Below are 144,179 nucleotides of genomic sequence, written 5' to 3'. Positions count from 1 at the left end.
GAAGATCATTTTATTTTATGGTAAAAAATTACATTCCTAAAGCCCATATTTGCCTACATCAAGGAACATGGAAGATCTCCTGTTTATGGTCAGCATGACAATACTGTGCCCTATGGCGTCTTGTCAGGCATTTTACTTTTTAAAAATACTGTCATGTATAAGTACTTTGTCTTCAGTGAAATCCATATCAAGCAAGTATATTTATTACAGCATTTGTTTAGATACCTACTTTTCCTAAGTGCTCTTTTTTTAAAGGGGGAAATTCAGACTACAATTAGCTGCTTGAAGATGCTTGTTTATAGAAAGAGTTACCATAAATCAGTATTTTTATATAAATACATTTCCCCTGAACTTTCATCCTCAGCTTACAGAATTAATGCCTAAATAAAGATAAAATGTAGACATGATTTGGAAAACAAAGATGAGATGCATCATTGAAATGTTTAGCTTTTCAATTCATGCTTCCCTAAGTTTTAAGTATAACTACTTTTAAAATAGGTGCTGTCAGCAAAGGATAAGTAATCTTGTAAAACTGATTATTGGCATTAATGTTAACAGAGTGTACTCAAGAGGTCTCCACAGAAGAATGCTGATGATTTAGTTGCAGCCCCAGATATATCAGAAAGACCAGGTAAAGCTGTATCAAAAAACATTTGAGATATTTTTTTAGACATGAGTACTGATAAATTCTGATAGCCGAAAGAAAATGTACAATGGAGAAAAAGAAGTATGATGGAGATACCTGATAGATGTTTAGAGAAGGTGTCAGTAACAGATTAATTGAAAAGCGTCACCAGAGAAACAAAATTATTACTTTCAATTCCAAATTATGGAAAGTCAGTAAGTTAAGGAAGAACAAAGGTGTAAAGAGGAGGAGGAAAAGAATGGAAAGGACAGAGTACGATGAGTAAACAATGGGAAAAGAAACCAGGGGCACTCAGAAGCAGGTGATAATAACAAATACTTCTTTAGAAGAAGGAAGCATGGGATATTAGAAAAGAGGTGAAGAATATGGAAGGAGATTTCAATTCTAAGTGTCGACAACTTGAGGTATAGTTTTCCACTGACTAGCTCCCACATAGGGAATTCATGAAGGAATGAAGCCTTTAAACGTGCCCCCAAATACTCCAATCTCACTGCCATTGAGTAGATGTTAGCTCATAAGGACCCTATATCATGCTGTAGAAATGACTGGCCCCTGTGAATCTCAGAGACTAAGTCTATACTGGAGTAGAAAAGCCCCATCCGTCTCCTGTGGAGAAGTTGGTGGATTTGAACTGCCCACTTTGCACATAGCTGTCCAAGTCATAACCAGCACGCCCCCAGGGTTCCTGTCCAGATCATACAGAGCTGTTTCATCTACAGTGGACGAGTCAAAGTGTGTGTGGTCAGGGATATATATATATTTTAAAAGTTTCTGTTTCATAGGACAGCATCACATATGCCTGAAGAAGGGCACTGGGAAAAATAAAAAGCAGTGTCTTGTTTGAGTGAAAGGCAGGATGTAAAGTCTGATTCATGTATCATTAATAAACATTATGACTTTTAATACACAATTAGTTCACGAGATGCAATAGGGAGGAGGCTCAAGGTTAGATTCCAGAAGGAAGAGTTGAGCTGAAGGAATGTGGAAGCTGACATAATACAATCATACTCAGACTCTGACTCACGAAGCCTGGACTTCTTTATTTCGAACAAGCTACCAGGTGATGCCAAAGTTGCTGGTCCTCAGATCCCTACTCTGATTAGCATGGGTGTTAGATGTCCCAGGAACTGTCTGGAAGAAGGATCTTGGGATAATGGTTTAAATCTGACTTATTGAGGAAAGGCATTGTTTTATCTAGATTTTACATGGAAATCATTTTAGATAGTAGAGGGAGGTAACATCCCCAAATAATTGAGGAACTAATCGTGGGTAATTTGGAAAAATAATTGAAATGTTTTCTTGAATACTAAAATTTCTATTGTCAGTACAGACTAGACTGGCTTTTTTTTAGACTGGTTTTTAAACATCAAGTTTATTTAAATCCTCAATATTCTGTAATTAACCCTACCCCCTCTTTAACAACATATTTCACATTGAAACTGTATTGTCCATTATTCCTTCCCTGCATTTGAAAAAGTTTCTGTCATGAGTGGATCATAAAACTATGATGGCTAAATGATAGGATAGAAGAAATGTATCCCTCCTGTATTGTGGTAAATAATGAATATTTTTATGAAGTCTTATTCTATAAGTAGCTCTCCAAGAAATCAATTTAGAATGTGTTATGACTTGGATGAGAACTGAAATATACATTCAAGGCAGCTGTCAACACAACTGGGTACTTATTAAATTACAGGACAAATTGAAGAAGGTGATAAATATTTGTAGGATTATGATACAAATGATTTTGTTGCATCATAATTGGAGCTACATTTCTACATACGGCTATGAGCTTTGATTAATTTTTATCAGGGTCGTGATTTGTTCCTTTGATGAAAGATCCAGTTTCCTCCACTCAATCAGTATGTCAACATTACTAATGGACACTTTAATTTCAGTTGCAGTGATTAGAATAATCATCTCACGTTTGAAAGCTTCATTGCATTCTTTGTTAATCCTATATTCATATAGTTCAGTATTTTAAGATGGATTCATATTTCTTTCATGTTGCCTTTGGAAGCAAAGCAACAAGCAACCAATATAAAGCATGTACGCTGTACAGGAGGATGAGAATCCTGCTTGATAATCATTCCTCATAAATGTGTGTGATTATTTTTTGTCATATTGCATGCAATTGATTGTGTCCAATTTGCCCTGTAGATTCTCCTGTGAATAAACTACATTTGAAGGTAATAACTTTAAAATAAAACTTATGAGTTTTTCCTTTAATTAGTAACCACAGATTGTATGAAATGTGCCTTAACTGTTACTCCTCTTGTTTTCATTCCCATTCAGACTCCTGCTAATGACTTAGTACTCCAGGATGTGGACACATCCCGGTCAGGTGCAGTGCACAATACACATTTCACTTACGAACACGGATATGAAGCTCTTTGACATGTTCACAGGATCCTGGTTTCTGATTTATGTCACTTTTGCAAATGCAGTTGAAAAGTTGACATAAGCCATGCACATATCAATGTTGTTATTCTTGTTTGAAAAAAGATCTAGAAGTTTGAGAAAAGATTTTACCATAGTAAGATTGAACTCATTTTTCCATTTGTCGACTTGTACCCCTAAATTGCTTAGTTTGGAGTATCCTAATGTCTTATAAATGCACAGATGTTAACAATGGAACGCTGAGAATTTTTCTTGATGCTTTCAAATGTTCACTGGACTTTGATCTTCTCCAGGAGCAAAGCCTTACTTGTTTGTGTGTGTTTTAACTTGATTTCATTTCAATATTCTCATGGTGATGATCAGAAGTCAACCACATGTCTACCTCAGCAGACCTGTGTGCTGTATTGTACATGGATTGAAAATGCGGGGAAACTTGTTCATCTTTCTTAGTCGCTCTTTGAGAGACACAAACTATGAAAGAATTCATTCTACTCTTCAGCCGTAGGATCAGCCTTAGAATATCCTTTATGCTCTTCACTATTATTTAGACTTATCGAGAAACTTTTGTTGAAGCCAGTTGTCCCTACTGCTATGGTAGTACTGGAGCTGAGAAAGTTTAAATGCAAGCGAACCTACTCAGAAATGTCATTGATTCCTAGAGTATGACACCATCAAACATCACATGGTGGCTGAAAACCTTCCTGGTGTACTTATAAGAGACAAAGTAAAAATGTCTAATGACATTTTGGATTGGTATGAGAATCGTGTGTCTCCCTTGGGCTTACTGATGCACATCTTGGGAATCCCGAGTTTCTCAGCTCATACTTTAGAACCACCAGGTTACCCTCTAAGATGTACATCCTTTCTCGTTGTTCCAAGGGTGGCACAACCATTTTTGCTCCCTAACTGAGAGGTTGGTGGCTCCTGTCCATATGATGCCATAGAGGGCCTGCTGATGGACTTCGGTCATGTTGCAGCCTTTAACCCCCGGAGCAAGTTCTGCTGTGACACACGGGTTTCTATCAGTGCAGTGCCCTGGAAGAGAATAGATTTGGGTTTTAAAACCTAGACAGCCTCCTTTGGGGTAAAATGAATATTGTCCACTTGGAACTATCCTTTAAAGCTTTACTGTTACAATTCTTGTTTTGTTGTTGTTGTTTTTCTTTCACTTATAAAATTTTCAATAAATGAAAAAAACGTTCTCTATATTAATGGCTTATTCCTGAGCACAATATTATTCTTTATCTCTAGTGTCAACTTGTACTTCCCCTATATTTAAATGGTACCTCATACATATTCATGATGCTAATCCAAAGCTTAAGAAATGAATTTGAAGATTGTGTATTTAAGAAAAGTCTTATAAATATAATAAAATATTTTCATTAAAATAGCATGTTGATTGATGGCTTTAAAAAGTCATGTCCTAGAGCATACACGATATACTTTCATGCATACTCAACCTTAAATATGTACGCATAAATTTTGTTCCTAAGAAGAAAGAGTGTGAATCTTTGCAGCATTAATAGAAAAGTTTCATGGAATGTAAACTAAATAATTGAAAGTTCTGTGTGAACCCAGGGACATCAAACAAAATAATGTATAGACAAAAGGAAAGACAACTTCTACTAAGCTTAAATAGATCAAAAGCACCTGTGTTGTTGGTTGCTGTTAAGTCTGTTCTGATCTAGCGCAAATACAGGGCCTCAGTAGAGCAAGCAGACCACATGCCAAGTGCAGGGAGCTGTCATGGAGGACTGACTGACTGTAAGGGAGAGGAAGACTTGTGACTGCTTCACTGAAACAAGAATTTGTGTATTTATCTAAGCTGTTCAAATTTATGTTATTATTTACCTCTCATAAGTGAATGTTTGGTTTTCAGAGTTTTCAGATTTGCATTCTGCCTGTGTGAGCCAAAAACTTTCTATGAAATCTAACATTGATGATGAGCCTCCATCGAAACCACCAGCACAGACCACAAGTCATTCAACATCTGCAAATTGTGGAAGGATAACCTTAGCACGAAAAGTAAAGAACAAAAGTGGAGCCAAGTTTGTAACTCGGGATGATCCTGTCGATGACCAGAGTAAAGCAGAGCCATCAGAAAATAGAAGGAGCAGAGAAGGTAACAAGCATAGTGAATACAATTTGAGTCCCTCTCTTGGCTTCAGTCTACACATGACGCTCCCAAACCATTTTGTGCAAAACTTGCTATGGATTGACTCCCTTGATCCAACCTGCCACCCATCCATTCTTTTACACGGTATTTGCTTTCTTCGTCCAAACAAAGCAGCAAAGCAACAGCTAGGAGTATTTGGAGGAGGCTTTCTTCTTGTAGGCTAGTAGAAAGTGTATTCACACTTGACAGCAGACAGTAAATGGTGGGTTACTTGGAGAACTTTGGGACAAGAGGCACACCTTAGGTGGAGGTTTAGAGATGGCATATTCAAACACAATGTGACTGCTTAACTATTTAGGTCTGAATTTAGAATTGTAAGTACGACTACATTCCAGTGTGACTAAATTAACACCATCTGAAAAGTAAAAGAGAATGATTTGCTATTATTCACAATTCAAAGTGCTATTACCATATTAATGGCTATCATTGAAACTTTGCTATACAGTTCCTCTGCCAAGCATGACCGTGTATTTTATTACCTAATAATACCCATGTTATTCTATTTAATGAGTAAAGGAGCCTGGTTGCACCATGGTTGAAAGAGCTTGGCTGTTTTTCGCAGGACAGCCATTGGAAACAATCATGTCTCCGCAGAGGAAACATGTGGTCCTTTGCAACCAAGACAAGTACAGTCTTGGAAACCCTTCCCTCATCTACCAGTATGGTCATTATGAGTTGCAATCTACTCAGTAACATACACCAGTAACAAGAGTGAATAAATAATTTACATGTATTAGGACTTTTAAGGAGTGCCTTGACAGTCTATAGTGAAACAGGGATAGTCCATTTTATTTCTACTGTTCTGCACAGATTGTTGATTGATTGCATCCAATTTGTCTTACTTTATGTAGATTCCAGGGCCTTGATTTCACTGGTCCTACAAGTTGGCCTAAAGAGCCCTGGTGGCAGTTGGGATAGCTTGAGGCTGCCAACTGTAAGTTTGGCCGTTCAGAATTCATGACTGCATCAAGGGGGAAAGAGCAGGCTAATGGTGCCCTGAAAGATTTACCCCCTTTGGTGTCCTCTTACAGCGAGTCACCATTGCCTGGACAGCAGTGGTTTTATGTGGGGATGATTAGGTCTGTGTTCATTAATTGTTTAATATGATTTAAAGCCAATAGCTATGTCATCTGTCCTTAACTGTAGAATGAGCTTGCTGTACATATTTATACACATATTTGACATCCACTTTCTCAGGGTCATGATTTGCTCCTCAGATTAACCATGACTTTTGTCTCCATCAACCAGCATATGCCCATTGTGGATTATGGACAGTGTTACTCTCAGTTGCAGTGATGGAAATCCTAATCTCACTTTTGAAATCTTGTTTATTTGTTTGTTTTATTTTCAATGGAAGGTAAAAGAATGATCGCTTTTAATCATAGTAGAATTTGTCCCTTCTTTCCAACATTTTTATTGGGAAAAATTTACATATTGTACAATTCAGTAGTTCAATCGTCCAATCATAACAAGAGCATTTGTACAATCCGCACATAGATCTTACAGCAACCCCTGTCATGAATCACTTGCCTTTAAATTGATTTGTGAAATCACAATGAGTTGTTCTGCTCTCTTTGTCCTCCTGCTTTCATTATTTACTCCAGAATCCCCTTTCTTAGCCTAATGCCCACCCCTACCCAAGCAGTCACTATCATCACTTATATCAGTTATTGTCATTCTACCTCCTCTCCTTCGGCGCTTCACGTCTGGGAAACTCAACAGATGACAATGGAAAACAAATCATACTAAAGGGTTTAGAATAAGATCATAATAGGCTGAAGACAAAAATATAAATAATGAGTGTGAGGGAAAAGACCCCCATCAACATTCAAGAAGTCAGGAAAGAAATTTCAATAATGGAACATCTTTGAGATGTTCGCACCCAGAACTAATTCAGCTCGTGTATATGGTGAGGACAAAGAGGCCAAGTACCACATCTGATCCAGCGTAATGGAGATTACAATGGTCTCTGCATGAGGGTAAGGCTGCTCCGGACTCTGCCTTTGACCAGAGCGGATCTGCCAGCAGTTCTGTCTGACTGGATACTCTGCAGGTGAGTTTTGGCCTCCCTCTGCCCTCCATAGCCTTCTACAAATTGTGTGCTCGTAATTTTAGCTCAGATACTTTTCTCTTCACTATACTCAGTTTTTGTAATTGATGTCTTTGGATCACCCAAGCTGCTGTGCTTCTTCCGTGTGGGCTTAGTTGACTCCTCGCTTAGATGGCTGCTGGTTTGTGTACAAGCTTTTAAGACCCCAGGCAGTATTCCAATTGATAGCCAGACACCATCTCCTTCCTTTGCCACCCTTTGCTGTATGACCCTGTGTTCAGCAATCATTTCATGTAGGTGAGTACTGAGCCGGCCCGTGAGGTAAGAACTCATTGTTCTCAAGTTGGAGCTAGGATTCAGTGTGAGCCCAGAGTTATGTTTTCTTTTCTTTTTTCAATTTGCTGGAACTTTTGAATTATATTATATGTCATATTATTCCATAGTCCACGCATGTCAAACCTAATTATATAATTGCTGCCATTTCAATCTCGAAACGTACTTTTCCCTCCTGATCACTTTTGCAATCTTCATGGCAGGTTTGTCTTTGCTATATTCCTATTGTTTCTTCCGTTTTTAAAGATGACTCAAATTCCATTCATGTTGCTTTTGTAGCAAACACAACCAACACCCAATCCCAAATAAGTAAGTCACCCATTTCTAAAGCCCAGCATGAGAATTTGGCTTGATACTGAATCCATATGAATGTGTGAGATTAGTTTTGTCATGTTTACATGCCACTGATTGTGTTCACTTTGCCCTTTAGTTTCTGCAACAAAACATCAGCATTTAAAGGTAATAACTTTCATATAAAACTTCCACACTGTTACCTTTAGTTAGTGACTACGTTTGTGTAAATGGTTCCTTACCTATTAATCATCTTGTTTTAATTTCCATTCAGGATACCAAAGATGCTTCTCCTGATCAAGAGTTAGCACCCAAGGAAGAACACACATGCATTTCAGGTACATTTCACAATACACGTTGTAATAAGGACATTGAGTCACTCGACATGTTCACAGGTCTTGCTTTTTATTTATTTCACTTTTAGCAAATGTTCGAGATTTGAAATTAGTCAGACTTAGGGCATTGTTGTTATTCATGCATGGAAAAGGTATCCAGAAACATAAAGGGATGCTTTTACCACAGTAACCTTGAACTCCTCTTTTTTCCATGTGTATGCTTTAACTCCCTAAAATCCTTAGTTTGAAAGTCTATATTACTTAGAACTTCACAGAGGTTAATTATGGAATGCTGAGATTTCTTCCTAATGCTCTAAAATGGTCACTCGAAGTTTGTTCTTCACCAGAAGCAATGTCTTACTTCCTCGTGCGTGTTTTAAATTTATTTCCCTTTAGTATTTTCCTAGTGATGATCTAAAGTCAACTAATTTTCTCATTAGCTGACCCTGTGTGGTGTATGGTACTCGTGTTATGAATCATTCTTTAGTGACAATTGGGAAGACACAATCTTTGAAATAATCAATTCTGAAACCATCTGGATGAGGATCCCTTTATGCTATTCCCTATTCTTTAGAGTGGCTGGGAGCTTTTGTCGGTCAGTTATACCTATTGCTATATGAGAAATGAAAGCAGAAAAGTTAAATACAAGCACTTCTACTGAGACGTTTTATAGCTAGTTGAATAGGATGTTGTTAGACATCTTATTGTGTCTGAAACCTCCATGCTGCAGTGACAGAGAATGTCAGTGAAAATGACAAGTGACATGTTGTCTTGTTAGGAGAATAGCATTGTTCCCTTGGGCTCTCTATCTTAGGAATCCAGAATTTCTCAGCTCGTGCTTTGGAATCATCATTTTTCACCTTATAATCGCCAGGTGGCACAACCATTTTTGTTCGTTAACTGAGAAGACTGGTGCTTCACATGCATAGCATGACCCTAAAGGGCCTGGGGATGCACTTGCCTAATCCACTTGCCTGGGAGAATACTGGAGCACACTTCTGCTTTCACATGTGTGGGGTTACCATAATTTTCAAACAGTTTGAACTCAACTCATTTGTCGTTTGTTTGTTTATTTGTTTTGTTTCACCCCAGATTGTATGGGTATAAATGAATACGTTGCACTGGGAAACATGCATTCAAATCAACTCTACAGTCCTTTATTTCTACACTTATTTTTATGACATTTAAATTTGGTTTTTCAAAAAAGAGTAAAATATTTTTCTTTCTATAATAATTGCTTGTTTCAAGTATATTGCTACTTTTGGTCTCTGGTGTCAACTTGTACATCAATTACTTAAAATGGAAACACTGATCCCTAAAGGTATGGTCTTGCTTATATATTCATGAATATAAACTAAAGATTAAAATATGAATGTTGAAAATGGTATATTTAAGAAAAGTCTTCTCATTCTATTGAAAATGGCCTTTCAATTAAAAGAAGCCCATTGATTAATGGCTTAAAAAACTAAATCAAGTCATGTTTCTAGATTATGCATGAAATATTGTCATGCATATTTGAGCTTTAAATTTGGGGGCATGAATTTTATTATTAAGAAGAAAGAATGTCAATTCATGTAGACTTAATAAACTAGCTTTCCTGGAATGCAAAATAAATAATGAAAAGTTGTGAGTGAACCCACGTAAGTAGAACTGAAAAAAAAATAGGCTAAAGGAAAGGAAACTAGTAACAACTTTTCATCTAAATCAGGAGCACCTGTGTGGCTGAGTGTTGCTAAGTCTAGTCTGATGTACCGAAAACACAGGGCCTCAGCACAGCAACCATACCATTTGCCACAGGCAGGATGCCAGAAAGGAAGCCTGTTCATCAGGAAAAGGAAGACATGGGACCGCTTTATTGAAGCAAGAATTTGTGTATTTATCTACGCAGGTCGAAGTTATGTTACATTTACCTTCTAATAAGTGAATGTTTTGTCTTCAGATTGGGATTGTTCCCGTGGGAGACAAACACTTCCCAAGAAGTCAAACATTGATCATGAGCCTCCATCTAAACCACCAGCACCGAACACACATCGCTCAATATCTACCAGATGTGGAAGGACGACCACAGCACAAAGAGAAAAGGACAAAACTGGAGCCGAGTTTGTAACTCGTGATGTTCCCGCCGATGACCGGGGGAAAGCAGAGCCGTCAGAATACAAAAGGAGCAGAAAAGGTAAACGAGCACAGAGAATCCAATCCTAGAGTCTTTCTCTTGACTTCAGTGCACTTTGGACATTCCCAAACCGTTTTGTGCAAAACTTGATTTGAGTTTACTCTCTTTATGCAACCTATAATCCAACCACGCTTTTATGTAATATTTACTTGGTTCATCTAACTAAAGCAGCAAATAAATAGCTAGGAGTATTTGAAGGAAGAGTTCTTCCTTGTAGGCTAGTAGAAAGTGTATACATCCTTAAGGTAGACAGTCAGGAGTGGGTTGATTGTGAAATTTTTGGACTAGGGAAACACATTAGATTACAGGTGTAAAGATACTATAGGTATCAATTTAGAAGTGTAAATGAGACTGTTTCCATATGTAAATCAGAAGCATCTGTAAAGAAATGTTCAATGATTTGTTGTCACTTTACATAATTCAAAAAGTTTTTCCCCATATTAATGAGAATCGTTCAAACTTTGCTGTAAAATTCCTGTTTCTGGTGTGACTGTGTATTTTCTAACCTGGTAATACTCATTTCATTGCATTTCATGACTAATGGAGAGCTGGTTGCACCATAGTTGAAAGAGCTTGGCTGCTATTTTGCAGGACAGACACTGGAAATAATCGTTTCTCCACAGAGGAAACATGGTCCTTTGCAACCATGACAAATACAGTCTTGTAAACCCTTCCCTCATCTACCTGTATGGTCATTATGAGTTGCAATCTACTAAGTAACATACATCAGTAACAAGAGTGAATAAATAATTTACATGTATTAGGACTTTTAAGGAGTGCCTTGACAATCTATAGTGAAACAGGGATAGTCCATTTTATTTCTACTGTTCTGCACAGATTGTTGATTGATTGCATCCAATTTGTCTTACTTTATGTAGATTCCAGGGCCTTGATTTCACTGGTCCTACAAGTTGGCCTAAAGAGCCATGGTGGCAGTTGGGATAGCTTGAGGCTGCCAACTGTAAGTTTGGCCGTTCAGAATCCATGACTGCACCAAGGGGGAAAGAGCAGGCTAATGGTGCCCTGAAAGATTTACCCCTTTGCTGTCCTCTTACAGCGAGTCACCATTGCCTGGACAGCAGTGGTTTTATGTGGGGATGATTAGGTCTGTGTTCATTAATAGTTGGATGTGATTTAAAACCAATAGCTATGTCATCTGTCCTTAACTGTAGAATGAGCTTGCTGTTCATATTTATATGCATATTTGACATCCATTTTCTCAGGGTCATGATTTGCTTCTCAGATTAAGCATGACTTTTGTCTCCATCAATCAGCATATACCCATTTGGATTATGGAGAGTATTGCTGTCAGATGCAGTGATTGAAAAGCTAATCTCACTTTTGAAATCTTCTTTGTTTTATTTTCAATGAGAAGGTAAAAGAATGACCACTTGTAATCATAATAGAATTTGTCCTGTTTTGTAATGAATATTTCAGTTGACACACAATTGGCATAATATACAAGTCAATAGTTCAGTCATTCAATCATATCAAGAGGAATTGTACTACATCTATCTTAGAGCATCCTCCCACCATCTCCCATGAGTAAATCGCCTTTACAATGAGACGTGCAGTCAGCATCAGTTCTAGTGTTCCCTTGGTCACTCCACTCCCCTATGTGCCTCTGAAATCCCCTTTCCAACCCGAATGCCCATACCCCCCTACCCATGCATTCCCTGGAACGCCTGTATCTGTTATTATCATTATACCCCCACTCCTCCTGTGGTTCACATTTGGGAAACCCAACAGAAGACAATAAAAGCAAATCGCACTAAGGCAGTAACAAAAAGATCATTATAGTTTAATGCCAAAAAGACAAATAATGGTGCGAGGAAGAAGACTCCCGTCAACATTCACGAAGCCAGGTTAGAAATTTCACTCATGGAACATCTCAGAGATGCTCGCACCAGGAACAAATCATGTATATGGTGACATCAAGGAGGCCTAGTGTCACGTCCGATCCAGCCTAATGAAGATTACAATGGTCTCTGCATGAGAGTAAGGCTGCTCCGTCTCTGCCTTTGACCAGAGCGGATCTGCCAGCAGTTCTGTCTAACTGGGTACTCTGCAGGTGAGTTTTGGCCTCCCTCTGCCCTCCAGAGCCTTCTACAAATTGTGGGCTCTTAATTTTAGCTCAGATCCTTTTCTCGTCAGCATACTCAATTTTTGTAATTGAAGTCTTTGGCTCACCCAAGCTGCTGTGCTTCCTCCGTGAGGACTGAGTTGACTCCTCACTTAGGTGGATGCGTGTGTGAATGCAGGCACTATTCCCACTGACAGCCAGACACCCTCTCCTTTCTTCGCCACACTTTGCTGTTTCACCCTTTGTTCAGGGATCATTTCAGGAAGGTGAGGATTGAGCCTGGTTACGATGGCAGAACGTATTCTTCTTAAATTGGGCAGAATTCAGTGGGAGCCCATATCTTATGCTGGGATTTGTGTTTTCTTTGTGTTTTTTTCCTGCGATTTATGGGATTGATGTTTTGTTTCTTTTTAATTTGCTGGAACTTGGGAATTACATCATACGTCATATGATTCCATAGTTCAGTCATGTCAAACCTAATTATATAATTGCTTCCGTTTCACTCTTCAAACAAACTTTTCCTTCCTAGCCTTCTTGATCGATTTCAAAACCTTCGTGTCATGACTGCTTAATCGATGTTCCTATTGTTTCATCAGTTCTTAAATATGGATTCAGATTTCATTCACATTTTTTTTTGTAATGAACGCACCCAACATCCAATCCCAAACTACACTACATTTATGACTAAATGTCTCTAAAGCCCAACATGAGGACTCAGATTGATACGAATGCCGTATGAATGTGTGAGATTAGGATTTGTCATAATTACATGCCATTGATTATGTCCATTTTGTGCTTTAGATTCTGAAATGAAACACGTGCATTTCAAGGTAATAACTTTTGATAAAAATTCCAAAATTTTACCTTTAGTAAGTAACTAAAGCTTGTCTAAAAGGTGTCTTACCTATTAATTCTCTCATTTTAATTTCTATTCAGGATACCAGAGATGCTACTCCTGATCAAGCGTTAGCACCCAAGGAAGTACATGCATCCAAGTCAGGTACGTGCCACAAGACACTTTGTAATAAGGACATTAAGCTATTCGACATGTTCACAGGTCTTGTTTTTATTTACTTCACTTTTTGTAAATTTAGTTGTGAAAATTGAAATTAGTTGCGCATCTGCCATTGTCATTATTCATGCATGAAAAAAGGATCTAGAAGCATTAGGGAATGCTTTTACCATAATAAGCGTCAATCATATATTTTCATTGCTATAATTTCTCCTCTACATATTCTTCATCTGAGAAGTCTACATTTCTTTGAAAGTCACCACTGTTAATTACAGAACCCTCCGATTATTTCCTAATGCTCAACTGTGTTCCCTGGATTTTGATCTATGCCAGAAGTAAAGCCTTACCTGTTCAAATGTGTTTCAAAATGTATTTTCTTTTAGTTTTTCCCTAGTGATGATTTTAAGTCAACTAAATTTTCTCTATAGCAGACCCTGTGTAATGTATAGTGCATGGATCGTTAATCCTTCTTTAATGACCATTTGGTAGACATAGTCTTAAAAAAAATAGATTCTGAAACTCTTCATCCAGAGGATCCCTTTACACTATTCAATATTATTTAGACTGCCTGACACATTTTGTTTAAGTCAGCTACACCTGTTTCTACATCAGAAATGAAAACTGAAATCATTTTAATGAGAGCATTCCCAGTCAAGAATTTCATAGACATTTGAGTATGAAGTAATCAAACATCTTGTTGTGTCTGAAACCTCCATAGTGCACTTATTAGAGAATGGCAGTGAAAACACCAAGTGACATTTTGTCTTGTGATGGGAGTAGGATGCCTCCCTTGGGAGCCCTGATACGGATCTTGAGAATCCAGAGTTTCTCAGCTCATGCTTTGGAATCATCATTTTGCACTATAAAATCTTCAGGGCACTACCATTTTAATGGAGAGATTGGTCATGAAGGGCCGGGGAATGTACTTGCATATGTAATAGCCTTTGAAAATACTGCAGCATACTCTGTTTCATACGTGTGGGGTTTTCATTATTTCAATCAGTTTAAAGGCAACTGATGTATTTTGTTTATCCTAGATAGCTGTGTGTCAAATGAATACGGTGCACTGGGAAATGTGTGTCCAAATGTGATGCCTTCAATTCGTATTTTTGTTTACACTTCTCTTTATGCTTTACATTTACACTTGGTTTTTCAAAAACGAGTAAAAAAGGATTTTTGTTTCTACATTAACTGCTGGTTTCATGCACATTGCTACTCTTTGGCCTTAGTGTCAACTTGCACTTCCAGTATCTTTAAATGGAAACACTTTTCACCAAAGGCCATGGTCTCTCTCATATATTTATGAGGATAAACCAAAACTTTACAATGAATGTTGAATGTGGTATATTTATGAGCGGTCTTCTCATTGTATGGAAATGGGTCTTTTAATTAAAAGTAGTAGCACATTGATTAGACCTAAAAAAAGAACCCAAACAAAACAAAGTCATGTATCTAGAACAGGGGGGCACAATACGTCAATTATGATCTACTAGTCAATCACAAATGTAGTGTGGGTAGCTCATATGGCATTAAAAAAAAACAGAGGTAAGCCTATCATCAATCCTGTCATTTAACTGATGTACAGCAAAGCCAATCAGTTGCCATCTTAGGTGTCAAACACATGCCCAAGCAACTGTATTAAGTGCAGCAAAACTGAGAAGCTAAGTTATCAACAATTTTTAGACTTTGGTTTTTTCCTCTTAAACGTAAAGAAAGGATATAAAAAGGAGTGGGGGAGCTGGAACAAATAAGAAGACAATAATATATCACTTTCACAAGGAATGGGAGATTTTGACACTACAAGCCGACATTCAGCTGAAGTACAGAAAGAAATTACCGAAACATGAGAAAATGTGCCAACTCCTTGATTGCATTATTCGGCTCTACTTCTTTATGTGTCAGCCTTTTCCACATAAAGATCATTCAGTCCAAGTACCATTCCATCATGACTGATGATCATTTGGAAGTATGCTTCAGGCTGGCTGCCAAAAGCGAATGTCCAGACTATGTATCCCAGGCACATCCCATTCACTAGAAGTCATCAGAGTAAACTCAGGTAATGACCAAAAATGTACATGGTTCATGGTGTTGTGTTGTGCAACATGGACTCAGGCGTTTATGCAAGGTACATAAACATACATTGTACATATAAAGAATTCTCCATGGATTTATGGATAAATGTAATAAATAGATAAATGATTTGCATTTTTATACTTGGTAGAGCTTTTTGACTTGATCATTTTATAAGTAACTCGCATGCTGAAAAGTGTGAGCACCCCTGATCTAGAACATACACCTTGTATTGCCTTGCTTCCTTAAGCTTTAAATATTTAGCCATAAATATTAAGAAGAAAGAGTGTGAATCCCTGTAGAATTGATAAATGAACTTTCATACAATGCATAGGAAATAATAGAAAAGTCTAAATGAACCCAGCTAAATAAAACTGAAAAAAAAATACATCTAGACAAAAAGAAAGACAACTGCCACCAAGCTTGTCTAAATCGAGAGCACGAGTGTTGTTTGTTGCGGTTAGGTCTGCTCTGATGAACTGCAAACAGGACTTCAACTGGGGCAAGCATGCCCCTTCCCACAGGCACTAAGCCATAAAGGCAGAGTGTGTGTCAGGGAGAGGAAGACATGGGACCAATTCACTGAAAAAAGAATGTGTGTATTTATCTCAGCAGGTCAAATTTGTGTTATTATTTACCTTCTAATAAGGGAATATTTTATCTTCAGAGTTTTCAGATTGGGATTCTTCCAGTGGGAGACAAACACTTCCCAAGAAGTCGAACGTTGATGATGGGCCTCCATGTAAACCACCAGAACCGACCACAAGCCACTCAACATTTGCAAAGTGTGGAAGGATGACCTTAGCACAAAAGGAAAAGGATATAACTGGAGCCGAGTTTCTAACTTGCGATGATCCCTTGGATGACCTGGCTAAAGCAGAGCCATCAGAATACAAAAGGAGCAGAAGAGGTAAGCACTCAAAGACAATCCAACCATACAGCCCCTCTCTTGGCTTCAGTGGACTTCTGACTTGCCCTAACCATTTGTGCACAACTTCCTTTGGGATTGCCTCCTTTCTGCAAACTGCCACCCAACAACACTTTTACGTGGTATTTGCTTTCTTCATGCAACCAAAGCAGCAACGACATAGCTAGGAGTCTTTGGAGGGGGAGTTCTTTCCTTCAGGCTCGTTGAATGTGTACTCATACTTGAGTGTAGATAATAAACAGTAGGTTTATTATAACAGTAGGTTGACGGTTGAATTTTGTGACTGAATTTACAACTGTAAACAGCACATTCCAATGTAACCAAACCAGCACCATCTGAAAAGAAATACCAAACGGTGTGTTCACATTTTGCATAGTTCAGAATGCTGATCTTAATTTAATGAATATCAACGAAGTTTTGCTATCTAGTACCCGTTCTTAGGGGTGACCACATACCTTATTACCTTATAATACTGATGCTATTGTATGCAATGATTAAGGAGATGTGGTTGCACCATGGTTGAAAGTGCTTGGCTGCCAATTGGCACGTCAGCTATTACAACCCATCATTGTGTCCAGAGAAGAGAGATATGAATGTTTGTAACTACAGAAATTCTAGTCTTGGATTCCCACTGTTATTTACTAGTAGGGTCATTACAAGTTGCAATTGATTTGATAACACACCTACCAATAACAGCAGTGAATAATAGTTCACCATTAGTTTAAATGAGTAGTGAATAGTTCGCAAGTAGTACTAATTTGAAGGAGTACTATGACATTCAAGGGTGGAAAAAAAAGGATAATTGATTTTAATTCTACCACTGTATATAATTTGTTGATTTATTGTATCAAATATGGTTCCTGCATTACATAGTCAACGGCCTTAATTTAACCAGTCCTATCAGATGGACATGGTGGCACTGGTGGGTCAGCTTGAGGCTGCCAACCATACATTTGTGATTATAACATCCATGAACTGCACCAGGTAGAAATTTCAGGCTAACTGTGCCCTGAAAGATTTCCATCTCTGGATATTCCCTAGTCATGAGTCAGGATGGTTTGGACGGTAATGAGTTTTGGGTGGGTATGATTAAGCCTATATTCATTTATGATTCAGGGTCATTTAAACCCCATAGCTATGCATCTTGTCTTTTTTTTTAAACCATAGGATCAGCATGTTGTTTCTATTGATAAATATATTTGACATTTGTTCCTCTATGGTCATGATTTCCATCTTAGAATAAAGACCACCTTGGTCTACAGCAATCAGCATGTCCATCCTGACTTAGGAACACTTACATTTTCAGGTGTAGTGATTGAAAATATAATCTCCCTTTAAAAACCTTCATTGCATATTTGTTAACCTTATATTCCTATTATTTCTTCAGTTTTTAAATATGGATTCAGATTTTGTTCGTGCTGCTTTTGTAACAAACACAACCAACATCCAAATCCCAATTATGTAAGCCACATATTTCTGAAGCCTGACATCAGGATTCAGCTTGTTACTAATTCCGCATGAATGTGTGAGATTAGTTTTTGTAACATTTACATGCCACTGATTTTGTCCAGTTTTCTCTTTAGATTCTGCAATAAAACATCAACATTTAAAGGTAATAACTTTTATATAAAACTTCCATATTTTTACCTTTAGTTAGTGACTACATTTGTCTAAAATGTTCGTTACATATTAATCTTCTTGTTTTAATTTCCATTCAGGATACCAAAGATGCTTATTCTGATCAAGACATAGCACCCAAGGATCAGCACACATCTAAGTCGGGTACATGTCTCGATACACTATAATTAGGACATTAAACTACTTGGCAAGTTCCCGGGATCCTTGATGTTTTATCTTTCCATTTTTTGTTTGCAAATTTAGTTATGAGAATTGAAATTTGGCATGCATATGCCTTATCTGTTTTTCGTACTTGAATCATAATGGAATGCTTTCACCACAGTAAGTTTGAACACACATTTTCCCATTGGTATATTTTCAACACCCCCCCCCCTCCAAATTCTCCATTTGGAAAGTCAATAGATTTGGAAATTCATAGATGTGAATTATGAAATGCTAAGGTTTTTTTTCGAAATGCTTTAAAGTGGTCACTGGATATTTGATCCACGGCAGAGGAAAAGCCTTACCAGCTCCTGTGAGTTTTAACTTTATTTCATTTTACTGCTGTCCTAGTGATACTCTTAATCAACCACATTTTCTCCTTCGCAGACCCTGTGTGGTGTATGGTACATGTAGCAGCAATCATTCTTTAGTGGTTGTTTGGTAGACACAATCTTGGAAATAATGGATTCTGAAAGTCTTCAGCTTCAGTGTCCCTTTGTGTTTTTTTAATATTATTTAAAGTGTCTGAGAGGTTTTGTTGAAGTGAATTTAAGTCCTTGCTATATCAGAAATGAAAGATGAAGCCAAATAAATACAACCATACTTACTCATGAATTTCATAATTTTTGAGTATGATGTTATCCCTCATCTTGCTGTGTCTGAACACCAGCATGGTGCACTTAGTAGAGAACAACACTGGAAATGACAAGTGACCTTTTCTATAGTTTTGATAATAGGATGTTCTTCCTTGGACACCCTGATACTGATCTTGGGAATCCAGAGTTTCAAAGCTCATGCTTTAGAATCATCATTTTACACCTCATAATCCCCTAGTGGCACAACCATTTATGTTCATTAATCGAGAGATTGGTGGTTCACATGCACACTGTGGTCACGAACGGCCTGGGTATGTACTTGCCTAATGTGATAGACTTTAAAAATGCTGGTGCATACTTGTGCTTTCACATGTGTGGTGTTTCCATGGTGTGCAATCAGTTTTCAGGCAACTGATGGTTGCTTTCTTACCCAGATAGTATGCTTGTAAAATTACTATAGTGCACTCGGAAACATGTTCTCAAATTTTACTTCTACATTTCTTGTTTTGATCACTTTTGTCATTTTGAAATTTACATTTGGTTTTTCACAACTGAGTAAAATGTTTTTTTTCTTTCGATATTTATTGCTTGTTTCTAGTATGTTCCTATTCTATGGCCCTAGTGTCAACTTGTACTTCCCCTATATTTAAATGGAAATACATGAGACAAAAGGCTCTGGTATCTCTTGTATATTCATGAAGATAAACCATGTTTTAAAAAAGAATGTTGATGATGGTGTATATAAGACGACTTCTCAATGTAATGAAAATATCTGTTGGATTAAAAGCATATTGATTAATGGCCTAAGGAAAACCCAATTAAGTCATGTCTTGAAGAGAGTGTGGATCCCTGTAGAATTTATAGAGTGACTGTCATGGAAGGCTAAATCAATTGTGAGTGAACCCATGTAATAAAACTGAAAAGCACAAAATATATAGGCATAAAGAAGGACAACCACTAATAGGCTTAAATAAATCAAGGGTGCCTATGCTGCTGGTTGCTGTGAATTCTACTCTGATTGACTGCAGGCAAGAGTCCTCACCAGGGAAAGCACAGCACATAGCACGTGCGGTGAGTGGGCCACAGTAGACGATGGTTTCTCACGGAATGGATGACTTGGGGGTGCTTCACGGAAAAAAAGAAGTTATGCATTTATCTACGGTGGTATTATTAGTGTTAGTATTTATCTTCCAGTAAGTGAACATTTTATCTATAGATATTTCAGACTGGGATTCTTCCAGTGGGAGACAAACACTTCCCAAGAAGTCGAACGTTGATGATGGGCCTCCATGTAAACCACCAGAACCGACCACAAGCCACTCAACATCTGCAAAGTTTGGAAGGACGACCTTAACACAAAAAGAAAAGAACATAACAGGAGCCGAGTTTGTAATTTGCGATGATCCCGTGGATGGCCTGGCTAAAGCAGGGCCATCAGAATACAAAAGGAGCAGAAAAGGTAAACAACCACAGACAATCCGATCATACAGCCCCTCTCTTGGCTTCAGTGGACTTCTGACTTGCCCTAACCCCTTGTGTACAACTTCCTTTGAGTTTCCCTCCTTTCTGCAAACTGCCACCCAACAACACTTTTACATGGTATTTGCTTTCTTCATGCAACCAAAGCAGCAATGACATAGCTAGGAGTCTTTGGAGGGGGGTTCTTTCCTTCCGGCTCATTGAAAGTGTACTCATACTTGAGCATAGATAGTAAACAGTAGGTTGATGGTTGAATTTTGTGACTAGCTCATTAATTTGAAGGTTACAGATGGGCCACTTAAACCCAATGTGTCTGCATATTTCTGTATGTCTGAATTTACAACTGTAAACAGCACATTTCAACGTAACCAAACCAGCACCATCTGAAAAGAAATACCAAACGGTGTGTTCACATTTTGCATAGTTCAGAATGCTGATCTTAATTTAATGAATATCAACGAAGTTTTGCTATCTAGTACCCGTTCTTAGGGGTGACCACATACCTTATTACCTTATAATACTGATGCTATTGTATGCAATGATTAAGGAGATGTGGTTGCACCATGGTTGAAAGTGCTTGGCTGCCAATTGGCACGTCAGCTATTACAACCCATCATTGTGTCCAGAGAAGAGTGATATGAATGTTTGTAACTACTGAAATTCTAGTCTTGGATTCCCACTGTTATTTACTAGTAGGGTCATTACAAGTTGCAATTGATTTGATAACACACCTACCAATAACAGCAGTGAATAATAGTTCACCATTAGTTTAAATGAGTAGTGAATAGTTCGCAAGTAGTACTAATTTGAAGGAGTACTATGACATTCAAGGGTGGAAAAAAAGGATAATTGATTTTAATTCTACCACTGTATACAATTTGTTGATTTATTGTATCAAATATGGTTCCTGCATTACATAGTCAACGGCCTTAATTTAACCAGTCCTATCAGATGGACATGGTGGCACTGGTGGGTCAGCTTGAGGCTGCCAACCATACATTTGTGATTATAACATCCATGAACTGCACCAGGTAGAAATTTCAGGCTAACTGTGCCCTGAAAGATTTCCATCTCTGGATATTCCCTAGTCATGAGTCAGGATGGTTTGGACGGTAATGAGTTTTCGGTGGGTATGATTAAGCCTATATTCATTTATGATTCAGGGTCATTTAAACCCCATAGCTATGCATCTTGTCTTTTTTTTAAACTATAGGATCAGCATGTTGTTTCTATTGATAAATATATTTGACATTTGTTCCTCTATGGTCATGATTTCCATCTTAGAATAAAGACCACCTTGGTCTACAGCAATCAGCATGCCCATCCTGACTTAGGAACACTTACATTTTCAGGTGTAGTGATTGAAAATATAATCTCCCTTTAAAAACCTTCATTGCATATTTGTTAACCTTATATTCCTATTATTTCTTCAGTTTTTAAATATGGATTCAGATTTTGTTCGTGCTGCTTTTGTAACAAACACAACCAACATCCAAATCCCAATTATGTAAGCCACATATTTCTAAAGCCTGACATCAGGATTCAGCTTGTTACTAATTCCGCATGAATGTGTGAGATTAGTTTTTGTAACATTTACATGCCACTGATTTTGTCCAGTTTTCTCTTTAGATTCTGCAATAAAACATCAACATTTAAAGGTAATAACTTTTATATAAAACTTCCATATTTTTACCTTTAGTTAGTGACTACATTTGTCTAAAATGTTCGTTACATATTAATCTTCTTGTTTTAATTTCCATTCAGGATACCAAAGATGCTTATTCTGATCAAGACATAGCACCCAAGGATCAGCACACATCTAAGTCGGGTACATGTCTCGATACACTATAATTAGGACATTAAACTACTTGGCAAGTTCCCGGGATCCTTGATGTTTTATCTTTCCATTTTTTGTTTGCAAATTTAGTTATGAGAATTGAAATTTGGCATGCATATGCCTTATCTGTTTTTCGTACTTGAATCATAATGGAATGCTTTCACCACAGTAAGTTTGAACACACATTTTCCCATTGGTATATTTTCAACACCCCCCCCCCTCCAAATTCTCCATTTGGAAAGTCAATAGATTTGGAAATTCATAGATGTGAATTATGAAATGCTAAGGTTTTTTTTCGAAATGCTTTAAAGTGGTCACTGGATATTTGATCCACGGCAGAGGAAAAGCCTTACCAGCTCCTGTGAGTTTTAACTTTATTTCATTTTACTGCTGTCCTAGTGATACTCTTAATCAACCACATTTTCTCCTTCGCAGACCCTGTGTGGTGTATGGTATATGTAGCAGCAATCATTCTTTAGTGGTTGTTTGGTAGACACAATCTTGGAAATAATGGATTCTGAAAGTCTTCAGCTTCAGTGTCCCTTTGTGTTTTTTTAATATTATTTAAAGTGTCTGAGAGGTTTTGTTGAAGTGAATTTAAGTCCTTGCTATATCAGAAATGAAAGATGAAGCCAAATAAATACAACCATACTTACTCATGAATTTCATAATTTTTGAGTATGATGTTATCCCTCATCTTGCTGTGTCTGAACACCAGCATGGTGCACTTAGTAGAGAACAACACTGGAAATGACAAGTGACCTTTTCTATAGTTTTGATAATAGGATGTTCTTCCTTGGACACCCTGATACTGATCTTGGGAATCCAGAGTTTCAAAGCTCATGCTTTAGAATCATCATTTTACACCTCATAATCCCCTAGTGGCACAACCATTTATGTTCATTAATCGAGAGATTGGTGGTTCACATGCACACTGTGGTCACGAACGGCCTGGGTATGTACTTGCCTAATGTGATAGACTTTAAAAATGCTGGTGCATACTTGTGCTTTCACATGTGTGGTGTTTCCATGGTGTGCAATCAGTTTTCAGGCAACTGATGGTTGCTTTCTTACCCAGATAGTATGCTTGTTAAATTACTATAGTGCACTCGGAAACATGTTCTCAAATTTTACTTCTACATTTCTTGTTTTGATCACTTTTGTCATTTTGAAATTTACATTTGGTTTTTCACAACTGAGTAAAATGTTTTTTTTCTTTCGATATTTATTGCTTGTTTCTAGTATGTTCCTATTCTATGGCCCTAGTGTCAACTTGTACTTCCCCTATATTTAAATGGAAATACATGAGACAAAAGGCTCTGGTATCTCTTGTATATTCATGAAGATAAACCATGTTTTAAAAAAGAATGTTGATGATGGTGTATATAAGACGACTTCTCAATGTAATGAAAATATCTGTTGGATTAAAAGCATATTGATTAATGGCCTAAGGAAAACCCAATTAAGTCATGTCTTGAAGAGAGTGTGGATCCCTGTAGAATTTATAGAGTGACTGTCATGGAAGGCTAAATCAATTGTGAGTGAACCCATGTAATAAAACTGAAAAGCACAAAATATATAGGCATAAAGAAGGACAACCACTAATAGGCTTAAATAAATCAAGGGTGCCTATGCTGCTGGTTGCTGTGAATTCTACTCTGATTGACTGCAGGCAAGAGTCCTCACCAGGGAAAGCACAGCACATAGCACGTGCGGTGAGTGGGCCACAGTAGACGATGGTTTCTCACGGAATGGATGACTTGGGGGTGCTTCACGGAAAAAAAGAAGTTATGCATTTATCTACGGTGGTATTATTAGTGTTAGTATTTATCTTCCAGTAAGTGAACATTTTATCTATAGATATTTCAGACTGGGATTCTTCCAGTGGGAGACAAACACTTCCCAAGAAGTCGAACGTTGATGATGGGCCTCCATGTAAACCACCAGAACCGACCACAAGCCACTCAACATCTGCAAAGTTTGGAAGGATGACCTTAGCACAAAAAGAAAAGAACATAACAGGAGCCGAGTTTGTAATTTGCGATGATCCCGTGGATGGCCTGGCTAAAGCAGGGCCATCAGAATACAAAAGGAGCAGAAAAGGTAAACAACCACAGACAATCCAATCATACAGCCCCTCTCTTGGCTTCAGTGGACTTCTGACTTGCCCTAACCCCTTGTGTACAACTTCCTTTGAGTTTCCCTCCTTTCTGCAAACTGCCACCCAACAACACTTTTACATGGTATTTGCTTTCTTCATGCAACCAAAGCAGCAATGACATAGCTAGGAGTCTTTGGAGGGGGGTTCTTTCCTTCCGGCTCATTGAAAGTGTACTCATACTTGAGCATAGATAGTAAACAGTAGGTTGATGGTTGAATTTTGTGACTAGCTCATTAATTTGAAGGTTACAGATGGGCCACTTGAACCCAATGTGTCTGCATATTTCTGTATGTCTGAATTTACAACTGTAAACAGCACATTCCAACGTAACCAAACCAGCACCATCTGAAAAGAAATACCAAACGGTGTGTTCACATTTTGCATAGTTCAGAATGCTGATCTTAATTTAATGAATATCAACGAAGTTTTGCTATCTAGTACCCGTTCTTAGGGGTGACCACATACCTTATTACCTTATAATACTGATGCTATTGTATGCAATGATTAAGGAGATGTGGTTGCACCATGGTTGAAAGTGCTTGGCTGCCAATTGGCACGTCAGCCATTAGAACCCATCATTGTGTCCAGAGAAGAGAGTTATGGATGTTTGTAACTACAGAAATTCCAGTCTTGGAATCCCACTGTTATCTACCAGTAGGGTCGTTACAAGTTGCGATTGATTCAATAACACACCTAACACAAACAATAGTGAATAATAGTTCATTGTTACTTTAAAATAGTACTGTATAATTTAAAATAGTACCAATTTGAAAGAGTACAATGACATTCAAAAGTAGAAAAAAGGGTAATTAATTTTAATTTTACCAGTCTATGCAATTTGTTGATTAATTGCATCAAATACGGTTCCTGCATTGTTGAATCAAAGGTCTTAATTGAACCAATGCTATGAGTTGGCCTAAAGAGCCTTGGTGGTACTGTTGGGTAAGCTTGAGGCTGGCAACTGTATATTTTTCATTTCAATATCTAAGAACTGCACCAGGTAGAAAGTTCCGGCTAACTGTACCCTGAAAGATGTCCATCCCTGGATATTTCTTGCCATGAGTCAGGATGGATTGGACGGTAGTGAGTTTTGGGTGGGTGTGATTAAGCCTATGTTCATTAATATTTCACGGTCATTTAAAACCATATATTTGACATGCCTTTTTCCATGGTCATGATTTCCATCTCAGAATAAAGACCACCTTGGTCTACAGCAATCAGCATGCAAATCCAGACTTATGAACACTTACATTTTCAGGTGTAGTGATTGAAAATATAATCTCCGTTTAAAAACCTTCATGGTATATTTGGTAAACTTATATTCCTATTGTTTCTTCGGTTTTTAAAATATGGATTCATATTTTGTTCGCGCTGCTTTTATAACAAACACAACCAACATCCAAATCTCAATAATGTAAGCCACATATTTCTAAAGCCTGACATCAGGATTCAGCTTGTTACTAATTCCGCATGAATGTGTGAGATTAGTTTTTGTAACATTTACATGCCACTGATTTTGTCCAGTTTTCTCTTTAGATTCTGCAATAAAACATCAACATTTAAAGGTAATAACTTTTATATAAAACTTCCATATTTTTACCTTTAGTTAGTGACTACATTTGTCTAAAATGTTCGTTACATATTAATCTTCTTGTTTTAATTTCCATTCAGGATACCAAAGATGCTTATTCTGATCAAGACATAGCACCCAAGGATCAGCACACATCTAAGTCGGGTACATGTCTCGATACACTATAATTAGGACATTAAACTACTTGGCAAGTTCCCGGGATCCTTGATGTTTTATCTTTCCATTTTTTGTTTGCAAATTTAGTTATGAGAATTGAAATTTGGCATGCATATGCCTTATCTGTTTTTCGTACTTGAATCATAATGGAATGCTTTCACCACAGTAAGTTTGAACACACATTTTCCCATTGGTATATTTTCAACACCCCCCCCCCTCCAAATTCTCCATTTGGAAAGTCAATAGATTTGGAAATTCATAGATGTGAATTATGAAATGCTAAGGTTTTTTTTCGAAATGCTTTAAAGTGGTCACTGGATATTTGATCCACGGCAGAGGAAAAGCCTTACCAGCTCCTGTGAGTTTTAACTTTATTTCATTTTACTGCTGTCCTAGTGATACTCTTAATCAACCACATTTTCTCCTTCGCAGACCCTGTGTGGTGTATGGTACATGTAGCAGCAATCATTCTTTAGTGGTTGTTTGGTAGACACAATCTTGGAAATAATGGATTCTGAAAGTCTTCAGCTTCAGTGTCCCTTTGTGTTTTTTTAATATTATTTAAAGTGTCTGAGAGGTTTTGTTGAAGTGAATTTAAGTCCTTGCTATATCAGAAATGAAAGATGAAGCCAAATAAATACAACCATACTTACTCATGAATTTCATAATTTTTGAGTATGATGTTATCCCTCATCTTGCTGTGTCTGAACACCAGCATGGTGCACTTAGTAGAGAACAACACTGGAAATGACAAGTGACCTTTTCTATAGTTTTGATAATAGGATGTTCTTCCTTGGACACCCTGATACTGATCTTGGGAATCCAGAGTTTCAAAGCTCATGCTTTAGAATCATCATTTTACACCTCATAATCCCCTAGTGGCACAACCATTTATGTTCATTAATCGAGAGATTGGTGGTTCACATGCACACTGTGGTCACGAACGGCCTGGGTATGTACTTGCCTAATGTGATAGACTTTAAAAATGCTGGTGCATACTTGTGCTTTCACATGTGTGGTGTTTCCATGGTGTGCAATCAGTTTTCAGGCAACTGATGGTTGCTTTCTTACCCAGATAGTATGCTTGTAAAATTACTATAGTGCACTCGGAAACATGTTCTCAAATTTTACTTCTACATTTCTTGTTTTGATCACTTTTGTCATTTTGAAATTTACATTTGGTTTTTCACAACTGAGTAAAATGTTTTTTTTCTTTCGATATTTATTGCTTGTTTCTAGTATGTTCCTATTCTATGGCCCTAGTGTCAACTTGTACTTCCCCTATATTTAAATGGAAATACATGAGACAAAAGGCTCTGGTATCTCTTGTATATTCATGAAGATAAACCATGTTTTAAAAAAGAATGTTGATGATGGTGTATATAAGACGACTTCTCAATGTAATGAAAATATCTGTTGGATTAAAAGCATATTGATTAATGGCCTAAGGAAAACCCAATTAAGTCATGTCTTGAAGAGAGTGTGGATCCCTGTAGAATTTATAGAGTGACTGTCATGGAAGGCTAAATCAATTGTGAGTGAACCCATGTAATAAAACTGAAAAGCACAAAATATATAGGCATAAAGAAGGACAACCACTAATAGGCTTAAATAAATCAAGGGTGCCTATGCTGCTGGTTGCTGTGAATTCTACTCTGATTGACTGCAGGCAAGAGTCCTCACCAGGGAAAGCACAGCACATAGCACGTGCGGTGAGTGGGCCACAGTAGACGATGGTTTCTCACGGAATGGATGACTTGGGGGTGCTTCACGGAAAAAAAGAAGTTATGCATTTATCTACGGTGGTATTATTAGTGTTAGTATTTATCTTCCAGTAAGTGAACATTTTATCTATAGATATTTCAGACTGGGATTCTTCCAGTGGGAGACAAACACTTCCCAAGAAGTCGAACGTTGATGATGGGCCTCCATGTAAACCACCAGAACCGACCACAAGCCACTCAACATCTGCAAAGTTTGGAAGGACGACCTTAACACAAAAAGAAAAGAACATAACAGGAGCCGAGTTTGTAATTTGCGATGATCCCGTGGATGGCCTGGCTAAAGCAGGGCCATCAGAATACAAAAGGAGCAGAAAAGGTAAACAACCACAGACAATCCGATCATACAGCCCCTCTCTTGGCTTCAGTGGACTTCTGACTTGCCCTAACCCCTTGTGTACAACTTCCTTTGAGTTTCCCTCCTTTCTGCAAACTGCCACCCAACAACACTTTTACATGGTATTTGCTTTCTTCATGCAACCAAAGCAGCAATGACATAGCTAGGAGTCTTTGGAGGGGGGTTCTTTCCTTCCGGCTCATTGAAAGTGTACTCATACTTGAGCATAGATAGTAAACAGTAGGTTGATGGTTGAATTTTGTGACTAGCTCATTAATTTGAAGGTTACAGATGAGCCACTTAAACCCAATGTGTCTGCATATTTCTGTATGTCTGAATTTACAACTGTAAACAGCACATTTCAACGTAACCAAACCAGCACCATCTGAAAAGAAATACCAAACGGTGTGTTCACATTTTGCATAGTTCAGAATGCTGATCTTAATTTAATGAATATCAACGAAGTTTTGCTATCTAGTACCCGTTCTTAGGGGTGACCACATACCTTATTACCTTATAATACTGATGCTATTGTATGCAATGATTAAGGAGATGTGGTTGCACCATGGTTGAAAGTGCTTGGCTGCCAATTGGCACGTCAGCTATTACAACCCATCATTGTGTCCAGAGAAGAGTGATATGAATGTTTGTAACTACTGAAATTCTAGTCTTGGATTCCCACTGTTATTTACTAGTAGGGTCATTACAAGTTGCAATTGATTTGATAACACACCTACCAATAACAGCAGTGAATAATAGTTCACCATTAGTTTAAATGAGTAGTGAATAGTTCGCAAGTAGTACTAATTTGAAGGAGTACTATGACATTCAAGGGTGGAAAAAAAGGATAATTGATTTTAATTCTACCACTGTATACAATTTGTTGATTTATTGTATCAAATATGGTTCCTGCATTACATAGTCAACGGCCTTAATTTAACCAGTCCTATCAGATGGACATGGTGGCACTGGTGGGTCAGCTTGAGGCTGCCAACCATACATTTGTGATTATAACATCCATGAACTGCACCAGGTAGAAATTTCAGGCTAACTGTGCCCTGAAAGATTTCCATCTCTGGATATTCCCTAGTCATGAGTCAGGATGGTTTGGACGGTAATGAGTTTTCGGTGGGTATGATTAAGCCTATATTCATTTATGATTCAGGGTCATTTAAACCCCATAGCTATGCATCTTGTCTTTTTTTTAAACTATAGGATCAGCATGTTGTTTCTATTGATAAATATATTTGACATTTGTTCCTCTATGGTCATGATTTCCATCTTAGAATAAAGACCACCTTGGTCTACAGCAATCAGCATGCCCATCCTGACTTAGGAACACTTACATTTTCAGGTGTAGTGATTGAAAATATAATCTCCCTTTAAAAACCTTCATTGCATATTTGTTAACCTTATATTCCTATTATTTCTTCAGTTTTTAAATATGGATTCAGATTTTGTTCGTGCTGCTTTTGTAACAAACACAACCAACATCCAAATCCCAATTATGTAAGCCACATATTTCTAAAGCCTGACATCAGGATTCAGCTTGTTACTAATTCCGCATGAATGTGTGAGATTAGTTTTTGTAACATTTACATGCCACTGATTTTGTCCAGTTTTCTCTTTAGATTCTGCAATAAAACATCAACATTTAAAGGTAATAACTTTTATATAAAACTTCCATATTTTTACCTTTAGTTAGTGACTACATTTGTCTAAAATGTTCGTTACATATTAATCTTCTTGTTTTAATTTCCATTCAGGATACCAAAGATGCTTATTCTGATCAAGACATAGCACCCAAGGATCAGCACACATCTAAGTCGGGTACATGTCTCGATACACTATAATTAGGACATTAAACTACTTGGCAAGTTCCCGGGATCCTTGATGTTTTATCTTTCCATTTTTTGTTTGCAAATTTAGTTATGAGAATTGAAATTTGGCATGCATATGCCTTATCTGTTTTTCGTACTTGAATCATAATGGAATGCTTTCACCACAGTAAGTTTGAACTCACATTTTCCCATTGGTATATTTTCAACACCCCCCCCCCCCTCCAAATTCTCCATTTGGAAAGTCAATAGATTTGGAAATTCATAGATGTGAATTATGAAATGCTAAGGTTTTTTTTCGAAATGCTTTAAAGTGGTCACTGGATATTTGATCCACGGCAGAGGAAAAGCCTTACCAGCTCCTGTGAGTTTTAACTTTATTTCATTTTACTGCTGTCCTAGTGATACTCTTAATCAACCACATTTTCTCCTTCGCAGACCCTGTGTGGTGTATGGTACATGTAGCAGCAATCATTCTTTAGTGGTTGTTTGGTAGACACAATCTTGGAAATAATGGATTCTGAAAGTCTTCAGCTTCAGTGTCCCTTTGTGTTTTTTTAATATTATTTAAAGTGTCTGAGAGGTTTTGTTGAAGTGAATTTAAGTCCTTGCTATATCAGAAATGAAAGATGAAGCCAAATAAATACAACCATACTTACTCATGAATTTCATAATTTTTGAGTATGATGTTATCCCTCATCTTGCTGTGTCTGAACACCAGCATGGTGCACTTAGTAGAGAACAACACTGGAAATGACAAGTGACCTTTTCTATAGTTTTGATAATAGGATGTTCTTCCTTGGACACCCTGATACTGATCTTGGGAATCCAGAGTTTCAAAGCTCATGCTTTAGAATCATCATTTTACACCTCATAATCCCCTAGTGGCACAACCATTTATGTTCATTAATCGAGAGATTGGTGGTTCACATGCACACTGTGGTCACGAACGGCCTGGGTATGTACTTGCCTAATGTGATAGACTTTAAAAATGCTGGTGCATACTTGTGCTTTCACATGTGTGGTGTTTCCATGGTGTGCAATCAGTTTTCAGGCAACTGATGGTTGCTTTCTTACCCAGATAGTATGCTTGTAAAATTACTATAGTGCACTCGGAAACATGTTCTCAAATTTTACTTCTACATTTCTTGTTTTGATCACTTTTGTCATTTTGAAATTTACATTTGGTTTTTCACAACTGAGTAAAATGTTTTTTTTCTTTCGATATTTATTGCTTGTTTCTAGTATGTTCCTATTCTATGGCCCTAGTGTCAACTTGTACTTCCCCTATATTTAAATGGAAATACATGAGACAAAAGGCTCTGGTATCTCTTGTATATTCATGAAGATAAACCATGTTTTAAAAAAGAATGTTGATGATGGTGTATATAAGACGACTTCTCAATGTAATGAAAATATCTGTTGGATTAAAAGCATATTGATTAATGGCCTAAGGAAAACCCAATTAAGTCATGTCTTGAAGAGAGTGTGGATCCCTGTAGAATTTATAGAGTGACTGTCATGGAAGGCTAAATCAATTGTGAGTGAACCCATGTAATAAAACTGAAAAGCACAAAATATATAGGCATAAAGAAGGACAACCACTAATAGGCTTAAATAAATCAAGGGTGCCTATGCTGCTGGTTGCTGTGAATTCTACTCTGATTGACTGCAGGCAAGAGTCCTCACCAGGGAAAGCACAGCACATAGCACGTGCGGTGAGTGGGCCACAGTAGACGATGGTTTCTCACGGAATGGATGACTTGGGGGTGCTTCACGGAAAAAAAGAAGTTATGCATTTATCTACGGTGGTATTATTAGTGTTAGTATTTATCTTCCAGTAAGTGAACATTTTATCTATAGATATTTCAGACTGGGATTCTTCCAGTGGGAGACAAACACTTCCCAAGAAGTCGAACGTTGATGATGGGCCTCCATGTAAACCACCAGAACCGACCACAAGCCACTCAACATCTGCAAAGTTTGGAAGGATGACCTTAGCACAAAAAGAAAAGAACATAACAGGAGCCGAGTTTGTAATTTGCGATGATCCCGTGGATGGCCTGGCTAAAGCAGGGCCATCAGAATACAAAAGGAGCAGAAAAGGTAAACAACCACAGACAATCCGATCATACAGCCCCTCTCTTGGCTTCAGTGGACTTCTGACTTGCCCTAACCCCTTGTGTACAACTTCCTTTGAGTTTCCCTCCTTTCTGCAAACTGCCACCCAACAACACTTTTACATGGTATTTGCTTTCTTCATGCAACCAAAGCAGCAATGACATAGCTAGGAGTCTTTGGAGGGGGGTTCTTTCCTTCCGGCTCATTGAAAGTGTACTCATACTTGAGCATAGATAGTAAACAGTAGGTTGATGGTTGAATTTTGTGACTAGCTCATTAATTTGAAGGTTACAGATGGGCCACTTGAACCCAATGTGTCTGCATATTTCTGTATGTCTGAATTTACAACTGTAAACAGCACATTCCAACGTAACCAAACCAGCACCATCTGAAAAGAAATACCAAACGGTGTGTTCACATTTTGCATAGTTCAGAATGCTGATCTTAATTTAATGAATATCAACGAAGTTTTGCTATCTAGTACCCGTTCTTAGGGGTGACCACATACCTTATTACCTTATAATACTGATGCTATTGTATGCAATGATTAAGGAGATGTGGTTGCACCATGGTTGAAAGTGCTTGGCTGCCAATTGGCACGTCAGCCATTAGAACCCATCATTGTGTCCAGAGAAGAGAGTTATGGATGTTTGTAACTACAGAAATTCCAGTCTTGGAATCCCACTGTTATCTACCAGTAGGGTCGTTACAAGTTGCGATTGATTCAATAACACACCTAACACAAACAATAGTGAATAATAGTTCATTGTTACTTTAAAATAGTACTGTATAATTTAAAATAGTACCAATTTGAAAGAGTACAATGACATTCAAAAGTAGAAAAAAGGGTAATTAATTTTAATTTTACCAGTCTATGCAATTTGTTGATTAATTGCATCAAATACGGTTCCTGCATTGTTGAATCAAAGGTCTTAATTGAACCAATGCTATGAGTTGGCCTAAAGAGCCTTGGTGGTACTGTTGGGTAAGCTTGAGGCTGGCAACTGTATATTTTTCATTTCAATATCTAAGAACTGCACCAGGTAGAAAGTTCCGGCTAACTGTACCCTGAAAGATGTCCATCCCTGGATATTTCTTGCCATGAGTCAGGATGGATTGGACGGTAGTGAGTTTTGGGTGGGTGTGATTAAGCCTATGTTCATTAATATTTCACGGTCATTTAAAACCATATATTTGACATGCCTTTTTCCATGGTCATGATTTCCATCTCAGAATAAAGACCACCTTGGTCTACAGCAATCAGCATGCAAATCCAGACTTATGAACACTTACATTTTCAGGTGTAGTGATTGAAAATATAATCTCCGTTTAAAAACCTTCATGGTATATTTGGTAAACTTATATTCCTATTGTTTCTTCGGTTTTTAAAATATGGATTCATATTTTGTTCGCGCTGCTTTTATAACAAACACAACCAACATCCAAATCTCAATAATGTAAGCCACATATTTCTAAAGCCTGACATCAGGATTCAGCTTGTTAGTAATTCCACATGAATGTGTGAGATTAGTTTTTGTAACATTGACATGCCACTGATTTTGTCCAGTTTTCTCTTTAGATTCTGCAATAAAACATCGACATTTAAAGGTAATAACTTTTATATAAAACTTCCATATTTTTACCTTTAGTTAGTGACTACATTTGTCTAAAATGTTCATTACATATTAATCTTCTTGTTTTATTTTCCATTCAGAATACCGAAGATGCTTATCCTGATCAAGACTTAGCACCAAAGGATCAACACACATCTGTGTCGGGTACATGTCACGATACATTATAATTAGGACATTAAACTACTTGACAATTTCCCGGGATCCTTGATGTTTTTTTTCTTTTCATTTTTTGTTTGCAAATTTAGTTATGAGAATTGAAATTTGGCATTCATATGCCTTATCTGTTTTTCGTACTTGGATCATAATGGAATGCTTTCACCACAGTAAGAGTAAACTCACATTTTCCCATTGGTATATTTTCAACTGCCCCAAATTCTCCATTTGGAAAGTCATAGTTTTGGAAATTCACAGATATAATTATGGAATGCTAATGTGTTTCTCTTAGTGCTTTTAAGTACTCACTGGAATTTTGATACACGGCTGAGGAAAAGCCTTAACAGCTCGTGTGTGTTTTAACTATATATCATTTTACTATTGTCCTAGTGATGCTCTCAAGTCAACTAAATTTTTTCCTTAGTAGACACTGTGTGGTGTATGGTACATGTAACAGCAATCATTCTTTAGTGGTTGTTGGTAGACACATTCGTGGAAATAATGGGTTCTGAAAGTCAATCAGAGTGTCTCTTGGCTTCAGCCTACTTCTGACTTTCCAGAATCATTTTGTGAAAACTTCGCTTTGGGTTTACTTCTCTTATGTAACCTACAACCCAACAAGTCTTTTCCTAGGTATTTCCTTCCTTCATCCAACCAAAGCAGCAGGTAGATTTCAAGGACTGTTTGGAGGCTTTCTTTCTTGTAGGGTAGCAGAAAGCAGATATGTACTTGAGAGTACATGCTAAACGGTGGGTAAATTGTCAAACTCTGGGACTGGAGGCGCACATTAGGTAGAGTTTCATAGATGGCCCACAGGGACACAGTACTACTGATTTCTCAATTGCTTTTGTCTGAAATTAGGTGCTTAAATACTAATGTATTCCGTTGTAAACAGACTCACAGCTTATGAAGAGAAATGCTGAATGACTTCCTGTCAGTTTGCATCATTCTCAATGCTGCTGTCCATTTACAGAGAATCCTTGAAACTTCGATGTGGAGGTCGCGTGCTCTGCATTAAAGATGTACTCTATCGCCTTATATTACGCACATCTTTGTTTTCAATGATTACAGGAGCCCTTGTTTCACAGGGGTTCAAAGTGCTGGCTGCTAATTGGCTGGTGAGCAATTGGAAGCCATCAGTGCCACCAGAGACACAAGTCGTATAAATCTGTAAACAAACAATTACAACGTGAAATCCCTCTTAGTCCTGGTTTTACGTTCCCTATGAGTTTCAATCAATCCATAGAAACAGAAAAAAATAACAACACTGAATAAATAGTTTTCAGATATTCTTAATTATAAATGATGCTGTAGCGCTGAATAGTGATATAGGGCTAATCCTTTTGTATACTGCTACTCTGCATTTTCTCGATTCATTGCATCCAATGTGTTTTACTTTATGTAGATTTAATGGGCTAAATTTAACTAGTCCTGTAAGTAAGCCTACAGAGCCCTGGTGGCACTGTGGAGTAAATTTCAGCCCGTCAGAGGTTTATCTGGAAGTCCTAAAGCCACTAGCTGCACCACAGGAGAAACATCGGGTTAACTGTGCCCAGAATCGTGTCCAGCCTTGGGGATCCTCTTGCTATGAGTCAGACTTGACTCCATGGCAGTGGGCTTTGGGTGGGTAAGATTATGTCTGTGTTCATTAAGTGTTCACTCTCACTTGTGCCCTTCAGCTATGCCATCTTTCCCTAAGTGTACCGTTAGCTTAGTTTTCATACGCCCACTATATTTGTCGCCCTTTTTCTCAGGGTCATGATGTGCTCCTCAGCTTAGAGAGCACCTTTGTCTCCATCAATCAGCATGCCCACATTGACTTAGGGACACTTTTGCTTTCAGTTGCTGTGATTAAAACCAGAATCTCTCTTTTTAAATCTTCTTGCCATGTTTACTTATCCTATGTTCCTATGATTTCTTCAGTATTTCCAGATGGATTCAGGTTTGTTTATGTTTCTTTTTCTACCAATGAACTAAACAGCCACTCCCAAACATACAAGTTACACATACCTATGGCCCAGTATGAGGATTCAGCTTGATCTTCATTCCTCATGCCTGTGTGTGACCAGTTTTTGCCGTATTTTCACCCAGTTGATTATGTCCTTTGTGCCCTTTAGGTTCTATGATGAAATCTATGCATCTGAAGGTAATAATTTTATGTAAAACTTCCACATTTTTTATCTTAAGTTAAGACTACAGGTTGTTTACCTTATTTGTTAATACTCTTTGTTTTAATTTCCTTTAGGCTATCAAAGATGCTTCTCCTGATATAGAGTTAGCACCTGAGCATGTACACACACCCAAACCAGGTAAAGTTCACAATACATATTTCACTTTGTTAAAAAGGCATTAAGTTATTTCACACGTCTACAGGATTCTTGTTACTTATTTCACTTTTTGGAAATTTAGGTGACAGGCTTAACAGAAATCATGAATATGCCCATATTGTTACTCATGTGTGATTTAAATACCTAGCGGCATAAGTGGAAGAATTCACCACAGGAAGCATGGACTCCTATCTTGTGATTTATATTCTTCCTACTTCCCAAGTTTGGAATTTCTCTACTGCTTGGAAATATACAGATGTTCCTTATGGCAGATGTGAAGTATGGCACTCTGAGACTTTTTTTCCTAATGCTTGACAATGTTCATTGGGATTCTTGTCTTCACCAGAAGCAAAGCCTTACTCTGCCTCATGTGTGTTTCAACTTTATTTCATTTTTGTAGAGTCCCAGAGTTGATCTTGTCAGCCAAAACTTTTCATTAACTGAAGTAGTGTGGCGTGTCGTATGTGTATTTATAATGCGGGTGAAGTCATTAATCATCCCCCAGAGAAGGTCTGTTACACAACCATTGACATAATGAATTTCACAACTCTTCAGCCTTGGGATCCTTTTATGGTATTCATTATTACACAGATTTCCTCAAAGGTTGTGTTCAGGGAGTTGGACCTATTTCCATATCAGAAATGGTAGCCGAACCAATGTAAATATGAGTGTACATTCTCAGAAATGTCATTTGTTATCCTCTTTCACTTGCCGTTATGATATTCATATTTGGAATTCCAAAAAGACAAAAAAACCTTATTTTGACTATATGATTTTCTTGTGTCAGAGCATATTGTTCTACTTTGTCACTAGGCTCAGTTTGGACTTACCCTATGTTTAAATGGAAGCACTTAGAATGCCAAAGACTATTGCTTCTCTTTTATATTCATTATGTTCACACAAAGGTTAGGTAATAAATGTTGAAGACTGTGAACTGAAGTGAGGTTTACTCATTGTATTGAAAATAGTTTTAAAATATGAAATATTATCTTCAAAAATGCTGACATGCACACAGTATTGTCTCTAGAATAAAGAAAACAGACTGCTATTCATAGTTAAGCTTGAAATGTGGAGGCAAGGGGTCTGTTATTAGGAAGAAAGAGCGAATTCTGGGAGGATTATAATGAAATTCCATGGAACACAAAATAAATCATTGAATGTGCTGAGTGATCACAAACAGGTAACCCAGAAAATTTGAAGATATTTAAACAACAGGAACGACAATTGCTAATAAGATTATCTAAATGAAGACCACTGTGCTTCTGGTCACTGTCAAGTCTACTGTGACTCGTTGGAAGCACAGCGTTTCCCCAGAACAAGTGTACAACATGCCCCATGCAGTGTGACATAAAGCACCACTGTTTGTCAAGGAGAGGGAGACAAGAGACTGCTACACTCAAGCATGATTTCTGTTTATCTAAGCTGGTCACATTTATGTTATTACTTACCTTCTTGTAAATGAACATTATATCTTCCGATATTCCAGACTCTGGTTCCCCCCGGGTGAGTCAGGAACGTACCAGGAAACTCGACGTTGATGATCAAGATCCATTTAAGCCACCATCACAGACCACAAATCAAGCAACCTCTACAAAATGTAGAAGGATGACCTTAGAAGAAAAGGAAAGAGACAATATTGAAGTTCTGCTTGTAACAGAAGACACAACGGTCCACAACATGGATAAAGCAGAGAGATCAGAAGTACCAAAGAGCAGAAAAGGTAAACAAGCACAGAGAAGTCAATCAGAGAGTCTCTTGGCTTCAGCCTACTTCTGACTTTCCAGAATCATTTTGTGCAAACTTCGCTTTGGGTTGACTTCTCTTACGTAACCTACAACCCAACCAGTCTTTTCCTAGGTATTTCCTTTCTTCATCCAACCAAAGCAGCAAGTAGATTTCAAGGACTGTTTGGAGGCGTTCTTTCTTGTAGGGTAGCAAAAAGCAGATATATACTTGAGAGTACATGCTAAACGGTGGGTAAATTGTCAAACTCTGGGACTGGAGGCGCACATTAGGTAGAGTTTTATAGATGGCCCACAGGGACACAGTACTACTGATTTCTCAATTGCTTTTGTCTGAAATTAGGTGCTTAAATACTAATGTATTCCGTTGTAAACAGACTCACAGCTTATGAAGAGAAATGCTGAATGACTTCCTGTCAGTTTGCATCATTCTCAATGCTGCTGTCCATTTACAGAGAATCCTTGAAACTTCGATATGGAGTTCGCGTGCTCTGCGTTAACGATGTCCTCTATCGCCTTATAATACGCACATCTTTGTTTTCAATGATTACAGGAGCCCTTGTTTCACAGGGGCTCAAAGTGCTGGCTGCTAATTGGCTGGTGAGCAATTGGAAGCCATCAGTGCCACCACAGTCACAAGTCGTATAAATCTGTAAACAAACAATTACAACGTGAAATCCCTCTTAGTCCTGGTTTTACGTTCCCTATGAGTTTCAATCAATCCATAGAAACAGAAAAAAATAACAACACTGAATAAATAGTTTTCAGATATTCTTAATTATAAATGATGCTGTAGCGCTGAATAGTGATATAGGGCTAATCCTTTTGTATACTGCTACTCTCTGCATTTTCTCGATTCATTGCATCCAATGTGTTTTACTTTATGTAGATTTAATGGGCTAAATTTAACTAGTCCTGTAAGTAAGCCTACAGAGCCCTGGTGGCACTGTGGAGTAAATTTCAGCCCGTCAGAGGTTTATCTGGAAGTCCTAAAGCCACTAGCTGCACCACAGGAGAAACATCGGGTTAACTGTGCCCAGAATCGTGTCCAGCCTTGGGGATCCTCTTGCTATGAGTCAGACTTGACTCCATGGCAGTGGGCTTTGGGTGGGTAAGATTATGTCTGTGTTCATTAAGTGTTCACTCTCACTTGTGCCCTTCAGCTATGCCATCTTTCCCTAAGTGTACCGTTAGCTTAGTTTTCATACGCCCACTATATTTGTCGCCCTTTTTCTCAGGGTCATGATGTGCTCCTCAGCTTAGAGAGCACCTTTGTCTCCATCAATCAGCATGCCCACATTGACTTAGGGACACTTTTGCTTTCAGTTGCTGTGATTAAAACCAGAATCTCTCTTTTTAAATCTTCTTGCCATGTTTACTTATCCTATGTTCCTATGATTTCTTCAGTATTTCCAGATGGATTCAGGTTTGTTTATGTTTCTTTTTCTACCAATGAACTAAACAGCCACTCCCAAACATACAAGTTACACATACCTATGGCCCAGTATGAGGATTCAGCTTGATCTTCATTCCTCATGCCTGTGTGTGACCAGTTTTTGCCGTATTTTCACCCAGTTGATTATGTCCTTTGTGCCCTTTAGGTTCTATGATGAAATCTATGCATCTGAAGGTAATAATTTTATGTAAAACTTCCACATTTTTATCTTAAGTTAAGACTACAGGTTGTTTACCTTATTTGTTAATACTCTTTGTTTTAATTTCCTTTTAGGCTATCAAAGATGCTTCTCCTGATATAGAGTTAGCACCTGAGCATGTACACACACCCAAACCAGGTAAAGTTCACAATACATATTTCACTTTGTTAAAAAGACATTAAGTTATTTCACACGTCTACAGGATTCTTGTTACTTATTTCACTTTTTGGAAATTTAGGTGACAGGCTTAACAGAAATCATGAATATGCCCATATTGTTACTCATGTGTGATTTAAATACCTAGCGGCATAAGTGGAAGAATTCACCACAGGAAGCATGGACTCCTATCTTGTGATTTATATTCTTCCTACTTCCCAAGTTTGGAATTTCTCTACTGCTTGGAAATATACAGATGTTCCTTATGGCAGATGTGAAGTATGGCACTCTGAGACTTTTTTTCCTAATGCTTGACAATGTTCATTGGGATTCTTGTCTTCACCAGAAGCAAAGCCTTACTCTGCCTCATGTGTGTTTCAACTTTATTTCATTTTTGTAGAGTCCCAGAGTTGATCTTGTCAGCCAAAACTTTTCATTAACTGAAGTAGTGTGGCGTGTCGTATGTGTATTTATAATGCGGGTGAAGTCATTAATCATCCCCCAGAGAAGGTCTGTTACACAACCATTGACATAATGAATTTCACAACTCTTCAGCCTTGGGATCCTTTTATGGTATTCATTATTACACAGATTTCCTCAAAGGTTGTGTTCAGGGAGTTGGACCTATTTCCATATCAGAAATGGTAGCCGAACCAATGTAAATATGAGTGTACATTCTCAGAAATGTCATTTGTTATCCTCTTTCACTTGCCGTTATGATATTCATATTTGGAATTCCAAAAAGACAAAAAAACCTTATTTTGACTATATGATTTTCTTGTGTCAGAGCATATTGTTCTACTTTGTCACTAGGCTCAGTTTGGACTTACCCTATGTTTAAATGGAAGCACTTAGAATGCCAAAGACTATTGCTTCTCTTTTATATTCATTATGTTCACACAAAGGTTAGGTAATAAATGTTGAAGACTGTGAACTGAAGTGAGGTTTACTCATTGTATTGAAAATAGTTTTAAAATATGAAATATTATCTTCAAAAATGCTGACATGCACACAGTATTGTCTCTAGAATAAAGAAAACAGACTGCTATTCATAGTTAAGCTTGAAATGTGGAGGCAAGGGGTCTGTTATTAGGAAGAAAGAGCGAATTCTGGGAGGATTATAATGAAATTCCATGGAACACAAAATAAATCATTGAATGTGCTGAGTGATCACAAACAGGTAACCCAGAAAAATTGAAGATATTTAAACAACAGGAACGACAATTGCTAATAAGATTATCTAAATGAAGACCACTGTGCTTCTGGTCACTGTCAAGTCTACTGTGACTCGTTGGAAGCACAGCGTTTCCCCAGAACAAGTGTACAACATGCCCCATGCAGTGTGACATAAAGCACCACTGTTTGTCAAGGAGAGGGAGACAAGAGACTGCTACACTCAAGCATGATTTCTGTTTATCTAAGCTGGTCACATTTATGTTATTACTTACCTTCTTGTAAATGAACATTATATCTTCCGATATTCCAGACTCTGGTTCCCCCCGGGTGAGTCAGGAACGTACCAGGAAACTCGACGTTGATGATCAAGATCCATTTAAGCCACCATCACAGACCACAAATCAAGCAACCTCTACAAAATGTAGAAGGATGACCTTAGAAGAAAAGGAAAGAGACAATATTGAAGTTCTGCTTGTAACAGAAGACACAACGGTCCACAACATGGATAAAGCAGAGAGATCAGAAGTACCAAAGAGCAGAAAAGGTAAACAAGCACAGAGAAGTCAATCAGAGAGTCTCTTGGCTTCAGCCTACTTCTGACTTTCCAGAATCATTTTGTGCAAACTTCGCTTTGGGTTGACTTCTCTTACGTAACCTACAACCCAACCAGTCTTTTCCTAGGTATTTCCTTTCTTCATCCAACCAAAGCAGCAAGTAGATTTCAAGGACTGTTTGGAGGCGTTCTTTCTTGTAGGGTAGCAAAAAGCAGATATATACTTGAGAGTACATGCTAAACGGTGGGTAAATTGTCAAACTCTGGGACTGGAGGCGCACATTAGGTAGAGTTTTATAGATGGCCCACAGGGACACAGTACTACTGATTTCTCAATTGCTTTTGTCTGAAATTAGGTGCTTAAATACTAATGTATTCCGTTGTAAACAGACTCACAGCTTATAAAGAGAAATGCTGAATGACTTCCTGTCAGTTTGCATCATTCTCAATGCTGCTGTCCATTTACAGAGAATCCTTGAAACTTCGATATGGAGTTCGCGTGCTCTGCGTTAACGATGTCCTCTATCGCCTTATAATACGCACATCTTTGTTTTCAATGATTACAGGAGCCCTTGTTTCACAGGGGCTCAAAGTGCTGGCTGCTAATTGGCTGGTGAGCAATTGGAAGCCATCAGTGCCACCACAGTCACAAGTCGTATAAATCTGTAAACAAACAATTACAACGTGAAATCCCTCTTAGTCCTGGTTTTACGTTCCCTATGAGTTTCAATCAATCCATAGAAACAGAAAAAAATAACAACACTGAATAAATAGTTTTCAGATATTCTTAATTATAAATGATGCTGTAGCGCTGAATAGTGATATAGGGCTAATCCTTTTGTATACTGCTACTCTCTGCATTTTCTCGATTCATTGCATCCAATGTGTTTTACTTTATGTAGATTTAATGGGCTAAATTTAACTAGTCCTGTAAGTAAGCCTACAGAGCCCTGGTGGCACTGTGGAGTAAATTTCAGCCCGTCAGAGGTTTATCTGGAAGTCCTAAAGCCACTAGCTGCACCACAGGAGAAACATCGGGTTAACTGTGCCCAGAATCGTGTCCAGCCTTGGGGATCCTCTTGCTATGAGTCAGACTTGACTCCATGGCAGTGGGCTTTGGGTGGGTAAGATTATGTCTGTGTTCATTAAGTGTTCACTCTCACTTGTGCCCTTCAGCTATGCCATCTTTCCCTAAGTGTACCGTTAGCTTAGTTTTCATACGCCCACTATATTTGTCGCCCTTTTTCTCAGGGTCATGATGTGCTCCTCAGCTTAGAGAGCACCTTTGTCTCCATCAATCAGCATGCCCACATTGACTTAGGGACACTTTTGCTTTCAGTTGCTGTGATTAAAACCAGAATCTCTCTTTTTAAATCTTCTTGCCATGTTTACTTATCCTATGTTCCTATGATTTCTTCAGTATTTCCAGATGGATTCAGGTTTGTTTATGTTTCTTTTTCTACCAATGAACTAAACAGCCACTCCCAAACATACAAGTTACACATACCTATGGCCCAGTATGAGGATTCAGCTTGATCTTCATTCCTCATGCCTGTGTGTGACCAGTTTTTGCCGTATTTTCACCCAGTTGATTATGTCCTTTGTGCCCTTTAGGTTCTATGATGAAATCTATGCATCTGAAGGTAATAATTTTATGTAAAACTTCCACATTTTTTATCTTAAGTTAAGACTACAGGTTGTTTACCTTATTTGTTAATACTCTTTGTTTTAATTTCCTTTTAGGCTATCAAAGATGCTTCTCCTGATATAGAGTTAGCACCTGAGCATGTACACACACCCAAACCAGGTAAAGTTCACAATACATATTTCACTTTGTTAAAAAGACATTAAGTTATTTCACACGTCTACAGGATTCTTGTTACTTATTTCACTTTTTGGAAATTTAGGTGACAGGCTTAACAGAAATCATGAATATGCCCATATTGTTACTCATGTGTGATTTAAATACCTAGCGGCATAAGTGGAAGAATTCACCACAGGAAGCATGGACTCCTATCTTGTGATTTATATTCTTCCTACTTCCCAAGTTTGGAATTTCTCTACTGCTTGGAAATATACAGATGTTCCTTATGGCAGATGTGAAGTATGGCACTCTGAGACTTTTTTTCCTAATGCTTGACAATGTTCATTGGGATTCTTGTCTTCACCAGAAGCAAAGCCTTACTCTGCCTCATGTGTGTTTCAACTTTATTTCATTTTTGTAGAGTCCCAGAGTTGATCTTGTCAGCCAAAACTTTTCATTAACTGAAGTAGTGTGGCGTGTCGTATGTGTATTTATAATGCGGGTGAAGTCATTAATCATCCCCCAGAGAAGGTCTGTTACACAACCATTGACATAATGAATTTCACAACTCTTCAGCCTTGGGATCCTTTTATGGTATTCATTATTACACAGATTTCCTCAAAGGTTGTGTTCAGGGAGTTGGACCTATTTCCATATCAGAAATGGTAGCCGAACCAATGTAAATATGAGTGTACATTCTCAGAAATGTCATTTGTTATCCTCTTTCACTTGCCGTTATGATATTCATATTTGGAATTCCAAAAAGACAAAAAAACCTTATTTTGACTATATGATTTTCTTGTGTCAGAGCATATTGTTCTACTTTGTCACTAGGCTCAGTTTGGACTTACCCTATGTTTAAATGGAAGCACTTAGAATGCCAAAGACTATTGCTTCTCTTTTATATTCATTATGTTCACACAAAGGTTAGGTAATAAATGTTGAAGACTGTGAACTGAAGTGAGGTTAACTCATTGTATTGAAAATAGTTTTAAAATATGAAATATTATCTTCAAAAATGCTGACATGCACACAGTATTGTCTCTAGAATAAAGAAAACAGACTGCTATTCATAGTTAAGCTTGAAATGTGGAGGCAAGGGGTCTGTTATTAGGAAGAAAGAGCGAATTCTGGGAGGATTATAATGAAATTCCATGGAACACAAAATAAATCATTGAATGTGCTGAGTGATCACAAACAGGTAACCCAGAAAATTTGAAGATATTTAAACAACAGGAACGACAATTGCTAATAAGATTATCTAAATGAAGACCACTGTGCTTCTGGTCACTGTCAAGTCTACTGTGACTCGTTGGAAGCACAGCGTTTCCCCAGAACAAGTGTACAACATGCCCCATGCAGTGTGACATAAAGCACCACTGTTTGTCAAGGAGAGGGAGACAAGAGACTGCTACACTCAAGCATGATTTCTGTTTATCTAAGCTGGTCACATTTATGTTATTACTTACCTTCTTGTAAATGAACATTATATCTTCCGATATTCCAGACTCTGGTTCCCCCCGGGTGAGTCAGGAACGTACCAGGAAACTCGACGTTGATGATCAAGATCCATTTAAGCCACCATCACAGACCACAAATCAAGCAACCTCTACAAAATGTAGAAGGATGACCTTAGAAGAAAAGGAAAGAGACAATATTGAAGTTCTGCTTGTAACAGAAGACACAACGGTCCACAACATGGATAAAGCAGAGAGATCAGAAGTACCAAAGAGCAGAAAAGGTAAACAAGCACAGAGAAGTCAATCAGAGAGTCTCTTGGCTTCAGCCTACTTCTGACTTTCCAGAATCATTTTGTGCAAACTTCGCTTTGGGTTGACTTCTCTTACGTAACCTACAACCCAACCAGTCTTTTCCTAGGTATTTCCTTTCTTCATCCAACCAAAGCAGCAAGTAGATTTCAAGGACTGTTTGGAGGCGTTCTTTCTTGTAGGGTAGCAAAAAGCAGATATATACTTGAGAGTACATGCTAAACGGTGGGTAAATTGTCAAACTCTGGGACTGGAGGCGCACATTAGGTAGAGTTTTATAGATGGCCCACAGGGACACAGTACTACTGATTTCTCAATTGCTTTTGTCTGAAATTAGGTGCTTAAATACTAATGTATTCCGTTGTAAACAGACTCACAGCTTATGAAGAGAAATGCTGAATGACTTCCTGTCAGTTTGCATCATTCTCAATGCTGCTGTCCATTTACAGAGAATCCTTGAAACTTCGATATGGAGTTCGCGTGCTCTGCGTTAACGATGTCCTCTATCGCCTTATAATACGCACATCTTTGTTTTCAATGATTACAGGAGCCCTTGTTTCACAGGGGCTCAAAGTGCTGGCTGCTAATTGGCTGGTGAGCAATTGGAAGCCATCAGTGCCACCACAGTCACAAGTCGTATAAATCTGTAAACAAACAATTACAACGTGAAATCCCTCTTAGTCCTGGTTTTACGTTCCCTATGAGTTTCAATCAATCCATAGAAACAGAAAAAAATAACAACACTGAATAAATAGTTTTCAGATATTCTTAATTATAAATGATGCTGTAGCGCTGAATAGTGATATAGGGCTAATCCTTTTGTATACTGCTACTCTCTGCATTTTCTCGATTCATTGCATCCAATGTGTTTTACTTTATGTAGATTTAATGGGCTAAATTTAACTAGTCCTGTAAGTAAGCCTACAGAGCCCTGGTGGCACTGTGGAGTAAATTTCAGCCCGTCAGAGGTTTATCTGGAAGTCCTAAAGCCACTAGCTGCACCACAGGAGAAACATCGGGTTAACTGTGCCCAGAATCGTGTCCAGCCTTGGGGATCCTCTTGCTATGAGTCAGACTTGACTCCATGGCAGTGGGCTTTGGGTGGGTAAGATTATGTCTGTGTTCATTAAGTGTTCACTCTCACTTGTGCCCTTCAGCTATGCCATCTTTCCCTAAGTGTACCGTTAGCTTAGTTTTCATACGCCCACTATATTTGTCGCCCTTTTTCTCAGGGTCATGATGTGCTCCTCAGCTTAGAGAGCACCTTTGTCTCCATCAATCAGCATGCCCACATTGACTTAGGGACACTTTTGCTTTCAGTTGCTGTGATTAAAACCAGAATCTCTCTTTTTAAATCTTCTTGCCATGTTTACTTATCCTATGTTCCTATGATTTCTTCAGTATTTCCAGATGGATTCAGGTTTGTTTATGTTTCTTTTTCTACCAATGAACTAAACAGCCACTCCCAAACATACAAGTTACACATACCTATGGCCCAGTATGAGGATTCAGCTTGATCTTCATTCCTCATGCCTGTGTGTGACCAGTTTTTGCCGTATTTTCACCCAGTTGATTATGTCCTTTGTGCCCTTTAGGTTCTATGATGAAATCTATGCATCTGAAGGTAATAATTTTATGTAAAACTTCCACATTTTTTATCTTAAGTTAAGACTACAGGTTGTTTACCTTATTTGTTAATACTCTTTGTTTTAATTTCCTTTTAGGCTATCAAAGATGCTTCTCCTGATATAGAGTTAGCACCTGAGCATGTACACACACCCAAACCAGGTAAAGTTCACAATACATATTTCACTTTGTTAAAAAGACATTAAGTTATTTCACACGTCTACAGGATTCTTGTTACTTATTTCACTTTTTGGAAATTTAGGTGACAGGCTTAACAGAAATCATGAATATGCCCATATTGTTACTCATGTGTGATTTAAATACCTAGCGGCATAAGTGGAAGAATTCACCACAGGAAGCATGGACTCCTATCTTGTGATTTATATTCTTCCTACTTCCCAAGTTTGGAATTTCTCTACTGCTTGGAAATATACAGATGTTCCTTATGGCAGATGTGAAGTATGGCACTCTGAGACTTTTTTTCCTAATGCTTGACAATGTTCATTGGGATTCTTGTCTTCACCAGAAGCAAAGCCTTACTCTGCCTCATGTGTGTTTCAACTTTATTTCATTTTTGTAGAGTCCCAGAGTTGATCTTGTCAGCCAAAACTTTTCATTAACTGAAGTAGTGTGGCGTGTCGTATGTGTATTTATAATGCGGGTGAAGTCATTAATCATCCCCCAGAGAAGGTCTGTTACACAACCATTGACATAATGAATTTCACAACTCTTCAGCCTTGGGATCCTTTTATGGTATTCATTATTACACAGATTTCCTCAAAGGTTGTGTTCAGGGAGTTGGACCTATTTCCATATCAGAAATGGTAGCCGAACCAATGTAAATATGAGTGTACATTCTCAGAAATGTCATTTGTTATCCTCTTTCACTTGCCGTTATGATATTCATATTTGGAATTCCAAAAAGACAAAAAAACCTTATTTTGACTATATGATTTTCTTGTGTCAGAGCATATTGTTCTACTTTGTCACTAGGCTCAGTTTGGACTTACCCTATGTTTAAATGGAAGCACTTAGAATGCCAAAGACTATTGCTTCTCTTTTATATTCATTATGTTCACACAAAGGTTAGGTAATAAATGTTGAAGACTGTGAACTGAAGTGAGGTTAACTCATTGTATTGAAAATAGTTTTAAAATATGAAATATTATCTTCAAAAATGCTGACATGCACACAGTATTGTCTCTAGAATAAAGAAAACAGACTGCTATTCATAGTTAAGCTTGAAATGTGGAGGCAAGGGGTCTGTTATTAGGAAGAAAGAGCGAATTCTGGGAGGATTATAATGAAATTCCATGGAACACAAAATAAATCATTGAATGTGCTGAGTGATCACAAACAGGTAACCCAGAAAATTTGAAGATATTTAAACAACAGGAACGACAATTGCTAATAAGATTATCTAAATGAAGACCACTGTGCTTCTGGTCACTGTCAAGTCTACTGTGACTCGTTGGAAGCACAGCGTTTCCCCAGAACAAGTGTACAACATGCCCCATGCAGTGTGACATAAAGCACCACTGTTTGTCAAGGAGAGGGAGACAAGAGACTGCTACACTCAAGCATGATTTCTGTTTATCTAAGCTGGTCACATTTATGTTATTACTTACCTTCTTGTAAATGAACATTATATCTTCCGATATTCCAGACTCTGGTTCCCCCCGGGTGAGTCAGGAACGTACCAGGAAACTCGACGTTGATGATCAAGATCCATTTAAGCCACCATCACAGACCACAAATCAAGCAACCTCTACAAAATGTAGAAGGATGACCTTAGAAGAAAAGGAAAGAGACAATATTGAAGTTCTGCTTGTAACAGAAGACACAACGGTCCACAACATGGATAAAGCAGAGAGATCAGAAGTACCAAAGAGCAGAAAAGGTAAACAAGCACAGAGAAGTCAATCAGAGAGTCTCTTGGCTTCAGCCTACTTCTGACTTTCCAGAATCATTTTGTGCAAACTTCGCTTTGGGTTGACTTCTCTTACGTAACCTACAACCCAACCAGTCTTTTCCTAGGTATTTCCTTTCTTCATCCAACCAAAGCAGCAAGTAGATTTCAAGGACTGTTTGGAGGCGTTCTTTCTTGTAGGGTAGCAGAAAGCAGATATATACTTGAGAGTACATGCTAAACGGTGGGTAAATTGTCAAACTCTGGGACTGGAGGCGCACATTAGGTAGAGTTTTATAGATGGCCCACAGGGACACAGTACTACTGATTTCTCAATTGCTTTTGTCTGAAATTAGGTGCTTAAATACTAATGTATTCCGTTGTAAACAGACTCACAGCTTATGAAGAGAAATGCTGAATGACTTCCTGTCAGTTTGCATCATTCTCAATGCTGCTGTCCATTTACAGAGAATCCTTGAAACTTCGATATGGAGGTCGCGTGCTCTGCGTCAACGATGTCCTCTATCGCCTTATAATACGCACATCTTTGTTTTCAATGATTACAGGAGCCCTTGTTTCACAGGGGCTCAAAGTGCTGGCTGCTAATTGGCTGGTGAGCAATTGGAAGCCATCAGTGCCACCACAGTCACAAGTCGTATAAATCTGTAAACAAACAATTACAACGTGAAATCCCTCTTAGTCCTGGTTTTACGTTCCCTATGAGTTTCAATCAATCCATAGAAACAGAAAAAAATAACAACACTGAATAAATAGTTTTCAGATATTCTTAATTATAAATGATGCTGTAGCGCTGAATAGTGATATAGGGCTAATCCTTTTGTATACTGCTACTCTCTGCATTTTCTCGATTCATTGCATCCAATGTGTTTTACTTTATGTAGATTTAATGGGCTAAATTTAACTAGTCCTGTAAGTAAGCCTACAGAGCCCTGGTGGCACTGTGGAGTAAATTTCAGCCCGTCAGAGGTTTATCTGGAAGTCCTAAAGCCACTAGCTGCACCACAGGAGAAACATCGGGTTAACTGTGCCCAGAATCGTGTCCAGCCTTGGGGATCCTCTTGCTATGAGTCAGACTTGACTCCATGGCAGTGGGCTTTGGGTGGGTAAGATTATGTCTGTGTTCATTAAGTGTTCACTCTCACTTGTGCCCTTCAGCTATGCCATCTTTCCCTAAGTGTACCGTTAGCTTAGTTTTCATACGCCCACTATATTTGTCGCCCTTTTTCTCAGGGTCATGATGTGCTCCTCAGCTTAGAGAGCACCTTTGTCTCCATCAATCAGCATGCCCACATTGACTTAGGGACACTTTTGCTTTCAGTTGCTGTGATTAAAACCAGAATCTCTCTTTTTAAATCTTCTTGCCATGTTTACTTATCCTATGTTCCTATGATTTCTTCAGTATTTCCAGATGGATTCAGGTTTGTTTATGTTTCTTTTTCTACCAATGAACTAAACAGCCACTCCCAAACATACAAGTTACACATACCTATGGCCCAGTATGAGGATTCAGCTTGATCTTCATTCCTCATGCCTGTGTGTGACCAGTTTTTGCCGTATTTTCACCCAGTTGATTATGTCCTTTGTGCCCTTTAGGTTCTATGATGAAATCTATGCATCTGAAGGTAATAATTTTATGTAAAACTTCCACATTTTTTATCTTAAGTTAAGACTACAGGTTGTTTACCTTATTTGTTAATACTCTTTGTTTTAATTTCCTTTTAGGCTATCAAAGATGCTTCTCCTGATATAGAGTTAGCACCTGAGCATGTACACACACCCAAACCAGGTAAAGTTCACAATACATATTTCACTTTGTTAAAAAGACATTAAGTTATTTCACACGTCTACAGGATTCTTGTTACTTATTTCACTTTTTGGAAATTTAGGTGACAGGCTTAACAGAAATCATGAATATGCCCATATTGTTACTCATGTGTGATTTAAATACCTAGCGGCATAAGTGGAAGAATTCACCACAGGAAGCATGGACTCCTATCTTGTGATTTATATTCTTCCTACTTCCCAAGTTTGGAATTTCTCTACTGCTTGGAAATATACAGATGTTCCTTATGGCAGATGTGAAGTATGGCACTCTGAGACTTTTTTTCCTAATGCTTGACAATGTTCATTGGGATTCTTGTCTTCACCAGAAGCAAAGCCTTACTCTGCCTCATGTGTGTTTCAACTTTATTTCATTTTTGTAGAGTCCCAGAGTTGATCTTGTCAGCCAAAACTTTTCATTAACTGAAGTAGTGTGGCGTGTCGTATGTGTATTTATAATGCGGGTGAAGTCATTAATCATCCCCCAGAGAAGGTCTGTTACACAACCATTGACATAATGAATTTCACAACTCTTCAGCCTTGGGATCCTTTTATGGTATTCATTATTACACAGATTTCCTCAAAGGTTGTGTTCAGGGAGTTGGACCTATTTCCATATCAGAAATGGTAGCCGAACCAATGTAAATATGAGTGTACATTCTCAGAAATGTCATTTGTTATCCTCTTTCACTTGCCGTTATGATATTCATATTTGGAATTCCAAAAAGACAAAAAAACCTTATTTTGACTATATGATTTTCTTGTGTCAGAGCATATTGTTCTACTTTGTCACTAGGCTCAGTTTGGACTTACCCTATGTTTAAATGGAAGCACTTAGAATGCCAAAGACTATTGCTTCTCTTTTATATTCATTATGTTCACACAAAGGTTAGGTAATAAATGTTGAAGACTGTGAACTGAAGTGAGGTTAACTCATTGTATTGAAAATAGTTTTAAAATATGAAATATTATCTTCAAAAATGCTGACATGCACACAGTATTGTCTCTAGAATAAAGAAAACAGACTGCTATTCATAGTTAAGCTTGAAATGTGGAGGCAAGGGGTCTGTTATTAGGAAGAAAGAGCGAATTCTGGGAGGATTATAATGAAATTCCATGGAACACAAAATAAATCATTGAATGTGCTGAGTGATCACAAACAGGTAACCCAGAAAAATTGAAGATATTTAAACAACAGGAACGACAATTGCTAATAAGATTATCTAAATGAAGACCACTGTGCTTCTGGTCACTGTCAAGTCTACTGTGACTCGTTGGAAGCACAGCGTTTCCCCAGAACAAGTGTACAACATGCCCCATGCAGTGTGACATAAAGCACCACTGTTTGTCAAGGAGAGGGAGACAAGAGACTGCTACACTCAAGCATGATTTCTGTTTATCTAAGCTGGTCACATTTATGTTATTACTTACCTTCTTGTAAATGAACATTATATCTTCCGATATTCCAGACTCTGGTTCCCCCCGGGTGAGTCAGGAACGTACCAGGAAACTCGACGTTGATGATCAAGATCCATTTAAGCCACCATCACAGACCACAAATCAAGCAACCTCTACAAAATGTAGAAGGATGACCTTAGAAGAAAAGGAAAGAGACAATATTGAAGTTCTGCTTGTAACAGAAGACACAACGGTCCACAACATGGATAAAGCAGAGAGATCAGAAGTACCAAAGAGCAGAAAAGGTAAACAAGCACAGAGAAGTCAATCAGAGAGTCTCTTGGCTTCAGCCTACTTCTGACTTTCCAGAATCATTTTGTGCAAACTTCGCTTTGGGTTGACTTCTCTTACGTAACCTACAACCCAACCAGTCTTTTCCTAGGTATTTCCTTTCTTCATCCAACCAAAGCAGCAAGTAGATTTCAAGGACTGTTTGGAGGCGTTCTTTCTTGTAGGGTAGCAAAAAGCAGATATATACTTGAGAGTACATGCTAAACGGTGGGTAAATTGTCAAACTCTGGGACTGGAGGCGCACATTAGGTAGAGTTTTATAGATGGCCCACAGGGACACAGTACTACTGATTTCTCAATTGCTTTTGTCTGAAATTAGGTGCTTAAATACTAATGTATTCCGTTGTAAACAGACTCACAGCTTATGAAGAGAAATGCTGAATGACTTCCTGTCAGTTTGCATCATTCTCAATGCTGCTGTCCATTTACAGAGAATCCTTGAAACTTCGATATGGAGGTCGCGTGCTCTGCATCAACGATGTCCTCTATCGCCTTATAATACGCACATCTTTGTTTTCAATGATTACAGGAGTCCTTGTTTCACAGGGGTTCAAAGTGCTGGCTGCTAATTGGCTGGTGAGCAATTGGAAGCCATCAGTGCCACCACAGTCACAAGTCGTATAAATCTGTAAACAAACAATTACAACGTGAAATCCCTCTTAGTCCTGGTTTTACGTTCCTTATGAGTTTTAATCAATCCATAGAAACAGAAAAAATAACAACACTGAATAAATAGTTTTCAGATATTCTTAATTATAAATGATGCTGTAGCGCTGAATAGTGATATAGGGCTAATCCTTTTGTATACTGCTACTCTCTGCATTTTCTCGATTCATTGCATCCAATGTGTTTTAATTTATGTAGATTTAATGGGCTAAATTTAACTAGTTCTGTAAGTAAGCCTACAGAGCCCTGGTGGCACTGTGGAGTAAATTTCAGCCCGTCAGAGGTTTATCTGGAAGTCCTAAAGCCACTAGCTGCACCACAGGAGAAACATCGGGTTAACTGTGCCCAGAATCGTGTCCAGCCTTGGGGATCCTCTTGCTATGAGTCAGACTTGACTCCATGGCAGTGGGCTTTGGGTGGGTAAGATTATGTCTGTGTTCATTAAGTGTTCACTCTCACTTGTGCCCTTCAGCTATGCCATCTTTCCCTAAGTGTACCGTTAGCTTAGTTTTCATACGCCCACTATATTTGTCGCCCTTTTTCTCAGGGTCATGATGTGCTCCTCAGCTTAGAGAGCACCTTTGTATCCATCAATCAGCATGCCCACATTGACTTAGGGACACTTTTGCTTTCAGTTGCTGTGATTAAAACCAGAATCTCTCTTTTTAAATCTTCTTGCCATGTTTACTTATCCTATGTTCCTATGATTTCTTCAGTATTTCCAGATGGATTCAGGTTTGTTTATGTTTCTTTTTCTACCAATGAACTAAACAGCCACTCCCAAACATACAAGTTACACATACCTATGGCCCAGTATGAGGATTCAGCTTGATCTTCATTCCTCATGCCTGTGTGTGACCAGTTTTTGCCGTATTTTCACCCAGTTGATTATGTCCTTTGTGCCCTTTAGGTTCTATGATGAAATCTATGCATCTGAAGGTAATAATTTTATGTAAAACTTCCACATTTTTATCTTAAGTTAAGACTACAGGTTGTTTACCTTATTTGTTAATACTCTTTGTTTTAATTTCCTTTTAGGCTATCAAAGATGCTTCTCCTGATATAGAGTTAGCACCTGAGCATGTACACACACCCAAACCAGGTAAAGTTCACAATACATATTTCACTTTGTTAAAAAGACATTAAGTTATTTCACACGTCTACAGGATTCTTGTTACTTATTTCACTTTTTGGAAATTTAGGTGACAGGCTTAACAGAAATCATGAATATGCCCATATTGTTACTCATGTGTGATTTAAATACCTAGCGGCATAAGTGGAAGAATTCACCACAGGAAGCATGGACTCCTATCTTGTGATTTATATTCTTCCTACTTCCCAAGTTTGGAATTTCTCTACTGCTTGGAAATATACAGATGTTCCTTATGGCAGATGTGAAGTATGGCACTCTGAGACTTTTTTTCCTAATGCTTGACAATGTTCATTGGGATTCTTGTCTTCACCAGAAGCAAAGCCTTACTCTGCCTCATGTGTGTTTCAACTTTATTTCATTTTTGTAGAGTCCCAGAGTTGATCTTGTCAGCCAAAACTTTTCATTAACTGAAGTAGTGTGGCGTGTCGTATGTGTATTTATAATGCGGGTGAAGTCATTAATCATCCCCCAGAGAAGGTCTGTTACACAACCATTGACATAATGAATTTCACAACTCTTCAGCCTTGGGATCCTTTTATGGTATTCATTATTACACAGATTTCCTCAAAGGTTGTGTTCAGGGAGTTGGACCTATTTCCATATCAGAAATGGTAGCCGAACCAATGTAAATATGAGTGTACATTCTCAGAAATGTCATTTGTTATCCTCTTTCACTTGCCGTTATGATATTCATATTTGGAATTCCAAAAAGACAAAAAAAACCTTATTTTGACTATATGATTTTCTTGTGTCAGAGCATATTGTTCTACTTTGTCACTAGGCTCAGTTTGGACTTACCCTATGTTTAAATGGAAGCACTTAGAATGCCAAAGACTATTGCTTCTCTTTTATATTCATTATGTTCACACAAAAGTTAGGTAATAAATGTTGAAGACTGTGAACTGAAGTGAGGTTAACTCATTGTATTGAAAATAGTTTTAAAATATGAAATATTATCTTCAAAAATGCTGACATGCACACAGTATTGTCTCTAGAATAAAGAAAACAGACTGCTATTCATAGTTAAGCTTGAAATGTGGAGGCAAGGGGTCTGTTATTAGGAAGAAAGAGCGAATTCTGGGAGGATTATAATGAAATTCCATGGAACACAAAATAAATCATTGAATGTGCTGAGTGATCACAAACAGGTAACCCAGAAAAATTGAAGATATTTAAACAACAGGAACGACAATTGCTAATAAGATTATCTAAATGAAGACCACTGTGCTTCTGGTCACTGTCAAGTCTACTGTGACTCGTTGGAAGCACAGCGTTTCCCCAGAACAAGTGTACAACATGCCCCATGCAGTGTGACATAAAGCACCACTGTTTGTCAAGGAGAGGGAGACAAGAGACTGCTACACTCAAGCATGATTTCTGTTTATCTAAGCTGGTCACATTTATGTTATTACTTACCTTCTTGTAAATGAACATTATATCTTCCGATATTCCAGACTCTGGTTCCCCCCGGGTGAGTCAGGAACGTACCAGGAAACTCGACGTTGATGATCAAGATCCATTTAAGCCACCATCACAGACCACAAATCAAGCAACCTCTACAAAATGTAGAAGGATGACCTTAGAAGAAAAGGAAAGAGACAATATTGAAGTTCTGCTTGTAACAGAAGACACAACGGTCCACAACATGGATAAAGCAGAGAGATCAGAAGTACCAAAGAGCAGAAAAGGTAAACAAGCACAGAGAAGTCAATCAGAGAGTCTCTTGGCTTCAGCCTACTTCTGACTTTCCAGAATCATTTTGTGCAAACTTCGCTTTGGGTTGACTTCTCTTACGTAACCTACAACCCAACCAGTCTTTTCCTAGGTATTTCCTTTCTTCATCCAACCAAAGCAGCAAGTAGATTTCAAGGACTGTTTGGAGGCGTTCTTTCTTGTAGGGTAGCAAAAAGCAGATATATACTTGAGAGTACATGCTAAACGGTGGGTAAATTGTCAAACTCTGGGACTGGAGGCGCACATTAGGTAGAGTTTTATAGATGGCCCACAGGGACACAGTACTACTGATTTCTCAATTGCTTTTGTCTGAAATTAGGTGCTTAAATACTAATGTATTCCGTTGTAAACAGACTCACAGCTTATGAAGAGAAATGCTGAATGACTTCCTGTCAGTTTGCATCATTCTCAATGCTGCTGTCCATTTACAGAGAATCCTTGAAACTTCGATATGGAGGTCGCGTGCTCTGCATCAACGATGTCCTCTATCGCCTTATAATACGCACATCTTTGTTTTCAATGATTACAGGAGTCCTTGTTTCACAGGGGTTCAAAGTGCTGGCTGCTAATTGGCTGGTGAGCAATTGGAAGCCATCAGTGCCACCACAGTCACAAGTCGTATAAATCTGTAAACAAACAATTACAACGTGAAATCCCTCTTAGTCCTGGTTTTACGTTCCTTATGAGTTTTAATCAATCCATAGAAACAGAAAAAATAACAACACTGAATAAATAGTTTTCAGATATTCTTAATTATAAATGATGCTGTAGCGCTGAATAGTGATATAGGGCTAATCCTTTTGTATACTGCTACTCTCTGCATTTTCTCGATTCATTGCATCCAATGTGTTTTAATTTATGTAGATTTAATGGGCTAAATTTAACTAGTTCTGTAAGTAAGCCTACAGAGCCCTGGTGGCACTGTGGAGTAAATTTCAGCCCGTCAGAGGTTTATCTGGAAGTCCTAAAGCCACTAGCTGCACCACAGGAGAAACATCGGGTTAACTGTGCCCAGAATCTTGTCCAGCCTTGGGGATCCTCTTGCTATGAGTCAGACTTGACTCCATGGCAGTGGGCTTTGGGTGGGTAAGATTATGTCTGTGTTCATTAAGTGTTCACTCTCACTTGTGCCCTTCAGCTATGGCATCTTTCCCTAAGTGTACCGTTAGCTTAGTTTTCATACGCCCACTATATTTGTCGCCCTTTTTCTCAGGGTCATGATGTGCTCCTCAGCTTAGAGAGCACCTTTGTCTCCATCAATCAGCATGCCCACATTGACTTAGGGACACTTTTGCTTTCAGTTGCTGTGATTAAACCAGAATCTCTCTTTAAATCTTCTTGCCATGTTTACTTATCCTATGTTCCTATGATTTCTTCAGTATTTCCAGATGGATTCAGGTTTGTTTATGTTTCTTTTTCTACCAATGAACTAAACAGCCACTCCCAAACATACAAGTTACACATTCCTATGGCCCAGTATGAGGATTCAGCTTGATCTTCATTCCTCATGCCTGTGTGTGACCAGTTTTTGCCGTATTTTCACCCAGTTGATTATGTCCTTTGTGCCCTTTAGGTTCTATGATGAAATCTATGCATCTGAAGGTAATAATTTTATGTAAAACTTCCACATTTTTATCTTAAGTTAAGACTACAGGTTGTTTACCTTATTTGTTAATACTCTTTGTTTTAATTTCCTTTTAGGCTATCAAAGATGCTTCTCCTGATATAGAGTTAGCACCTGAGCATGTACACACACCCAAACCAGGTAAAGTTCACAATACATATTTCACTTTGTTAAAAAGACATTAAGTTATTTCACACGTCTACAGGATTCTTGTTACTTATTTCACTTTTTGGAAATTTAGGTGACAGGCTTAACAGAAATCATGAATATGCCCATATTGTTACTCATGTGTGATTTAAATACCTAGCGGCATAAGTGGAAGAATTCACCACAGGAAGCATGGACTCATATCTTGTGATTTATATTCTTCCTACTTCCCAAGTTTGGAATTTCTCTACTGCTTGGAAATATACAGATGTTCCTTATGGCAGATGTGAAGTATGGCACTCTGAGACTTTTTTTCCTAATGCTTGACAATGTTCATTGGGATTCTTGTCTTCACCAGAAGCAAAGCCTTACTCTGCCTCATGTGTGTTTCAACTTTATTTCATTTTTGTAGAGTCCCAGAGTTGATCTTGTCAGCCAAAACTTTTCATTAGCTGAAGTAGTGTGGCGTGTCGTATGTGTATTTATAATGCGGGTGAAGTCATTAATCATCCCCCAGAGAAGGTCTGTTACACAACCATTGACATAATGAATTTCACAACTCTTCAGCCTTGGGATCCTTTTATGGTATTCATTATTACACAGATTTCCTCAAAGGTTGTGTTCAGGGAGTTGGACCTATTTCCATATCAGAAATGGTAGCCGAACCAATGTAAATATGAGTGTACATTCTCAGAAATGTCATTTGTTATCCTCTTTCACTTGCCGTTATGATATTCATATTTGGAATTCCAAAAAGACAAAAAAAACCTTATTTTGACTATATGATTTTCTTGTGTCAGAGCATATTGTTCTACTTTGTCACTAGGCTCAGTTTGGACTTACCCTATGTTTAAATGGAAGCACTTAGAATGCCAAAGACTATTGCTTCTCTTTTATATTCATTATGTTCACACAAAAGTTAGGTAATAAATGTTGAAGACTGTGAACTGAAGTGAGGTTAACTCATTGTATTGAAAATAGTTTTAAAATATGAAATATTATCTTCAAAAATGCTGACATGCACACAGTATTGTCTCTAGAATAAAGAAAACAGACTGCTATTCATAGTTAAGCTTGAAATGTGGAGGCAAGGGCTCTGTTATTAGGAAGAAAGAGCGAATTCTGGGAGGATTATAATGAAATTCCATGGAACACAAAATAAATCATTGAATGTGCTGAGTGATCACAAACAGGTAACCCAGAAAAATTGAAGATATTTAAACAACAGGAACGACAATTGCTAATAAGATTATCTAAATGAAGACCACTGTGCTTCTGGTCACTGTCAAGTCTACTGTGACTCGTTGGAAGCACAGCGTTTCCCCAGAACAAGTGTACAACATGCCCCATGCAGTGTGACATAAAGCACCACTGTTTGTCAAGGAGAGGGAGACAAGAGACTGCTACACTCAAGCATGATTTCTGTTTATCTAAGCTGGTCACATTTATGTTATTACTTACCTTCTTGTAAATGAACATTATATCTTCCGATATTCCAGACTCTGGTTCCCCCCGGGTGAGTCAGGAACGTACCAGGAAACTCGACGTTGATGATCAAGATCCATTTAAGCCACCATCACAGACCACAAATCAAGCAACCTCTACAAAATGTAGAAGGATGACCTTAGAAGAAAAGGAAAGAGACAATATTGAAGTTCTGCTTGTAACAGAAGACACAACGGTCCACAACATGGATAAAGCAGAGAGATCAGAAGTACCAAAGAGCAGAAAAGGTAAACAAGCACAGAGAAGTCAATCAGAGAGTCTCTTGGCTTCAGCCTACTTCTGACTTTCCAGAATCATTTTGTGCAAACTTCGCTTTGGGTTGACTTCTCTTACGTAACCTACAACCCAACCAGTCTTTTCCTAGGTATTTCCTTTCTTCATCCAACCAAAGCAGCAAGTAGATTTCAAGGACTGTTTGGAGGCGTTCTTTCTTGTAGGGTAGCAAAAAGCAGATATATACTTGAGAGTACATGCTAAACGGTGGGTAAATTGTCAAACTCTGGGACTGGAGGCGCACATTAGGTAGAGTTTTATAGATGGCCCACAGGGACACAGTACTACTGATTTCTCAATTGCTTTTGTCTGAAATTAGGTGCTTAAATACTAATGTATTCCGTTGTAAACAGACTCACAGCTTATGAAGAGAAATGCTGAATGACTTCCTGTCAGTTTGCATCATTCTCAATGCTGCTGTCCATTTACAGAGAATCCTTGAAACTTCGATATGGAGGTCGCGTGCTCTGCATCAACGATGTCCTCTATCGCCTTATAATACGCACATCTTTGTTTTCAATGATTACAGGAGCCCTTGTTTCACAGGGGTTCAAAGTGCTGGCTGCTAATTGGCTGGTGAGCAATTGGAAGCCATCAGTGCCACCACAGTCACAAGTCGTATAAATCTGTAAACAAACAATTACAACGTGAAATCCCTCTTAGTCCTGGTTTTACGTTCCCTATGAGTTTCAATCAATCCATAGAAACAGAAAAAATAACAACACTGAATAAATAGTTTTCAGATATTCTTAATTATAAATGATGCTGTAGCGCTGAATAGTGATATAGGGCTAATCCTTTTGTATACTGCTACTCTCTGCATTTTCTCGATTCATTGCATCCAATGTGTTTTAATTTATGTAGATTTAATGGGCTAAATTTAACTAGTTCTGTAAGTAAGCCTACAGAGCCCTGGTGGCACTGTGGAGTAAATTTCAGCCCGTCAGAGGTTTATCTGGAAGTCCTAAAGCCACTAGCTGCACCACAGGAGAAACATCGGGTTAACTGTGCCCAGAATCGTGTCCAGCCTTGGGGATCCTCTTGCTATGAGTCAGACTTGACTCCATGGCAGTGGGCTTTGGGTGGGTAAGATTATGTCTGTGTTCATTAAGTGTTCACTCTCACTTGTGCCCTTCAGCTATGGCATCTTTCCCTAAGTGTACCGTTAGCTTAGTTTTCATACGCCCACTATATTTGTCGCCCTTTTTCTCAGGGTCATGATGTGCTCCTCAGCTTAGAGAGCACCTTTGTCTCCATCAATCAGCATGCCCACATTGACTTAGGGACACTTTTGCTTTCAGTTGCTGTGATTAAACCAGAATCTCTCTTTAAATCTTCTTGCCATGTTTACTTATCCTATGTTCCTATGATTTCTTCAGTATTTCCAGATGGATTCAGGTTTGTTTATGTTTCTTTTTCTACCAATGAACTAAACAGCCACTCCCAAACATACAAGTTACACATTCCTATGGCCCAGTATGAGGATTCAGCTTGATCTTCATTCCTCATGCCTGTGTGTGACCAGTTTTTGCCGTATTTTCACCCAGTTGATTATGTCCTTTGTGCCCTTTAGGTTCTATGATGAAATCTATGCATCTGAAGGTAATAATTTTATGTAAAACTTCCACATTTTTATCTTAAGTTAAGACTACAGGTTGTTTACCTTATTTGTTAATACTCTTTGTTTTAATTTCCTTTTAGGCTATCAAAGATGCTTCTCCTGATATAGAGTTAGCACCTGAGCATGTACACACACCCAAACCAGGTAAAGTTCACAATACATATTTCACTTTGTTAAAAAGACATTAAGTTATTTCACACGTCTACAGGATTCTTGTTACTTATTTCACTTTTTGGAAATTTAGGTGACAGGCTTAACAGAAATCATGAATATGCCCATATTGTTACTCATGTGTGATTTAAATACCTAGCGGCATAAGTGGAAGAATTCACCACAGGAAGCATGGACTCATATCTTGTGATTTATATTCTTCCTACTTCCCAAGTTTGGAATTTCTCTACTGCTTGGAAATATACAGATGTTCCTTATGGCAGATGTGAAGTATGGCACTCTGAGACTTTTTTTCCTAATGCTTGACAATGTTCATTGGGATTCTTGTCTTCACCAGAAGCAAAGCCTTACTCTGCCTCATGTGTGTTTCAACTTTATTTCATTTTTGTAGAGTCCCAGAGTTGATCTTGTCAGCCAAAACTTTTCATTAACTGAAGTAGTGTGGCGTGTCGTATGTGTATTTATAATGCGGGTGAAGTCATTAATCATCCCCCAGAGAAGGTCTGTTACACAACCATTGACATAATGAATTTCACAACTCTTCAGCCTTGGGATCCTTTTATGGTATTCATTATTACACAGATTTCCTCAAAGGTTGTGTTCAGGGAGTTGGACCTATTTCCATATCAGAAATGGTAGCCGAACCAATGTAAATATGAGTGTACATTCTCAGAAATGTCATTTGTTATCCTCTTTCACTTGCCGTTATGATATTCATATTTGGAATTCCAAAAAGACAAAAAAACCTTATTTTGACTATATGATTTTCTTGTGTCAGAGCATATTGTTCTACTTTGTCACTAGGCTCAGTTTGGACTTACCCTATGTTTAAATGGAAGCACTTAGAATGCCAAAGACTATTGCTTCTCTTTTATATTCATTATGTTCACACAAAGGTTAGGTAATAAATGTTGAAGACTATGAACTGAAGTGAGGTTAACTCATTGTATTGAAAATAGTTTTAAAATATGAAATATTATCTTCAAAAATGCTGACATGCACACAGTATTGTCTCTAGAATAAAGAAAACAGACTGCTATTCATAGTTAAGCTTGAAATGTGGAGGCAAGGGGTCTGTTATTAGGAAGAAAGAGCGAATTCTGGGAGGATTATAATGAAATTCCATGGAACACAAAATAAATCATTGAATGTGCTGAGTGATCACAAACAGGTAACCCAGAAAAATTGAAGATATTTAAACAACAGGAACGACAATTGCTAATAAGATTATCTAAATGAAGACCACTGTGCTTCTGGTCACTGTCAAGTCTACTGTGACTCGTTGGAAGCACAGCGTTTCCCCAGAACAAGTGTACAACATGCCCCATGCAGTGTGACATAAAGCACCACTGTTTGTCAAGGAGAGGGAGACAAGAGACTGCTACACTCAAGCATGATTTCTGTTTATCTAAGCTGGTCACATTTATGTTATTACTTACCTTCTTGTAAATGAACATTATATCTTCCGATATTCCAGACTCTGGTTCCCCCCGGGTGAGTCAGGAACGTACCAGGAAACTCGACGTTGATGATCAAGATCCATTTAAGCCACCATCACAGACCACAAATCAAGCAACCTCTACAAAATGTAGAAGGATGACCTTAGAAGAAAAGGAAAGAGACAATATTGAAGTTCTGCTTGTAACAGAAGACACAACGGTCCACAACATGGATAAAGCAGAGAGATCAGAAGTACCAAAGAGCAGAAAAGGTAAACAAGCACAGAGAAGTCAATCAGAGAGTCTCTTGGCTTCAGCCTACTTCTGACTTTCCAGAATCATTTTGTGCAAACTTCGCTTTGGGTTGACTTCTCTTACGTAACCTACAACCCAACCAGTCTTTTCCTAGGTATTTCCTTTCTTCATCCAACCAAAGCAGCAAGTAGATTTCAAGGACTGTTTGGAGGCGTTCTTTCTTGTAGGGTAGCAGAAAGCAGATATATACTTGAGAGTACATGCTAAACGGTGGGTAAATTGTCAAACTCTGGGACTGGAGGCGCACATTAGGTAGAGTTTTATAGATGGCCCACAGGGACACAGTACTACTGATTTCTCAATTGCTTTTGTCTGAAATTAGGTGCTTAAATACTAATGTATTCCGTTGTAAACAGACTCACAGCTTATGAAGAGAAATGCTGAATGACTTCCTGTCAGTTTGCATCATTCTCAATGCTGCTGTCCATTTACAGAGAATCCTTGAAACTTCGATATGGAGGTCGCGTGCTCTGCGTCAACGATGTCCTCTATCGCCTTATAATACGCACATCTTTGTTTTCAATGATTACAGGAGCCCTTGTTTCACAGGGGCTCAAAGTGCTGGCTGCTAATTGGCTGGTGAGCAATTGGAAGCCATCAGTGCCACCACAGTCACAAGTCGTATAAATCTGTAAACAAACAATTACAACGTGAAATCCCTCTTAGTCCTGGTTTTACGTTCCCTATGAGTTTCAATCAATCCATAGAAACAGAAAAAAATAACAACACTGAATAAATAGTTTTCAGATATTCTTAATTATAAATGATGCTGTAGCGCTGAATAGTGATATAGGGCTAATCCTTTTGTATACTGCTACTCTCTGCATTTTCTCGATTCATTGCATCCAATGTGTTTTACTTTATGTAGATTTAATGGGCTAAATTTAACTAGTCCTGTAAGTAAGCCTACAGAGCCCTGGTGGCACTGTGGAGTAAATTTCAGCCCGTCAGAGGTTTATCTGGAAGTCCTAAAGCCACTAGCTGCACCACAGGAGAAACATCGGGTTAACTGTGCCCAGAATCGTGTCCAGCCTTGGGGATCCTCTTGCTATGAGTCAGACTTGACTCCATGGCAGTGGGCTTTGGGTGGGTAAGATTATGTCTGTGTTCATTAAGTGTTCACTCTCACTTGTGCCCTTCAGCTATGCCATCTTTCCCTAAGTGTACCGTTAGCTTAGTTTTCATACGCCCACTATATTTGTCGCCCTTTTTCTCAGGGTCATGATGTGCTCCTCAGCTTAGAGAGCACCTTTGTCTCCATCAATCAGCATGCCCACATTGACTTAGGGACACTTTTGCTTTCAGTTGCTGTGATTAAAACCAGAATCTCTCTTTTTAAATCTTCTTGCCATGTTTACTTATCCTATGTTCCTATGATTTCTTCAGTATTTCCAGATGGATTCAGGTTTGTTTATGTTTCTTTTTCTACCAATGAACTAAACAGCCACTCCCAAACATACAAGTTACACATACCTATGGCCCAGTATGAGGATTCAGCTTGATCTTCATTCCTCATGCCTGTGTGTGACCAGTTTTTGCCGTATTTTCACCCAGTTGATTATGTCCTTTGTGCCCTTTAGGTTCTATGATGAAATCTATGCATCTGAAGGTAATAATTTTATGTAAAACTTCCACATTTTTATCTTAAGTTAATACTACAGGTTGTTTACCTTATTTGTTAATACTCTTTGTTTTAATTTCCTTTTAGGCTATCAAAGATGCTTCTCCTGATATAGAGTTAGCACCTGAGCATGTACACACACCCAAACCAGGTAAAGTTCACAATACATATTTCACTTTGTTAAAAAGACATTAAGTTATTTCACACGTCTACAGGATTCTTGTTACTTATTTCACTTTTTGGAAATTTAGGTGACAGGCTTAACAGAAATCATGAATATGCCCATATTGTTACTCATGTGTGATTTAAATACCTAGCGGCATAAGTGGAAGAATTCACCACAGGAAGCATGGACTCCTATCTTGTGATTTATATTCTTCCTACTTCCCAAGTTTGGAATTTCTCTACTGCTTGGAAATATACAGATGTTCCTTATGGCAGATGTGAAGTATGGCACTCTGAGACTTTTTTTCCTAATGCTTGACAATGTTCATTGGGATTCTTGTCTTCACCAGAAGCAAAGCCTTACTCTGCCTCGTGTGTGTTTCAACTTTATTTCATTTTTGTAGAGTCCCAGAGTTGATCTTGTCAGCCAAAACTTTTCATTAACTGAAGTAGTGTGGCGTGTCGTATGTGTATTTATAATGCGGGTGAAGTCATTAATCATCCCCCAGAGAAGGTCTGTTACACAACCATTGACATAATGAATTTCACAACTCTTCAGCCTTGGGATCCTTTTATGGTATTCATTATTACACAGATTTCCTCAAAGGTTGTGTTCAGGGAGTTGGACCTATTTCCATATCAGAAATGGTAGCCGAACCAATGTAAATATGAGTGTACATTCTCAGAAATGTCATTTGTTATCCTCTTTCACTTGCCGTTATGATATTCATATTTGGAATTCCAAAAAGACAAAAAAACCTTATTTTGACTATATGATTTTCTTGTGTCAGAGCATATTGTTCTACTTTGTCACTAGGCTCAGTTTGGACTTACCCTATGTTTAAATGGAAGCACTTAGAATGCCAAAGACTATTGCTTCTCTTTTATATTCATTATGTTCACACAAAGGTTAGGTAATAAATGTTGAAGACTGTGAACTGAAGTGAGGTTAACTCATTGTATTGAAAATAGTTTTAAAATATGAAATATTATCTTCAAAAATGCTGACATGCACACAGTATTGTCTCTAGAATAAAGAAAACAGACTGCTATTCATAGTTAAGCTTGAAATGTGGAGGCAAGGGGTCTGTTATTAGGAAGAAAGAGCGAATTCTGGGAGGATTATAATGAAATTCCATGGAACACAAAATAAATCATTGAATGTGCTGAGTGATCACAAACAGGTAACCCAGAAAAATTGAAGATATTTAAACAACAGGAACGACAATTGCTAATAAGATTATCTAAATGAAGACCACTGTGCTTCTGGTCACTGTCAAGTCTACTGTGACTCGTTGGAAGCACAGCGTTTCCCCAGAACAAGTGTACAACATGCCCCATGCAGTGTGACATAAAGCACCACTGTTTGTCAAGGAGAGGGAGACAAGAGACTGCTACACTCAAGCATGATTTCTGTTTATCTAAGCTGGTCACATTTATGTTATTACTTACCTTCTTGTAAATGAACATTATATCTTCCGATATTCCAGACTCTGGTTCCCCCCGGGTGAGTCAGGAACGTACCAGGAAACTCGACGTTGATGATCAAGATCCATTTAAGCCACCATCACAGACCACAAATCAAGCAACCTCTACAAAATGTAGAAGGATGACCTTAGAAGAAAAGGAAAGAGACAATATTGAAGTTCTGCTTGTAACAGAAGACACAACGGTCCACAACATGGATAAAGCAGAGAGATCAGAAGTACCAAAGAGCAGAAAAGGTAAACAAGCACAGAGAAGTCAATCAGAGAGTCTCTTGGCTTCAGCCTACTTCTGACTTTCCAGAATCATTTTGTGCAAACTTCGCTTTGGGTTGACTTCTCTTACGTAACCTACAACCCAACCAGTCTTTTCCTAGGTATTTCCTTTCTTCATCCAACCAAAGCAGCAAGTAGATTTCAAGGACTGTTTGGAGGCGTTCTTTCTTGTAGGGTAGCAAAAAGCAGATATATACTTGAGAGTACATGCTAAACGGTGGGTAAATTGTCAAACTCTGGGACTGGAGGCGCACATTAGGTAGAGTTTTATAGATGGCCCACAGGGACACAGTACTACTGATTTCTCAATTGCTTTTGTCTGAAATTAGGTGCTTAAATACTAATGTATTCCGTTGTAAACAGACTCACAGCTTATGAAGAGAAATGCTGAATGACTTCCTGTCAGTTTGCATCATTCTCAATGCTGCTGTCCATTTACAGAGAATCCTTGAAACTTCGATATGGAGGTCGCGTGCTCTGCATCAACGATGTCCTCTATCGCCTTATAATACGCACATCTTTGTTTTCAATGATTACAGGAGTCCTTGTTTCACAGGGGTTCAAAGTGCTGGCTGCTAATTGGCTGGTGAGCAATTGGAAGCCATCAGTGCCACCACAGTCACAAGTCGTATAAATCTGTAAACAAACAATTACAACGTGAAATCCCTCTTAGTCCTGGTTTTACGTTCCTTATGAGTTTTAATCAATCCATAGAAACAGAAAAAATAACAACACTGAATAAATAGTTTTCAGATATTCTTAATTATAAATGATGCTGTAGCGCTGAATAGTGATATAGGGCTAATCCTTTTGTATACTGCTACTCTCTGCATTTTCTCGATTCATTGCATCCAATGTGTTTTACTTTATGTAGATTTAATGGGCTAAATTTAACTAGTTCTGTAAGTAAGCCTACAGAGCCCTGGTGGCACTGTGGAGTAAATTTCAGCCCGTCAGAGGTTTATCTGGAAGTCCTAAAGCCACTAGCTGCACCACAGGAGAAACATCGGGTTAACTGTGCCCAGAATCTTGTCCAGCCTTGGGGATCCTCTTGCTATGAGTCAGACTTGACTCCATGGCAGTGGGCTTTGGGTGGGTAAGATTATGTCTGTGTTCATTAAGTGTTCACTCTCACTTGTGCCCTTCAGCTATGCCATCTTTCCCTAAGTGTACCGTTAGCTTAGTTTTCATACGCCCACTATATTTGTCGCCCTTTTTCTCAGGGTCATGATGTGCTCCTCAGCTTAGAGAGCACCTTTGTCTCCATCAATCAGCATGCCCACATTGACTTAGGGACACTTTTGCTTTCAGTTGCTGTGATTAAACCAGAATCTCTCTTTAAATCTTCTTGCCATGTTTACTTATCCTATGTTCCTATGATTTCTTCAGTATTTCCAGATGGATTCAGGTTTGTTTATGTTTCTTTTTCTACCAATGAACTAAACAGCCACTCCCAAACATACAAGTTACACATTCCTATGGCCCAGTATGAGGATTCAGCTTGATCTTCATTCCTCATGCCTGTGTGTGACCAGTTTTTGCCGTATTTTCACCCAGTTGATTATGTCCTTTGTGCCCTTTAGGTTCTATGATGAAATCTATGCATCTGAAGGTAATAATTTTATGTAAAACTTCCACATTTTTATCTTAAGTTAAGACTGCAGGTTGTGTACCTTATTTGTTAATACTCTTTGTTTTAATTTCCTATTAGACTGTCAAAGATGCTTCTCCTGATACAGAGTTAGCACCTGAGCATGTACACACACCCAAACCAGGTAAAGTTCACAATACATATTTCACTTTGTTAAAAAGACATTAAGTTATTTCACACGTCTACAGGATTCTCGTTATTTATTTCACTCTTTGGAAATTCAGGTGACAGGCTAACAGAAATCATCAATTATGCCCATATTTTTTTCATGTGTGATCTAAATACCTAGTGGCATAAGTGGAAGAATTCACCACAGGAAGCATGGACCCATATCTTGTGATTTATATGCTTTCTACTTCCCATTTTGGAATTTCTCTACTGCTTAGAAATATACAGATGTTATTTATGCCACTCTAACATTTTTTCCTTATTCTTGACCATGCTCGTTGGAATTCTTGTCTTCACCAGAAGCACAGCCTTATTTCATCACGTGGTTTCAAACTATATTTCATTTTAGGAGAGTACTAGAGCTGATTTTGTCCGCCAGATGTTTTCATTAGCTGAAGTAGTGTGTTGTGTGGTATGTGTATTTATAATGCAGGTGAAGTCATTAATCATTCCCCACAGATGATCTGTTACACCACCATTGAAATACTGAATTTTGTAACTCTTCAGCCTTGGGATCCTTTTATGGTATTCATTATTATGTAGACTTCACAAAGGTATTGTTCAGGCAGTTGTACCTATTTCCATATGAGAAATGATAGCCAAACAAATGTAAATATGAGTGTACATTGTCAGAAATTTCCCTTGTAATTCTCATTCACTTACCACATGATACTTACATTTGGATTTCACAAAAGAGAAAAAAACACATTATTTTAACTATATGATTTTCTTGTGTCAGAGAATGTTGTTCCTCGTGGTCACTAGGCTCAGTTTGGAGTTACCCTATGTTTCAATGGAGGCACTTAGAATGCCAAAGACTATTGCTTCTCTGGTATATTCATTATGTTTACCCAAAGGATATATAATAAATGTTGAAGACTGTGAACTGAAGTTTGGTTAGCTCATTGTAATGAAAATAGTTTTTAAATGTAAAATAGTATCTTCAAAAAGGATGACATGCACACAGTAATGTCCCTAGAATAAAGAAAACAGACTGTTAAACATAGTTAAGCTTGAAATGTGGAGGCAAGGGGTCTGTTATTAGGAATAAAGAGCGAATTCCAGGAGAATTAATGAGGAAACTTCATGGAATACAAAAAAAATCCTTGAATGTGCTGAGTGATCACAAATAACCAACCCAGAAAAATTGAAGATATTTAAAACACAGGAACGACAATTGCTAATAAGATTATTTAAATGAAGACCACTGTTCTTCTGGTCACTGTCAAGTCTACTGTGACCTGATGGAAGCACAGCGTTTCCCCTAAACAAGTGTAAACAAGACCCATGCAGTGTGACATAAAGGACCACTGTATGTCAAGGAGAGGGAGACAAGTGACTGCTGCACTCAAGCATGATTTCTGATAACCTAAGCTGGTCATATTTATGTTATTATTTACCTTCTTATAAATGAACATTGTATCTTCCGATTTTCCAGATTCTGGTTCTCCTCGGGTGAACCAGGAATGTACCAGGAAACTCAGCGTTGATGATCAAGATCCATTTAAGCCACCATCACAGACCACAAATCAGGCAACCTCTACAAAATGTAGAAGGATGACCTTAGAAGAAAAGGAAAGAGACAATATTGAAGTTCTGCTTGTAACAGAAGACACAACGGTCCACAACATTGATAAAGCAGAGAGATCAAAAGAACCAAAAAGCAGAAAAGGTAAACAAGCACAGAGAAGTCAATCAGAGAGTCTCTTGGCTTCAGCCTACTTCTGACTTTCTAAAACCATTTTGTGCAAACTTCGTTTTGGGTTTACTTCTCTAACGTAACCTACAACCCAACCAGTCTTTTCCTAGGTATTTGCTTTTTTCATCCAACCAAAGCAGCAAATAGATTTCAAGGAGTGTTTGGAGGCGTTCTTTCTTGTAGGGTAGCAAAAAGTAGGTATATACTTGAGAGTAGATACTAAACGGTGGGTAAATTGTCAAACTCTGGGACTAGAGGAGCACAATAGGTAGAGTTTTATAGATGGCCCACAGGAACACAGTACTACTGATTTCTCAATTGCTTATGTCTGAAATTAGGTGCTTAAATACTAATGTATTCCGTTGTAAACAGACTCACAGCTTATGAAGAGAAATGCTGAATGACTTCCTATCAGTGTGCATGATTCACAATGCTGTTGATCACTTATTGAGAATCCGTGAAACTTCGCTATGCAGTTCTCATGCTCCGGAGTAACTATGTCTCTATCGTCATATAATATGCACATTTTTGTTTTCAATGATTATAGGCGCCCTGGTTTCACCGGATTCACAGTGCTTGGCTGCTAATTGGCTGGTGAGCAATTGGAAGCCATCAGTGCCACCACAGAAACAAGATGTAGAAAACTGCAACCAAACAATTACAACGTGAAATCTCTTTTATGACATGGCTTTAGGTTCCTTATGAGTTTTAATCAACTCATAGAAACAGAGAAAATAACAACACTTAACAAATAGTTTTCAGACATTCTTAATTATTAACAATGCTGTAGCCCTGAATAGTGATATAGGGCTAATCCTTTTGTATACTGCTACTCTCTGCATTTTCTCGATTCATTGCATCCAATGTGTTTTACTTTATGTAGATTTAATGGGCTAAATTTAACTAGTTCTGTAAGTAAGCCTACAGAGCCCTGGTGGCACTGTGGAGTAAATTTCAGCCTGTCAGAGGTTTATCTGGAAGTCCTAAAGCCACTAGCTGCACCACAGGAGAAACATAAGGATAACTGTGCCCAGAAACATGTGGAGCCTTGGGGATCCTCTTGCTATGAGTTTTTTCATTAAGTGTTCACTCTCACTTGTGCCCTTCAGTTATGCCATCTTTCCCTAACTGTAAAATTAGCTTAGTTTTCATATGCACACTATATTTGCTGCACTTTTTCTCAGGGTCATGATTTGCTCCTCAGCTTACAGAGCACCTTTGTCTTCATCAATCAGCATGCCCACATTGACTTAGGGACACTTTTGCTTTCAGTAGCTGTGATTAGAACCAGAATATCTTTTCAAATCTTCTTGCCATGTTTACTTATCCTATGTTCCTATGATTTCTTCAGTATTTCCAGATGGATTCAGATTTGTACCATGTTTCTTTTTTATCCAATGCACCAAACAGCCACTCCCAAACATGCAAGCTACACATTCCTAAGGCCGAGTATGAGGATTCAGCGTCATCTTCATTCCTCATGTCTGTGTGTGACCAGTTTTTGCCATATTTTCACCCAATTGATTACATTCTTTTTGCCCTGTAGGTTCTCTGATGAAATTTATGCATCTGAAGGTAATAATTTTACGTGAAATTTACACATTTTTACCTTAAGACTACAGGTTGTGTACCTTTTTTGTTAATACACTTTGATTTGTTTTCCTTTAGGCTATCAAAGATGCTTCTCCTGATATAGAGTTAGCACCTGAGCATGTACACACACCCAAACCAGGTAAATTTCACAATACATATTTCACTCTGTTAAAAAGATATTAAGTTATTTCACATGTCTATAGGATTCTTGTTATTTATTTCACTTTTTAGAAATTTAGGAGTCAGGCTTAACAGAAATCATGAATATGCCTATGTTGCTATTCATGTAGTGTTGAAATATCTAGCAACATATGAGGATGCTTTTTACTCCCCATCGTTGGTAACTCTATATTTTTGAGAAATTCACACATGCAACTTGTGGAACTCTAAACATGTTTTTTAATGCTTTAAAATGCTCACCTGAATTCTGAACTTCTTCTTCAGCAAAACCTTACTTACTCGCATGTGTTTTAACTTTACTTCATTTTTGTAGAATCCTAGTATTTATCTTGTCAGTCAAATCTTCTCATTAGCAGAGGTAGTTTGGTATGCATATATATAATGAGGGTAAAGTCATTAACCATTCCTTAGTGCCTATTTGTTATGTCATCTTTGAAATAATGGATTCTGTAACTCTTCAGCCGTGGGGTCATTTTAAGGTATTCAATATTATTTAGACTTCCACAATGGTTGTGTTCAGTCAGTTATACGTATTTCCATATCAGCAAAGACAGCCGAACAAAGTTAATTACCAGGGTATATTGTCAGAACTGCCATTAGACATTCGAATGTGGTGCTTTCAAACATCTTGTTGTGTCTGAAATCCTCCCAGGAGCACTTATTAGTGAATGAAATCAGAATGACCAATGACACTTTGTATTGTCATGAGAACAGTATGGCTAACTTGGGCTCACAGAAACAGAGCTTGGGTATCTGGACTTTCTCAGCTTCTACTTTTAGAATCATCATTTTATACTTTAAAAACCCTGGGTGGTACCATCATTTTTATTCCCTCCATGAGAGGTATTGGAACATTTGGGCCTGGTGTTGCTGTCCCATGATGCTATGGCCCTTGAAAGCACTGGAGCACAGCTCTGTTTTGACACACGTGTGGTTCAATGAGATGAAATCAGCGCGAAGGCAACAGATTGCTGTTGAAACCCAGACAGTGTCCGTGGTATAAAATGATCATGGTGTCCTGGAAACAGTCTTTACAGTTTTACTTCTACGTTATCATCGTTTTTCTTTCACTTCCCTTTATGATATTCATATTTGATGTTTCAAAAAGAATATTTAAAAGTTATTTTTCTTACTATACTCTTTTCTTGTTTCAGAGTGTATTAGTCAGGGTTTGACTAGAGAAACATATTTATAGACATTCATAGGTACATAAGAAAGAGCTTTAGGTAAAAGAGAAATTATATATTGAGAAAATATTACAACCCAGTCCAGATCAAGCCCATCAGTATGCTATTAGACCATATGTCAGTTTACAATCTATAAAGTCCTCTTCAGTCTCACATAACACAGGCAATGATGCCGAATGCAGGAAGGTTACAGGCCACTGGGTGGAAATTCTTGTGGATTCAGTGGCAGTGGAAGCATGTCAGTGCTGGCAGGAGTCTCCACTTGGCGACTCTAGCTCCAGGGCTCTAAGGTAGCTCTATGTGTATTGTCATCAAGAAGATAAACTGAAGTCGGTATCTGGCCTCTACTGAGCTATTTTTCTCCTTGGCACCTTCAAATGAGGTCATCAAGCTGCCACCTGATTGTCGAGTTAGGCTCCAACCCTATGCAAGTTAACAGGAGATGATATAACTGCCACACAGAGCATGTAGTTATCCTTTATCACTAGTGTTGACTTGGAATTGCCTTGTCTTAAGTGGAAACGCTTCAATTGCTAAAGATTATCGTTTCTTTGATTAATCCATGATGATTGTCCAAAGGTTACAAAATGAACATTGAAGATGGTGTATTGCCATGAAGCCATCATATTGCAATGAAAATAGTATTCAAATGTAAAGTAGTTACTTCAAAAAGGCTTTAAGAAATGGCATCTCTAGAACATACAAAATATACTGTTATGCATATTTAAGCTTCAAAAGTTAAACGTATATTTTTTATTTAAGAATGAATTCTGGCAGAATTAATAAAGAAATTAATTCATTTCATATAATACAAAATAAAAATTTTAAATACATAAACTACAAAAAATACAATTGCTAATAAGATTATCTCAATGAATAACTAATGTATTGTTGGTCACTGTTAAGTCTATTCTGGCTTGATGGAAACACAGGGGCTCACCAGAAAAGGTATACGCCATGCCACATGCAGTGTGACAGAGAGATCTCTGTTTTTCAGGGAGAAGGAGACGTGCAACTGCTTCACTGAAACACAATTTGATTTTAGTTAAGCCGGTCAAATTTATACTAATATTTACCTTCCAATAAGGGAACATTTTACCTTCCATTTTTTCAGGTTGGAATTCTCCCCATGTGAGTAAAACTCTTTCCAAGAAACTGAACGCTGATGATCAGGGTCCATCTAAGTCAACATCACCAACCACAAGTCAGCCAACATTGACAAAATATAGGACAATGTCCTTAGCAGAAAAGGAAAAGGACAATTTTGGAATTATATGTATAACAGAAGATGAACTTGTCCATAACATCGGTAAAGCAGAGTGCCCAGAACACCGAAAGAGCAGAAAAGGTAAGTAAATGCGGAGAATTCAATCCTAGACCCTCTCTTGGTTTCAGTCTACACTTCTGACTTTCCAAATCATTTAGTGCATATTTTTTTTTCATGTTTACTCTCTCGATGCAACCTACAATGCAACCACACCTTTTATTGAACTCCATTTGCATTCCTCATTGAACCAAAACAGGAAGTAAATCCCAAGGACAATTTGGAGGTGAAGTCCTTGCTTGTAGGCTGGTTATAAAATATAATTGGAGTACCTCCCAAACATTGGCATAATTGTTGACCTTTGGGACTCGAGAAAACGAGGTAGAGCATAAAGATGGAGCCCTCCAACGCATTGTGACTGCTTAGCTCTATAGATGTGAGTTTTAGATGTATACATGTTACTGTTTCCAAAGCAGCATAACCAGCAACTTCTGAAGAGAAATTTGAACTGATTTGCTATCACTTTATCTAATTAAGAATGCTGTTCCAATATTAATGAGAATCACTGAAACTTTTCTCTAAGAGTTCTTTATTCTCAGGTGTGTCCATGTACCTGCGTACCTTTGAATACCCATGTTACTATTTCTAATGAATAAAGGAACCGTGGGGGCACAGTGGTGACAAGTGCTGGACTGCTAATTAGCAGGTCAGCCATTGGAACCCATCAGTGGCTGCCCAGAACAAAGACGTAGCAGTCTGCAACCAACAGGATTACTTTATTGGAAACCCTACTCTGACCTACCTGTAGGGTCATTATGAATTGCAATCACTTCCATAACACATAACAATAACAATAAAGAATATATTTGAATATAAATATTAATTTTAAGGAGTGTTGAGACCATTCATAGTGAAATAGGGATAATCAGTGTTAATTCTACTACTATATCCATTTTCTTGATTTAGTACATCATTACACTTTAGATAGATTTGATGGCCTTAATTTAACCAGTACCACAAGGTGGCCGAAAGAGCCCTGGCTGTGCTGTTTTGTAAGCTATCTGCAGCCAGCTGCAAGTTTGTCGGTTCAAAGCCACAAGTGCTCCAAGCGAGAATGATGTCCTGACTGATTTACACCCTTGGGGATACTCTTGCAATGAGTCAGAATTGACTTGATAGCAGTGGGTATTTGGTGGTTTGATGATGTCTATATTCATAAAGTATTCAATATCATTTATACCTTACAGCTACAGCATCTTTTTTGTCCTCGGAAATTAGGTTAATGTTTCATCTATAAATATAGCCATCATTATGTACCTATGTGTGCTTGTTAGAAGTCAGAAGCAGACTTATAATCAAAATGGCACCGCTGAAACAGACCCACTACTGCTTTCACCCATGCTATTGAAATCTGCAACTGTAGCTTCATACCTATGGCTATGACGAGACCCATGGTAATTTACCAGCACTCTTGCATATGCACATGGATTCCTTTGATGAAAGTTTATGTATCGTGAGCATTAATCATTCTGTATCCCACAGCGCCCTTCCACCTCAGACTGGTGTTACCTATACTTTACACGAATGCCTTCTGCCCTGTCTGCACTTATCCTTATGCTCGCCACAGTCAGTGTCCCACATAACGTAACATGATTTCTATTAAATGTCATTCTCCCCATGGACTACGCTTCCAAAGATAATTCATGTCCAAGGAGTAAGCTGACAGGACCTTTCCTAATCTGCCCGCTCCCTAACTCTCCATATTGAGTTCATTTCCCTGGTGTTGATTTCTCAGACATGACTGAACTGCTGATCATACTCTCGTCAACTATCTCTCATATGTATAAATATACATGTATGTACATGTACATGTATATATGGATGTGATATAACACAGAGATGATTTATGGTTCTAATTAATACTTCCTTCACCATATGGATTCTTCCTCACATGCTCTCACCCTTCCCTGTCTTTCACCCCTTTCATATGGCAAACTTCACTGTCTCCGCAAAGCCATTCCCCAAAAATCCACTCCTGGTTCTCATTATCTCCACCGATACTTCCTTAATTCCTCCTGAAACCCCGGCACCCTAGACACAGCAGAAACTCAGATACTTACTGAGTAAAAGAAATACAAATTCTTTAAATAAAAGTTTTTGATTTCAATATTTGTTTTATTATTGAATGCAAAAGTAGTGGTAAAGGTTGAAATCATTAGCATTCTCTCATTTTCCTTGAGAGAACAAACACATGCAGCAAATGTTTAACGATACAATGAACGGGTGATTTCCTTTCCTTCATTTTTTAAAAACATTTTATTAGCGGCTCATACTACTCTTAGCACTGTCCATAAAACATCAATTGTGAAAAGCACATTTGTACATTCATTGCCCTCATCATTATCAAAATATTTGCTCTCCACCTAAGTCGCTGGCATCAGCTCATTTTCCCCAGCCTCCTGCTCACCTCTCCCTCATGAAGCCTTGATAATTTATAAATTATTATTTTGTCATATCTTGCACTGTCCAACATCTCTCTTCACCTACTTTTCTGTTGTCCATTCCACAGGGAGGAGGTTATATGTAGACACTTGTCATCGCTTCCGCCCTTCAAACCACTCTCCCTCCACACTACCAGTATCAGGACTCACAGCAGTGATCCCAAAGGGATCATCCGCCATGAACTCCCAGTGTTTCCAGTTCCTATCTGTACCACTGTACTTCTTCAGGTCTAGCCAGATTTGTAAGGTAGAATTCAGATCATGATAGTGTGGGGCAAGGAGCATTTAATAACTAGAAGAAAGTTGTATGTTTCATCTTTGCTACACCGCACCCTGACTGACTCATCTCCTCCCCGAGACCCTTCTGTAAGGGGATGTCCAGTGCCTATAAAGGGTCTTTGGGTGTCCACTCCACCTCTCCACCTCATTCACAATGATATGATTTTTTTGTTCTGATGATGCCTGATACCTGATCCCTTCGACACCTCCTGATTGCACAGGCTGGTGTGCTTCTTCCATGTGGTCATTCTTGCATCTGAGCTAGATGGCCACTTGTTTACCTTCAAGCCTTTAAGACCCCAGATGCTATATCTTTTGATAGCCGGGCACCATCAGCTTTCTTCACCACATTTACTTATTTACCCATTTTGTCTTCAGCGACTGTGTTGGGAAGGTGAGCATCATAGAATGCCAGTTTAATAGAACAAAGTATTCTTGCACTGAGGGAGTACTTGAGTGGAGGCCCAATGTCCATCTGCTACCTTAATACTAAACCTATAATTTTATACACATAGATCTATTTCCCCATCCTCATATATAAACATAGTTACATATGTACATGCCTTTATTTAGGCCTCTGTACATGCCTTCTGCCTCCTAGTTCTTGCCTCTATTTCCTTTGACATTCCTCTTCTCCCACTACCATGCCCAGTCTTCATTTGGGTTTCAGTAATTCCTCTTGGTTACATTACCCTTGATCACGCCTTACCAGGCCTCCTACACCCTCCTCACCACCAATTTGCATCACTTATTGTTCCCTTGTCCCTGGGTTTGTTAACACCACTTCCTTTCCCCCCACCTCGCCTTCTCCCATGTTCCCCAGAACTGTCGGTCCCCTTCTTTTCTCCTCCAGATTGTTCATCCAGTCTATCTTATTTAGACAGACCTGCGGAGATAATAACATGCACAAAAACAAGACAGAACAAAGCCGAGCAATAATATAAAACAAAACAACAACAAACCAAGGACACAGAAACAAAAAAACACAAGAAAGAAAAGTTGTAGTTATTTCAAGGATTTTTTTGTTGGCCTTTAGGCGTGTTTTCCAGTCCAGTCTGTTGGGGCACCAAGCCCTAGCCCAAAGTCCACCTTCGGCATCCCCTGGAGACCTCGCCATTCAATTCCCTTGCTGTTCTGTGGTACCCCCAGAGTGTTTTGCCTCAGTGTGGCAGGAACAGATCGAGTGCAATTCCCACACTATTTCTCCAGTGTTGTCCCCGGTAGGGCTATGGGTCAGTGAGGGACGTTGTTTCTAATAGTGGGGCTGGCCATGTGGTCCTCTCTGTGGACTGGCTACTCTGAGTGGGAACATCGTCCTCAAGGCCTGGTGAGCCAGGATGTGCTCCACTGAAATACAAAATCTTTGTACAAAGATGATGTGAACCATTGTCTTCTTCAGTCTGGGCCCATAAGGGTCAGACCTGTAAATAAATAATTATAATTCAGGCAGGTAAAAACACAGAAGAAAAATGTCTTAAGCATTCATATAGCACCAAGAAAGGGACACCCACTTTACCTGGACAAAGAGAGCCATGATTCAGGAATAAAAATACCGAGTGTTATATGCTACTTGAGTTGTAAAAATATTAAATCAATTTGAAAACAAGAATGTACACAATGTGACTTTGAACATTCCTAATGCATTTTAGAATTTTGTTTTTGATTGATGTTGGGTAGATGAACTTGTGAATGAATTTTGATACATCTGTATCTTTTAAAGTTCAGGATAGCTAGTGTTTCCTAAGTAGATTATCTACTTTTTAGGACAATGAAGTTTATTTCTACAAGAAATGAATACTTAGTTTATAGCTTAAACTTAATATTCCGTATATTTTCATGTGATAAAATGTTGTCTTCTAGCTATTATGAGAAAGCTCAAAGTTTTACCTAAGTGTTCTAAGTATATATTATAACTAACTGAGTCTATTTGTCAACAGCAAACATCTTTAAAATGAGTTCAAAGAAGAAGTACATATCTGGAGAATGTGAAGATAACAAATCAAAGGTCTGTAAAATTTTATGTTTTGAATTTAATATTTCTATAGCTTATTGCATAGCATGGCCTCAGTGAAATTGCCGTCTGGAACTGTCTTTTGGAGACTTCATTATTGCTTTGAGGAACCATCAATGGGCTCAAATCCAGGGTCACCCTATGCACAGCAGAAAGAAAAACTAGCTCGTACCATTTGATGTGTACATCATTTTGACTAGTTTTGTAGCTGAAACTCTTAGGAGAATATAGTAACTTGTAACATTACTGTAAACTTATCCTTAGAATGAGGGAAATAAGATTTTCTGATTGCTTGCTTCTTTTAATAACTTCACCTGATATGATAATGAAGGTAACTTTAAATATTGAATCACATCAACAGGAAGTTGATAAACACTGAGTTGAATTTGTGTAGGAATACCTAATTACTCTCAATGGTTAAGAATTTACCATTTCCTATTGCCTACCACTAATCCACGGTTAGCAGCCCTAGTGGCATGGGATGTTGGGTGTTCAGCTGCTAACACCAAAGTCAGCAGTTAAAAACCATCAAGCTGTTCCATGGGAGAAAGATGAGAATTTCTGCTCCCATAAAGATTTACGTTCTCAGAAAGCCACAGAAGCAGTTCTACTCTAAGTTGTCAGAATCAACCCAATGGCACTGAATAAGATTCCAAGGTTAAAGATGGCATCAGCTGCCCGTAGTCACCATGTAATTCACTTAAAACTCTATATCCAGGAAGACAATGGGCTATAAAATCAACCCAAATGCCAAGTTAGAGAATCAAATCTTCCAGAATGGGCCATTTCATGTTAAGAGCACAAACAATGGTTTTCCACCTTATTCAACTCAATGCTTTCCTTCCTTATAGTTCATTTTAGAACAGTTAATCAGAAAATATCAATTTTCAAATGTCATGTCCACTCTTCCTGGTGGAATTTAAAATACATTTCAAGTGGATTCCTGCAGGTAGTCTATGCAGGATTACTAAAAAATCATTGTGCATCATTTCAATCAAAATTTAAGCATTTTCTTTCTGAGTTGCATGTATTGACTGTGACTCCTAAATAGTTTTCAGTTTACCTACTCTCCAGCTGCTAATGATCCCTTATCCATATTTGACTATAGAAGGATAGAGGTAGTATAAAAAACATGCAGCCCAACAGGAAATACAGCTGAAGAGAAACCAAATCAATTTACCCTTCCTCTGTCACTTTTTCATCAGACACAAGTGCCTCTGGAGCCAGAAAAGAAGAGGGGTGATAGAGAAGTGATTCCTCATGTGCCACCACGGACTTCTCTGCAGACCCACCAAGGCAAAGGAAAGTTGAAAAATGGCATGAAAACCATCAAAAATGTGGTCAAGCAGACGTTTAGTGATATGTACTCAAAGTACAAAAGTATGGCTCACATCAAGGGAGAACCAGTAGCTGGCAACTCGAAAGAAAGATCAACCATAAAGGAAAATCAGACAAGTTCTACATCTAGCAGGAAGGAAAGGGATGACTTTGAAGTGGCTACCTCAGTAATATTCCAACAAGAACCGAGCCTCGAAAATGTCTTATCCGGCCCTTCCTCTTCTGGGTCTGACAAATCTACTTCCCAATCGTGTTCTAAGGTTTCTTTAGACAATGAAGAGTTTGGTTTTGAAGCTGATCACAAAACAGCACGTAACAAAGTCCAAGCAAGCCTTTTATTTAGTTGCGAAAACGTAAGGAACCCAGACGAAATTTCTGTTGACATGAAAGGAGGACAAGAGTTGCACATGGGAAGGGAGAAATACATTTGTAAATATACTAGCAAAAGAGAATTAGACATCAAACATGAGCATAAGCCCAGTGATCCAGAACATCATCTCGGCCCAAATGACATGAAACCTGTGGTTCCAGTCTCAAATGATAACCATGTAAGAGCACAGGACTCATTCCAGAACCAGTTGTGTAGACATCACAGTGAAAATAAGTATAAACATGGTGGACCTCAATTAGAAAATGTGAGTGCTACTATACCAAAGAGCTGTGAAACATTAGAGATAAATCCAAATGAAAATCTACAGGAGCATATGCAGAAGTTTCTTCATGAAATCAGCCCATTACAAGTACTCCCGGCCTCTGGAAAAGAGAAAGTTCAACTTCAAAATGAGGTAGAAATTTACTTTTTTTTTACCTATAGTCTAAACTATTCTGATTTTTCCACTCATAAAAAATTGTGTAAAATGTGATGTTGTCTAAATATGTAATTGTGATAAATTAGTTCTGCCACCTAAATGAGAGTGAAGCATTCTCATAATTTGTGTTTTTTAATCACCGAAAGTCTGCTGATCAAGTATCCTAAGTTTTCTGTGAATTGGCTGACTAATTTTGCCATATGCTTTGTGAAGAAGAATGTGACATCTGGATCGGATGAAAGCTAATTAACATGTGACATGCAAATGACATAACCTTGCTTGCTCTAAGTGAGAAGCATTTGAAACATTTGCTGATGAAGATCAAGGATTATAGCCTTTAATATGGGTTACAACTCAATAAAAGGAAGACCAAATCCTCACAGCATGGCCTAAAGGAAACATCATGGTACATGGAGAAAATCTTGAAGCTGTCAAAGGTTTTTGATTTCCGTGATTCCACAATCAATGTTCATGGAAGCATCAGTAAAGATGCCAAAAGACGTGTTGCATTAGGTGAACCGAGTACACAAGAACCCTCTAGAGTGTTGATAAGCAAGGATGCTACCTTGAGCACTAAGGAGAACCTGGCTCAAGCCATGGCATTTTCAATTGCCTCCTATGCATGTGAAAGTTAGCCATTGAGTATGGAAAACCAAAGGAGAATTGAAGCCTTTGAACTGTGTTGCTAAAGAAGATCGAAAGCACCATGGACCGCTAAGAGGAAAAAGCAACCTGTTTTGGAAGAAGTAAGGCCACAGGATTCTTTGAGGCATGGAAGGCAAGGCTTTGTATGACATGGTTTGGACATGGTGTCCGGAGAGACCGGTCCCTAGAGAAGGATCTCGTGCTTGGCAAAGTGGAGGGGCAGTGAAAAGGAGGACGGTCTTCAGAGCATTGGATGGACACTGGTCGAAACAATGGGCTCGGGCATAGGAACAATTGTGAGGATGGTGGAGGACAGGACAGTGTTTTGTTCTGTTGTATATAGGGGCACATAGGTTGCATTGGACCCCGTGGGATTTGACCACAAGAACACATGACCTTCTAAAGGAGGATAAACAAAGTAAATGGCAAAAAGGTGTGTTTTTGTTGGGTGCTGTTGAGTCAATTCTGAGCCAAAGCGAACCTATGTACTACCTTAGGAAACAGTGCACAGTCTTGTGACAACCTCACAATCGTGCGTCTGTCTGAGCCCATTATTGCAGCCACTATGCTAATCCAGCTTATCGGGGATCATCCTCTTGTTTGCTCCCCTCTACTTGACCACGCATTACGCCTGAATCATTCCAGTGACAGGTCTCTCCTGATGTCCTATGCAAAATATATGAGACGAAGCCTCCCATCATTGCTTCCAAAGAGCATTCTGGCTGTCCATCCAAGACACCGATGTTGGTTCTTTGGGCAGTTCACGGGACTTTCAATATTCTTCACTGATGCCACCATTCCAACGCTTCAGTTCTTGTTGGTTTTCCCTGTTCAGTATCTGTCTCACATGCATATGAGTCTACTGAAAATAGCATGGCTCGAATCAGTAAAATCCTAGTACTCAAGATAGCATTCTTGCTTTGTCTACCTTAACCAAATCTTATGCAGCAGGTTTACCCAATGCAATGTGCTATTTTGAGCCCTTGACTATTTCTCTCATATTGATTGTGGATCATAGCTTGATGAATCATTGACAATGTCAGTCTTTTCTCTATTTACCGTGATGTCACCTATTCTTCTGGTTGTGAGGATTTTGGTTTTGAGTTCTAATCCATATTGAAGGCTACAATCTTTGTTCTTCATTGGCAAGTGCTTCAAGTCTTCCTCACTTTCAGGAAACAAGACTGTGTCTTGTGGATACACAGATTGTTAATAAGCTTTCCTCCAATCCTGAAGTCATGTCTCTTTACATATAATGCAGGTGATCCAATTAATTTCTCAGCATCTAGATTGAATAAAGGAACATTTTCTCCCAATTCTTGTCTAAATGGTAATTGCTTTTTAGACAATAAAATGAGACGGAGCAATAAATGAAACACAGGATATACAAACGTTTGCCTCATCTTGAGAGGTATAAAAATGATTCCCAGCTAAACTCATCTATTACCTACTGTGTGTACCATTTTACCTGCTTTACCCATACCCTTGGGATCTATAATTCCAAAATTACCACTTTGGTGTGTTTTACAGAATATATGTTCTTCAGTATTTTCAAAATCACCATTCTCAAATGCTTTTTCCCTGAGTCATGACTTTGTGGAGTTAATTATGGTAAAATGTTCAAGTGTATTATTTTATCATGTGCATAACATCAACCATCCGTATAAAGTTCAAAACAATTCCAAAGTAAAAGTTGTGCCTTGATTTTTTAAAAGACCTTTTATTGTGACTTAGGTGGGAAGTTTACATCCTAAATCATCTATTCTGTATTCAACAATTGAAGCCATTTATCAAGCCCTCAGTACCTTGCCCAACCCTCCTGGGCCTTTGATTTCTTTTCTCTTTCTCTTGGAATACAGTCTTCGTCTTGACCTTAGTTAACACTTGTCCACCCTCCGACCTCTTGCTTTACCTTCCCTCCTTTGCCCCACTCCTTCTCTGGCTATCAAAATCTGCTTCTTTTGTCATGGAAACCTTTGTCTTGACTTTTCCTTTATAGCAGTGGTGACATACATTATTTGCCCTTTAGCGGTTGACTCATTTCACTCAGCATAATGTTCTCTTGGTCCAACCATCCCACGAGGTGCTTCTAGTTTTACCATTGTTCTCTAGCAGTGCACAGAAGTGTGTTATGTATAAGTTGCAAAGTTCATTTATGCATTCTTCCATTGATGGGCATTTGGTGTGTCTCCAACTTCTTATTGTGTGCACAAGGCTGTGATGAACATGGTGGTGCATATGTCTTTTTCTGCTATGGCTCTTACTTCTTTAGGGTTTAAACTCAGCAGAGGGACAGCTGACTTGCATGGAATTTCTCTTTTGTGTGTGTGTGTGTGTGTGTGTGAGGTAGTGTCGTGTCCCCTTTCTACCGTGATTGTATGTTTTTAGAGACCCACCAGCAATGTAGGAGGTTTCTGATTTCTCTGCACTCTCTCCTACATTTGCTACTCTGTGTTCTTTTCCACTTTACTGTGAAAGGTCCATTGTCTTTTAAAGATAGAGAAAAAAAACAAACACACACAAATAGAGCCATTCTCCATTAAAATTTAAAAAAATGTAAATGAAGTTCCTCATAAGGTTTTAAGTGATGCTGCCACAGTCACACATTTCATTCACCGATGTCATTAATTTGATAAATTTATCTGGCAATTGATCTGATTCATTGATTGACTTGAGAGATATACAATTGATCTATCTGGTTTGATGCCATAAACTGCTAGATACTTCCATGTTAGGCACTTATGGAGGAATCATTTCCCCTTTCTGGGTTATATCCCCATATCAGTAGATGGTAAAAGTCTAATAGCTAATTACTTGTATGCACGCCAGCTGCAATGTTTTATGGTTTGTGCATGTGAAGCTGAGGATGCATTACTCATGTTCCAGAATCCTTAACTAAGCAGCCAGCCATCTCACCCTGCTCCTTGTGTTTTGGTCCAATTTGGTCCTTCTATCACTCGGTGAGCACCTCCACTCTTTTGCTATTCCCAGGATCCAAAAGGTAATAAACAGAGGAAGATTTGTTATTGGCCTTGCCGGTAGAGGGTGGGTGTGGGTCGTGTAGTGCAGAAAGTAAAGGCTTCATCTCTGTGACGAAGACTGGAGAGCTGCTCCTCCTCAGTTGAGTGTCTGAATGTGAAACGGAGGTGTTACAGGCCACAGTGGACCATATTGTAGCATCTTCTTTTTTAAATATCTGTGTGTCTGCCAGTCATACATGGGTTGGCAATGTTAGTTAAGAGTACAAAAATCAAGAAGATCTTTGTGAAGGTTTCCGAAATTCTACTTTTTCAATTCCAACAGAAAAGCTTAAGAAATGCCATTCACTTTTCATAATCCATTAAGCAAACAAAAATCATCTTATTATTTAAAATAATCACAATTAAGCTCAGAATCAAATATTAATAAAACATGAAATGGCTCACAAGGAACAGAAGAATTCTGAGTTATTCTTTTTGTTATCTTCAACCCAATGTCTGTATGCATTTGTATGAGTAGATATGAAGATAAGTAAAAAATATTGCTACTGTGGTTCCAGTTGATTTAAAGAGTTTAATTCCAAGGAAACTTGTTTAATCACATCTCTGTTAAAAGATACAGCTACAGACAAGGTCTTTGAGAAATACACTTGTCTTTTTGACCGGGGGGAGACTTCTGAAACATGGTCTTGGCCTAGCGGTGGTTTGGAAGACTTACTGAGGAGAAACAATGCAAGGCAAAAGATGATTTCAGAAGGCTAAGTGAGGTAACTGGCTTTGGAGATTCCCAAGGGGGTCCTCTTAATCTATTTTCTGTCAGGACACAAGATGATCATGAGGCCATTACACTTTTTTAAAAAAATTATTTTGTGATAAGTGAGAATTTACAGATAAGATCATCATTTCTATGTTCAACATCTAAGCAAACCTCCAAATGGTTTGTCCTGTTTCCATTCTTCCATATGAGCCACATCTTCGCTCTCATGTTGGATATTGCCTTTCCCTTTACCCAAGCTAATAACCTCTATGCCCTCTTGCACCCCCTTCTCTATAGATTAGGTGTCACAACATAAACCCACTTCAATTAATTCAGGTGGAGGAAGTCACAGTAATATTTGGGATAAATCAAGGAGATTGCATAACATGATAAGATTTTTCAAATGTATTGTATCCTAATGTGATTGCATGTGTGTTTCAGAGGAGAATAGACTTAATATTGTTAACCTGGCAGATACATGGAGAGCAAAGTGTAGCTTTATAACGTAGCTCTTGAGTCAATGTTTTTAATGTAGTCAGATGTATTTTTTAACGTAGTCCAGTATATTGTTCATTTAGTTTATACCATTTGGATGTTTATAATTCAAAGAAAGATCTGAGTTTAAAATTCTGCAGAATTATTATTTCATAGTTTCTTTCTTTTAATCTCAGGAATTCCTTTTTCTGTTAATTAAATTTTTAAGTTTCGGAATTCATGCTCATGAAAGATGTGATGTTTGAGTCCAGCTTTTGCAGTTGCATATCTACTTATTGTGGTCTATTTATTGGTTGCACATACAGGTTAATGGTAACTTTCAAAGAAAATGATCTGCATCTTATTGAGTGTTGACTTTCCTTTGTGTTCCTTAGAATCCTAGCAAAGAAAAACCGGATTCACGGCCAAATTGTCCCTTTCGTGTCCTAATTGACAATCTACAGCTGGAAATAGATGCACTGAAAAATCAGATTCGAGTAAAAGAAAAGAAATATGCTGAGGACATGGAATTTATGAAAGCGAAAAATGATGACCTTCAACAGAACCTAAATAGGAGTGAAGAATCATTAAGAAGAACAACAGTTCAATACAGCGGACAGCTTAAGGAACTCACAGCTGAGAATGCCAGGCTATGCTCCAAATTGGAAGACGAAAAGTTAAACCAACAAAGACTAGAAACAGACATCGATTCCTTACAGTCTAGAGTGGCGGCTGCTGTGCAGGATCATGAGAGAAGTCAGAAATCAAAATGCGAATTAGAACTGTCTTTACAGACAGCACGTGATGTGTGTCTACATATACAGAAGAAATTCAAAATGGACCTGTCTAAGCTAAAAGAAACCAATGACACTCTTTGCCAAAAGCTTTCTGAAATGGAAACGAAATTCAGTAGCCTAGAAAGCGAGTTTACTAAAAAAAAAGATGCTCTCCAAGAAGAGATAGTTCAATTGCAAAGAGACCTAAATCAATCACAGAGTCAACTGAAGGAAACGGAACACCGGTATCAAAATGCACCCGAGAAAGTGTGTGAATCCAAGAACGCAGAGAAGCTCCTCTATGAACGACTCGCTCATCTCCAGGGTGAAAATGACTCACTTCAACAGAAAGTGCATGAAGCTGAAAATAAAGTGGACACTGAAGAAAAGAAAGTCACGAAGCTCCAAGATCAATTTCATTTACTGGTCAAAACATACCACAATGAAAGCGAAAAAAGGCAAGAGCTTGAGGAGAGAATTAAAGAGTTATCAAATATGTGTGATCTATTACAAGGACGGCTATGTCAGTGTCAAAAGGAGAAAGTGGAAAGAAAAGTAAGTATCCAGAGAGATGAATGGTTTTCAGACTTCCTGAAAGAAAATTCAAAATAATATAGGATTATGGTGAAATGTTGAATCGATGAAAATCTGTAGCATGCCAATGTATTTACTACAGCTCTCCAAAATATGCCTATTGTCCAGCAAAGAAACATTAGACCTGAGGCACGCTTTATTTTGAATAAGTGGCATCTCTCAGCTGTAAAATTCCAAGAGGCGAAAGCCTAAATTGCTTACAGGTAGAGACTAATTACAGTGTTTGATTAGATAATCATTCGTATGTTTTACAAGGCCATACAAGGCAGAAGTGTGCATACGTAAAACACTTGCAATGAAGATTCAGTTGAGTAGGTTACATTTTTGATATTCAATTCAAGATTTCCCAGATGAACTGGTTTTAAATGCTATACATTTTGCAAGAGTTTTCCTTCAGAAGCTTTTAATAGAGTAATTTTCGTGTTCTTTATGTCAATTTGAATTCATTGTTCAATTCAAAATCATGTATTTTGAAATCTTTCATGTGAAGGAGGTGACAGTTTACAGAGCAGATCATCGGTTTTACATTCAACAACCCAGACAGACTTTGTTTCTGCTCCTCTGATGCAATTCCCTCAATGTTCCATCCCTTATGCCTGTTGCCTCTTTCTCCTCCTTTCCAGCCCTCTGAATTTTGTCCTAGCTTCAGTGTTGCATCTCGGATCTTCAGTGGTTGATGATTCTGTTACAGAGGTGGGTTCAGTGTCTGACCTATGCAGTGACAAAAGGGTCATAATCTTGGGATCTCATCTGTCCATATCCAGTAAGCCTGATCTCTTTTATGGTTTTGAGTTGTGCTCTACCTGCTTTTCCCATCCTATCCAGGTCCTTCGAAGGTGATGCTTTTCAAAGCAAATCGCTGGTGCCATCTAGTTCTGTTCTCAGGCTTGGGGGCATGGGTGTTTTTGTGGTCCATCAGTTCATTGAACTGATCCTTTCCATATGTATTTTGATTTTCATCAGTCTTCTTTCCTCTGGACAGAAAAGACCACTGATTGCCTCTTTTGATGGAGACTCAAGGACTTTTAAGACACCAGTTACTCCTCACCGAAGTCAAACGTACAACATGATCTTGTGGAAATTGTTAGGCCGCTACACTTTGATGCCCCCAAGACCATATTCCTGATCGCCCAGTCCCTGCAGCTTATCCCTCAAAATGACTTCAGAGTCAAAAGCATGTCTTCTTTTGCTTCTGCTTCCTCTTCGTCTTCTTCTTCTTTTTAAAATCATTTTATTGGGTGCTCGTACAGCTCTCATCACCATCCATCCATCCATTGTATCAAGCACATTTGTGCATATGTTGCCATCATCATCTTCAAAACATTTCCATTCCACTTAAGACCTCGGTAGCAGCTCATTTTTCCCCCTCACCCTCCCTCTAAAATCTTGTCTTCTTATAACATCTCAAATTTTTGAAAATAGTTGTTATTTCTTAGATCCTACTTAGGGACATGTGTGGCAAACTTTAAAATAACCATAGTAGATGAAATATTTCGCTATTAGTTACAATTTGATTTGAACCTGGTTACAGATAAAGTCTCTTGTCATTATTTGTAGAAGCTATGCTTTATGAAGTTCCTGCTGATTCAGAGGCAGCCTTGTCCATTTGGGAAACTTGTTTTTGGTAGCCACTCAGTGCTAGCAAATGACTATGAAGACACTAGAGCTCTTGGTTTTAGGATTAAAAAAATATGTTAGCCTGTGGGAATTGTGCCTGTTCTGACCCCACGATGCTGAGGTGAAACACTAATGTCATACACCAGAACAGCAAGTGGAGCAGAGCAGTGAATTCCCCAGAGAACACCAAAATTAGACTGTGGGGTCAGGGCATGACACTCGATCAGACTCGACTGGAAAACCCTATTTATTGATTGGCTGTGTGTGTGTGTGTGTGAGATTAGTTTTTTGGTTATTGTTGGAGTTATTGTTTTAATTTCTATTGTTGCTTTGATTTGCTTGGTCTGTGTCTGTGCATATTATTATCTCTGCATGTATATCTAGAAAATATAGGCTGAATAAATAAACCGGAGGAGAAAACATCTGGAAGACAGTGCCAGCGGGAAAATGGGAGACAGGGAGGTGGGGGAAGAGAAGTGGGTGCTAACAAACCCAGGGAAAATAGAAAACAGGTGACCAAAAATCAATGTTGAGGATGGTGTAGGGTCCCTGTAGGCCTTGACCAAGGACAATGTAATGGAGAGGAATTACTGAAACCCAAATGAAGGCTGAGCATGATAGTGGGACAAGTGGAAATTTAAAGGAAATAGAGAAAAGAACTAGGAGTCAAAGGGCATTTACAGAGATCTAGATACAGGCATGCACATTTGTAAATATACTTATATATGGTGATGGAGACATAGATCTATGTGCATATATTTATAGGTTTAGTATTAAGGACTCAGATGGACATTGGGCCTCTACTCAAGTACTCCCTCAACACAAGAACACTTTGTTCTAATATCCGGCATTCCATCATGCTCACCTTCCCAACACGATTGCTGAGGACAAATGGAAGCATAAGCAAATGTGGTAGAGAAAGCTGATGGTGCCCAACTATCAAAAGATAGAGCATCTGGGGTTTTGAAGGCTTGAATATAAACAAGTGGTCATCTAGCACAAAAGCAAAAGAGCCCACATGGAAAAATGGCCCCAGCCTGTGTGAACATGAGGTGTTGACAGGATCAGTAATTAGGCATTAAAGACCCAGAACAAAAAATCATGTCAATGTGAATGGGAGGGTGGGGTGCAGAGTGGAGGCCCAAATCCATCTATAGACAATTGGACATCCCGTTACAGAAGGGTTGTGAGGAGTAGACGGGCCAGTCAGGGTTCACTTTAGCATGGATGAAACATACACCTTTCCTCTGGTTCTTTAATGCTTCCACACCCCCACTATCAGGACCCTAATTCTACCTTACAAATCTGGCTAGACCAGAGCATGTACATAGGTACAGATAAAGATCTGGAAACACAGGGAATCCAGGACAGATAAACTCCTCAGGACCTATAATGAGAGTAGCCATACCAGGAGGGACAGGGGAAGGTGGGTGGAGAAAGGGGAAACTGATAACGATGACCTACATATAACCCTCTCTCAGGGGGATGGACAACAGCAAAGGGGGAAAAGGGAGACACTGGAGGGTACAAGACATGGAAAATTAATAATTTATAAATTAACAAGCGTTCATGAGGGAGGGTATGGGAGGGAGGGAACAAATGAAGAGTTGATACCAAGGGCTCACGTAGTAAGAAAATGTTCTGAAAATGATGCTGGCAACAAATGTACTTGACACAATGGATATAGATATGGATTGTGGCAACAGCTGTATCGGCCCCCAATAAAATGGTTGTTGATTGTGTGTGTGTGTCTGAGTGTGTTAGCAAATTAGGTGAATTTGTGAAAGCAGAATCCATGAGTAATGAGAATGGACTGTAACTGGATAATAAGCCTCAGTTCAAGTCTCAGCAATGATAATTTCACAAGAATTTACCCAATGCGAAGATAACTGTAACTGTCTATCACTTTTTGTATTGTGCTTGGTTCCCTCTTCGCAGTAATATTAGCCGTTGGGAATGGCATGGTGGGATGAGGGTTGTAAGAGCCGAGGCCAGGGTGTGAAGTAGAGGCTGAAGTCCACAGAGCCTTTGAAGCCTATTGTAATGATGGTCATACTGAATGGGCTAGGCCCCTGTTGGAAGGATTTCAGCAGAGGATTGACTATGTGAGGTACTCACAAGTGAAAGTTAAATTGCAATGAAAAAAAGAGAAATTGTTGTACAGTCTAGAATTTCCAAACCAGTACAACTCATATAGCCATTTAATTTTGAGCTTTCTGTTGACATTTTATGCTTTGCAAATTTGTCATCCATCCCAAAAGAAAGCCCTCCCTCCCACGTAGGATGTAGCTCATTGCATGCCTTGCTCCCATGGCCTCCCCCCAGTCTACTTCTTGTGAGATTTGCAGTTCAGATAATACATAGTCTTTGGGATTGGCTTCTTCAAAGTCACACAGTGTTTTCAAGGCTCATCATTGTTATCCCTATTTCATTTCTCGTTAAGTAATAGAACATTTTATGGGCATACCACATTTTGTACATATTTATCATGAATACTACTGCAACGGCCGTGTGTGTATAAGTCTTGTTTGGGCATGTTTTCTTGTCATTGGATTGCATGCTGAACTGTTTGTGCTTACTTTGCCATGTCTGTGTCTTCCTTGAGTGGTGGACTCGTTCCCTGCTGGCCTGCTACTCAAAAGGTCAGTGGTTGGAAATCAGCAGGCCCTCTGCAGGAGAAAAACAAGGTTTTCTACTCCCATACAGCGTTGTAGTTTCAGAAACGCACAGGCGCAGTTGTACCTTGTCCTGTAAGCTCACGATGACTTGGCTTCAACGTGATGGCTTAAGTTTGTCATGTGGTGTTTTTTCTTTGTTTGTTTTGGTGCCTTCTCTCAAACTGACCTTTCTGTCTTTTCAGTTTCTTTTCACGCAGCCTAATCTGCATCCAAACCCAGGTAGCTCAATACCTCCATCTACCGGAAGCTTCCCCTAACTGCTCTTTCATTGACTTTCCCTTTGTCAGCACTTGCCATCCAGTCAATGCAGGACAAAGGAGCTTCATTATTTCTATGATTGTTTGTACTGTTTTCCCCCTGAGAGATTAGTCACTTAAACGATATTTTTACTCCCAGAGGAAATAGTAGCTGATGTCTATGGCACCCGTAAATGGTATAAACTGAAAATATTATTGTTTAACAAAGTTAGGATGATGCTCAGCACTTTTACCACACCAGAGAGTTACCTTGAAACACCAATATGAATAAGTTTTTAAAATTTTGAATGCAATCTAATGAAAATTGAAAGCCTTTAAAACGAATAGTGGAAAATTATATAATCATATGCTCATTGTTTGCTTGTTCTTTTGTTTTCCCACACTGTTAAAAATAAAAATCTAAATTGGCCTTTCTTCATCAAGCTGCCAGGACTGGGATTTACAGATGTATAACAGCACTTTACTCATTATAAAATGTTGGGCCCTGGCTTTCTGAAGTGCCCTACCAAATAGCCTTCCCTCCTCAATGTGCTGGCTCAACATAAACACTTGCTGAGCAGGAGTGGATTCATGAACCTTATTTCAGCAATGTTGTTGTTGTTGTCATTGTTAGGTGTCTTTGCGTCCCTTCTGGCCCATAGAAACCCTGCTCACAAACAAGGAGACACTGCCCAATCCTGTGCCAGCCTCACAATACTCACAATATTGAGCCCATTGTGCCGCCACTGTGTCGGTCCATCTCCTTGAGGACCTTTCCATTTTTGCTGCCCCTCTACTTTACCAGAGGGGATGCCCTTCTCCAGGGATTGGTCTCTCCTGACAGCACATCCAGAGTGTGTACCATGATGGCTCAACATCCTTGTCTCTAAGGAGCATGCTAACCATATCTCAGTAATAGACTCCCATACGTTCAGGGCCTAATGCCTTGAGCTCAATTCGGACAGGCATCTACATTATGTACTGCTTCATGCTGGAGGTACTAGTTGTAGTGCCTGATAGTCTGGGATCATCCCCTTTGCGTGGTATAAAGGGAAAGTAAGATGAAAAGAAGAGAGATTCTAGTCTTAGTGAGATTGGAGAAAGGTTTATTGAGTACTAGCCTTCACACCCACCCTTTTTTAATGCCCCTATTAATGATATATAAAAGACACACTGTAACTTTCTAGGCACCATTTCTGTTGGAAGACCACCAGATTGAAAGAACAAATTTGACTAAACACAAAGGCCAGTCACAATGATAACGCTAGAAGCAATCCCTCACAACGTGCACTGTGTGCCAGATACTCTTATAACGACGTAACCTATATGCCCTAATGTCATTCTCCCAGCATCCCTAAGAAGTCGATACTATTTTTATATTCCTTATACAGACATAGGGACTGTATAGATGTTTCAGAATTTGCTCCAGGGCACAGGACTAGTAAATAGTGGAGTTGGGATTTACACTCAGCCATTCTGGCTCCTGTATTTAGTCTACTTCCAAAACTACGGTATTCTGTGAAAAAAATCTGGTCACGTACAGCGACTTATGAACTTGAATAATCACTGACATAGACATAGACACATAGGTATGTGCAGATTTAAAACGGTAGGTGATGTGGTGCTTAGAATATGGATATATAAATCTTTTATTGGAGGCTCTTACAACATTCCATACATCAGTTGTATCACGCAGGATAGATAAATTCTTAATGTAATTTCCTATCTTTCTCAATCTCACCAGTTCAGTGAGCTTGCCTATTCATCTGATAAAACATAATCTGGAAGCAAGACTAATGTCTTATGACTAGTGCAGGTGTCAGTGGATAAAGTTTTAAGAGGCCAGAGATAAGGTGTCGACAGGAAAGGCATCAGAAGTTCAAAAACTAGCAAGGAAATCTATGTGAATGGGTGGGGATGTAGTGTAGACCCAAAACCCACCTGCCCGATCATTGGACAATCCTTCTCGGAAGAGCCCCACAGGAAGAAAAATAAATCCAGGGTGCGGAATAGCACCCAGGAAATCCATCGCTATCCTCCAGTCCTCTGATATTTCTTCCCCTTGCTATTATGCGTTTTATTTGTTTTAGCTCATTAAGCATGTGAGACTTGCGTATGTACCTTTGCATAATTATGATCATTCAATTTACGTACGCCAAGAAAGAGATCCCTTCAGAAACAGAGCCCTTCTTCACCATGTTGGGCTTCCTGTGAATCTGCCTAGGACAAAACTCTTAAAGGTTCTCACTTCAGTAAACTCCCTCATGAAGTTGAGATGCCATCTTAAATCTTTCCAAGGTTTTAACCAAGGGTTTTACAGAGTCGTCCTTGGCTTTGGGGCATATTTTCCTGACAGCCTGTGGACTGATGGGAGTCAGATGTCGTTCCTTCATTTTAACATGAAGAGAACCTATAAATAACCAAAGGAGATGATATTGGAATTGAGGAAGGCCCCGTTCTTTTCTATTGACCAATGTTTCATTAGCTTCTCCAGAGCCACTAATATTCTACTTTCAGCTGCTAATAAGCAAGTGTCCTTTCTTCCAGATTTTAATATATTGTTTATTTACTTGTCTTTATATCCTGACAGTCAGACCCCTCTTGGGCCACCAGGCCCCTCTCTCTGAGCCCATTGGTTCTCTGTGATGCCCTTCCTATGGGCTTTCAGCTTCTACCTGCCTCCTGGACCTCAAGCCCCTCCCATGTGTTTCTGATTTGTTTGCTTGATTTGGGATAGGCACAGCACCCTCTTCTTCAGGGTCATTAGCAATTACTTCTTTTGTGACACAAGCCACTTGAACACGAAGTGCCTCAGAGGGAACATAGACATGCTCAGGAGCAGCAAAACCAGCCCTTGTCTTCCACATGTGAATGGATGTGAGTGGCTGGCGCGATTGTGGACAGGTTGCTTTCTCCTTCACTCACCAGTGACCCCTTGGAGGAGGGACAGCTTAGGACACATCATCGAAAACTAGGATCCAGGGCAGAAATTTACAACACAACTAATCACAGGAAACATGTGTTGTGCTCTTTGTGTCTTTTCATTGTCTTCTTGGTTGGTTCAGAGTTCGACTGTGAACCTCCTGGCTGCAGTTGGAAACCACCAGCAGCTCCGTGGGAAAGACTGGGCTTTCCCTTCCCATGAACAGTCACAGTCTCAGAAAACCCACAGGCAGTCACTGCGAGTCTGCATTGATTCAATGGCAGTGATGTTTGAGACTGAGAAAAAGTCATCACCTTCTGAGAATCTGCTGTAGCACAGAAAATGCTTCTTGCAGTGAATTCATTTTAAACTTGTTTATCAGTACCAACTTTGACAATTCTCAGCTAACTTCCTTTATTACCAAATCATATTATTTTATTTCGTGCAGATTGACCCACTTACAGGCAAATGGGATACTGTTTATTCAAAATGGCAATCTTTGGAAATACAAAATCAAGCCCTTCAGCAGGAGTTGTCAGCTATGAAAGACACACAGCGGAAGTGTGAAAAACTGGAGAAGAAAAAAGGGAAGTTGGAACAAAAGGTCGTCCAGCTCCAAAGGGAATTAGACCAAAGCCAGAGCAAGCTTGGCCAAGTGGACCAGTTTACATGGAGAGTTGAGGAACAAACAGAGGAAGTAGTCTATGAACTCCAACAAGTCAAAATGAGTTTACAGGTAAACTCGAACTCTTTGATCTGTTCTGTGCTTTCACTCATGGAGTTGAAAGTTACATGTCAGATTATGACATTGCATGTCTTTCCTTTACTTCGGTTCAGTCATTTGTTTGTAGATTATTAGAAAGATGGTGGCATTTGCTGCTCTCTGTAATATGTCAGCGCCATCATGATTGTTACTGAGTTGCTCTTAGAGGATAATGATGCTCTTTACAAAATCCCTTGATGATTAAATCTAGTTATCATACAGAAGACTCCTAAGAGGCTAACCAAAAGAAAGTTACGATGTTACAAATGATCCGTACATTGGTTTAGAACTTACTGTATTATATTTTTAAATTAAAATGAATTACTATGCTTTCAAAGACAAAACCACATAAGCAATAGCTTGACAATGATAGTGTGGTTTATAATTCCGATGTGGCAGCTGACATTGATGATTTTTTAATTCAACTTTTAAAAATGTACTTCTGATTTATTTAAAGTTGCTCTCAGGTTCACTGAGAAGAACTAAAGATAAAAATGCCTGATGATTATTTTTAAATGCATCCCTTTGATTGATTGTAGCGTCAAGCACAATCCCAGGGTCATAGAGAACACTTATGGGAGGAACAAACTGCTTCACTGAGAAGGGAGATGGAACAGAGAATGAAGGGGCTGGAGCATGAATTCTCTTCCCAAATCTATTCACAAAGAGCAGAAGCAGAGAAATACAAACAACTCTACCTTCAAGAATTAGAAGTGAAGAAAGAGTTCTCAAAACAACTAGACAAGTAAGTCAAAAGAGAACCACCGATACTAAATTGAACTCATTGACAGACTTCTGAAACCTAAGGTTTAGTGAGCCGGTTTTGTGATTTAAGAAGTGCAAAGTGGGCAGTATAATGTGGGAAACAGCATCAGCAAATCTGTTTATCTTTCAAATGACTAAAGAAACATTTGGCAATAGAAAAGAACGGGGCCTTCTTCAGTTCTAATATAGTCTCCTGTCAGCCAGCTTACATCTCTTTCCTGTTTGGGCTTTGTTTGGCTTTATTATTATCGTTTCCTGTATTATGGTCTTCTTGAAAGCCTGATGTACTACTAGTATACAGTGGTTGCTGGAGCTTTCTAATGTATACACACTTTACATTATAGAATTGAATTTCAGCATTCCCTGAAGTAGAAACATTAACAGAGCGAACTATGTTTTAGAAGCTGAGGCCTGGTGGTGCAAGCAGTTGGGCGCTGAGCTTCTTAGGAACAGGTTGGCAGTTTGAGTCCACCCAGCCTCTCCACCGGAGAAAGATTTGGCACTCTGCTTACCTAGAGATCACAGCCAAGAGAGCACCCTGGGGCCATTCGACTCGGTCACTGGGAGCCACTCTGAGTCAGCAGGGACTCACCAGCACCAAACCTCAAGCCAAACTGAACCCTAATCTACTCCCTCCCTGGGAGCCCACTGGGAAAAGGTATTCCGGCCGGGGCTGGCCCATATGGCCCAAGGCTCTCTTTGACTCAGGCCACCACATTTTTGTCCTGTGGAGCAGCTGGGGTGCCCACAGTCACTCTGTCAGCCACCAGCTGAGCATTTCAACCACTTTGCCCCCAGGGTTTCTTCCTGACAACAAACGGAAAACCAAACTCACTGCCAAGGTGACTCATGGCGACTCCCTGTGAGTTTCAGAAGGTGGAACTGTTTAAGGGAGTAGAAAGCCCAACAGCACAATTTCTATCCCAAGGGCACATCTCAAACTTGCATTGTGAAATTGTTAATACTTTTATTATCACCAGAGGGCATTTTAGGAAGAAAAAAAACACCTTTCCATATGGTTTCTCCATTATAGCAACATTTAACTTAATGAGCTTGACTGAAGGATCATTTAGGGAACAAAGAAGTGGAGTAAGAGCCGTTTGCTTTTTGTCATCTTCACAGAAACACTGAGAGGCTCTCTGAGGTCAGTGCAAATCTAGCCCTGGAAAAGCAGCAGAACCAGACCTTGTTCAACAGCCTTGTGATGCAGCAAGCCCGAGAGGCATCTTTCCTTGGAACTGCTCCAACTAGTTCTATATTTCATAGAAATTTACATGGGAGTTCCTCCCGCAAGTAGGCACCAGGATGCGGATGACAGCACAGATGACCACTTGGGTAAGGTTTGTTATGTTATACTTTAAGGTGCAGATTTCTTATATGTTAATCTGGCTGTTAATTTGGTGAAATAACCACTTGTTTATTTGGTCTGTACATGTTAAGCTAATGTCCTGCGTAGCCATGCAGGAAAGAGACCTACATTTCACGCTGGTTTCTGTTGCTGTGGCTCTCTTTAAGTAGCTGGGTCTCTCTTACATGGAGGAAACGAATTGTATCACTGTTCAGTTGAACTAGTGGTTGGAAGTCGCTTCCTTTGGCCATGCAAGTAATCTTTTGCATGTAGTTCATCTTTTACAATTGCCTCGCCAGCTGATAATGTTGGGAGAAAGACAAAGCTTTCTGGGCTCATAAGGAGGCTCAGTCTTGAGAACACACAGAGGCAGTTCTGCCTTGTCCCCTAGGGTGGCGATGGGCCAGCAGTGACTCCTCGTCAATGAGTGAGTCAGCTGATATTGTCTGAATGCTAAATAGACAACTTCATATGCCTTTTGCTGATTTTTGGTTTCAGATTTCACATTCGAGTTCCCTAGTGAAATAGTGTATCCTCTGTGTCAGAAGGAATTGTACATTTTCATTGGGTCCTCATTCAAGGATATATTAGTATAACTACAGAAGTTAAAATTAACCTGAGCAAGAATATTGTAAGATTTTACAGCACATAAAATTCTTTTCTCAGTATGAGTCCTTCCTCTGAGTTTGAACTTAAGATTTTATCTCAGACAGCTTTATAAATCGTATAAGCATTATAAGCTATATAACTGATACTGTTTTATCAAAGCTTTACTAGTACCTGTGTGTACAGCCAGCACCCAAGACAATGCATGGCACAGACGACTCAGTAAATGGTTTTCATCGGCTTCAAATCACAAGATTAATTTTACTCTGGATTTTAGTGCACTATCAATTTCAGAATTTTCTCCGTTTATCTTAGTCATGTTGCTATTCTTCCAATGTCCATTTAATTCCTCCAATGTCTATTTAATTCCTCCAATAATTATTTCTCTAAATGTTGTTATATAAATGTATCAAAGATAAAAATAAAACCTCAAGGTAGAACATTGTTTGGGTCACATTTGTTCCCCAGCTAGAAATAGAAATAGACTGCCGGTTTCCATCATCAAGTTTATTCTGAATTTCAGCGGTGGCGTCTGTCTATGGGCTTGTTTCGTACATGGAAGCTCATACAGTATGTGTCCAGTTGCAACTCACATGTGGTGTGCTCATGTCCAGTAGCAGAAGCTATGTTAATAGGTTGTGTTTATTTATTTTATTCAGTAACTTTTGTATTTATAGTACGGTTATAGCAACTCTTTCATATCTCATACCTGTACATCACTGAGCTACAGAACACATTTTATGGGTTCGTTTCCCTTAAGTTTCCTTTACCAATCTCCATTTCCCCAAACAAGAGGAAACAGCGAGCATAGTAGAAGGGGGTTCGGCTTAAATAGAGGAAAGGTCTGCTGTTAATTGGCACTGTGACCTCTGAGAAGCTCGATAGTCTCTCTGAGTCTGTATTTTCTCCAATGTCAAATAGGGAGTTGACGAAATCATTACGTTTCACACTCGAAAAATAAAGAAATAGAACCTTGGTTTTTGGTGTTAAAGAAGCTTCATGAAACCGTATTAACTGAGGCAGTGTTGTGGGGAGCCATTATGCTAGTTGTAAAAAGTGATCTATAATTAGCCTGCCTCCTGTCATGTTTGTCCTTCTGTGCTCGAGGAATTTCACTCAGCAGAATGACCTCCAGGCCCATCCGTTCTGTGCAGTGTGGCTCAGATTCCTTGCTGTTGCGAACACTGCAGCACGCTGCATGGTTAAGTATCCCTTCTCCCACTGCTGGGCACTGAGGCTGAAACTACCACCTTGCCGTCTGTCCTGGATCGTGAGATGATCTACATGGGTCTGCATCGCCCTGGTCCTGTCACCACTCTGTGTCATAGGAAGGGATCCAGCTGATTTTCCTGTGCTGATTCTGTCACTTTATTTTTTTAATCATTTTTCTGATGGCTCATGCAGCTCTTATCATCATATATACATACATACGTTGTGACAAGCACATTTGCACACTTGTTACCATCATCATTTTCTAAACATTTTCTTTCTACTTGAGCCAAGGTATCAGCTCCTCACTTTTCCCCCTCCCTCACTCACTTACCCTTGATAATTTATAAACTTTTATTATTTTTTTTCATGTCTTACACTGACTGAGGTCTCCCTTCACCCAGTTTTCTGTTGTCCAGCCTCCAAGGAGGGCGTTCTATGTAGCTCATTGTGATTGGTTCCCCCTTTTCCCACCAACCTTCCCCGTACCCTCCTGGTATCGCTACACTCGTTGTTGGTCCTGAGGGCTTTATCTGTCCTGGCTTCCCTCTGTTCTAGCTCTTATTTGTACCTGTGTACATGCTCTGCTCTACCCGCAATTGTAAGGGAGAATTGGGATCATGAGAGTAGGGGATGGGGCAGCGGGGAGAAGCATTAAAGTAGAGGAAAGTTGTATGTTTCATCGGTGTTATACTGCACCCTGACTGGCTCATCTCTTCCTTGTGACCCTTCTGTAAGTGGATGTCCAGTTGTCTGCAGATGGGCTTTGGGTCTCCATTTTGCAATCACCTTCGTTCACATTGATATGATTTTTTCTTCTGGGTCCTTGATGCCTGATACCTGATCCCATCGACATCCCATGATCACACAGGCTGATCCTGGAGTTGTGTTGAATTGTCATAATTGGGTTCAACAATATTCTTTCTGAAGAAGTCTGGAAGTTATAATATATATAATCATATCAATCACAAGTAAAGTTTTGCTTCTTTGCCAATGAAATACCTTTTGTCTGTGTGTTGCCTGCTAGCATGGGTTAAGACTTCCAGGCCAGCTTTCAAAGAGAAGGGTAATAGAGACTGACATCCATTTTCATGATCTTTTGGGATCTCCTAATTGTACACAACTCGGGGCTTTATGAAGTTTGGGGTAAAATGAAGTGAGAAGCTAGTGGTGCTTTTCAAGCCCCTGGATATATTGATTTCTAATTCCAGAGAGTCATAAAGCAAACCAACTAGATTTCTGCTTATCCTTTCTTCATAGAAACATTAACTTCTGCTTATCCTTTCTTCATGAAGGTATGCCTGGAATCTTTATGTACACATAAATGAAGTGTTACATGCACAATACATATTTCCTAATAACTTCACTACATCTTTTATCAATCGGATTTTCACGTGACACCAGGGCATTACCACATTCTGCAGTTGTGTACTTCAGATTCACTGAAAAATCTTAATTTTCTTTTCAAAGATATTTTTAATTCTAAAAACATTTTATAGGTAATTAAATTTCTAAAAATACCGAATGGAAAGTTTATTCTAGTTTTAAGGAAAATATTATAAAGTACAAAAACCTGCTGTAGCTTTTAAACCATGACTTGAACTATTAATTTTTATGTCAGTAAGACTAGGCTTCACTCTTCTAAAATGATATATATATCAATATTTGAATGTTTATCAGAGTAGATTAAGCAACATTTTTCCTTTATTACCTAAAATGAAGATAAATTGAAAATATGTTTGCATTTACTTTTCTATTTAGCCAGTTCCCAAGTGAGTTCTAATCTCTAAAATATGATATAAATGATGACTGCATATTATAAAGATATGCATCATCCTTACATAGACTCTCTTTCTTCTCTGTTTCTTAACTTCTCAATGAGAATTAGGTCGGCTTTCCCATTTCAGCTCATTTAAAAAAATATTTTTATTGGGGCTCATAAGGCTCTTATCACAGTCTGTATATACATCAATTGAGCAAAGCACCCTTATACATTTGTTGCACTCGTCATTCTCATAATTCACCTTCCACTTGGGTTCCTGGAATCAGCTCGGTTTCCTGTTTTTTCCCCCGTCCCCCTCCCTCCGCGATCCCACCCCTGGTCCCTTGATAGTTTATAAATAATTATTATATCTTATCTTACACTCCCCGGCGTCTCCCCTCACCCGCCTCCACATCGCCCATCTCCCAGAGAGGAGGTTACACATAAATCTCCGAGATCGGTTCTCCCTTTCTACAGCCCCTTCCCTCATGGTGTCGCCACTCCCACCACTGGTGTTGAGGGGTTCGTCTGTCCTAGATTCCCTGTGCCTCCAGATCCCCACTGCACCGCTGTACATCCTCTGGTACAACCAGGTCCGCAAGGCAAGGTAGGATTGGGGTCATGATGATTGGGAGAGGAGGAAGCGTTCAGGAACTAGAGCAAGGTTTTGAGTTTCATTGCTGCTACACTGAACCCTGAGTGGCCCATCTCCTCACTACCCCTCTGGAAGGGGTGTCCAGCTGTCTACAGATGGGCATTGGGTCCCCATCACACACTCCCCCTCTTTCACGGTGATGTGATTCTCACCACCACCCCACCTTTGTTGTTGGAGACCTGGTCTCCTCTGCCCTTCACGATCACCGATGTTGGTGTGCTGCTTCCGTGTGGGCTTGGTTGCTTCTGGGCTAGATGGCCGCTTGTTTGCTTTCAAGCCTTTAATTCCCCAGACGCTATATCTCTCAGTAGCTGGGCACCATCAGCCTTCTTCACCACACTTGCTTATGCACATTTCGTCTTCAGCCATTATGTGAGGAAAGTGATCACACAATGATTGTTTTTGTTCCTTGGTGTCTGCTACGTGGTCCATTCAACACCTTGTATTCGCTTAGGCCGTGTGCTTCTTCTCTGTGGGCTTTGTTGCTTCTGAGCTAGATGGCCGCTTATTTGCCTTTAAGACCCCAGACGCTATATCTTTTTGATAACCGGACACTATCAGCTTTCTTCACCACGTTTGCTTACACACACGTCTGTCCTCAGTGATCATGTCGGGAAGGTGGGTATCCTGCAATGACTGTTTAGCAGGGCGAGGTGCTATTGTATTGGGGGATTATGCATGTGGAGGCCCAATGTCCATCTGCTACTCTACTACTGAACCTATAAATATATGCATATAAGTCTATTGCCCCCATAATCATAAATATATTTACATATATACATGTCTGTATTTAGGCTTCTCTGTATGCACTTTGCCTCCTACTCCTTTCCTCTATTTCCTTTCACTTTCCTCCCATTCCATTACCATGTTTAGCCTGAATTCTGGTTTCAGTAATTCCTCTCAGTTACCTTGCTCTTGGTCACTCCCTACCAGTCCTCCCCTCCCGCCTCTGGTTTTGAACCACTCGCTGTTCCCTTGTCCCTGTGCTGGGCAACACCTCCTCCCTTCCCCTACCTCCCACGCTCTCATGTCCCTCCAGGACCGTTGTTCCTGTTGTTTTCTTCTCTCATTTTTTGTCCAGCCTATCTTGTCTAGGTGGACCTGCTGACATAGTAATATGTGCATACAAATGCATATGACTTTGACTGCGCCCAAGTGGCACATAAGAACATGATTTTGACAGAAGCAACATCGACACGTTCAGCTCATTTTTTTAATGTTCACTCATTTAAGCAACTAAATTTGTGTCTTGTAACATTAAAAAGAACACATGTAGAGAAAAAAAGAATATAGGACTCACTTCTGATACAGTAGATGGAAAAAATAGGTGGAAACCTAGATAAAGGTGTGTCGATAAGATTTGTTAATTTTAATATTGATTCTTGAATTCTAAATAGAAAATGAATCCCCCACTTCATTGTTGAGATAATAAAAATCATATTACACATCCCTCTAGGCACATCTAAGAAAATATAATGATGTATAAGCATTCCTAATGAAGAAGGTCCCTAATGAAGAAAGCATTCCTAATGAAGTCAGTTATTCCTAATTTTCCCATCATGTTCCATATCTTTAACAAAGCTTTGAAATGTGTTCGGCTCCCTATAGCCTTTCATTCTTTTCTGACATCTCTGAAAACTCTTAGCCTGAACGCAGATATTTGGTTCAGAAAATAAGGGCAACATCTAGTCCTGCTGCTTATGATTGCAATAAAAGACAAGGAAGATAGACTGATCTAGTATCAAGCAAATCGTTCTCATTTGTGACCTTTTATATATTTGATCATTCACTTAATTATTGGTTCCCATTTGACCTCAGAGTAAGTTCCAAATTCTTCATCATAGAATAAAAATAGAGTAATCACTGTGCTTTTTGGCAACTTAGTCAGCCTTAGCTTTTGTCACCCTCCCTACTCTCCCCCTTTGAACTAGCATCTAGCCAAACTAGACTCCTTATGAGTATCGCAAGGATTGTTGTCACTCCCAAATCTGCGTATGCTGCTGCTTCCCTCTATCGGACCCAACCTTTAGTGATCCTCCCATATCACCTCCACCCCAGATCATATCCTACTGAGACAGCTGTCATTCCTGGGCACGACAATAGTGCGATTTTTTATATCTCTCGCGTTATCTATGAACAAGCTCTAAGAGGTTCACGGGACAGTGGAATGGAATGATAGGGTCCTTTTTAACACTACTTTTTGAAAGCACTCTATGTAATTCTGTTTGTTTTTTACACACTTGTCTCTATACAAACAGGTGTGCATACATTAAGAATAGATCGCTTTTCATTTCACAGTACATTTAGAATTTATTTCTGTCTCAGAGTATGGGATGAGAAAGCTGGGAGTGTGGAATAGGGAGTCAGACTCTTAGGGTAAAAATCCTCCTCCAGCGTGCCACTGTGGAACAGACCGGTTGCTCATATGAAAGCTCAAGTTTTAGAAACCAAGCAGTCTGAGGCAGCCCAGCTATCAGCACCTTTAACTAGGCAGAAATCAGGAATTCGGTTGATAAAATTTTGACTGGAGAACGTGAAATTAGAGAAATGAGAGGAGGGACAATTCAGAGCAGGTTTTGGCTTTGATTGATTTAGAGAATACTTGACTGTAGGTTGTAGGGATTGGCCACCCTATATAAGTACTAACCCAGCCCACTGCCATTGGTTCCCAATCTGTAAATCTTATGGGAGCAAAGTGCCTCCTTTCTATGCTGTGGATCTGCGGGTAGTTTTGAGCCACTGACTTGGATTCAGCGAGCAGCACAGTGATGAGTCCTCAGAGACATCGGAGCTCCTTCCATAATTGTAAACTGATACAATTCTTATGGGTTTTTAGTAGCTATCAGGATGTCTTTCTCAATTCACAAGGCATTAAGAGAACACTAACACCCACGCGTTTTTTGGCACCTTCTTATGGAAGAAATTCCTTCTATACTCTTTCTACATCAATGCGTAAGCACAAAGGAAAAACATTTTTAGCGGCATAAGTTTGCTTTAAGACAGGAGGCATTAGAGAAATAGCTTAAGTTTAACTTACAATAGGGTCTGACTTGATATTGATATCTAAAGCTAGAGTTAGAGACTCCTTCAAATCAAGTGCCTCAAAGTTGAGACTTTGATGCACACTCACCCTTTTCTTCCCTAAAAACAAAACTAATAGAGTGTAAAATTAAGTTCCAAACATCCTGTACATAATTAGTCCATAGCTCATATTTCTACTCCTCCCTTCCTTCACTAAACTTTTTACTAGATCTCAAACATTCTAAGTCAGTGGTTCTCAACCTTCCTAATGCCACGATCCTTTAATACAGTTCCTTGTGTTGGAGTGACACCCCAACCATAAAATTATTGCCTTGCTACTTCGTAACAGCAATTTTGCTACTGTTAGGAACCATAATGTAAATTGTAATGTGGTTTCCGATGGTTTCAGGTGACCCCTGGGAAATGGTCATTCAACCCACAAAGGGGTCACTACCCACAGGTTGAGAACCGCTGTTCTAGGTTGTCCATTGACTCTCGGTTTCCTCCCACTGCTCAGCCACCCACCCTCATCATTTTGCATAGTATACCTTACTGAGTTGAAGTTTCTCTGACATGGGAAATTCATGCTGTCTTCCTCATCCATTCTTCTCCCTCTCTGTCTTTTAGAAAGGAGCCCTGGTGGGCACTGGGGTTGCATGGTGGGCTGCCAACTGCAAGATCAGCAGTGGAAACCTCCAGCGCAGAGAGAAAGATGGGGCTCTCTAAGGCCCTAGTGTTACAGTCTTGGAAAATCTCCCCTTTTCAGTGGGTAGCTGTGAGTTGGCATTGACTTGATGGCTGTGTGTAGTTTGTTTCCGCCTTTTATATCAGCAGTTCAGGGTTGAGTGCAAAGACTTGGTGATGCTGTGGGTCTGTTGTTTGCTGGCTGACCACCAGGGTGGTGGTTCAAACCCACCAGCTCCTCTGAGGGAGAAAGGTGAGGATATCTTCTCTCTTAAAGATTCATCTCAGAAACCTTCTACAGGGTCTCTCTGAGTGAGAATCTATTTGATAGCAGTGGATTTGGTAAGAGTTACCATGTTGTCTGGTCATTATTCTCTGACATGCACCTTATTTTTCTTGGGTGGTCCTAAAATCTGACACCCAAATCACCCAAACACGATTCTCTCTCTTCACTAATAATATGTGCATTTATCATTTGAATCCTACACATTCTAAGTATACTTTCCCATTTCCTTTTTTGAAAGATGATTTTGGTTCCAATATCAACAATGCTCTGTTTCAATTAATGTCATTTGCTTTTATAACATGTCTTCGAATTGATGGAGACTTTTAGCATTATGGTAGTAGACAGCATGGGGAGCTCGTTCTATAGTCTTTTGAAAGAGATGCTAGCTTTTGCCTGGAGGCTACTAATAATGACCTCATCATTGGTAGGTGCCACAGAGTTGATTTCTAGACCTACTGACCCTGCATACAACCCAAGGAAACCCTGCCGGGTGTTGAGGTGGATTCCAGCTGCTAACCTTGCACACCCAGGCACTCCTTTCTTCATGCAAAGCTCTCTGGCAGGAAAGCTGGGCTTTCTACTCCCATCACCTGTTGCATTCTCACAAACACACACACCGGGGTTGCTGAGTCAGTATCGACAATGGCAATGAGTTTGGTTTGGGGGTTTGCTAGTTGGTCTAAACTTATTCTGTTGACAAATACTTTACCCTTTATCTGCCTTTGTTCCATTTAAAGACAGTGTAGCATAAATAAAGGAATTCCTGAGGCAGGCAAACCCAGAGGTTGGCAGTTTGAGTCCACTGTTAGGTACCCTGGAGGACAGACTTGACAATCTGCATCTGAACAGTCATGACCTTGAAAATCCTACAGATCCACTCTGCACACATGGGCTGTGATAGCTGGGATCTTGATGCCAGAAAGTTAAATCGGAAATATAAAAGTAAGAAAAAGGCTTGAAGGAAAACGAGTGGCCATCTAGCTCAGAAGCAACAAAGCCCACATGGAAGACGCACACCAGCTCGTGTGATCATGAGATGTTAAAGGGATCAGTTGTCAAGCATCAAAGAACAAAAAAATCAAATCATTTTGAATGAGGGGGAATACAGATTGGGGACCCAAGACTCATCTGTAGACGACGGGACATCCCCTTACAGATGGGTCCTGGCTAGGAGACAAGCCAGTCAGGGTGCTGTGCAGCAATGGTGAAATAGACAACTTTTCCTCTATTTTTAAATGCTTTCCCCCACCCTACTATCTTGGTCCCCATTCTACCTTAAAATTATGGCAAGACCAGAGAATGTACACTAGTACAGACAGGAACTGGAAATACAGGAAATCCAGGACAGATGATCCCTTCAGGACCATCAGAGTGGCGATACTAGGACGGTGGAGGAATGGTGGGTTAGAAAGGTGGGGAAATATAACCTCCTCCCTAAGGGATGTTCAACAGAAAAGTGGGTGAAGGGAGATGTCAGACAGTGTAAAATATGACAAAATAATAATAATTTATAAATTATGAAGGGTTCATGAGAGGGTGGGGGTAGTGGGGAGGAAGGGGGATAAAAGGAGCAGCTAACAGCAAAGGTTCAGGTCGAAGGCAAGTGTTTTGAAAATGATGATGGCAACAAATGTGCAAATGTGGTTGGCACAGTGGATGCATGTATGGATTGTGATAAGACTTGTACTAGCCCCCAATAAAATGATTTTTTAAAAGATTGGGAAAGAGGCCACAATAGAAAAAGGAAGAAACAGAGTAAGAAAACGAAAAGGTTTTGAACTTGCTGTAGCGTAACGCTCCATACTGCCTGCTTAGCGTGGAAGTATCCACGGTTTAGTGGTTAAGACTCAGTATTTTAGAGTAAACCAGGATCAAACTAAGTCCTGCTACAGAAAGATGATGGAATTCGTTTCCCTCTTTCCCTCATTTGGAAAATGGAGTATTTGGCTATAGAAAATCATCAGTTGGGTAGAATTTTTAATGTTAGTTATTATTAATTGTTTTCACTCACTTTGCTCTTCTAACCTGCATGTTTACATTTTACTTTTTTGGTTGTATTACTATCACCAGCTGCTGTATTTCCTAGATTTAGATAGACAGTTATATTGGGAAGGACCATCTCACCTTCACCCCAGGGGTTTTTCAAGAATGGATACATCCTAAATGGGGAAGGGAAAAATAATAAGCTTTTGGTGTTGAGACCACTGCCCCACCCCACCCCAAGGATCTTTGCTGTATAAAATAGTGGGGGCCCCTACCCGAGCCTAGGACTTGGTAAGGATTTCCAAGGTATTTCTAGCTTCTAGCTGGTGAGGGAGCTTAGGTGAGGGTTCGTGAAAACGTTCAGAGAAAGAGGTCAGCAGCTCTGGTTTGGAATGTTTGATCACCTGCTTCTCTGGATCCTTTGGGCTCCTTTCTAGGAAATGACAGTTCTTTATCTCTTTATGTTCTTAACTAGAAGTGAATTTAGCCTATACATCTATACCGTCTATTTCCATTGACGGGACTGTTTCTTCTAGAGAGAGATTTGTATACCTAATCAAAAGAGGGGGTCTAGTTGAACAGTGATAAGTTAAATTGAAGAACACTGAAAAGCTCATGAGCCGGTTCCTAAGAGCAGCACTTTTATATTCATAGAAAAGCAGAGTTCTTTCATGGGCAAAGAAAAAGTGAAACTCGTTATATTTTAATTTTTGTGGGTTTTTTTTAAGAATAGTGATTTTTTCTATATAGTTATTTGTTGTTGGTCATTAGGATGTTTTCATGTTTTCCTCCAGGTTGTTTAGATGTATTTAGTACATTACATGCCTCTTGCTTATCCAGACAACATCTAAGAACTCATCACAGCACCTGTGCACATCTTCAGTATTGGCCACATGGGAACAACAAGATTTCCTGCTTTGTAAAAAATGTAAATGATTTATTAGGTTATTCTACTTTGTGTTATGTCTATTTCTCATTACAGCAATGATTTACAGTGTATTTATCTCCAAAGGAGTAAACCACCATAGAGGCATAAATGTCATAGGTAGAAAGTAAAAAATATTTATTTCCAACATTTGTAATAAGAATACATTTTTCCCCAACAGATTAAAAAGATGTCTGTTATTCAGAGATGGCAAGAATATGGCTTAAGAGGCACGCATTTCTTGGTGATAGCCTTAGTTGGTAGGCAAAGCTTTGTGGTAGGACACAGTTTGCATGTCCTATTGCCCTTTTAGGAATTTGGTCAATATGTATTCTCCCGCTGTGTGTGGACAAGAATATTTATTGCATTCGGTGTCATTTCTGGAAATGAGATCATAATAAATAGATCATTGAATAACTTATAGAAATCTCACAATTATGAGGCTATAAATGGCAATTAAAATGAGTACTGTTCCTGTTTTGGAAGTTGTTCAAGATTTACTGTCATGTGAAACAAGGGAATTGCAGAAAATCATTTACCAAATCTGGGATGGTTTCTATATAAAAAGTAGCTTTGCACACATTGAACACAGTGATGAAGGCATAACAGTCAATACTTCTGGCAAGTAGGATTAGGGTTCGAGAAACTGGAAGACACCATCTTTTGATTTCATGCTCATCTGTGCCTTCTCATAAATAAACACTTTATAATGATCAAGAATAATGTAATGTTAATTGTATAGAATTAAAATATTTCAGTGATGTGTCTTTTTATTATTTTCATTGGCTTTTATTATATCACAGTTTGTAAGGACCATGTTAAGATGATCCGATTTGTATTGTTAACACTGTTTATTTGATAAATGTTTCTTGATGTTGGTTAATTCATGTATACATTTCCATCCAATTTTATATAGCTGAAATATAATTAGATGTTCATATAACGGCATAGGCATCATAGTGTCCAAAGACAGAACATTGTCATAAGTGAACTGTAAGTGGTACCGTGACTCATGACCTGATGGATTAACGCAAAGGCACCTTGTGAAAGGCACTGAGTGCTGAAAGTATTTGACTAATTGAAGATGGGTTGAAAATGATGTATCAATGAGAGTCATCTGTAATGATACTCTATTCCAGTTGTTAGGAATGTGTGAGTTACCAAGGAGAATAACGGAAACACAGATCTTTCCTGACAGTTCTAGAACGAGTAAATTGGTGGAAATCCAAGTTGTCCAGGGAGCGGTCTCTCTGTTTAGCTTTTCACGGTATTTGTTAAACAAACAGATTCCATGACGTCTAGGCATTCCACGTCTTCTATGACAAAGCATGTAAGTACACTATACTTTTATTTTTAAAGGTAAGTGTTTTTTGTCTACAGGGTTCTGAGTTATTGCTTTGGATGTAACAGACTTTAAGATTAAAAATAAAATATTTGAAGGAAGTGGAAGAATTCCACTTGGGAGTCAAACTTTACTCTAAACAGGAGGAGGCACTTATTTGAAGAGTACATGAATTATTTTATTTCTTCTCCTATTGACTGGATTTTATTTCTCCTAACATTTTCTCTTCTTTCCCCTCTGCATTTCTGTTGTAGAACTCATATGAATGAGCAAAAGCATTTCTCAGCGACACATACAAAAGTGACCGCGACTCTAACAGAAGCCTTAATGAACTATGACTTTGGATGCCAGTCTTTCCCTGTGTTAGGACATGTGATTTTATTTTCTTTCTGTCTTAGCCTGTGGGCCATGTTCTTTAGCCCTAGATAAGTTTTGTTAATTATCAAATTCCCTGATTCTTTTGTGTTGCAAATCTATTAAAGTTTTTATTTCAGATATACATTTCCAGCTTTTAATTTTTATTATAAATCATAGCTATCTTATATTATTCAGAGTCTTGTCATTACAACTTTAGTTAGTAAAATATGATTTCCATTAGTTCCTTGCACCTGTTTTTAATAGCTGCTGTGAAGTATTTGTGTACTATATCCAACATCTAGAGGCACTCAGAGACAGTATCAATTTCACCTTGATGCTCACTTGGTAAATTTTTTGTTCAACTTTAGATATTATAATGTAGCAAGATGGATTCAATTTTTCCCACCAGAATCTTATATTTTGTTCCTTTGTCTGTTTAACCCCTGGCCTGAAGTAAATTTGTGGTGTTTTCCAAGTTGTTATTAAGTCTGTATTAATCTCTAGGGGTCACTACTCTCTATGAGCCGAGATCAGTCACTTATTTGCCTGAAACCCTTCCCACTAGTAAGACCTCCACTGGTAGATCTCCTGATGAAACACATCAGGAGATCTGTGACAAGGACATTCCAAGTTTGCATTGCTTTCAACTCTGCCTTAGCTTTTTCTCTCTGTGTTGACATTCATTCATTCATCTGCCTAACTGGAAGCTAATACAGATATTACATCCTTCCATAATTCAATCGAATCAATCAATATTGTGCAATTGCTATAGGACTCCTTGATATTATTTCCCTTTCCCCTGCCCACCACCACCACCACCATTGTGTTCCTGCTCAGAAACATTCTACTTGCTGTCCCTGTAGGTTTATCAATCCTGGTTTTTATATACCGAAAAATATATAACACAACTTCAGGAGGGTAACACCCAATGACATAACACATCTGAGATAAATCATAATATGAGCCAACAAATATAAAAAATACGGCAAATGTTAAAATACACCCTGATCCATGTTCATAAAGCATGCCCATTTTATCTTTTTAGTACCCAGTCACTACAAAGTGATGGCTCCTCTCCTATTTCTGTCATAGGGGAGTCACTTGTCCTGTGCCCTGTGCCCTGTGCACCCACCTTTCTGGTATAGCCCTGCCCTATTCCTGTACAGTAGTTTGTGTCTGGGTCCCACTGACTTCCACTGTCCCATACAGTAAAAATGTATTGTCTTCAGTGGTCACAGAATTGAACTATAGAGAGAATGAGTTTGTGGGCTCACTTCTGGAGCTCGCGAGTCAGTTCTTCAGAACTGGAGTGTAGTTTTTTTCCGACAACCCAAGCCTATTGTTAACAGTCACTCTGACTCCTTCAAAAGGTATCGGCTGGTCCGTCCAGCTCCAGTAATACTAAGTGATCGTGGTGTGTGTGGAGAAGTCGGCACAGGTTAGGGAGAGGATCTGAGAGGTTTCACCACTCCTCAGAGGGATTCCTGCAGCTGGAATGGAGCAGAACTAGGGAGAGGGGAAATAGTAAATAGGCAGTGAGGACAAATAGTAGACACCCATTTATAATAGGCTATTTTGAGAAACCCACAGGGAGGCTCTAATACCAATAGACGAATGCACACAGAAAACCACAGCCTGCTGTGTAGCGTACAGATTCTAACTGTTAGATGGCTTGTCACTGTGATTGCAGCAATGAGATCAAACATAGCAAGGACTATGAGGATGGCATAGGACAGGACAGGGTTTCATTCTATCATACATGGAGAGACTATGATTGTAACCAACTCAATGAAAGTGACAATAACAACGATAGCATTTGTATTGAGGAAGCATGATTTCCTATTCAATAAAACTGTAGTGCAAGGTTATTGGTAGATAAGTTGAGAAAAGTCAAGATTCAGATATAGAGTCCTGGGGGAGCGATTGAATTGGATCACTGCCCTAGGTCAACCCTTGCTATCTGACAGGCTAATCATGAGTTTCAAAGAGCAATCAGTAATTATCCTATCCACTGCACCTGAGGCTAGGTGGGTTTCTTTGCTTCAAGCATCCTAAGAACTCCATATAAACCTATCACTTCTTCGTGGAAGGTATGTCTGGTTCACCATGAATAACACTCACTGGGGATACGTGAAGAATGATCAAGTGTACTTGAACTTCAAAATAATGCTGAGTTAGTTATGTTTTCTATTTCTGAGGGGGTGGGGGTAATCAAGTACACCTAAGTCCTTAAAGTGAGATCCTTGCACTTCAATACTCTGAAGAGATCTTGTACAGAAGATTTACCTAATGTAATATATCTTTTGATCTTTCAACTGCTGATTCCATGAGTATTGATTGTGGGTCCAAGCAAGAAAAAAATTTCTGATGAACATTTCTCAGGGTGGTGTGGACGGGTCAAGAAACTTTGTGGTAGTGGAAACGGGATGTGTCAGAATTTCCTTTGGCCTTGGCAGGGTTTCAACAGCATTCCTGACTCACTACAGGGTCTTCTGCAGAAGAAGAGGAGGCAGAGTTGACCTCTGAGTCCAGTCCCTGGTGTGATCAAGAGAATTAGGACCAGGGAGACAGTTCTTAGCTCAAAGGGGTGTTCTGAGCAGGTGAGGTCGTGTGGTGCCACATCGAAGAGCAGTTGGCTTTCCTGTTGCATCACTGATATTAATGTAGTTCCCTGAACTCTGCCCCACGATGTAATAACTCAATTCTGAAATGCAGATGGAGGAGGCAGTAGAGGAAAGTTCAGGACCTTCTGGAGTCTGAAGTGCCACCCAACTCACCCGAACAAGAGACAGCCCAGGCAGAAGATGGGTTTGTAGAACTGGAACCTCAAGTTCCAAAAAATGGTGTTGCAGATTCTACAGTTCTCTCTGCAATGCCTTTCTCATCGATGGACCTGAGAAGGGATTCTTCTGAGTCTCAGAGTCTGGGGTTTCGGTTATACACAGGTCAGTGGCATGAATGGATGTCATCTGGTCAAGCCTGACTAACAAAAGGAGGAAATTTCATGAAGCCTGACATAGCATTAATAGCAAAGTGGGTTCGAGATGCATGGGAAGACATTCCAAAAGACATGGTGCAACGTGCCTTCCAGAAATGTAGTATTAGTAATGCTATGGCAGGTAGTGAAGACTGCGCTTTGTATGAAAATGACAGCAGTGATGGTGATGATGGCGATTTCAGTGAGTACAGCGTCTATGATGACCTCACACCAGCTGAAGATCTGCATTGGGATATGGATGATGATGAGGAATCCAGTTTTGAAGGATTTTAACTCTTTACATTTTAGCTTGGTTGCTGATTGAGCTCAGAGAATAGTACTCTTAAGATATATCATTGCTCATACCTTATTAATTTTGCTGAACCTATTTTCCACTTACTGTGCTGGTTTACTAATGTTAAGTGACTTGTTGCCTTTTATGTTTTTTTATACAAAATAAATATTTAAATACATTACCCCACTGATGTCTCCATTTTTAATAATTGTATTTTCATTTGTTTTGATTACTGAAACTCACTGATGGCTTCTGCATTTCCACCCTATGTTTATACTCAAGTCAATCAGTTTTTCTGGGTTTCCAGGTAATAATTAGGTACCTTGGCTTAAACTCAGGTCGGCTTATATTCGAGTACATATGGTAATTTTATGGTGGGGGTGGCCATCACAACATGAGGAACTGTATTAAAGGGTCACAGCATTAGGAAGGTTGAGAACCACTGATTTAGAGGGAAGGGAGAAAAATGAAAAAGAAAAAATGGCCCTGGGGATGTTGAGAGCTGGTGGAGGACACATTGCTCTAACAAGAAATCCTCCCTATCATCCATCTGCCTGTCCAGGGCTGGGAGTGTGTGCTCTGCGGGTCCTGCGCATCCTCTGCTGCCCATTGTCTTCCCTGCAGGGGAGGTTTGTGTCTGGGCTCACACTGACTCCCCCTCACTGTGCTCCTTGCACAGTAATACATGGCCATGTCCTCAGCAGTCATGGAGCTAAGAAGCAGGGAGAACTGATTCTTCTATGTCTCTGGTGATGGTGGGTCGGCTTTGAAGGATGGGTTATAATCTGTACCATCAGGCCATATGTGTCCTATCCACTGCAACTCCTTCCTTGAGCTCTGGTGGATTCAACTCCAGAGACAACTACTGCTTGTGATGGAGAAACCAGAGAGTGCAGGTGAGAGACAGCTTCTGGGAAGGTTTCACCAATCCTGGACCCGACTCCTGAAACTACACCTGGGATAGGACAAGTGTAAATAAAGACACTGATCTCTGTGTCAGTCACTTGTAGTCAACCATTCCCATAGACCCAGGTCAGATATCTGAATCTCCACCTTGGGGAATTGTCACCAGGCACAGGAGAACACCCAGCAATAGCATCTTGGCAGTTCTACCTCTGGCAATATGGAGTCCTCAGAGACAGTGAAGCTTAGAGAGAGGATCTATGAAGGGTTCATCACCCTGGACCCAAATCTTGGACAACTGGGAACAGGAAAAATAATCACTGATGACAAGCAATGGAACCATAATTATGTCAAACTATTTTTGGAATCTTGACATGACTAGTGAGAAGTACCCACTAGCCAGAAGACTCTCACAGGAATTTCATGACTTATGGACAAGGTCTGGGGATCCTACAGAACCCTGGGCATGATGTGACATTTTCACTAATTTGAAATTTCACCTGGAAATGGATGGGGTGCTCTGCATACTAGAAGCCTGCGGAATAAAATAGAGATGTTCATAGCTTTCTCAGGAGCTGAAAATAAATTATGACCCCGTCATCTTCTTTGGGATAAAACCAAAGTGAAACTCACTGCCATTGAGCTGCTTCGGACTCATAGTGACTCTAGAAGACACAGTATAATTTTATGTTGAAAAACACTCAGCAAAAAGAAATGTGTGACATGTTACCAACACGACTCTTGCTGAGAAACAAAGACAGGAGCTGCATGAAAGTGAACGGGGACCGATCTCCTTGGAGCAAACAAGGACTGAGCTGGAAGATTCCCCAAGGGAAGCTCCTGAACAAAATAGTGGACCAAGTTAACACTTTTAGACAACTGTTCCAATAAATTTGTATACCAAAGTATAGGATGATGAATGTTTAACACATTTCATAGGGATGGTCATGATTTTAAATTAGAGTGGGGTTGCAATTCTTAACAAGATAAGGCTCATTATAGTTATTGGTTCCAAATGTTGTCTTATTTGGTCTGGTGACTTATCTATGGTGACTTTTGGTTCTTTGAACAAAGTTACTCTGTTCTATGTGATCTGTGACCGGAAGGTTGGGGATGTCTTTTGTGGACATAGCAGCCTGTCCAGGTTAGTCAAAACTGATACTCATGTGGTGTAATGGGGTTATTTTCTGAGGAAAGGGCTCAACAGAGGAAGGGTCTCAGGAAGGAAAATGCAGAATAAGTATAGGCAATAAATGAGGTATTCTGACATCCTGTGGCAACATCCCATATGCAAGGGGAAGTTGGACAAGCTGTGGGATCTGCATTGTGACACAAAGTTAAGCAGGTTGGGGAATGGGCTCAAACAGAATGCTCAATGTTCACGGTTATTCTTTTTTTTTTTTAAACATTTTATTAGGGGCTCTTACAACTCTTATCACAATCCATACATATACATACATCAATTGTATAAAGCACATCTGTACATTCTTTGCCCTAATTCTTTTCTTTTTTTACCTTTTACTAGAGGCTCATACAACTATTATCACAATTGATACATATACATACATCTATTGTATAAAGCACATCCGTACATTCTTTGCCTTAATCATTTTCAAAGCATTTACTCTCCACTTAAGCCCTTTGCATCAGGTCCTCCTTTTTTTCCCCTCCTTCCCCACTCGCTCCTCCCTCATGAGCCCTTGATAATTTATAGATTGTTATTTTGTCATATCTTGCCCTATCCGGAGTCTCCCTTCCCCACCTTTTCTGCCGTCCATCTCTCAGAGAGGAGGTCACATGTGCATCCTTGTAATCAGTTCCCCCTTTCCAACCCACTCACCCTCTACTCTCCCAGTATCGCCCCTCACACCGCTGTTCCTGAATGTATCATCCACCCTGGATTCCCTGTGCCTCCAGCCCCTATATGCACCATTGTACAACCTCTGCCCTATCCAGTCCTGCAAGGTAGAATTCGGATCATGGTAGTTGGGGGGAGGAAGCATCCAGGATCTGGTGGAAAGCTGTGTTCTTCATCGGTACTACATCGCACCCTGACGGACCCATCTCCTCTCCCAAACCTTTCTATGAGGGGGATCTCCAGTGGCCGACAAATGGGCCCTGGGTCTCCACTCTGCACTTCCCCCTTCATTCAATATGGTATATATATATAAATTTTTTTTTTCTGCATGATGCCTTATACCTGGTCCCTTTAGCATCTTGAGATCGCACAGGCTGGTGTGCTTCTTCCATGTGGACTTTATTGCTTCTGAGCTAGATGGCCGCTTGTTCACCTTCAAGCCTTTAAGACCCCAGACCCTATCTCTTTTGATAGCCGGGCACCATCAGCTTTCTTCACCACATTTACTTGTTCACCCGCTTTGGCTTCAGCAGTTGTGTTGGGAGGGTGAGCATCATAGAGTGCCAATTTAATAAAAGAAAGTATTCATGCATTAAGGGAGTGCTTGAGTAGAGGCCCAAGGTCCTTCCACCACTTTAATACTAAACCTATAAATATAGACACATAGATCTATTTCCCTATCCTCATATATATATTTGCATGTACATGTCTTTGTCTAGACCTCCATATATGCCCCTTGACTCCTAGCTCTTTCTTCCACCTCCCTTGACTTTCCTCCTGTCCTACTACCATGCTCTGTCACCACATGGGCTACAGCTATACCTCTTCTCTACGCAACCCTACCCTTGATCATTCCCCACCAGGCCTGCCACTCCCCCCTCACTACCATTTTGGGTCCCATGTTGTTCCCTTGTCCCTGTGTTTGTTAACACCACTTGGTTGTTCTTATTCTGTTGTCAGATTCTATCTATTTATTATACTTACAACAAATAGAGTCTTGTCACAAAAGATTAGTTATTGAAGACTTAAAGATAACGTTTCCCAGAGATGGTAAGTCTATTGTTATGTATTGTTTGTTTTTTCTATCGCTCTTTTTTTAAGGAATTTGGAAGTGATTGGTAGACATCATTTCTCAAGAAATGTACATAGTATTTCCTTTTTCTGCTCCTCCTTCCAAAGACCAAACTGGAATTTGAGTTAATAATCAAAGAGTTTATTGATGAACAAGCAGTTCTGGAATGGACAATAATAATTGTAAGGATGCACAGAGTACTGCAGTAAAGAACACTTTCAGATATAAATTCAAAAAGATCCTGGAACATACAAGAAAATTCCACTTATTTGATCTTTATTACTTTTGTCTCAAATAGACAAGGCAATATCGAAATCACTTTGTAAAGACTGAGTAATTTAAAAGTGTCTTATTTGTTTGTTTTTAAATATTGGGGGTGAGAATGAATGCTCTTCCTCACAGCTGTTGTGAGAGTAACTGGGAAGAAGGAAGGAGGATGCCTGGAGGTTTCCTGAGCTTTGCTGATTTTAAAAATCAGTTCAAAATAAACAGTAATCATATACAACTAAAAAAATTTTTTGAATCTGGCCTGCATCTTTTGTAGACACCCATCCTTGTTTGAAGAGAACTCTTTTGTCCTCTTCACGGGGGTGGGAAATAAGGTGGGGGTAGCAGCGACACTCACAAATTCATGGCTGGTGAAAGATTGAGTAAACACAGCCTCAGTTCTGACTTCAGGAGGAAAAGAAGGACCATGATTAGGATAGGGACAGCAATGACATTTTAAAACCTTACAAGATTGGATCACAGCCCTCTTTTCCAGGTGTGAGTCACAAAATATTGGCCTAATACTCCAATACTTGTCAAAGGCAATCCAGGATACGTAAGGTCCTGAGAAAGTGCTAAAGTGAGTAAGTCTCTCCTATCCTATCCAGAAGAGACTTGCCAATACTCTTAAGAATTCCTTTACTTTACCTTTTTTGACATTGCAGGTTAGTGGTCAGAAATAAGCAATTGAGGCTGATAGTAGGTGAGATTCAAACTGAATTTGGTGGTCTCATTATGCTCATTTGAATGAAGGTACTAGGAAAGGGTGCTGCTAGGACTATGGATTGCCAGAAGAACAAACCAATCTGCCTTGACAAAAATACAGCCAGATGCTCTTTGGGTTCAAGGATGGCAAGACTTTGTCTCATGTATCTTGGACATGTTATCAAGAGAGAGAGTCCCTGGAAAAGGACAACATGGATGGAAAAGTGTTCAGGATGATGCAGGACTTGGCAGTGTTTCAATCTGTGAGCATAAGGTCAGTGATTCAGACCTGACAGGAGAGCACTGTGTCAGTCTGGGTAGATTAGAGAAACAAATCCACAGAAACTCATATGTATATAAGAGAGAGTTTTCTGTAAGAGTTAAGTGTACATTAAGAAACCATCCCAACCCAGGCCAGTCCAAGACCATCAATCTGACACTAGCCCATATATCCAACACAGATCTACAAAGTCCTCCTCAAACTCACAAAACACATGCAATAATGCCAAATGCAGGAGGAAAGTCAAATCAGTGAGTGTTTAAGCATCTCAGCGCTGGCAGGAGTCTCCACGCTGTTCTCCAGACCCAGGTCTCCATCTTTGCAGGTCCATGTGGCTTCTCCTCAGGGATGTCTCCCAGGAAGTGAGCTTTGCTAGGTGAGGCAAAGAACTAGCTAAGGCAGCCGCACACTGGTCAGACCATCCGAGAACAAGAGACCAGAGAATAAGAAAGGCGAGGCTCACCAAGCCATTTATCTCTGCTCTTTAATTAATCCCATGTATTTATCGGCCAGGTTAGCACAATAAACCTTAACTATCACAGCAACTAACAACAACTTGTGCAAACCTCAGTCTTCCACAAATGTAGGCCTCAGAATTCAATCCCTAAGTTAAACTTAATATAATAGCAGTTTATTATAAATTAATGCAAGAATACAAAGTACAGGTTTCTTAATTTGCTGTCCGCAGCATGTACTCCTGATGCTGCAACAAATCACAGGACCTCACTTGGGATTCATGTACATTCCTTTTCTCATTTCAAATTTGAAAATTTGTTAGAGTACACGACATGTTGATGCACCAGTGCTACTCCTCCTTTGAAATAAAAACTTAAGCCCGCTTCTATTTGAAGGACAGAAGTTGCTAACTTTTTTAGCTGGGATGTGGATAGACCCTTACAAACAAGGAGAAAAACCTGAAAACAAAAACACCATTTCATGTTGGCTTGCTAGAGCATCATCATCCTTAAGCACTGTCTATAAACACCCAGGCCATGTTGCTCAGGGAGAGAGATTTTGATGAACAATGTCATCCTTAGTTCTATTAAATAAATATTTGTTCTCTGTTTTATTACTGTTTTAGTTGGAGACACGCTGTCCAAATCACCCTGACTGCATAACCTAATTTAAATAGATAAGGCAGATTATGGAGCACTTTTGTTTGTGTGTTTGTTTCAGACATACTCCCATAGGCTCCCAACCAGTAAATCCTTAAAAGAGCAGGAAGCCTCATCTTTATCCAAAGAAATGACTGGTTGATGTGGACTGTCAACCCTTTAGTTAGAAACATATATGTAAACCACTAAACAAACAGAACACAGGAAATAAACTAGTTTAATTGTGGGCAATGCATGCTGTATATGTAAATTTAAACATGTCTCATATCCTTTGGCTTGGTTCATTAGGCAACGTGTGGAATTTACAGGGTTACACAGGAGTAACATGTTCGGGGCGTTGAGTGTGGAAATACCCCTCTTAATGATTTTCTCCGTGACTGACCTATTGGCCACTCACATCACACACTGTGAGCCTCGCTCTGCTGTTCCAGTGGCTGCCTCCATGCTGATGGTAATCAAGCCAGGAAACCACCTTCCTGGCTGCGTCCTAGCTTGCCTGCCCTCAGGAAGGCCAGTGAGGCTTGGGGAATAACATCCCAGAGGGACAGGTGTACTCAATGGGATCAGGTTTTTCCTTGGTCATATAACCTATTAAAAATACTTTTACCACAGAACTCTGATCACTAGGACTCTGAGAACAGTGCAGTAGTAAGTCTGCACCAGACAGACATAAGTAGAAGAAACAGAGAAAACATAAATAAATGGAGACGTAGAATTATGGACACTCTATGTCTTTAGCTGTGCTGGGGTACAATGAGACACATCCTTGTGTTCAATACTTCATCATACATTTGGAATACTGGTTATTCACACCATGACAGGGAGGTTTGGGGGAAATAGGGAGCTAAAAATATGAGTACATTAAAGGAGAGTAGGTGTATATAATATGAATTATATGCCAATAAAACAGTTAAAACACAAAGTAAAAGCTCAAGCTATTACCTCTCCTCCATGCATAGATGCATAGTCTTTTGTAGGTGCCATCAGTCAGATTCCAACTCACGGTAGAGCCATGTGGCAGGGCAAAGCTGCCCCACAGGATTTCTCAGGCTATTGTCTCTGCAGGAATGAATGGCCAGGTCTTTCTTCCACAGCACTGCTTTCAGTTAGCTGCTGAGAACTGCTTCATGTAGTGCCATCAGGGCGTCCTCCACACATACTCCGGCTTCCCATGACCTACTTCCCACGTTATAACTAGAGCATTCATTTGAAAGAGAAAGCCATTTTGTGTCAAAGCCTTCCCTCTCCATCTCAGAATCAAAGCTCCAGTCACAATGATCTCTTAAATTCCCTGAAAATTGCCAGGCTGTCGCCTACTGCATAATCATCCTGAATAGCCTTGGTGGCAGAGTAGCTATGTGTTGTGCTGATAATTACAGATCAGCAGTTCAAAATCATCAGCTGTTCCTCAATAGAAAGACGAGGCTTTCTATTCCATTGAATAGTCACAGTCCCAGAAACCCACAGGGGAAGTTCTAGCCTGTCCTAAGGGTTGATCTGAGTCAGCCTTGAGTCCATGGCAGTGAATTTGTTTGAGTTTTGTTCTTATTTGTCTCCTAACTGGAGTCCTTGGATGGAACAGTCAATGCACATGACTGATCAAGAGATTGGCAGTTTAAATTCACAAGCAACAACACCCTCAAGAAAGTCCTGGCATCATACTTCAAAAATATAATGACCCTTGAAAACCCCAGGAAGGGTATCTTTCCTCTGTCACATGTGGGTCACTGAGATTTGGAATCCACTGGACGGCAAGTGATTGTTTGACTTTTGGCTAACTAGCTGCTACTTAAGGAACCTGGATGGTGTAGTGCATTATGTATTGGGCTGATAAACACAAGGTCACCAGTTCAATGCCACCAGCTGCTCTGTGGGAGAACAATGAGACTATCTTTTGACAAAAAGAATTTCATAGGTTCCCAAATTTATTTGGCTAACTAGCCCTTACAGAAAAGTAATAATCACTCAGCACTTCTGTGGCAATTGAAAACTTCTGTAGGGTAGTCCATAACCTGGGATAAAGTATAGGTATCTGCTGTTGAAACCTCCCTGCATCATTCCAGTGATCCCAACCTCACCCTCAGGGGAGCGCTTTTACTCACTTTGGGGAACACTGACTTGCAGGCTCCAGAAATACCAGGGGGCATTTCTAAGTCTGTCTTAGAGGGTCCCAATAGTCAGAATTGACTTGTTGATGGTGGTGTGGTTTTAACTCCCACTCCTGCAGATCTCAGCGGCCATGTTGGTTCATCTGGAGTCACACTGAAGAAATCTCAGCCTTGGTACTTATTGACTGTATAAGTCTGGGAAAGTTCACCTAAGCATCCTTACTGTTATGATTAAAGGATTCTGTCCCTTTCAAGTTTTTCTAACACATGGCCAGTTCCCACATATGCTTCACTCTTCTTGTGAAATCCTGTCTTGGGAAAAGCATATAGGTTTAGACTTATTTTATTGATAGTTCGGTTATAAAAAAGAATCCCTTGCTGGTGTGCACAATGTTTTACCTCACATAAAAAATACTTCTGAAAAATTTCTAGTTGGCATGTGAGATAAAGTTTATTGTGCCAACCTGGCTGACACATGTGGTATTAATTGAAGGGTGGAGGGATAAATGGCTCCATGAGCCTTGCCATTCTAATTCTCGGGTTTCTTGCTTTCTGATGGTTGGACCAGGATGCAGTTACCTTAGCCAGTTCCCTTCTTCAACTGGCAAGGCTCATTCCTGAAAGACATCCCTGAGGAGAAGCCACATGGACCTACCCTGATGCAACCCTGGTTGCTGGAGAAGCCATGTGGAGACCCCTGCCAGTGCTGAGATGCTTACATGCTCACTGATTCGGGTTTCCTCCTGCAGTCAGCGTTATTGCATGTGTTTTGTGAGATGGAGGAGGACTTTATTGATTGGTGTTGGACGTACGGGCTAATTTTGGACTTGTTGGCTTTGGCAGCACTGGGTTGGGATGTTTTCTTGATGTGCACTTACCCTTTATATAAAACTCTCTTATTCATGTTTCTGTGGATTTGTTTCTCTAATGTACCCAGACTGAAACAATATGATAGTAGTTGTTTATTTTTAATGGAATAATGTACTGTAGTCTGAAATTGCAGTGCTAAGTGTGTCATCGTGTCCTGATACACAGTCTTTAAAACATGGGAACACAGGTACAATATTTCATTCTTGACTCTGTGAGAGCTATCTCCAGGGATTGTAACAGAAGTTCTGTGTTTCCTGGATGTCTAACAAATAAGGTGGTGAATGATCTTGGTCTCTATTCAAATATAGAGAAATGATCCAACAAAAGTAATTTTGGCAAAGAAGGGGCTTATGAAACACTTTTTTTGTGTGTGGGTGGGTCGGGAGGGAGTCTGGAAATGAGACCATTTAGCCACTATAGTGGGCTTTTGAGGGAGGTATAATGCCATCTCCTGTTGGAATATTTGGGTGCATGTGATTTGTTCTCTGCTTTTGGTAAATATTGGGGTTGGTAGAACTGACTCATATTGAAGTGGTTCTCAAGCCTCGTTACACAGCATAATCACTTATAATGAAGGTTTAAAAAAAAACAGTGGATCATACCACAATCCAAATCAATTAAACTACTGAGGTGAGAGCTAGGTGATTCCTGATAGCAGTTCATATGAAGAACTGATTTGTCCACTTGTGGAGAATTAGTCACTGCAACCTCATGAATAGCAACAGAACTCTGTCATATATACTGCCAAAAATAAGACCTCAGTCCAGAACTCAACTCACTGCCAGTGAGTCGATGTCAACTCGTACTGACCTTATAGGACTGGATAGAAATGTCCCTCTGTGTTTCCCAGACTGTAACTCTTTAAGGGAGTAGAAAGCCCTGTCTTTCTCCCAAGGAACATTGGTGGTTTTGAAATGCTAATTAGTAGTTCATAGACCAATGCATAACTACTATGCCACCAGGGCTCTTTCTCAAGATAGAAGGCACTCAAAATATGGTCAGGGAAGAACTACCAGCTCAAAGCAGAGTTGATCATAATGATATGAATAGAATAAGTCAGTTGAGACCTTCATTTGCTGATAGAGGATGTCTCAATATGATAGAGGATGTCTCAATGTGAGAAGAAACAGTGACAATTATTTAATCATTGAAACTCAGAATTTTGAAGTACTAATATAGAAAAACTAGAAGTCATAAAATATTACATGGAACTCATAAAGATCAATACGCTAGGTGTTAATGAGCTGAAACGGACTGATATCTGCCATTTTGAATCAGACAGTCAAACAGTTTGGTGTGCTGGGAATGACACATGCAAGTGGAATCACATTCATCTTCCTAAAGAACGTTTCAAGATCTACTTGAAGTACGATGCTATTGTGATCAAATACTATATATCTGCAGACAAGAAAATCTAGTCAATACGGTTATTTAAATTGTTGCACCAAGTACTAAAGCTGATGATGAAGAATCTGATGGATTTTACCAACATCTTCAGTGTGAAATTGATCAAACACAATCTGAATGCATGGATAATTATTGGCGATTGGAATTCAAAAGTTGGAAACAAAGAGGAAGGAATAATAATTGGAAAATATGGTCTTGGTGATAGAAATAAATCTGGAGATCACATGATAGAATTTTACAAGGCTAACAACTTCTTCATAGCAAATACTTTGTGGGCACACACAGGAATCAAATTGACTACATTTGTGGGAAGAGAAGATGGAGAAGCTAAATGTCAGCCGCTAAAATCAGTCCAGTAGTCAGCTGTGGAACATGCCATCAATTGCTTGTAGCTAAGTTCAGATTCAAGCTGAAGAAAATTACAACAGGCCCACGGGAGCCAAATACAACCTTGAGTCTATCTCACCTGAATATTGAGGTGTCAGGAGCAGATTTGACTCACTAAACACTAAGGATATCACCGAGAACATGAAGAAAGCAAAAGGTCATTGAAGAGACAGGAAAGAAAGGATCAAACTGGATGTCAGAAGAGACTCTGAAACTTGCTTTTAATCATGGAGTAGCTAAGGCACTTCATAAGAAATGATGTCAAAGAGCTGAACAGAAACTTTCAGAAAGCAGCCGGAGAAGTACTATAATGAAATGTGCAAAGACCGAGAGTGAGAAAACTAAAATGGAAGAACATGTTCACTATATCTTAAAATAACTGAAGAAAAACAAATCTGAGCTTTGAGGTGCTCTACTGAAATATTCTATGGGGAAATATTGAACGATCCAGGAAGCATGAAGTGAAGATGGAAAGAATACACATTATTTTACCAAGAAGAACTAGTTGGCATTCCACCATTTCAAGAGGAAGGATATAAACAAGAACCAACAGTACTAATGGAAGATATTCAAGCCACACTGACGGAATTAGCCAAAACCAGTTACCAAGAATTGACTGAATTCAATTTTAAAAGTTTCAACAAATTGATGAAGCACTGGAAGCATTGGTGGAATGATGTTTTGGGGTTCTGGGACCCTGCTGGAATGACCCTCTGAGGGATCCATGACCCCACCAGAATGATGCTATTTGGGGTCCGGATCAAACCAGAATGATGCTCTAGGAGTCTGGGACTTGCCAGAAAAAATTGTTGGCGTATCTGAGACCTCTCCAGAAAGTTGCTCTCCCACCAGAGAGATCCTCTGGGGGACTGGACCCCTCCGGAACCATCATCCACTAAGTGCATGCTTCTATGGGGGTGCCGAAAACCCCCTTCCCTCAAGTATACCTCTTGCAGTATTCCCGCTCCACAACGCTCCATTCACCTACTCTCAGCACAGACTGGTGCCGACAAAAATTAAGAACAATTATTGTTAGTAGGCATCGTGTTTGGTCCTAGAGAATCTTTATAATAAAAGACTTACTTGAAGCATAAACTATCCAGAGCAAGACAAACTATTTAGTAATAAATGTCAAGTTTATAAATAATGTACTATAGTGGAGCAGAGGAGTGAACTTTGCATAAGATGTGAGAAGGCTAAACATTTAAACTGAGACCTGAGCAAAAAATTACCCAGGTACAAATCTGATGTTTTGATGGATTGGTAGACTGATTATTATCCAGAGGCAATATTCTACAACTCATCTACAGATTCAACCTAATTCCTCTCCAGGTTTGTTTTTCCAGAAAATGACAAGCTGATTCTAAAATTTTTATGGACATGTGACAGTTTTAGTATAGCCCAAATAATCTTGAAATACAATAAAATATAGGTGGAAAATGCACATTGCCTGATATGAAAATTTACTAAAAATCTATAGTAATTTAGACTGGGTAGCAGTGACATAAAGGTAGACATATTAATGGAATATAATTGAGAGTCTAAAAATTCAACCTCATACATCCATAGCTAATTGACTCAAAAAGAGTACACAGAGAAGTCACTGTGATTTCAGCAAATGTTGTCAAACCACTAGATACAGGAAAAAAGAATGCGTTTTGACTCCCACCTTGCACCATATGCAAACACTAACTCAAAATAGATCTAAGACCTAAATGTAAGAGCCAAATGTATAAAACCCTTAATAGAAAACATATACATAAATGTTTGTGACCCTGGATTAGGGAATGGTTTCTTAAGATATCTTGCATTTTAAGCAATTATGACATCTTAAACATAAGCAGCCCAATTTCAACATAAGTTGAACTTCATCAAAATTAAAGTCCCTTATAATTGGAAAGACACAATTAAGAAATTTAAAAAGGCAACCTACATCAGTAACTATTCATGAGATACCTAATAATCTTGTATTCAGAATATATAAAGAAATGTTATGTCAAAAACTAAAACTCAACAAATTAAAAATTAGTCAAGAAGGTAGTCACTACTCTAAAGATACAAGTATGTTAAATATAAACTATATAACTCTATTATAGATTTAGTCTAAAATTTCTGTAAATTGTTTGAAACTGAAAAATATTAAAATGAGTCTACAAGAACTAAAATAATATTCCGAGGCTATCCAATCTGAATTTAGGTAACATTTAAAGAAGAGACTTAATGGAATGAACACTAATGGCCTGATGAGCTGGGATGTGGGGGGGGGTTTGATATTAAGAACATTATATGTGAAGGAAGCAAAAGTTCATTAAAGACAGAAAAGCAAGAAAAAAATCAAAGTGGATATCAGAAGAGACATTGAAATTGCTCATTACTTAGAGTAGCTAAGGCAAATGGAAGAAATGATGGAGTTAAAGAGCTGAACAGATAATCTCAAAGGGCTGCTCAGGAAGACAAAGTATTAAAGAATTAATCAGTTTTTCACCTTATATGCTACCAAGTCCTGCCAGCCACCTCCACCCCCATCTGCCCCAACCCCAAATGGCTCTGATAACGCCCATCAGCCCCCACTACAATCCCTAGGCCACAGCCACATTCTTGAACTATCCAAACAACTTCCCCACAGCTCTCCCTGCATCCACACCTGCACCCCTTCTCCAAGTACCTGCACCAGGCTCCACTCTGAAGCCCCAGTGATATACCTCATGCTGCCATGGCCATGTCACTGCTCTGCTCAACTCCCTCCAAAGGTTCCCTACCCTCATCAGGAAGCTGGATGAGTTCTGGGAGGCTGGTTAGCACCAGGAATGGCTGACCTGTGCTAGCTCCTTCTTCTTGTCCTTTCAAATATCGGTGTCCCTGAGACATTTGAAAGGGAGGACAGGCCCCAACAATTTTCCTTGACCTTCATCCTCAGGAGTAAGTGTCCCATGGCCTCATTTCCACTCAGTCCAGCATCACTATGATGTGTGTGCATGCCTCTGCAGCACGGATCACATCAGCAGCCAGACTGCCTGCCAGACCTGCACTGAGTTGCTTAACCCACAAAGATCTGGCTCACTTTAGAAACGAACCACTAGGAGCTCAGTGAGGCTCAAGGACTTTCCCAAGGAAATCAGCTAATGAATATAAGCACTAGAATTTGATCTCAATTCTGACTGTAGGGCCTATCAGCCTACACAGATATGTTGAGGGCTTTTGTTGCTACACAGGAGCTGGCATCTAGAAAGTACAGTGTGAACCTTCATGGAATCAACAAGACCAGGTCTATGCACATGAATCACCCTCGACACTCAGGCAGAGACTGGAACAGAACTTCCCCCTAGTGAGATATCAAAGTTTATTGGTGGTTAATAGGGTCAGTATGCAGAAAGTCGGGGGTGGAAGGTAGAGGTGATGGAAAAACTACAAGGATCATGGAATGTTACCTTTCACCAGAGTTTTATAATAGCTGTCAATAAGGCTTAAACCTGTAAATAACTGAACAGGCAAAAGTTGTGAGATAGATACAAGGGGCCTTCAAAAGTTTGTGGGAAACTTCCATTATTTTCAGATTTGTTTGGAGTCATCACTGGGGCTTTTTCTTATTCTGGTTTCTTTGTTGGTCCGCTTTTGCACCTGCATGACCAGGTCCAGCGCCTTCTTGAAAGCTGGAATGACATGGTCCACTGGGGTGAGTGGTGTCCCCAGGTCCCATACTCACTGAAGGCACATCTGTCAACACCTGTAGTTGTTCAGGAGCCAGCAGAACCCCCGCCCACTCCCCAGCCCCGAAACCCCACACCCCCTTGCAACCAGCCCCACCTTGCAAGTAATTGAGAAGCATGTCTACAGTGGGTTCTACTTTGTTGTCAATTTTCTCCAGGTGGTAGTCTGACAGCTTGGCCATCTCGGGAGAGCTTAAGTCAGGTTGGCCCTTGCTGCGACACAGAGGAAAAAGACCCAGACAGTTCATTGACTGCAAGTCAACGTAGCAAGTTATTCCTGGGGTCCTGACTCAGGTAAGGAATGCAAATGCCTGCATAAGATGCCCACATCCTGCTTCCTGATCCTCACCCAGGAGGTCCCCAAGCATTAACTACATCACGAAGCTGAGTGTCAGCTTTATTTCTTGACCCTGTATGCTACCAAATCTTGCCAGCCACCACCCTCTATCATCTGCCCCAATGCAAAATGGCTCCGGATATTTCCCGTCAGCCCCCACTACAATCCCTATGCCACGGCCACACCTCCTTAAACTATCCCAACAAGCTCCCCACTGCTCTCCCTGTATCCACACCTGCCCCCTTTCTCCAAGTACCTGCACCAGGCTCCACACTGAAGCCCCAGTGATATACCTCATGCTGCCATGGCCATGTCACTGCTCTGCTCAACTCCCTCCAAAGGTTCCCTGCTCTCATCAAGAAGTAGGATGAGTTCTGGGAGGCTAGTTAGCATCAGAACCTGGCTGATCTGTGACAGCTCCTTCTCCTTGTCCTTTCACATGCCTGTGCCCCTGAGGCATTTGGAAGGGAGGACAGGCCCCAGCAATGTTCCTGGACTTTCATCCTCAGCTGTCAGTGTCCCATGACCTTCATTTCCACTCAGCCGAGCTTCATTAGGATGTGTGTGCATGCCTCTGGGCAGCACAGATCACAGCAGTGGCCACCGAGTGCATGCCACACCCTGCACTGAGTCACTTAACCCTCAAGTGCAAACATCCGGCCCACTTTAGAGAGGAACCACTAGAGGCCCAGTGAGGCTCAAAGACTTTCCCAAGGAAATCAGCTAATGAATAGAAGCACTAGAATTTGATCTCAATTCTGACTGTAGGGCCTATCAGCCTACACAGACATGTTGCAGGGCTTTTGTCTCTACACAGGAGCTGGCATCTAGAAAGTACAGTGTGAACCTTCATGGAATCAACAAGAACAGGTCTATGCACATGAATCACATTCCACACTCAGGCAGGGACTGGAGCAGAACTTCCACCGGGCCAGGGGGCTGTAGGAAGTCCCATGTGGCATGGGGATGAGCTTTCCTAGACCCACTAGATTGGGAGGTGGAGAATTAAGACTACAGTAGAGAGCAGGTGTCCTGGTGTCTGGTGGGTTGCATGCTGTGCTTCTAACCACAAAGCCATCAGCTGGAAACCACTGGCTGGAAAAAGATGAGGCTTTCTACTCCTGTGAAGAGTTACAGTCTGGGAAACCCCCACCCTGTCCAAAGGGTCGCTGGGTCAGAATCACTGGCAGTGAGTTTTCAGGGGAGTACTGCCTCTTGTCATGCCAGCACGTTTTCAAGGAATGGCGTGGAACACCAGGCCAGCCCCTCAGTCTCTCGCTGGCAGAGCCACATCCCACCTGGATGATCTCCTTGAGCAACTCTACGGCCTCCTTCAGGTCCCGGATCTGGGCCATGGCTTCCTTAAAGCTGGAACTGTTCCTAAAATCGCTTATTCAAAACCAAAACAAAAAGAACCCCCAAACCAAGCAACATACACAGGGAAATCATTAGAATAAGGATAAAATGACTCCAGGTGGGAATACACAGTTACAATGGAGTCAGCATCTAAATATAGGGCAAGCTACTAGAAACTTCTTCAAATGCAACAGAAAACAGAAATTTCCCTCTGGGCAACAAGCAGGAGCAGCTCCCACACTCCCCCACACTAACAAATTTACAGAAATATGGATCCAGTTCAATTGCCTGGATGTCTTTTACTGGCTACTTTCTCTGCATGAAAAGCAATTCATTATTGATGGCAATTTTCTCCTGTCCTCTTAAAGAAACCTTCTCTCCAGCTGTCTGTCCTCCACTAAGAAGCTTTCCTCCAGCTTCTTTCTACTGTTACATACAAACAAACAGGGTTTTGTAAAAATTAAAGAAGCAACATGCAAAATTTTTGAAGAGTGTATGTGGCATCGGGGGATCTTCCGTACTTGAGGGGTCTTGCCCTTCTTTGGAGACTTATATGCTTTCCCAAAGAAAGACTGGCCCTCTCTTTGCTTGAGTTCCGACTCACTAAACCCCCATCTTTGTACAGCTGGGCCTGTCTCTTTCTCCTTTTTCTTGCCACGTGCCATACTGTTGACTGATAGCCACCAACCTGGGTCGCCTCCCTTGAAGCCCCCAGTCCTGGACTTACCCTAGCAACCTGGGAATGCCAATCATGTCTCAATGCGCGGTGGGTGCACTGGAATATCACTTTAACACCCTAAAGGGTGAGCGCGCTCCCTGCCCTACCGGCTGTCAAGAATGAGCCAGGGAGTTTCCAGACTGGGTTCACCCCTCCCTCTCCCCTTCACTACTCCTGGAGAAGACACCACACAGGGGACAAGACTAGGCAAACCTAAGGAGGTAGCCCTAAAACGTTTTGTGCTCCAGCTACAGCCACTTGCTTCCTGAATAGCATTCAATTCGTGGTAAGAGAAGCAACAGAGCCACGGCTCACCTGTGAGCTGAAGACATTCTAGGAGTCTCAGGGAGGAGGCACCACTGTGTGAAAGGAAACAATGGAGGGGGCGAGACACGCAAAATTCCCGCAATGAATCAGGAACACCGACGCCTAAAGCCCAGTCTGGGATCTTCCTTTCTCCAACAGGAATTCTCCCCAGGAACCCCAACCAATCCCAAAACTGGGGGATGGAACCAGCCCCCGGGACATCCTCCCACATCTCACCACGTGAGGGGCGCTGACGGAGCAGGGGAGGGGGAAGAAGGACGCTTGCACCCCAGCCAGGCTGCTGTTTGCACCAGGGTCACCCCAAACTGGTCACCGCGCGACCCCTCACCTTGCGTATACTTTAACTTCCATGTGGTGCTTATGCATGTCTGAGAGTGAAAAAATAAACCACTACATCACCGGTCTAGTTTTGGACTGTTGTTGATAAGGACACTACCTGCTATGGTAAAGATGAAACAGTATGTTCTATAAAATGGAAGGAAAACAAACAAAAGCCTAAGGAGCTTTTACTCTGCTCTCTATTGTTCTATGAGTCTAGAATTCATATGACAGGTCTGACTTTATTGTTCTTTTAAATGTATGTTCTTATTCATAAACGTAAAACCTTTGTGTGTTTGTGTATTTGAAAACTGAAGGTAAATACAATAGTAACATCACATTAAAAGTGGTGCTTGGTAAAGTAGAGGGGCAGCAAAAAGAAGAAAACTTTTTAGAGTGACAAAGGCTCAAACAATGGGCTCAAATATATGAACAATTATGATGATGGTATAGGACAGGCAAGTGTTTCTTCCTGTGGTACACAGGGTAACTATAATTTAGAACTCACTTAATGACACCAAACAATTGCAACTTCCATTGTACACTGACTCTGAGTATAAGAAGTACTAAAATGTTAGAGTATTTTTTTAAATAAGCATTAACGTAATAATCATTCAGAACCGTTGTTGAAAACATATAATCATGGTTTTAAAATATATAAATTCAAGATGAATCAAGAGTTAAGGACAATATTGAACAACTGTAGATGTGCATGAGAACATTATTTTTTTATTTTCATGCATGAGAAACTTTAATACAAAATTGTACAACTGCAGAGAATGTGGGGTAAAAGCATTTAAAAACACGCTCTACAACAGGATATATTATACTGGTGTTTTAGCAACACAGTAACAAATTTGATGATTTCATGACTCTAATTAATTGAGGAGAATGGTTACATCATACACCCTAACAGTTTATGTACAGATTTGTGGAAATGGGATGGATTGAGTTAGAGAGCGCCTATCCCTGCCTTTGAGTTCATATTTCACCTTCACTGAGTGGGATTATTACCAGGGATGCAAGGATGTTTCAACATTAGAAAAAATATTAATATAACTGACTACATAAACAGGAGAAAATTATGAACCCTCTGATCATGTTAATAGATGCAGAAAAGATACAATGCAATATCCAACACCCATTCCTGATAAAAACACTCAATAATATGGAAATGGAAGGGAGAGACCTCAACACAACAAATGTATTAAAGGAACCACTGTTGGTGAAGGACAATTAGATGGCTGGAACTTCCTGGAAATAAGACACTTGTGTACACAGCAAGATTGCATCGAAAGAGTAATAGAGAATCCACAGATTGGGAGGAATACATCTTTAGCAATGAGGAGATGGAGACAGAGGGGGAGGGGAAGAGGAGGAGCAGAAGACAGCTGTGGCGTTTTCAGGAATCTCTAATTTATATGCTCACCTGAGCATGCACCAGGGAAAAGGAGGCTGGAGTCTGGGTGGTCTAGCATAGGGAGCAGAGCCTGAAATCAGTGAGGAGGAAGTTTTGTGAAGGCTCTTTCCATTGTGGCTCTTGAGTCTACAAGGATTAGGCCTCTTCTTTGACTTGCATGTGTCTTCCTGTCATGGTTTGTGTGTTGTTGTGTTTCAAATGCAGGCAGGGTCACCCAAAATGAACAGGTTTCAGCAGGGCTTCCAGACTATGCAACTAAGAATGAATCAGTTGCCACTCCAGGTGCTGAAGCTCACCTCTCCCTCTTGGCCCCTCCCTCCCCATCTCTTCCAGGTCACACCCTTTAGGACAGACTCCACCCCACCCCCTACCTAGGTGATGCAATTTCCTGTTGAACCTACTTCCTCTGACTGAGAAGGTTCAGAGTGAGCTTCCCACAAAGGTAGGTGAGTCTCTATGTTTCTATGTGGATTCCATGCATGGAGTCCCCTGCAGGGTGACGTCCCAGCAGTGTCTTGGTTCCTGAGGACGTTACAATTCCCACATCCTGTTGGCCCCAGTTCCAGGACGCCACGATGCCCTGGGACGTTTCCATTTAAATCCTTTCAGAGCTGGGTACAGGCCACAGAGCTTTCACGCATGGGAATACTCTGCCTCCTTTATCCTGTCCAGAAACCCTCATGCACCCTCACCCCTCAATCCAGAAAGGCCCGATTGGGGGTAGGTTCTTGTCTAGTGTCCATTCCCTCCATATCAGGTGTCAGGCATGAGAGCAAGGGACCCGAGTGGCCTTTACCAAAAGGAAAGGCCAGCCTTGCAGTCATTATGCCACCCCATGATGACTGAGGTCTGTATTAGAGCTTAACTTCCCAGTACCTTGCTTTGCAAAAGGGTGCCATAGCAGTCACAGCCCCAAACACGGGCACAGTTTAAGTCCTCGCATAGAGTAAACCTCCACTGAGTGTGTTCTGCCCAGGAACCAAGGCTGTAGGTAATCTGGCCCTGAGGCAGAGGGCTTTGGAGAGTGGATTACTTTTACCTCTCCAGGCAGCCCAAGGAGGGGCAGTCTCTCTTGGAGGTTTGCATGTGTGTCCTTGATGGAGGTCACCAAACAGTATAGGGGGTCTCCGAGTCAGGAACCATATCCTATCAGCCTTGCCCTGACTGCATTTGTCAGGAGGCCCTGGACCCATCTTGTAAGCCCGCTATCTAAGGATGGAAGTGTCTGTCATTGTGATGTATTCATTGATCACTAATCATGCTTTTGTGGCAATTTCCTTTGCCCTGACCCACTCCCACAACCTCTTTAATTCACATCTAAATTGTGAACCTGGGAAGCCATTTCCACCTCCTGTTGGTGGCTTCCCTCATCCAGATAGATGATTTGTGTCTTTGCTTTGTCTTTGTCTCTTAAGATTTAACAAATATTCTCTTTAAACTGTGTTTAAAATGGGGTCTCCTTTTTACTCTAAAACATCTTGACTGTGTGTGCTTCCTTAATCATTTCTACCCATCGGAAACTAGCATGGGCTCTGTTTTAGATTGCAAAAGGGACACCAATCGCAAATAAAATTTAAGGAGAACTTTTATTAATGATTAGAAATAATTTGGTGGAGGATTTAATCTATGGGGATACCCTTCAAATGGACTTTAGGCATGCACTGCCTTCCACAGCCCATTACTAACTGGGGTGCTAAGACTTTTATCTCTAATACAGCTCCTGGGTTTTGTCTCTGCTGATGCTGTACCTTTCCACTTGGAGTGTGAAGAGCACCTCAGCTCAGAGATTGGTTGTGTTAATGGCTCATCCCTCTTTATCACGGCACTCTTCTACCCGTGCCACCACCCCCTTATCTTCCCTCGTGACTCGTAAAGCATTGCTGGCCCGGATTTAACGTCCACTCATTTTATTAATAGGGAACTTTGCTTTCCTTTATCGTCCTTTTGATTTAGAGAATCCAGCAAATATTTTATTTGTTTTCAGGTCCTTTTGTGTATCAGTCTGGAGAAAGAATAGTTTTTCTTCAACTGTAAAGGGTTTCAGTTTTGAAAATCCAGAGGGCAGTTCTACACTGCCCTATAAGGTCACTATGAGTCACAATTGACTCGATGGCAGTGAGTTTTGGTTTTGTGCATTAATATTATCTTTTAGTGACACACGCCTTCAAGGTAAGCACTTTTTTGGCTGTTTTGAGTTATTTTCACAGTGACATAGTATTTAAAGCATTCACTTATCAGTTATCCTAGTGGGTACAGACAATGTTTCATTGAACCCAATTCTAATTATGTAAACTCATTGAATCCTTTTGATGTATTGATTTCATCTGTTAACGGTTCCTTCTTCGTTTGATTTGACTGTGTAAGAACTGTGTCCTACTAAGGTTAGCTCCTCATTGTAAAAATTTGGGTCACAATTATTCCTAATACAAGGTAACTTTCAGATATATAATTCTTATATATAGTAAGATATCGTCTTATTTAAAATAAAGTTACATTTTCTCTCTCCCACTGCATGGGAATACTTAATTGTTCTAACCTTTTATCCAAGTATTCTTGATAAAAGGCTTGTTTTCTTCACTGCTTTATTGTTCGCAGGTGCACTCTGGTGCACTCTGTTTGTGATGCCATAGGACCTTAAACTCTTCCTTGTGGTTTCTAGGCTATAATTAATGTGACCAGATTGCCACATCGTGGGACACAACTGTTTACATTTCATGGCGCTGCCATACATTTACTGTAGCAGTAGGACTTCTTCACTAAGTTATTTAGATATGCAAATTCTCAGTAGGCTTACATGTTTTTCACTATGGGCACAGTGATTCTTAATGAAAATTATTTTTGCGTTTCTGATTTAGTCATTTTCCAACATAAAATCAATGTGTGTCCATAGACATGGATATGCTTTCATCATGTTTAGTTTTCCCTTTGGTTAGGTGCCATGTCATGTTAATTCCATCTCATGGCAACTTCATGTGTTATAGAGCAGAACAATTCCATAGCGTTTCTGGAGTATCATTTGTGGAAACAGATCTCCAGTCCTGTTGTCCACATAATGCAGGCTGAATTTAACCTATCAACCCTCAGTGGAATAGTCTAGCTAGAGCTGTTTGTGCCACCTGCAAACCTTCATTTTCCTTAACCCCAAAAAGCAAACTCACTGCCACAATGTCAATTCTCACTCATCGTGTTCCTATGTAGATGTCTGAGATTCAAACTCTACACAGGAACCACCAGCCTCATTTTCTTTTACAGATCTGCTGGTGGAGTTGAACTGCCAGCCTTGAGGGTAGCAAATGAAGCCAGGCTTCTCCCCCACCCCTAGAAATTAACCCGGCCAAACAGATGCCATCAAACCCACACCAACTCCTGCAGACTCCATGTGTGTCAGAGCACAGGGATGTTGCAGAGGGATTTCAGTGACTGGTTTCTCAAGTGCATCACCCAGGCTTTCTTCCCTGGAGACTCTGAGTAGACACACACTTTGAATCTCTCCATGAACACCTATCCATGGTAACCATTATCATGCTCAGGGACATCAAAAACTAAGCCAGGCACACATGCGTGGATATGCACACATGCCAGAACCTATGTAACCTGGCATTCTATCCAAGAAGGAAAACTCAAAACTATACAATGAAGTAGAATTTTTAACGATAACATGAGAAACCACCCTTTTGAATATGCAAAATTTGCAGGACTAAGAAAAATTAAGCTATTCTGTTAATTTTCAGCTCTCACAATTCTCTATGTGAATTGTACAGATATACTGTAACCTAACTGGTCTCTTTACCATAGCTAGAGAATAAAATTAATATAAATTTTTATAGGTCTTCAAGAGAGACACTCTATGTAAATTTCTTAATATTCTTTCTGAGTTTTCATGGAAGATGAACAGGTTTATTAAAGACTTTTAAGATGTATAATTGAGGAATTATAAAATATTTATTACATTATTCTGTTTAACATGATAATACTACAGTCTTTCACATTTTCTATTAGGAACAGATATGCAGAGGCTTTAAAAGGATCATGTATAAATTCCATTATCTTTATTCCATTTTTCCATGATCTTTTTGAAACCCACTTGTGCATTCATGGCATGAAAGACTGACTACCAATGAGCTCCTTATATTTAAATTAGATAATAATTTGATAAATAGCCATCATTTGGCCCACCATTTGATTCTGTATGGTGACCATATGTGGTTTCAGAGTAAATCTATACTCAGTAAGATTTTTAATGGATAACTTCTGAAGGTATTTTCTCCTGGAACAAATTCTTTTGTTCTGTCTCTTAGTTAATTCCATCACATCCTTCAAATCACAGTTTTCAATGAATTCAATTAATTAGACTATTAAGGGCATAGGGTGAAAACCACCACTAAACAGAATGACCCCATAGGCAGGAACATAGAATGATTTCACAGTAGAAATCAAGTGAGAGCATACTTACCTATGTGTACCTACCCCCTGTTTTGAGGACAGATGTTTGCTCTGGTCCTAACTAAATTAATTAGAGACATGAGACATTGAAAACAATACCTTTCATATTGTTAGCTGCCATCTAGTTTTCTCCAGTTTATAAGAACACGATGCACCCATGGGGATGTAGTGGGTTATGTGTTGGATTGCTAACCACACGATCAGCAATTCAAAACCATTAACTGGTTGCAGTTTCAGAAACACACAGGGCGTTTTGTACTCTGCCCTGTAGAGACTTTATATGTCAGAATTGACTCAATGACAGCTCATTGTTTTTTAATGGGCAACAGAACAAAACCATGCCGTGACCTCAGTATTCTGAGCTCAATCTGGTTACTTTTTTTCTTGAGGATTGGAATGGTGACTTTGGGCTCTTCACATATTGGTCATAAACCTGAGAGTCCTCTTTTGCATTTCTTCTAACTATTGCCTCTTTTGTTTTACTTTTTTGCTAGTGTTTCTTCATGATCCATTTATTTTTCCAGTGTGGGAATTTCCATGTATACTTATTGTTAATGAGCTTTTTATTTCATATATAAAATATTCATATATAATCATGTATAAACCACTTTATTTTGCCACCTTCCATGAATCAGATGCAAATGCCTTAAAAGTTTATTGAAAATGTGCTTGTGATTCCTGGTTTTGCCTGGCTACCTACCTTAGTTCCGTACATTTAGGTAAAGTCTGAAAGAGCAGACAGTTCCACATACATAATTAGCCATGTGAATTCCTTGATGGCTTAGATTTGGGTTCAATTTAGGGTTATAGAGTGCTAGTGTCAGAGGCTGTGTGAGATTGGAATCTAGGTCCTGGGATTAATGTTCCTGGTTCAAGAACATGAGTCAATGGATAGCAACAGAACAAAAGTGTCATGAGTTAAGAGTCAGATGTTAGTGAACAGATTAAAGGGCTTTGTGTTTAGAATGTGTCATGCCTACCAGCTTATGTTTGGCGTTGCTTAGGGACTTATGTGTTATGGTATAAAGATATCGAGTTAGGGTTTCAACAGTATAGTTTTGGAAGGTGGTTTCTGATATTGAGACATTGTGTCATAAAGTTAGGATTAAGGTTGTAGAATACATTCAAAGTTGTTTTCCTGATTCAAACAATTGGGATAATTGAATTAGGTTAGTTTGAGAGTGTATGGCAGGGGTCTTCAAACTTTTTATGCAAGGAGCCAATTCACTGTCCCTCAGGCTGTTGGAGGGCCAAACAATAGTTTTTTTTTAGAAAAACTGAACAAATTCATATGCACACTGGACAGGTCTGCTGCTAAGCAGGACAGGCAGAGGCGGCAAAAACAACTGGTGAACCTGATAAATATCCTCAGCAGGCCGAATGTGGTCTGAGGGCTGCGGTCTGAGGACCACTGGTGTATGGTGTTGGGATTTCTTAAGGAAATCCTAGTTTTTTTCCCAATTGGCTGTGGGTAGCAGGGAATCCTCAGGGTGTTAATAGACATTGTGGGTGTAAAGAGCTTTTCAGGTGGTTAGGGGTCCAGTGTTTTAGGATATTATCAGTGTGCTGTAAGGATGCTTACTGTGTGAAGGTGTAAGGGTTAATGGTTTGGGAGTTGTTGATTAGCAATTAATAGTGAGTTAAGTTTCAAGTTATTTTTGCGTGTTGAAATGTAGCCTACGTTTTTATATTTATTACCTATTTATGGCATATTTTGAATATTTTATGGATATGAATATTAATTTTTGATTAGAGGAAAATTTATTTCCTTTTGGAAGCCTTTTTTCCTCCTTAAAAATCTTATTTTGATTGCTCTAGTTAGAACATACAATTTTTAATATCGGTAGTGAAAGTGAACATTGATGTTTGTCCTTTTTCTGAGGTGGGGTGATGTTTTTCTCTTTCCTCTAAGTCTGCCATTTTGGCTTTTTAAAAATAGGAATGTATATTAGCATATTCACATATTGAACTATATTGTTTCATGTTACATTTGTAGAAGTGGTTTTTTTTAATGAAAATCCTTTGACTTTGTTTAGTATGTTTCATGTGTCTATTTAGTTAATCCTTTTTTGCATTAATTACTATATTACAGAGCTTATTTTCTTATGTTAAATCAACTCTGTGGAAGATTCCAATTAATCATAGTATATAATTATTTCAGTGTGTTGTCTGACTCAGTTCCCAATATTTTCGGGCACTTTTTCATGTAGATCCATTATAAATATTGGTCTACAGTTTTATTGAAGTATCATTATCTGACCTTGTTAACAGTTTATTACTGGTCTCATAGAAAATGTTAGTAAGTGTACTCTCACAACTATTGTTATGTTTTCACCCAATAACTTTTGAACTTAAGGAAAAAAAGTGTTTATGCATACTGTGTGAATCCTCTGGTCTTTAAAATATTTCAGAGTTTGCCTTGAGGTTCTCATGGAATTTAATTGTGATTCAGTTAATTCTGGACCCTCTGAGCATCTTGAAACCCACTCAACTCATAGATCACTTGTTCTGGATGGATCCTCTGGTCTGGCAGCTGACCCCTCAGTGTAGAGCAGTGTTTCTCAAAATTCCTAATGCTGTGACCTTTTAATACAGTTCCTCAGGTTGTGATGACCCCCCCCAACCATAAATTTTTGTTGCTACTTCATAATAGTAGTTTTGCTACTGTTATGAATCCTAGTGTATATATCTCATATGCAGAATGTATTTCTATTGTTACAAATTGAACATAATTAAAGCATAGTGATCAATCACAAAAACAATTAGAAATATTTCTTTCTAATTATACATAAACGAAAATTGGTATAGCCTGGTATAGCCTGGGTAACAGTCTGGTGTAGCATGGTGTAACATGCTTGAAGCCTGTTGTAGCATTGGTAACAGTCTTGAAGACTGGTGTAGCATGGTGTAACATGGTGAAGCATGGGTAACAGTCTTCACGTTGAAACCTGGTGTAGCATGCGTAACAGTCTTCAAGTCAGGGACTGATATGTGGGTGTATCTGTGTTTTCTGATGGTCTTAGGCGTCCCTTGTGAAAGGGTCATTCGACCCCCAAAGGGGATGTGACCAACAGGTTGAGAGCCACTTGCGTAGAGGGATAAATTATTTACAGTAATCTTGATGGAAAAATAGTCACTCACATCTGAGTGACTGTGTGCTTCCCTCACACTTGGGCCCACGATGGGAAATACTCTGCCATAAGACATGCTGGGTGGATCATAGAGAATTTCCTTCAGTCTCCCTCCAGGAGAATGGTGTAAATCATTGAAGGCAGGAACGAATTCCTCAGTGATTTTATCATCACTTTGTTCTTTCTTTCTTTCTTTTTCTTTTTTTTTTTTTAGCAAAGGAAACCCACTCCTTCTTTTTAATAAGAGAATTTATGTTCCGGCAAAGTTCACATGAAAGGTTTGATATCTGTTACCATGGAAATAACTTTTGTAAATATAACTATCACATTATTATTTTGTGGCTGTCTTGTGTATTGATTAGTGGTTTATGAGGTTGTCAATTTTAGGTGTCATTGAGTTGATTCCTGTGTTGGACAGGGTTCTCTAGAGAGACAAGACCAGATTGCTAGTAATTATATATAAATATATTTATAAAGCTAGATATATAATACAATAAATGAACCATTAAATTATATACAGATAGATAATACAAGAAATTAACAGTTAAATTATAAAGCAGTGAGACACTAGCAGTCCTTTAAGGCTTGAGAGCTGCCAGTTGCCAGTCCCTTTCTGTAGAGAGAGCTGGGCTATATATACCCAGGCAGCAAACAGCAAGGCAGGTCACCAACTGTCATCAACTGTTGGTCCCCAGGTTCCAGAGACCAACATTCCAATCGTGTGGGCTTAAAGGGACCTCAACTTACAGCGACACAGTCCACAGGCTAGACATCCCACAAGTAGTGTACCCTTTTAAATTTAGGCACAGGACAAGCAAGGTGAGGCTCACCAAGCCATTTATCCCTCTGCCCTTCAGTTAATCCTACTTGTGTTTATTGGCCAGGCTGGCACAATAAACTATCGCAATTCCACATTCTAGGGACCCAGTACACAACAGAAGGAAACACTGCATTCTCCTTTAAGAGACTCGCAATTTAGGATGAACCCATTGGTGCCGTCACTGTGTCAATCCATTTAGTTGAGGGATTCCTATTTTTCACTGCCCCTCTACTTTACCGGACATACTGTCCTTCTCCAGGGACTGCTCCCTTCTGACAACATTGTCCAAAGTATGTAATATGGGCTCTCACTCTCTTTACCTCTAACTAGCATTCTGAGCCCACTTCTTCAAAGACAGACTTGTTTGTGCTTTTGGAGACCAATGTTATTTCAGTATTCTTGGCCATCGCTACAATTCAGTCAAACCCATTCTTCTTCAGTCTTCCTTATTCAGTGATCAGCTTCCACATATGAGGCCATTGACAATACGGGGTTTGGGTGAGTTGAACCTACTCCTCAAAGTAAGATCCCTGCTCTCCAACACTCACAACAAGCCTAATAAGATTTATTTATCTAATACAACGTATCTATTGATCTTTTGACTGGTGATAGAATTACTCTCACCATTCTGTTGTTTTGTATTTTTTTGCATGAACTAACAGTTTTCTGGAAGGAGTTGGAATTTATTCAAGCTTAGATTAAGAATATTGCTCATGGAGGGGCCTGGAAGGCAACCTTTCTCTGCAACTGACCAAAATAAGACCCCTGAGTTGAAGCCTGTTCTTTAGACTTGGTGGTATGGTGAGCCTTATATTTAAGGTATGCTTGATGACTGGGCAGTACACAAATTGTGATGTTCTCTAGTTGTCTGACTTGCTGATTAGTTTTAGAGGAGCACTAGTCTACACACCTTATCCTATAACTGCAACCTCACACATCCCTGCCTTCAGAGACACCCTGGGGGTTGCAGAAGGGAAGTGACAATGCTATCCACGTAGCCACTCAGGCTAATGCCACCCTACTTTATCACAGCATTGCCTCTTCCCACCACATTCATATTGTTTTCCTGCCAAAATAGGTTCCTGGTGGAGCGTGTTTCACAAGCTCAAGCCTAGGCACTAGCTTTCCCCCTTCTCGCTAGCAGACCAAGACTATGGTACGCTGAAGTCTTTCACAAAGGCTTTAAAATTGGACAACCATAAACTCAAGAGCTTAAGAGAGTAGCAAATAAGGATTCCCCTGGCTTGTTTTCTTGTTTAGGAGATCTCTGTCTTGGCCAAGGTACATCTTGGATGTCCTATTGGTGTCCCCCTGTCTCACTGTCCACCTCTACAGCAAGTTTCTCTAGTTACCACATTCTACCCAACCATAGGCATTTCTTCACATACATTAGATATTCTAAAGAGTACCCATGAGGCAAGGGGTTTGAAGCAGGTTAAACTTGATGAAAAGCTCAGTGTTGTTGGAATGGCATTTATGAGCATTATTCAACTTGATCACATTAGCCAAATAAGTCAAGGGCTATGGTCTTAGGTGCAGTGCAGGCTGATAAAGAACATTCTTCATAAAATAAACCTTTCTGTTCCAGTTAGATTTCTGGTGAAAAGATGTTTACCTTCCATAGAGTTTGAGGGTTTTGAGGCCTATAAAACTTCCACTTTATACTGACAATAAATATTGAATATATAGATGTGGATCTAAAGTTAATGATATTTGATAAATTGGTAAAATTGCTCTGTAAATGTAGAGTGGGCTCTGTTTTTAATCCAGACTCCCTCAATTTAGAACATAATTTTGATCCTAGGAGTTGGGTGTGGTCACTATTTAGCACAAGAAGTACAGGCCAAGAACCTGCCATTTCTTTCTCAACATTGTCTGCTTGTCAACAAAGATTTGCCACAGAGAAATACAGTCCAGTCTAGAGAACTAGAAATCTGTTACTATTGTCTTGACATTGAAGCATCACAAGAAAGGATTTCAACTTCCAACTGGGTTGTGAACCAAATCCATTCACCTGGCTCCCAACAGGGTTAGCATCCCTGGGGCTATGTGGGGTGGGGTAGAGGTGGACTAGAGGAGCTAGAGGGGAAGCAGGAGGGATCCATGACCCCAGGAGAGTGCCAGTGTACAGGGGCCCAGGCTGTCCTGCCCATCAGGGAACATTGCAAGCCCTCTAATTACAAGTGAGGACCCTCATCACAGGAAGGGGCTGTGCTATTGGGAATATAGTAATGGGAGGGGGTGCTCTAGGGGTATCCACGCAATGCAAGAGGAGGGACTGGGGGTACACATGTGACAAGATGGGCGGACCCTAGATTTAGGTTGTCAACTTAATTTTGGATGTCACAGAGCCGGTTTGACTTGTTCCCTGGCTCAACTAATAGAGACCATTATTGGTAGGGTGTGAACACTTGGTCACAAGCCTCAGGTTCATTGTTCCCAGGAGCAGGGAAGGGGTCGGGGGTGCTACCCTGTAGTCTGGTGACTACCTGCCCTCAGGGAGGATGTCTGTAAGCATCTGACCTCCCCACACAGCCTGGAGAAAGGCTGATACAGGTCACGGCAGTGCTAATAAAACTGAATCCAGAGATGGCACAAAAGAATCTCAAAGACATCTTATGGTCCCTCAACTATCCTTCAGACCCGACCAGTTGCACATTAGTGTTTACACTTGCAAACACAGTATAGGCTTGCCATGAAAACCATCACCCATTTCAAGTCTCCTACTCATACCCACTCAGACACACTAGCCCTTGATAAAGTGACTTGTT

The sequence above is a fragment of the Tenrec ecaudatus genome, chromosome 3 (assembly GCF_050624435.1).
Source record: "Tenrec ecaudatus isolate mTenEca1 chromosome 3, mTenEca1.hap1, whole genome shotgun sequence".
NCBI classification, from domain to species: domain Eukaryota; kingdom Metazoa; phylum Chordata; class Mammalia; order Afrosoricida; family Tenrecidae; genus Tenrec; species Tenrec ecaudatus.
The sequence above is the reverse complement of the archived record's forward strand: the minus strand, read 5'-3'. Positions refer to the sequence as shown.